We start from the raw sequence: 144,179 nt of genomic DNA on the forward strand, positions 1-144,179 counted from the left end.
GTGTGCACAAACCAAGATCACTAGAAAACCTTTTTGTTTGGTTTCTAGGAATACACAACTTCTTGAGTTAATACATTCTGACCTCTATGAGTTTAAAATTTTCACTACTAAGAGTACACAACTTCTTGATAATGGTATAACTTGCTAAAACTTATAATATACCTTTAGATACATCGATTATATTTGACAGATGTGAAGTGTGTGCACAAACTAAGATCACTAGAAAACCTTTTTCGTTTGGTTTCTAGGAGTACACAACTTCTTGAGTTAATACATTCTGACCTCTATGACTTTAAGAGTTTCGACATGAAAGACCTGAGTGTTGTTAACACCATTCTTGGTATGAAAGTAAGTTTTGACAGGCAAGGATTTCCCTTAGCGAAGCCCATTATCTTGAAAAACTACTTTCTTTATAGGGATGCAGTGAATGCAAACCGATTGAGACACCATTTGATTATACCAAGAAGCTGATCTCTAATGAAGGAGACAGTGTGAATCAGTTAGCTTATTCCAAACTAATTGATAGTCTCATGTATGCTATGAGTTGCACTAGGCTAGACATAGCCTTTACAGTTGGTATGCTGAGTCGTTTCACTAGTAATCCTGGCCATGAGCACTGGGATGCCCTTATGAGGCTGATGAGATACCTTAAGGGTACTCATAATTATGCTCTTTGTTATGGTGGCCATCCTCATGTATTTCAAGGATATTCTGATGCATCATGGGGCTTAGAATTAAAAGATAGTAAGTCTACCAGTGGTTATGTGTTTACCCTGGGTGGAGCTGTTGTTGCATGGAAGTCGAAGAGACAGACTTACATTGCTCTGTCATCTATGGAATCAGAACTTTATGCTCTAGCTTCTGCAGGAGATGAAGCAGAGTGGATAAAGAATCTGATTATGGACATTCCACTAACTCGGTTAAGGATTAATTCCTTATGTGTATTCTGTGATAATCAAGCTACAATTACGATTGTGAAGAACTCACTCTTTAATGGTAAGAGGAGATATCTTAGGCTGAAACATGCCACGCTGAATTATCTTATAGAACAAGAAATTATCACTTTGGTTGATGTGCGATCGAAGGATAATATGGCCGATGCTCTCACAAAGGGACTAACCAAAGATCGAATATTCAAAACTGTGGGGGAGATGGGGTTAAAGTCTGTATAGACAGGACTTAACCTACATCCATGTTATTTTGAATCTTCGAATCTCTCTTTTGGCCAGGATAATCACTTGATATGTTTCAATGATGTTTACAGTTGTCTTTATGTCATTCCACATTTGATGACATGTCCTTCTTGGGAAAGGTTGTTTCATTCCAAACTTGATGATACAGCTTAACTCAATTTGAATATGATGCCTGTAACATTTCAAATGGAAACATGAAATGGTTCTTTGCAAAAGAAACTATTACGTTTTGTTCTTTATTGAAACTTGACAATGATGAATGATTCTTTGCAAAAGAAGCTGTTTAGGTCTTGTTCTTTATTGAAACATGACAATGATGCTTATGGTGAGAGTGATACTGATACTTTTTCAGCCATTTTGGAATTGTACTAAGTTCTTCAGGTAGAACTAAATACTTTCGTGAATTATGAAATTGTACTAAGTTCTTCTTCAGGTAGAACTAGATACTTTAGTGTTTTACACAAATGATTGGATTTATTTTCATGAAATCCATATTTGCTAATTCACAGGGATTGGCGAAAAAGAAGGAGCATGTCTTGATTTGGACTTTGATGAAGATGACTTACTTGATGAGTAAATCTTCTAAAGTCATAAAGACTATGCTTTCATTTCAGTATGCATAGAGTTCACTTTTTTGTGGAACTTTATTTTGGATCTCGATGAGAATCATAACCTATGAATGAATTCCTCTAAGATCAGTGGGGTTCACTTATATGTGAAACTATCTTTTGGTTGAGTTTAGATTATATCTAAAAGTCTTGGTTAATCATAAAAGTATTCGTGTTTTCAGCTGGATTACAGATCTTTTATGATATGGTGATGTAGATGATTCAATATTTTATTTGGACATCTGTAGACACCCCATTTTGCTCTGCTTTGATTAAAAAAGAAATTAGGGTTTCGCTATCAATTTTTCAATGTTTTCTATTCCGGTGTTCGTCCCTTACGCTTTCTCAAATCTTTCTGGTCATTTCTGCATTGTTCTGATTTTTTCCGCTAAAGTGCGGAGAAGGGTTATTCGTGAGAATCCGAGCAAGGGAGAATTTGTACCCGTTTGGTGGGCCCGCATTGAACATTTGTTTAAAATTGAATCAACCGGGGGCCCACAGTGTGGGGCCCGCGTTGTGGGGCCCGCGTTGTGGGGCCTCAATGGGGCCTCTTGTGAGGCCTCTTATGAAGAGCAATGATGGTAGCTCTCCACTAAGACAACATGATGGGCCCTCCACTAAGAACAATAATGATGGATTCTCCACTAAGAAACATGATGGGCCCTCCACTAAGAACAATAATGATGGATTCTCCACTAAGAAACATGATGGGCCCTCCACTAAGAACAATAATGATGGATTCTCCACTAAGAAACATGATGGGCCCTCCACTAAGAACAATAATGATGGATTCTCCACTAAGAGGGACAACATGATGAGCTCTCCACCAACATATCTCTCTCTCTCTCTTTCTCTCCCTATATATATCTTCCTTCCCATCCATAAAAGAAAAAAGAGAAATTTATCTTCCATGATCTCTTTCTCTTCCATTATCTCTTCTAATCACTCCCTCCAATCCCTTTCCTCAATATATTCTTCCATCCCTCTCCCTAATATTCTTCTTCCATTATCTCTTCACTCCCTCAATCACTCCCTCTAAACACTCCAGAGAAAGCGAAAGACGGCGGAGCGGATCGGCGGCGGCAGGATTTTTTATATTTTTTTGGATTGGGCGGAGATCTTCACCACAGGTAGGTGCATTGTTCTCAAAATATTTCTGTATTTTTCCGAATTTTTCTGATTTTTTCCGCAAATTGTGTTTTAAAAATGGAAAACTCTTCAAAAAACATCTTTTGACGAAGAAAAATTAAATTATATACCAAACAGATTCTAAAATTAATGAAATTTCGTGGGAAAATAATATGTTACTGATTCATTTTACCATGAATTTATAAAGATTTTTGGAGTTTATTTGGTATATTATTTAATATTTTCTTTGAAACTTATCAGATTTTAGGAGAATTTTTACTAACATCAGATCATCATTAAAATTCATAAACTTTTTACAGTAGTCTTATCTTCCATATTACTTGTTACTGTAAAATTTTCGTGTTATTTGGATCTGTTTTAATATGGGATGTAGTGTTAATTTATAATCTGGTCTGGAAATTGTAAAATCCGAAATTGGTAGTAAATAATTTCTACAATTCATGAAAATCTCACTGCATGCTATTTTGATTCATATAGTATTTCTGTAGAAATTTCATAGAATTTAGAGTTGTATTTCTACTAGTTTATGTGTTAATTGTGCAATCTGGACATTTAATGGATTAATCAAGATTAAATGTGAATTTAATGTAAAAATATGCAAAACTCATCCTGTAAGCTACATACATTTTCATCTTGCTGCTGTAGAAATTTCAAATCATTTCGAATTTATTTGCAACAATTTCACTTGTAAAACCGCTCATATGCTTAAAATTGATAAAATCCATGAAAAATTCGAAATTAATTGAAAATCATATAAAAATTCCTAAAGAACTTTAAAATTCTGTCACATGTTCACTCCTTAATCCATTAAAACAGAAATTTTAGGATCTTTAGATTTTCCTGGAAAAATGGCCAGTGCATCCATAATCGTATCCCAATTGCAACTTGATCTTTGACAATTTGAATATTTAAGTTATAGCATGTTGTTGGCTCCGAGGTTATTGTCCACGGAAATCCTGAGATTCTGCCAGGCAATAAGATGCTATAACCTAAGTATTAAATTGCACAAGGAAAGAGCGCACGATTCCCTCCTTTGGATGCCATTCAAGGCCGAAATTGGTGAACCCTAGAACCATTGGTAATCCTTAAATGTCTAGAAACTGAAAATCTTCGAAATCTGAAACTCATTAACCTCGAGAACTTAAATTGATTTATCTTGTGTCTTTCGGAACCATTGGATTATGGTTTCCAATCTAAGAACCATTAGAGCCCAATTTAGGAACACTGGTGTCGTGCCGTGTCCTAGGTTTTAGGGAGTCCTAGAGTTAGGAGTCCAGCCTCATCACGGACGCTTGCTATGAATAGCAACCGTACCATAGGTCTAGTTACACTAGTCACCCAATCTTTCCTTAAGACAAGCCTAGTAAACTAGGATGTAGGCAAACCTGCATTAGTCTAAGGAACAACTTGCATTTAGATAAGAATCATACAGTATCTTAGATGAAATCCTAAGATAATAAAATCCTCAACTTGAATTAAATAACTACTTTTAAAACTGTTGAAACAGTCAAATCCGTTTAAGTCGGTGTCCTAGTTGAGTTAGGCATAAGTAGCTTAGCTTAGGTGCACCGAACTACGTCGACTCTGATCCCAGTGAGGCTTGGGTACGTAGGCAGCTTGGATGTCAGATGGCATACCAACCGCGAGTCGGCACCACAACAAATTGTGGTGTTTTGTATTTTAATTTTATTGTAAATTCTTAATTAAATCACTTAGGATCTTCTATGAGATTAGAATCTTAGGAGAACTTGCACTTAGATTGAATCCAGACAAATCAAGAAATCAAAATACACATTTAGGATTCACATTGAAATTAAATCATAGGATGCATGTCCCGTAGATAACATATTAACATAGAGTTGAATGAGCCATTTAAAATAAATTTAAAAGAGTTAGCTTTTGGAATCGAAGACCGATTATCGGGCAGGAATGGTGCATGTGGTGGATAAATCCCCACACCTTCCATTCTTGTAACCAGGTAGCGAGTCTAGATTTCTGGTTAATTACGGGTCCTAGATCCCATATCTAGGTGGCGACTCTGTCAGTCTCTTTTATGTGGAATTCGGATTGCCTTAGTGATCCCAAGTTCATATAAAAGACGAATCTAAATCAACACTAAGAAGCACACGCCAATCGCGTGGGTATTAGAGACCAAGAGAGTGCATGGCGGCTCGCGCCCCACCCCTCTCGCGGGATCGTGTCCCACAGTCTGGCGACTCTGCTGGGGACCACCTAACTTCATTAAAATTTCAAAAGATAATTCATTTGAATTTAATTTAACTGGCTCATAAAAACTCTATACTTGTTAGATTAGTTTGTCTCGTTTTATTTTCTCATCATATTTTACTCGAACTTAATTTAACAAAACCTGAAGGCATCATAGATTGCGCGAACTTATTGCACACACTTACATCACTTGCATCTAAACCCTTGCATTTCACATGCACACACGTCCTATTTTAGGAACCCGGAGTGTTATCTAGCATGGTTGACTGGGATTTCATCACCTGGTGCCTCTGTGCTAGAGAAGCATTCCACCCTTAGCCTAGTACCTTTATGGTGCGTAAACGGATCTCTTGTTCACGTACTGATACGCCGGACACTGGTACAGTATATCGAACAGGGATTCGCGCTAAGGGAACTCTTGGCCTTACCCCTAGATTAACCCACACATGCATGTAGTATACGAACACATGTGCATCACGTGTGTGAGCCTAGTTTAGGATATCCTACCTATTTGTGTCTAGATTAGGCCGTAGACCATCTTCTAATGGCTACGATCGGTCCTAGGTACACAAACAAAGTCATGAGTCGAGATCCTCTCTCCACTCCGCTAGATTAGGATTAGGGTTGATGCCTTCAGGTAACACTGATAAAATGTGCAAAGATTAAAAAACTTTCCCTTTGGGGTTAGGATTTAAATCCCATTCATTTCCAAAGATCTCATAGGATTAGTCATTCATGATCCATCCGTTGAAAGCAATCTTATGCTATCTCATCTCATCTCGATCGTACGATTTTTAATCTTATATTATCTGATTCGATCGAGTATCCATACTTCCTTTATATTGGTAGGAACTCATCCTAATCTCATGTTCATGTAATCCTGATTATCCCTGTATCCTTTCTCCTGGCTTACAGACACCATGTCTACTCGTACAATTCTTGATTGGATCCGTGGTACATTAAGAGAATCCCATATCTATGCCATAAGTGAGCAAGAGAAAAATCTCTTCGGTTACGTGGCCACCATCAAGCTCGATTGGGGATTACTCTATGCTGCATCAGAGTGTTGGGATCCCGATCATCATGTCTTCCGTTTTGGCAACCAAGAAATGTGTCCCACCTTTGAAGAATGGTGTGCCTTATTGGAATATCCTGTAGATGGCCCTCTGGTGAAGCCATCTTACGTGTCGGATTATCGTCCTTTGTTCCTTCGCTTGATGAATAATCCAGATGAATCCATGAACTCTTTCATCAAAGACCAGGAAGTGTCCATGCAACAACTGATTGACATTTACCCTCCTGTTGGGCATATTGGTGCTGTTGATATTCAAAAAGCCCGAGGTCGCGCTCTGAGATTCTGCTCCTTTGCTAGGTTCCTCACTGTCCAGCCTTCTCGCTGTGCGTCAGCTGTTCTCTTGGACCTCGTTGATCAGATGGATCGTGGCGCCAATCCAATTCCTACTATGCTTGCAGAAACCTTCAATGGATTGGATGAGATGGCTCGTCTTCGTGCCAGCTCAGGTCCAGGCTCTTATGTTCGATCTTTTGTTGGGTCCTTCTCAGGATGTCCTGCATTACTTCACGTGTGGTTATGCCACAAGCTAAAAATTGCAGCTCCTGTGCATTTTGATCATACGTTATACACCTTCAGTGAATGGCGTCATGATGTTTCTTTCAATCATAAAGGCGATTGGGCTGAGTGGTTGAGTTCTCGCCATGAAGATCAGATTTATTGGCAAATCCCTGGAATCCAAGAAGCTGTCTTCAATACTGGAGAAGCTAACTACGTTCGCCTTCTTGGCCTCAAAAAGACTTCCTTTTATATTCCTGCCAGGATTCAGCGTCAGTATGGAAGGGAGCAATCCATTGTGCCTCCCCTTCGTCATTTCTATCCGCCTGAGGATCTCAAGCCCAAGATTGTCAAAGCCGTTTCATCTGCTTGGGATGTTCGAGTCATCAAATCTTTCAAGGAGTCAGTTGAGGAAGATAGTCGTCCAAAGAAGAAGTCTAGAAAGAGTGCTTAATGTCATGTTTTCTCTTATCAGTCTATCTTTGAAAGATCGAACCATGTACTCAAGCTTTAATGATCTATCAATAAAAGTTCACCTTTTTCTTTCAGTATCTTCGTCTATGCATACATCAGTGTCTACTTCTTTCTGATTTTAAATATGTCTTTCAAATATTACAGGGCCGTAGACACCATAGCTAACCCTAATACTCCTTGGGTTCGGGTCTCTTCTCGATTACAGAGGAAATCTGTATCCCCGCCACCTTCTCTGAGAACCCCAGCATCTCATTCTTTCCCGTCCTCATCCTCACCAATGGCAGAAAACCAGGACAGTCCTCCACTCGCTGCTATCACCGATACTCTTACCTTGATTCTCCGGCAGCTTCAAGAACTCAAGGAAGAGAACCAAGTTATCAAGGCTCAACTTTCTGAGAAGTTCGGACAATCGTTGTCCAAGGATAAAGGGCCTGTGCACCAAGCAGCTACTTCAGCAGCACCTGTCCAGCCAGTGTTCATCAATATCCATGATAAAACCGAAGAAGATTTGGAAAAAGAGCAGTATAGCGAGAATCGCAGTAGACCTTCTCAGTCCATGGTTGATAAGTCTGTTATGGAGAAATTAGAGACTCTTACCAGAAAAGTTCAAGACATTCAGTTTCAAGACCAGGGTAGTTTCAATCCCAGTGATCTTACTCTATTTCCCGAAATCCGCCTTCCTGCTAATTTTCAAATGCCCGATTTCGACAAATATGATGGTGTGGGTTGTCCAATCACACATTTACAAATGTTCACCATCATGTGTCAGCCTCAAGGCTTATCTCCTGAGCAAATGGCTCAATTGTTCCCAGTTTCCCTAACCAAGGTTGCTAGGAGATGGTTCATGGTCTTGGACAAGACTCGTTACAGGACATGGAAGGATATCGGCGAGCAATTCATCAGGCAGTTCAAATATGATGATGGGACAGAAATCACCAGAAAGGATTTAGAGAGAACAAAACAAGACTCGAGAGAATCCTTTCTGATTTTTGTGAAAAGATGGAGGAGAATAGCAGCTCAGATGATGGAGCGCCCGTCTGAGGAGGAGCAAGTCCAGATAATCATGAAAAATATTTCCCCCCAGCTCCAGTATCACATGTCATTGCAATACTATCCAGACTTCAAACACTTCATTGTGGCTGGCACCCAGATAGAGGAGGCTATGGCTCAAGGTGTATTCAACCGTAGCAACCCAAACCCCAGAGATTTCAAAAAATCCCCACCAGCCCAAGTCAGTAGTATCTCCCATTCCAATGCTCAATCCTCTAAATCCCAGGAACCTCTAGTAATGGACTATGCTCAACCTGCGACCGCACCTCGGCAACAAGCCCGGGTAGAATTTACTCCTCTTCCCATTCCATCTTCGGAGGTGCTTAAGCAGTGTCTGGCTTCAGGTCGCATAACCCTACCTGCCACCCGGCCTCCCCCCAATCCTTTACCTGCCAATTGGCGAGCCGACCTACACTGTGAGTATCACAGGGGTCCTGGTCATCTTACAGACAATTGCATCGCCTTGAAATTCAGAATCCAGAAACTTATTGATGAGAAAGTCATTGCATTCCAACCAAGACCCAATGTTACCCAAAACCCGCTACCTGGTCATGCTAATCCTCCCGCTGCCGTTAATGCCATAACCATAGGAGATCCTGAGTTTGACCCTCTCACCCTCATATGTGCTTTAGAACCCATTTCTGAACCCGAAATCATCTTCTGTGATGAATCATACCTGAGGGAGTCTGTACCTCCCTTGGTAATCACCTATGAGCCACAAGTCCCTCAAATTATCACCTATGGTGAGCCAGAATTGGATGAAGTCAGACATGTGACAAGGGGTGGAAGAATTTTCAAACCTGCTGAATTAAGAGTCGAAAATCCAGGGGCATTGGCTCGAGGAGAGGAGCCGCAATACGTGAAGGACCCAGATGATGAAGTTGTTCAGCAGTTGAAGAAAACTCAGGCTGTCATATCTGTTTGGGGGTTGTTGATAGCATCGAAGAAACACAGAGAGGCTGTGTTGAAAGAACTGAATACCACACAGGTGTCCTCAGAAATATCTCCAGAGCAACTAGCTGAAGTTGTCGCTCTGACACACGCCACCAGGGCCATTAGTTTCTCAGACCAGGAGCTGCCTCCTCAAGGTCGGAATCATGCTAGAGCTCTTCATGTCACTGTTGTTTGCGAAGGCAAGAAAGTACCGTCTGTGCTGGTAGATAATGGATCCGCGTTGAATGTATGTCCATTAAGAACTGCCATTACCTTGGGTTTCGGTCCCACTGATTTTGCCGAATCAACCCTTGGTATCCTCGCATATGACAATACCCGCAGAAATGTGGTCGGAGTCCTTACCACCAGGATCGTTATAGGCGGTCAAGAATTTGAGGTGGAATTTCAAGTTATTGATATCAAGGCCTCGTTCAATATACTTCTGGGATGACCCTGGTTGCATAAGGAAGGTGTTGTTGCCTCAACCCTTCATCAAAAACTGAAGTTCATTAAAGAAGGAAAATTGATCACTGTCAGAGGCGACGAAGAGCCAGAAATAGGGCAGATAACAGGAGAAACTCGGATTCTTCCAGTTACAAAAGCAGATGATTACAACTTGAATGGTTTCGCATTCGATGTTACTGCTATTTCCTATGAAGATGCCTCTCGGGAGGAGTTGTATTTGCCTTTTGCCATCAGTCCTGTGGTTGCCAAGATGATGAGAAAAATGAACTACTTTCCGGGTATGAATTTAGGCCGTGATCCAAGCAAAGCGTCTCACTGGCGCCCAATCAAAGCAAACTCTGGAGCTTTCGGTCTTGGGTATATACCTACTGAGGAGGAGGAGGAATCCATGAAAGAATTGTTGAAATTGAAGGAAGAAATCCGCCGCACTGGAAGGATACTCCCGATGACTCCATATTCCTTATCAATGAATGGTCACTTTATCAAAGAAGGTGAGACTTCTCCATACTATGGGTTTTCTGAACCATGGTATGACTCAGTAACAGGGATCATGATACCAGGTTTTGAAATATTCAGTGGCCTTGCTCTCCCAGAAACAGAACCGCCGGTATATTGTGTTGAAAAAACTGTTGAGGATTGGATAGTCTGCCTTGAGCCAGATATGTTGGGGTCTTTGTTCGAAGAAGATGTGCCTGATGTTGTTTGTCAGGAGTTGCCCGTTTTAGATCATTCTAAAAAGCAAGAAGAGACTGACTGTGAAGATGTGCTGGTGGCAGTTATTCAGAGTAATGATACCTTTACTGAACCTCAGAGTCAGATTGCACCTGCAACAGAAAATCTTTCAAACTGGAGTTCTGATGTTTTTCCACCTTATTATATTGCTAAGTCAAGTCTAGTCAAGTCGAGTGAATCGGTGTCAGTGCCTAGTCCAGGCGAGTCATTTTCTGAGTTTATTTACTATGTGAATCCTGAGCCTGTTCAGGATGAGTCCAATGATAATGATGTAACTTCTTTCAATTCAATGAAATCTGATTCTCAGTATGTCTCTGTGTTTGCTTCTGACTTTAATAATAATGATAACACTCCCTCCTCAGACGAGGAAGAGGGGATCGACGAAACTCCCTTTGAATTACAGCATATGCTCAAACAAGAGGAGGAGCGCCGAGCCCAGCCTCTTAAAGATGAAATCGAAATTATAAACATCGGAACAGAAGATTTAATACAGGAAATACGAATTGGAAATACTCTATCATCTGAAGAGCGCGATGAATTAATAAACCTACTTAAGGAATATAAAGAAGTTTTTGCCTGGTCCTACAAAGATATGCCCGGGTTGAGCGAAGACATTGTTCAACACAAGCTACCTTTGTTGCCTGGGATTAAACCTAAAAAGCAGAAGCTAAGGAGAATGAAGCCTGAGTGGGTCCTGAAAGTAGAAGAAGAGGTTACTAAGCAGTTGAATGCTGGATTTCTGCAAGTGGTGGAATATCCAGAATGGCTCGCAAATATAGTACCTGTACCAAAGAAAGATGGAAAGGTGAGAATGTGTGTAGATTTTAGGGATTTGAACAAGGCAAGTCCAAAAGATGATTTCCCTCTACCACATATCGATATCTTGGTGGACAATACGGCCGGGCATGAATTACTATCTTTCATGGATGGTTTCTCGGGCTACAATCAAATTAAGATGGCACCCGAGGACATGGCTAAGACCTCGTTCATTACACAATGGGGGACATATTGCTATCGGGTAATGCCATTTGGTCTTAAGAATGCTGGTGCGACGTATCAAAGAGCAGCTACAGCCTTACTCCATGACATGATACATAGAGAAGTCGAAGTTTATGTCGATGATATGATTGTAAAAGCTAGGGAAAGGAGGGATCACATCCCGAACCTCAAGAAGTTCTTTGAAAGAATACTCAAATACCAGCTTCGCCTGAATCCTAGCAAGTGTGTATTCGGGGTTACCTCTGGTAAGTTGTTAGGATTCATGGTGAGTCAAAGGGGTATAGAGGTAGATCCTCAGAAGATTAAGGCTATCCAGGAGATGCCGCCGCCTAGAACCGAGAAGGAAATTCGGGGATTCCTAGGAAGGATACAGTTCCTAAGGCGATTCATCGCTCATCTGACATCAACTTGTGAACCTATCTTTAAGCTCTTAAAGAAGAACTCTTCCAAAGAATGGACAGAGGAATGTCAGCAGGCCTTTGAAAAGATAAAGCAAAGTTTGTCTGAACCACCGATAGTAGCACCAGTGATACCGGGACATCCATTGCTGCTTTATTTGTCAGTAACAGAAACCACAATGGGTTGTATGTTAGCGCAGCAAGATCCAGAAACCAAGCATGAAAAGGCTGTGTATTATCTTAGCAAGAAGATGTTGGAGTATGAACAGAAGTATACTGTCCTAGAAAAAACCTGCTTAGCCTTGGTTTGGGCTACTCAGCGACTCAGGCATTACATTTTATCACATAAGGTCTTGCTCCTGTCAAGGATGGATCCTCTGAAATATCTCTTTGAAAAACCAGCCTTGACAGGTAGGACTGCCAGATGGTTATTGTTGTTGTCTGAGTTTGACATCACCCATGTAACCCAAAAATCAGTAAAGGGCCGAGTCATTGCTGAACAATTGGCAGAAGCACCCCGAGAAGAAAATCAGCCTTTCAAGACGATGTTCCCAGATGAAGAGATCATGATGGTAGAAGATGAATATCCAGAAACTGGTTGGACCCTCTATTTTGATGGAGCAGCAAACCAAACAGGGCAAGGAGTAGGGGCATTGCTTGTGTCACCCCGAAATGAGCATGTTCCCCTTGCAGTTAAGTTACAATTCAATTGCACCAACAATATGGCAGAGTATGAAGCATGCATTGTTGGGCTTGAGGCAGCATTGGCCTTAGGCATAGAGAATCTTGACGTATATGGAGATTCAATGTTAATCATTTGCCAAACCCAAGGAGAATGGAGAACCAAAGAAGAAAAGTTGCTGCCATATCATGAATACTTGGATATTCTCGCTAAGCAATTCCAGCACATCACTTTCAGTTATTTGCCAAGGTTGAAGAATAGATTCGCCGATGCCTTAGCGACGTTAGCTTCTATGATTGACATACCTCACAATATGAAAATGAGGCCCATCACGGTTCAAGAGCAATGGGCTCCTGCATATGTTGATGCTATAGAGATAGCTGCAAGATGTCCCGATGGTAAACCATGGTATACGGACATAAAGAACTACATCTCGGGCCAGGGGCATCCCAATGAGGCGTCGAATAAGGAGATAAGGACTTTGCAGAGATTGGCGGCTAACTTTGTCATTTGTGGAGGAGAGCTGTATCGACGGTCCTTCGACGGAATTCAACTCTTATGTGTCACTGAAGATCAGGCAGAAGAAATTCTCACAGATGTTCATGAAGGGGTGTGTGGACCTCATATGAATGGGAAGATGTTGTCAAAGAAGATCCTACGTCTGGGGTACTATTGGCCAACATTGGAAGCAGATTGTCACACATTTGTGAAGAAATGCTATAAATGTCAGATACATGCGAATCTCATCCATGTACCACCTACCGAATTGCATTCTCTTACTTCTCCTTGGCCGTTTTCGGTTTGGGGAATTGACATTATTGGCAAAATTTCCCCTAAGTCATCTAGTGGTCACGAGTACATACTCGTTGCAATTGACTACTTCACTAAGTGGGTTGAGGCCGCTTCTTATGCAAAGCTTACATCCGCATCAGTTGCTAAATTCATACGAACCAACATCATATGCAGATATGGAATTCCCCATGAACTTATCTCAGATAACGGATCTCATTTCAAGAAAGAAGTTATCACTCTTTGCGAAGAGTTCAAGATTAAGCATCATAAATCTTCACCTTATCGGCCGCAGACAAATGGAGCGGTGGAAGCTGCAAACAAAAATGTCAAGACTATCATTAGCAAGATGTCAGAAACTTATAAGGATTGGTCGAATAAGTTGCCGTACGCATTGTGGGCTTACAGAACATCAATTAGAGCTTCAACTGGGGCAACCCCTTACTCTCTTGTTTATGGTATGGAAGCAGTGCTACCTGTGGAGATCCGTGTACCTTCGCTCCGAGTATTGACTGAAGTCAAGTTGCCAGAAAATGAATGGGCAGACGCCAGATATAAAGAGCTGAACATGCTAGATGAAAAGAGGTTAAAAGCACTTTACCATGTGCAGGGTTATCAGCGCAGAATAGCCCGGGCTTTTAATAAAAAGGTTAAAATCAGAGATCTCGAAGAAGGCAATCTTGTTCTAAAAGAAAATCGAGCACCAGTGCTTGACCCAAGAGGCAAATTCAAGCCTAATTGGTCAGGGCCATACATCGTGGACCAAATCTTACCCGGAAAAGCCGTCAAGCTCCGTAATTTAAATGGAGAAATATTGCCGGAACCAACAAATCTTGATCAACTCAAGAGGTTCTATGCTTGAACACCAGAAGGCCGTCTTTTGGCCGAATAAAACCCAAATTCATAACCCAAAATCAAAAAATATATAACCTTTTGCAAACCCTTTCGAGCCTACATAAAATTTTCCTTCAAAACCCAATGTACTAGGGGCATTCCCCTGAACTACGCATGACCTGATTCCTACACTGGGATACGTAGGCAACCTGTTCACAGGTTCGGTCGAAACTCTTGCAAAACCTTAAGCCATTCTTTGAAAAGCTCTACCTCACCTGTAAAGTCCTTTTGGTGTTCAAAAAAAAAAAAAAAAAAAAAAAAAAAAAAAAAATGGAGCTTGAAAATCCGCTAGATTGAAAACCTGAAAAGGCGATCTAGGCAAAATTCAGGATCATTCCTCTGCTAAGTTGAAAACCTGAAAAGGCAGCTTAGGCAAAAGTTAAGGGGGTAGCCTGCTGAGTTGAAAACCTAAAAGGCGATTCAGGCAAAAGTTAAGGTTGAACGGTCCGCCAAGTTGAAAATCTAAAAAGGAATACTTGGTCGTGGTAAGATGGGGTTCACGCCAGAAGAATTACATCGACCTCTGAACTCTCAGTAGGTCAGGCAAAAATAACAATGATTCCCGAAACTAAGGGCATTAATTTCAAAACAATCCGAAAGTTGATAGAAGGATATATGAAGTATCACTGTCTTAAAAAATAAGTGAAGATGTTTATCAGTGGAGAAACATTCTTTAAAAGAGGCTAACCTAACCCAAAAGAAAATACTGATAAGTCAGAAGCATCACGAGATCACTTGAGTAATCTTTCTTATTTTGTCTTTTTATTACCAATGTCTGTGGTTCTATTTTTAGAAAAATTTACAAATGCTATTTTAAAGAATTGTTGTAGGGTGCAATCACTCTGAAGGCAGGTTCATTAACGGATTCCGAGAAACTTGGAAAAGGTGCGACTGTCACGAATGGTGAAAAATCGTTGCAAGAATGATCTCTGGTCAATGAATAGAAGAAGGTTAGAAGGCCTTAAACTGGGGCAGGTTGCTAATAAAGTGGCATCTCATATTCAAGCTTTGAAAGACCTTTGCTGCATGGTGGTATTGAATCATTTGCTTCCAAAATTGTTAATTGGAGATTCCAGTTCCCCCTTTCCTGATAATCTCTGTTATCATATACTCTCTGAGTCCATTTGAAAGTGGTCTTCTTTCTTTGAACATCATACAAATATGATATCTCATTTCCTTGGAACTCCGTAAAAATACGGTATTCCATTTTCTTCTAAGTCCATTCAAAAATGTTCTCTTATTCTCTTTGAGCATCATACAAATATGATACCTCATTTCCTTGGAATTCCGTAATTCATCAAATCCAATTCTACGTTAAAATCAAATTCCCAAAATTCATCAAGTCCAATTCTACGTCAAAATTCAAAATCCCAAAATTCATCAACTCCAATCCTACGTCAAATTCAAATTCCCCAAATTCATCAAATCCAATTCTACGTCAAATTCAAATTCATAAAAAAACCTCCAAATTCATTAATCTCAACCGAAGATTGAAGCCGTAAAAATACGGTATTTCATTCTGAGTCCATTAAAAAATGTTCTCTTATTCCCTTTGAGCATCATACAAATATGATACCTCATTTCCTTGGAACTCCGTAAAAATACGGTATTCCATTCTCTTCTAAGTCCATTCAAAAATGTTCTCTTATTCTCTTTGAGCATCATACAAATATGATACCTCATTTCCTTGGAACTCCGTAAAAAATACGGTATTCCATTCTCTTCTGAGTCCATTCAAAAATGTTCTCTTATTCTCTTTGAGCATCATACAAATATGATACCTCATTTCCTTGGAACTCCGTAAAAAATACGGTATTCCATTCTCTTCTGAGTCCATTCAAAAATGTTCTCTTATTCTCTTTAAGCATCATACAAATATGATACCTCATTTCTTTGGAACTCCGTAAAAATACGGTATTCCATTCTCTTCTGAGTCCATTCAAAAATGTTCTCTTATTCTCTTTGAGCATCATACAAATATGATACCTCATTTCCTTGGAACTCCGTAAAAAATACGGTGTTCCATTCTCTTCAGGTCCATACAACTATGGTCTCTTACTCTCTTTGAGCATCATACAAATGTGATGTCTCATTTCCTTGGAAGCCGTAAAAATATGGTATTTCATTCTGAGTCCATTCAAAAATGGTCTTTTCTCTTTGAACATCATATAAATGTGATGTCGAGCGGCACCGCAGCGGGATTTTTTTACTACATTCCAATTCTAGGACTTCGTTTTGGGTTTTACATTAGGTAGTAAATGCTTGCGTCTAGGTTCCGTAAAGTCTTTTGTCGATTAAAGCTACGCAAAATGGTTCTGTCATTTTGACTTTGGTATTCGATGACTACGTCATCTCTACCAAAGAGGGGCATCTGTAGACACCCCATTTTGCTCTGCTTTGATTAAAAAAGAAATTAGGGTTTCGCTATCAATTTTTCAATGTTTTCTATTCCGGTGTTCGTCCCTTACGCTTTCTCAAATCTTTCTGGTCATTTCTGCATTGTTCTGATTTTTTCCGCTAAAGTGCGGAGAAGGGTTATTCGTGAGAATCCGAGCAAGGGAGAATTTGTACCCGTTTGGTGGGCCCGCATTGAACATTTGTTTAAAATTGAATCAACCGGGGGCCCACAGTGTGGGGCCCGCGTTGTGGGGCCCGCGTTGTGGGGCCTCAATGGGGCCTCTTGTGAGGCCTCTTATGAAGAGCAATGATGGTAGCTCTCCACTAAGACAACATGATGGGCCCTCCACTAAGAACAATAATGATGGATTCTCCACTAAGAAACATGATGGGCCCTCCACTAAGAACAATAATGATGGATTCTCCACTAAGAAACATGATGGGCCCTCCACTAAGAACAATAATGATGGATTCTCCACTAAGAAACATGATGGGCCCTCCACTAAGAACAATAATGATGGATTCTCCACTAAGAGGGACAACATGATGAGCTCTCCACCAACATATCTCTCTCTCTCTCTTTCTCTCCCTATATATATCTTCCTTCCCATCCATAAAAGAAAAAAGAGAAATTTATCTTCCATGATCTCTTTCTCTTCCATTATCTCTTCTAATCACTCCCTCCAATCCCTTTCCTCAATATATTCTTCCATCCCTCTCCCTAATATTCTTCTTCCATTATCTCTTCACTCCCTCAATCACTCCCTCTAAACACTCCAGAGAAAGCGAAAGACGGCGGAGCGGATCGGCGGCGGCAGGATTTTTTATATTTTTTTGGATTGGGCGGAGATCTTCACCACAGGTAGGTGCATTGTTCTCAAAATATTTCTGTATTTTTCCGAATTTTTCTGATTTTTTCCGCAAATTGTGTTTTAAAAATGGAAAACTCTTCAAAAAACATCTTTTGACGAAGAAAAATTAAATTATATACCAAACAGATTCTAAAATTAATGAAATTTCGTGGGAAAATAATATGTTACTGATTCATTTTACCATGAATTTATAAAGATTTTTGGAGTTTATTTGGTATATTATTTAATATTTTCTTTGAAACTTATCAGATTTTAGGAGAATTTTTACTAACATCAGATCATCATTAAAATTCATAAACTTTTTACAGTAGTCTTATCTTCCATATTACTTGTTACTGTAAAATTTTCGTGTTATTTGGATCTGTTTTAATATGGGATGTAGTGTTAATTTATAATCTGGTCTGGAAATTGTAAAATCCGAAATTGGTAGTAAATAATTTCTACAATTCATGAAAATCTCACTGCATGCTATTTTGATTCATATAGTATTTCTGTAGAAATTTCATAGAATTTAGAGTTGTATTTCTACTAGTTTATGTGTTAATTGTGCAATCTGGACATTTAATGGATTAATCAAGATTAAATGTGAATTTAATGTAAAAATATGCAAAACTCATCCTGTAAGCTACATACATTTTCATCTTGCTGCTGTAGAAATTTCAAATCATTTCGAATTTATTTGCAACAATTTCACTTGTAAAACCGCTCATATGCTTAAAATTGATAAAATCCATGAAAAATTCGAAATTAATTGAAAATCATATAAAAATTCCTAAAGAACTTTAAAATTCTGTCACATGTTCACTCCTTAATCCATTAAAACAGAAATTTTAGGATCTTTAGATTTTCCTGGAAAAATGGCCAGTGCATCCATAATCGTATCCCAATTGCAACTTGATCTTTGACAATTTGAATATTTAAGTTATAGCATGTTGTTGGCTCCGAGGTTATTGTCCACGGAAATCCTGAGATTCTGCCAGGCAATAAGATGCTATAACCTAAGTATTAAATTGCACAAGGAAAGAGCGCACGATTCCCTCCTTTGGATGCCATTCAAGGCCGAAATTGGTGAACCCTAGAACCATTGGTAATCCTTAAATGTCTAGAAACTGAAAATCTTCGAAATCTGAAACTCATTAACCTCGAGAACTTAAATTGATTTATCTTGTGTCTTTCGGAACCATTGGATTATGGTTTCCAATCTAAGAACCATTAGAGCCCAATTTAGGAACACTGGTGTCGTGCCGTGTCCTAGGTTTTAGGGAGTCCTAGAGTTAGGAGTCCAGCCTCATCACGGACGCTTGCTATGAATAGCAACCGTACCATAGGTCTAGTTACACTAGTCACCCAATCTTTCCTTAAGACAAGCCTAGTAAACTAGGATGTAGGCAAACCTGCATTAGTCTAAGGAACAACTTGCATTTAGATAAGAATCATACAGTATCTTAGATGAAATCCTAAGATAATAAAATCCTCAACTTGAATTAAATAACTACTTTTAAAACTGTTGAAACAGTCAAATCCGTTTAAGTCGGTGTCCTAGTTGAGTTAGGCATAAGTAGCTTAGCTTAGGTGCACCGAACTACGTCGACTCTGATCCCAGTGAGGCTTGGGTACGTAGGCAGCTTGGATGTCAGATGGCATACCAACCGCGAGTCGGCACCACAACAAATTGTGGTGTTTTGTATTTTAATTTTATTGTAAATTCTTAATTAAATCACTTAGGATCTTCTATGAGATTAGAATCTTAGGAGAACTTGCACTTAGATTGAATCCAGACAAATCAAGAAATCAAAATACACATTTAGGATTCACATTGAAATTAAATCATAGGATGCATGTCCCGTAGATAACATATTAACATAGAGTTGAATGAGCCATTTAAAATAAATTTAAAAGAGTTAGCTTTTGGAATCGAAGACCGATTATCGGGCAGGAATGGTGCATGTGGTGGATAAATCCCCACACCTTCCATTCTTGTAACCAGGTAGCGAGTCTAGATTTCTGGTTAATTACGGGTCCTAGATCCCATATCTAGGTGGCGACTCTGTCAGTCTCTTTTATGTGGAATTCGGATTGCCTTAGTGATCCCAAGTTCATATAAAAGACGAATCTAAATCAACACTAAGAAGCACACGCCAATCGCGTGGGTATTAGAGACCAAGAGAGTGCATGGCGGCTCGCGCCCCACCCCTCTCGCGGGATCGTGTCCCACAACATCACACTATCTATCTATTGGATTGTGCTATATGTAGAACATAGGAGGAGATTGTTGGGTATATGATATAACCCATGTATGCTCTAATATAAGACCAATAAGATAATGGGCCGGTGTAGTGGGCCTACATGGGCTAGAGTCCATTAACCAGTCATTAACCCTAATGTATCTCTATATATAAGGGCTGGAGGCAACAAACTTGGTATTCCAAATTAGATACCTTGGGTGTAATGCTTTAAGCACCCTCTTGCTTGACCTAATTCCTCTAACATTAGTTGTCTTTTAATTCTAGGTTTGAGGTTTGATTTCAAATTTGATTTTCCCGTTTTAATGTTGTTAGTCATTTTTTGAAGACCATTTTGGATAGGTACACGACCAAATTAGGAAATATCATAAACATAACAGTTGTAGATCTTTCAAAATCCTTCGAAATGAGTACTTAAGGGTTAAAATCCGAGTTTAGATGAGTGAGATATGACTGTTTTAGTAAACAGTATTTTTAATTCCAGATTCTAAAATTCAGATTTTAGTTTCTAATTTTCTAATTATAATAGTTTTAATTTGTTTGTTAATTAGAACTAATTTCTCTCATTAATTAGAACTGATTTTCCTTATTTAGTAGGTACTTAATAGAGTCATTAAATTTTTGGTTCACTTTGCCTAGATATAGGAAATAAAGTAATAATCAAATTAAAGTTAGTTTCGATCTTTGTTTTGTTTAAGGAGTAAATTTATAATAAGTTGTTGGATCCAAGTTAAATCCACAGAAATCCTGAGACGCATGCCAGGCAATAACTTATTATACTTTTATTTTCTAAATAATATAAAGATAGAAAGTTTACATCCTCTTCCCTGAGATCGACCCGTGACTGCATATGATCCGTGCACTTGCGGTTATTTAATATCACAATCACACCACATGCTTTACATTCATTTATTACTCTTGTGCATATAGTGAGGGGGAGCATTGCTCAATTGTTTATTATATTTAATGCTTATTCATCTATTTGTTTAATATCTCTTGCCTCCCTAATCAATTTGTTTGCCATCATAAAAAAGGGAGAGAATGTAAGCCCAAGGGTTCCCATGGGTTAATCATTCACCTTATATCTTTATTTTGATGCTAGCAAATCAAATTGATTAGCATTTATGGATTAATGTGTTGTGTTGTATTCAGGAATTTTACGTCACTATCGCCATTACACAACTCTTCACAATACATGGCTTGTGGATCAAGGAGCAAAGGAACTAAGAGCTTGCACCTACAGTGAAGACATCCTCATTTGAAGATGTTCAAATCAAGAAGCTCATCATGAAGATTCCACAAGTTCCCAACAAGTGTCAAGAATGAGCTTGGAGTTGAACTAGCCATTGGTGACACCTCATGTACCTCAACATGCATTAAAGATTGGAGGAGAAGTCACATGAGCCTAGGGGTGCAAGTTTGACCCTGTCAGCCCTGACCCGCCCTGAGCTCGAACAGGGTCAGGGCTGGATTTTCCAACCCTGAGGGCGGGTTAGGGTTCATTTTTTTAGACCCTGATTCAGGTCGGGTCGGGTTCTAGGTTAATGCCTCTGGTACCCTGACCCGGCCCGACCCTAAGTTTTCTATTATAGAATTGAACCATCTATGCATGTTTCTTTTGCTAATGTCTTCTATTATCTTGGATTGGTGTTTCTTTAGATTATTATTATTAATTGTCTCTGTTGCCCGTCATGTTATCTTATTTTGTTCCCTTTCTCTGTTTATTGATCATTTTGTTCTATACGATAAGTGGTTACTTTATTTTTGGCACTCTTAGGTATTTACACTAGGGTCGATTAGGGCTGGCCCGGCCCGGCCTTGCCCATTCAGGGCAGGCCAGGGCCAGCACTGAGCCTTGAAGGGCGGGCCAGGGCCAGCACTAAGTCTTGAAGGGTGGGCCATGGGGTGAGCTTTTTTGGCCCTGACTCAGGGTCAGGGCGAGTCAGGGCCGAGATAATGGGATCTAGGGTTGGGCTAGGGTTTTGAAAAACCTGACCCAACCCGACCCTGTTGCAGCCCTACATGAGCCATATCAAGTTGAAGATGTTCACTCAAGTTGAAGAACTCCTAGAAAGTGCAAAGGAGCCGACACATTCCAAGAAGACTCATGGTATTTATTTTTAGAATGTATTTGGAGTCCTCCTTAGTTTATATTTAAATGCACTTTCAAAAGGTTTTCAAATGGTTTTCATACTTAACTTTTTACATCTTTGAAAACCATACACACACCCAAAAATGTGTTCGAAAACCTAGGACTTAATCCCAAGACTATGACCCAAAAGCGCCTGGTTTTTAAAGTTAAAAATGGAAATTCACATAGGGCCGGTCGACCAGGCTTTGCCGGGCGACCGCGAGATGGAACCTGGAAGTCCAGGACATCTCAAAATTCATCGGGCTGGTCGACTGGGCCAATCCGGTCGGCCACGGATTGATTTTCTGGAAATCTAGAAAATATCGAGGTTGGGCTTGGCGGACGACCGCAATGGGTCGGTCGACCGCGGATAGGTTTTTTAGCCGAATTTTTGAGCTAACATGTTAGCCTCGCCGGACAACCGCCATGGAGCCGGTCGACAGCGACGGTAAGAAATTTGAAAATATAAAGGGGCGCCCGATAGGGGCGGGCGACCGTAGTGGTTCGGTCGACTGCGACGGTCGGGCAAACTAGCCATTGGGGCATTTTTGCTTGACATTTTCAAGCCAGTTATTTATAGTTTTACTCCAAACGGTCATATTTTCAAATACACTATATATACATCATTAAAACCTATCTTTACAAGCCTTTGAACATTTGAGAAAGATCAAATCCCATTTCTCTTTGAGCTTCAACATTTTATTTCAAAAGCAAAAACCTCTTTGATCTTCCATTTCTACATCTTATCAAGAGGCACTCCATAGGGCTTTACATTTGTATTTTCTTGGAGCGATTGTGAGCTTTCAAAGTTGTAATCCGCCTATCAAGAGGCATAGAAGTTTTTATTTTTATTTGTTCTTCATTGAGGGTCTTCTCTTCGGCCCGGTAAGAATTGTGAAGAAGAGGGTCTTCTCTTCGGCCCATTAAGAAAGGTGAAGACGAGGGTCTCTTCTTCGGCCCTTTAAGAAAGGTGAAGACATGTAAGAGGGATTGCCCCTCGTAAGGCTTCGTGCAGATGGGCTTCGCTTTGGCCCTTGAAAATGGAAAAGCTTGGTCATGTAATGGCTCATTGATCCAGCCTTGAAGGAGGATCGAGATAGAGGAACTCACTTGTGGACGTGAAGAGTGGAGTAGGTCTTGTGATAGATCGAACCACTATAAATCTTGTGTTCATTGTCTCTCTCTCTTCCTTTCCTTCTCTTGCACGTGTGGTGATTGGCAATCTCTAACCCTAACTTGTTTATTACTTTAATGGATTTATGACTAGTTTCCTTTATGCAATTACTTTAGCCTTTTTAGTTATGTATTAGTTAAGACTTGGAGTTATCATAAGTTTGTATTTCCAATAAGATGTTGAGACATCAATTACATTATTTCATGGTTGAATATGCTTAAATGTTGAGTTTATTTCTGCATAATTGTTATAGGGAGCTGATATTTACGCCCCTTTTCATTCTACGGACACCCGCGTTTCCCACCTTATGACCGGTTAAAAGTGATTCTAAGTTACAACAAAAGACAAGTGTTGAAACGATGAAAATGCCCTTGTATTAAAATCCCTATTCCACCTCTCTCACCTGCCTGTGACCCTCGTTTCCTCTCTCTCGCCGACCCTCTCTCTCTCCACAAAGAAACAAAATTTTAGAATCTCTCTCTTGAAATCCATCAAACCATAAACATGTAAACATATGATATTTATACAAAGTTCAGAGCAATTGAACAAGGCAAACTCGTCCATTAACACCTTTTCTCGTATGGGTTACCATACCAAAATCCTTTATAATCAACTATCGCAAGAACATGTACGAAGTTTGGTCTGATAGAGGAAGGACACCAGCTATTTGTTAAAATGTCTGAACGTAAGGTTGTTTATCGGACTACAGTGATTTCAGCGTATACTAATTAATTTTAATTGTTGATCGCTTGGAGACTTTTTTTCCTAATGCATAGAGAAGAGGTGAGTCCTAAATTCCTAATATGTTCACTTTTTTGTCTAATTCTACGAGCCTGTGATGAATTGAGGACCCTTCAATAGATCCCTTGTAGTATAATTGAGAGGGGTTTAGAGTCTGGCATCTTTGTTCGGAGTTCTCTCGTCGGTATTTATGCGAAATGGGGTGATCTGGAAAACGGGTTTCGTGTTTTCAGTGACATGGTCACTGGAGATTTAACGTTTGGAATTTGATCATTCAAGCATTTACTTAGAACGGTAATGGTAAAGGAGCTCAAAGTTTGCAGGAACTTCTATTGAATGGTGTTGATGTTTGTCTTTTGCATTAAAGTTTGCTGTTGAATTGTAGTTATTGTGATCTGTAAGGGAATGTAAGGGACTGGGCTCAATCACAGGGTGGATGCTAACTGACACAGGAGCCCAATTAGTTCAAAATTCTTCAATTAGCGGCTCATCTTGTCACCTCTTGGTCAAAACAACTATTGGCTTAACTTGCATCCTTACTTCTTTTAACAGCCTAATCACCATTGACAGATGCTTGTCTTGATCTGAGAGAGGAGAGGACTTGCATTTATCATGCATACTCTTCACTGATTCAAGGCTTTTGCCAAGATCCTTCTTTGTCTTCTTCATAGCGCAAATCAAAATCACTCATGGCGCTACATACAACCAATCTAAGTGACCCATCCAAGACCTCCTCTGCACATTTCTCTTGTTGATGATGGGCAAGTGCTAGTTGCGTGAGCAGCATTTAAAGAAGATCCTCAACACAGTCATACAGATCCTTGATTGCCTTCACATCCTAATTCCTGCAGCCCAAACAAGCTGATTTCACCTATGCAAACGGCAACTCAAATGCCCTTGTACAAAACAAGTTGTGCGCAGTCCTCCGTCAGCAAGAGTGCCTCTAGCCACTCTTATCTTAGGCGTAAAGCTCCATTCAAATTTCAGAAAATTCTGAATTCTTAGCAGCCCAACAATCGCCACTAAAATCTTGATTTCAGCAATCATTTTGCTTACTTTGGACTTGTTAACACATGATTTATTTGCAGCACGTCCTGCCCTTCTCAAGTGTTAGAGAGGGCTCAAGAAAGACAGCAACTGCCACTCCTATTCAAGCCAAATTACAGGTGAGTTTGTTGCTCTGAATAGTGAAAAATTCTGCACTTCTTTCACATTGCTATCAACCTCTCAAGTATACCATCCATCTTCATTTGTACCAGCCCGCCTTCTTACCGTCCCTTAGCCCACTTTCCTTTCCTTCCTTGAAAACTAAGCCTTTTTTTTCATTCACCTAAGGCCTCTAAACTTCACCCCAAACCTCTTGGCCGACTCTCATCACCCAGTGTAAAAACTTATGTCATCCGTCAAAGCACACAAGACAACCAAACCTCTTGGCATGAACTTATTCTTTTTAGGGGTAGGAGCAGATTAATCCAGAAGATGTAGAGAGAGAGAGAGAGAGGACGAGGGTTACACGTTCTATGGTGTGCACAGGAGATCAGAGATGGTGAGAATGCGGGTGTCCGTAGAATTAGAAGGGGCGTAAATACCAGCTCCCTTGTTATATGTCAATAAACGGGCTGAGCTTCAGGCTTTTGAAACCTGGATCATTACAGTTCTCAGAAATCTTTTTAAGCCCTTTAAGTACTACACGACAAGATGCTTCATGCATCTTTATCAAAACATTGGAGCGCGGAAATCATTTCCCGATATAGGGAAAACGGTAAATGAGGGACAACTCATTTATGCTAAATGAGGTAAAGTCCCACAAAAACATGGGTCCCACATTTTTTTGAAATGCAACTGTGACAATCCAAGACGGGGGTGAATTGGTTAATTAAAAATTTTAGGCTTAATTGGTGGATTATTAAAGTTAATTTACTAATTAAGCACTAATTAATCCAACCCTTGTTCAAAAGATTAATATAATGAAATCTAGGATTTAGATGATACTTTAAGCCTATTTGCCCTAACCCTTATTCAACAAAACATAAATATAAGAAAAGGTTAGAGTTTACCAATCACCATAATGTGCAAAGGAAAGGAGGAGAGAAAGCATCCACGAGGCACAAGATTTATAGTGGTTTGGTCTATCACAAGACCTACTCCACTCTTCCAAGTTTATCTCCTTGGGTGTTCCACTAAAACAATGAGATTCTTTAATAGGGCGAATCTCCAAGTCGTACACCCAACTCCTCCACCTCCAAAGGGAACAAACCCTTTCTACACGAAGCCTTGGCGAGGGGACACTCCCTCTAACAACGTCTTCTCTTTTCTTAACGGGCCGAAGAGCAGACCCTCACAATGTCTTCACCTTTGTTAACGGGCGGAAGTGAAGACCCTCAATGAAGAAAAAAAAAAGAACTCGCTTGTGTGGGACCCGATCCCGCGAGAGGGGGTGGGGCGCGTGCCGCCACGCTCTCTCTTAATCTCTCGTACCCACGCGATTGGCGTGTGCATTTTTATTATTGATTTTAATTCATCTTTTATGTGAACTTGGGATCACTAAGGCAATCTGAATTCCACACAAAAGAGACTGACAGAGTCGCCACCTAGATGTGGGATCTAGGACCCATGATTAACCAGAAATCTAGACTCGCTACCTGGTTACAAGAATGGAAGGTATGGGAATTTATCCACCATATGCACCATTCCTGCCCGATAATCGGTCTTCGATTCCAAAAGCTAACTCTTTTAAATTTATTTTAAATGGCTCATTCAACTCTCTATTAATGTGCTAACTATGGGACATGCATCCTAAAATCTAATTTCAATGTGAATCCTAAATGTGTATCTTGATTACTTTATTTGTCTGGATTCAATCTAAGTGACAGTTCTCCTAAAATTCTAATTTCATGGAAAATCCTAAGTGATTTGATTAAGCATTTACAAGAAAATTAATATACAGAACACCACAATTTGTTGTAGTGCTGACTCGCGGTTGGTATGCCATCAGACATCCAAGCTGCCTAAGGACCCAAGCCTCACTGGGATCAGAGTCGACGTAGTTCGGTGCACCTAAGCTAAGCTACTTATGCCTAACTCAACTAAGACACCGACCTAGACGGGATTGACTGTTTCAACAGTTTTAGGAGAAGTTATTTAATTCAGGTTGAGGATTTTATTATTATCCTAGGATTTCATCTAAGATGTTATATGATTCTTATCTAAATGCAAGTTATTCCTTAGACTAATGCAGGTTAGCCTACATCCTAGTTTACTAGGCTTGTCCTAGGGAAAGATTGGGCGACTAGTGTAACTAGACCTATGGTACGGTTGCTATCCATAGCAAGCGTCCGTGATGAGGCTGGACTCCTAACTCTAGGACTCCCTAAAACCTAAGACACGACCTGACACCAGTGTTCCTAAATTGGGCTCTAATGGTTCCCATGACAGAAACCGTAATCCAACGGTTCCGACCGACACGAGATGAATCGATTTCAGTTCTTGAAGTTAGTTAATTTCAGATTTCAAGGATTTTCAGTTTTTGGACATTTAAGGATTACCAATGGCTCTAGGGTTCACCAATTTCGGCCCAAAATAGCATCCAAGGAAGGGAATCGTGCGCTCTTTTCTTGCGCAATTTAATACTTAGGTTATAGCATCTTATTGCCTGGCATATCTCAGGATTTCCGTGGACAGTAACCTCGGAGCCAACAACATGCTATAGCTTAAGTATTCAAATTGTCAAAGATCGAGTGCAATAGGGATACGATTATGGATGCACTGGCCATTTTTCCAGGAATATCTAAAGATCCTAAAATTTCTGTTTCAATGGATTAAGGAGTTAATATGTGACAGATATTTAAGGTTCTTTAGAAACTTTAAGATGATTTTCAATTAATTTCAATATTTCAATGAATTTTATCAATTTTAAACCATATGAGTGATTTTACAAGTGAAACTGTTGCCAACGAATTCGAAATGAGTTGAAACTTCTACAGCAGCAAGATATGATGAAATGTAGCTTACTGGAAGATTTTTTACAGATTTTTACATTAAGCTCATATTTAATTTTGATTTAACAATTAATTGATCAGATTGCAAAAATAACACAGAAACTACTAGAAATAGGAATCTAAATTCAATAAAATTTCTACAGTAACAAGATATAAGTCAAAATAGCATGCTGTGAGAGGTTCATGAATTTTAGAAACCATTTACTATCAGTTTTGGATTTTTTAATTTTCAGACAAGATTATGAATTAACAATACATCCCATATGAAACAAGATCTAAATCACTTGAAAATTTTACAGCAACAAGAAATATGGAATATAAGATTACTGTAAAAATTTTGCGAATTTTATCTCTGATCTGATGTCTGTAAAAATCCACCCAAAATTTGATAATTTTCAAAGAAAGCATAAAATAATATACCAAACCAAATCCAAAAATTCTCAAAAATTCATGGTAGAATATAAAGGCATCATATTATTTTCTGACGAAATTTCATCTATTTTGAAAACCGTTTAGTATATAATTTATTTTTCTTCGTCAAAAAGATATTTTTGAAGAGTTTTCTATTTTTAAAACACGACTCCGGAAAACATCCTCCAACCTTGTTCTGATGTGATGAACACAATAAAAATTCAAAATTCCAAAAAATAGATCGTCCTGAGGTGGCTATTTTTTCGAATTTCGTAATTTCTAAGCCATTATTTTAAATAAAATTCCACTCTTCACTCAAATTCTAAAAATCCTTTGATCCAATGTCCGATCCGATCCGATAGTTATTTTGCTCTATTTAGATAGATCCTTGTATTAAATTTTGAGACGAAACGGAATTGAAACACTCATGCAGATCATGATTTTAAGCACACACATTTAATATTGAATTAAAATAATTTAAATGCTTAAAAATCATGCAAAAATCTAAAAAAATACCAAATAATTTCGGAAAAATTCGAGAACAGTGTACCTACCTATGATGGAGATCCCCGCAGAATCCGAGAGCCGAAAAAATCCGAAAATTCCAGCCGCCGCTCGATCCGCTCCGCTTCCTTCTTTTTTTTTTTTTTTTCTTTTCTTTTTTACTGTGGATGGGAGAGGGAGGTAACTGAGAGAGAGATAGATGGGAGATTGGCAAGGAGGGTTCGAGGGAGTGATAGAAAGAGTGGGACAGAGAGGTAGGGAGATGAGGGGAGTGGTTGAGAGAGAGGTAGAGAATGGGACAGAGAGAAACTGAGAGAGAAGAGAATTCAAGAGATATATATATATATATATATATATATATATATAGAGAGAGAGAGAGAGAGAGAGAGAGATACGATCGAAATCAAAAAACAAAAAAAAAACAGAGTGTAGGGAAAAAACGTGAAAAATGATGCTCTGTTTTTGCTTTTTATTTTCTTTTTTCTTTTATATGGGCTGATGTTGAGGGGAAGTTGGAGGTGGGAATATGAGAAGATTGAGGGGTGAACAGATGGTGAATGCCGAGAGATATAGAGTTTAGAGAGAGAAAAAAAAATAATAACAGAGATATAGAGAAAGGTGAGAGGTGAGATTGAAAGACAGAGATCCTCTGTTGTTTCTCCTTCGTTCTTCTCTGCTATTGAGGAAGATGGTTAGAGAGGGTGATGGGGGAGATCAGAGGGATGGGTACTGAGAGATGAGAGAAGAGAGAGTACGAGAGGGAGAGAGAAAACAGATGCCGTGAGAGGTTGAGGATGGGGTAGAGAAGGTGGAGAAGGATCTGAGAGAATGATGGAGAGGGCTGGCTGTGGAAAAAACCAGAGGGTGAGTGAGGAGAGTGATGGAGGACTGTAGAGAGGGATGGAGATGAGTCAGGAGAGTGATGAGCGAGAAAACAGAGAGGGAGAGGGAGGCTCTGTGCGGATCTGGAAAAACAGAGGGAGAGAGTAGGGGAGTCGAATCCAACCGAGGGAGAGAGTAGGGGAGCCGAATCCAACCGAGGGAGAGAGTAGGGGAGCCTCTAAAACCACCCGTCCTCTCTTGCTTTTTCCCTTCTTTTTCTTTCTTTTTTTAACATATCTCTCGTGGGAAAGTTGCCGAGTTTTTCCTTCATCCTCACAAGAAAATATCGCTCCTTTCCTTAACCACAGAACTTGTCAAATTTAGTCCGAGAATAAGACTGCCGAGATCTTCTTTGAACTGTTGCCAATCGGCCATAGCATTCCCTTACTAAAAATCCAAATTGCCCCAAAATAGCGATCCCTTAGATGATCCAAACCGTACATCTTAGTGGGTTTTCGGGTAAATAGGTTATGCTCCTCAAATTATTCCACAACTGATCCAAGCCATCCAATCGATTAGATTGCATTATAAATAGGTTGTGCTCTTTAAATTATATTCTTAAGGCAATCTAAACCAACCGATTGGTGGGACACTATAATGTAGATGGATATGCCTGCATACTACTCTATAAGATGATCCAGACAGTCAATTAGACCGACTGTAATGCAAATTGGTGGTGATAACGCCCTAGCTGGCCCCTCCTCACAAGATGATTAAACTGTTCACTTTATGGGCCACATCATAAATAGATTGCGACACCTAAATCACTTTAGTGGATGACCGCAAAGCGCTCCCTTGATTGGCCGTCATCTCAAGCTTGAATTACGACAATAATGGGCCCATGCCGGATTGGCCGAAATATACGACGGCGACCAGATAAATTCAAAACCTCATATTTTCGTGAAAAATAATGCAGGGCACACCTGCTTGATCCAAATCTAATCGAAATATTCAATGCGGCTCACCAAATGGGTCCAAATTCTCTCTTGCTTCGATTTTTGTGAATGACCCTTCTCAACACCTGGCGGAAGAATGCAAAACACGGCAGAAATGATCGAAAAGATCGAGAAAACCTAAGATGAGGAAACGGGAATGGAAAACACCGAAGAACCGATAGGAAAACACTGACTTCTTTGTTGGTTAAAGCGGAGCAAAATGGGGGTGTCTACAGCTTGCCTCTTGATAGGCGGATTACAAACTTTAATAGCTCACAAACACTCCAAGGAAGAATAAAAAGTAAAGCCTATGGAGTTCCTCTTGATAGAATGTGCAAATGCAAGTTCAAAGAGGTTTAACTTTTGATAAGAAGGTTTTGGCTCAAAGAAATGGGATTTGATCTTTCTTAAATGTTCAAAATCTTGTTTACATACGTTTTAATGATGTATATATAGCTAATTTGAAAATATGACCGTTTGGGGGTAAAACTGTAATAAACTGGGTTGAAAAAGTCAACCTGCAAAGGCCCCAACGGCTCTTTTGCCAGACTGGCGCGGTCGACCGGGCCACAGCGGTTGCCCGCCCCTATCGGGTGTCCTTTTTTTATTTTTAAATTTCTTACCGTCACGGTCAACCGGCCCCATGGTGGTCTCCCCGGCGAGGGCTACCTGTCCGCTCAAAATTTAAACTCAAAAACCTATCTCGGTCGACCGACCCACTGCGGTCGCCCACCCAAACCCAAGATGGAAGGGTTCTGATTCCACAGAACCATTTCTGCGGTAGCCCGGATTCCCCCGGTCGACTGGCCCGCTAAATTTATACAAGTGCTGGATTTCCAACTACCTTGTCACGGTCGCCCGGTATACCCCGGTCGACCGGCCCTATGTAAAATTCCATTTTAATTTTAAAGATCAGGGGATTTTGGGCCATTGTCCTTGGGCTTAAGTCCTAGGTTTTCAAACACACTTTTGGGTGTGTTGATGATTTCCGAAGATGTAAAACTTTAAGTATGAAAATCATTTGAAAACCTATTGAAAGTGCAATTTTACGTAAAATCAAGAGGACTCTAAATACAATCTAAAAGGGCAGACCACGAGTCTTCTTGGATTGTCTTTTCTCCTTTGCACTTCCTTGGACTTCTTTGGCTTGAGTTAACATCTTCAACTTGATATGGCTCATGTGACTTCTCCTCCAATCGTCAATGCATGTTGAATACATGAGGTGTCACCATGGCATGTTCAACTCCAAGCTCCTTCTTGACACTTGCTAGGAACTTGTGGAATCTTCATCTTCGTGCTTCTTAACTTGAACACCTTCAAATGATGATGTCTCCAATGTAGGTGCAAGCTCTTGGTTCTTTTGATCCTTGATCCACAAGCCATGTGTTGAGAAGAGTTGTGTAATGGCGATTATGACATGAAATTCCTGTATATAACACAACACCTCAAAGCAACACATCAGTCCATAAATGCTAATTAGTTTAGTTTGCTAGCATCAAAATAATAAGGTAAGGGAATGATTAACCCATGTGAAATACAAGGTAACAATCCAAGAGGGGGGGTGAATTGGCTAATTAAAAATTTGGGGCATAATTAAGTGGATTATTAAAATTAATTTACCCATTAAGCCTTAACAAGTCTAACCCTTTATCAATCAATTAATTTAATGTAGGATAGGGATTAAATATGACTTTATGCTTATATACTCTAACCCTTTTTCAATGAAACATAAACACAAGTAAAGGATAGAGATTACTAATCACCAAAGTGCAAAGAGAAGAAGATAAGAAAGCATCCACAAGGCACAAGTTTTATAGTGGTTCGGTCACAACTTGACCTACTCCACTCTTCCTAGTTTTCCTCCTTGGGATCTCCACTAAGCCAATAAGTTTCTTCAACGGGCAATTCTCAAAGCCGTACACCAACTTTTCCTTCAAAGGGATCACACCCATTTCACTCAAAGCCTTGCGAGTGCACCTCCCTCTTATAATGATTCACCTTTCTTAACGGGCCGAATTGGAGATCCTCACAAACTAATGAAGAAATAAAAATAAGAACTCTCTTTGCCTCTTAGATAGGCTGATTACAACTTTGAAAGCTCACAAACACTCCAAGTAAGATAAAATGTAAAGCCTATGGAGTACCTCTTGATAGAATGTACAGATACAAGTTCAAAAAGGGTTTAACCTTTCATATAAAAGTTTAGGTTCAAGAATATAGGATTTAATCTTGCCAAAAGGTTGTTTAGAAATGTTTGGATAGTGTATATATAGCCCACAAGAAAATATGACCGTTTGGGGGTAAAAATGTAAAATACAGGGTTGAAATAGTCAACCTGTGCAAGCCCCAACGGATCTATTTCCATGTCGCGGTGGTCGACCGAGGCACAGCTGTCTCCTGCCCTTATCGGGCTCTCAGTTTGAATTTCAAATTTCATACCGGCGCGGTCGACCGGCCCTAGGGCGGTCGCCCGGCGAGGGCTACCTTTTGAAATAAATTTTCGGCTCAAAAACACTGTCGCGGTCGACCGGACCTATGGCGGTCGACCTCCAAGTCCAATCTGGATATTTTCTGAATTTCGAGAAAACATATTCGCGGTCGCCCGGATTACCCCTGTCAACCGGCCTGATAATTTTTGAGATGTCCTGGAGTTCCATGTAGCATCCCGCGGTCGCCCGGCATAGCCCGGTCGACCGGCTGTGAGTAAAATTCTATTTTTAACTTTTAAAATTCAGGGCCTTTGAGCTTTGGTCTTGGGCTAAAGTCCTAGGTTTTCAAACACATTTTTGGGTGTGTGTATGGTTTCCAAAGATGTAAAAAGTTAAGTGTGAAAACCATTTGAAACCTTTTTTGATAGTGCATTTAAACATAAAATCATGAGGACTCCAAATACATTCTAAAAGTAAGAACCTTAAGTCTTCTTGGAATGTCTTTGCTCTTTGCACTTCCTTGGACTTTTACATCTTGAACTTTGTCTTGGCTCTTGTGACTTGTCCTCCAATCTTCAATGCATGTCGAGGTACATGAGGTGTCACCATGGCATGTTCAACTCCAAACTCCTTCTTGACACTTGTTGAGGAACTTGTGGGATCTTCATGTTGAGCTTCTTGACTTGATCATCTCCAAATGGTGATGACTCCAATGTAGGTGCAAACTCTTTGCTCCTTGCTTTCTTAACCCACAAGCTATGTGTTGAGTTAAGTTGTGTAATGACAATTATGATATGAAATTTCTGTATATGACACAACACCTCAAGGCAACACATTAGTCCATAAAAGCTAATTAATTTAGTTTGCTAGCATCAAAACAAGAATGTAAGATGAATGATTAACCCTTGGGAATCCTTGGGCTTACATTCTCCCCCTTTTTTATGATGGCAAACAAATTGATTAGGGAGGCAAGAGATGTTAACCAAATAGATGAGTATGCATGATATGATATACACAATAAAGCATAGCTCCCCCTTACTATATGCACAAACATAATTAATGACTACAAAGCATATGGTGCATATACAGATGGACTACCTAATCAATTCCCAAAATTCTCCCCCTTTTGGCAACAACAAAAAGGTAAGTATCAACAAGTAAAAGTGCAGGTGGGGTGTGAAGATGAATAATAGCTTGTCTAAGCTATGTGCCTTGTATATGATATACCATTCAAGCTTTAGGAATGCTTATCAAAGAGAAAATAAAAGTGAAATGAATGATAAGCCTTTTTTTTATCAAATGATTCGCAAGTTAAGCATAAGAATAGGGGCAATAGACCTTGTGAGCACATCACAATGATCTATAGAAGCATGGAGATATAACCATTTGGCTCTCCCCCTATGAATTTGTCATTGGCCCTGGGTGAAACCTATGCTGTAGGGCATGACATGGCAGAATGATTTGAATACTTGGGCTTCATTTGTGACTTTTTGAAGCAGATAAGTATCTACCTGAGCAAGGCTATGCTCAGATCTATAACTTAACCTTTCAAGTTCACAAGTTGCATTATGTAGGAGTTTTCTTGTCATAGGGCAAACAAGTCTCTTCCTGAGCATGAACATGCTTAGAATTATAAAATAACTTTTGAGTTTAAGTTGTTTGGCCCTAGATAGCTATATATTTGTATGCTTAGAACTATAACATGCTTAGATAGCCTTTTCTTCCGGTTCCATTCTTGCTCGCTTCCCTTTTTGAGCTAAGGTTTTCCTCAACATTTTAGTTTCTAGGATTTTGAGGAAAAGTGAAGAATCAAAGTGAGAATCAGGAGGGTTTTGAGAAGGATGATGAGAATGGATAAAATGATGAGAATAAGTAGAAAATGAACGATTTGTGGGAGAAAATGGCGAGAGAAAAAGAGAAGAGATGGAACCGAAAGATTATATGGATGAAAACAAGGAAGAAGATGAGAAAATGAGAAATAGAGGAGGAATGATGGATCAAAACTCACTTGAATGCCTTAATCTTGATTATCTTCCACCGAAAATGGCTTGGGAGCAAGGAGGGAAGGAAAACCTAGGAAAAGAAATGAGCGGCGGAAGTTAGAAATGACTCGCGGCCGCCCTTAAAATACAGTTTCGACCGTCGCGGTCGACCGGGCTATCGCGGTCGCCCGCTGCGACCAGCCTAACTCTTTTTATTTTTCCCATTTCGACCATCCGCGGTCGACCGAGTTCACGCGGTAGTCTGCCGTGTTTAACCTGTTTCGATTTTACTTTTGTCCAGGTTGCCTTCTGCGGTCGTCCTCCAAGGTCCGGTCGACCGCCACACCCCTGTTTCTGATTTTTCAATACTTTTTAAGGGATTTTGTGATCTAACCCATTTTATTCTATTTTTCTTGCATCTATGGGATTCTAATGAACATGTAAACTTGATCCCGAGGCTATGTGAGGACAACTAAAAATTCATTTCTATTTTTCTAACATTTAAGCTCACGAGAATGAATAGACATATGTTTTCAATGAAGTTCTTTATGGATGTGTTTTTTATGAATTTTGTTAGATACAAAATGTGACACTTGTTAGATCTATGTCTAGAAATATTTGACATGTTAGCTCATCTAATTGTGGATGCTAAGTGCATATGTGTGTGTTTTTGCACTTAGATGGATTTTACTAAAAGATTTTCAACAAAGCACAACATATAGTCTAAAGAGATAATTCTTGTTTTCTTTATAGACTATAAATGATATATGATGTGATCATGAAGCTCAATAACTAAAGATACATTCTATTAAAAACATGACTAATGATATGTATCTATGCTTAATTATAAAATAATATATCATTAAAGCACATGTGATCTAGATACATTGAATGCAATATTGAAATAGTATCTAGAGAGAAAATTCATATAATATATCAATTAAAGCACAACCCATTCAACCTAAGTGTTCAATAAAGAGTTTGAATGAGTGATTTTGGAACCCAAATTACTTTGGTTCCAACCAAGTTTGTGTGTGGAAGTGTATATTTTCTTATCCACATAAACTTGTTTGATTTCACAAATATAAGCTTGCACCTAGATTTGTGATGCCTTAATCTACTACAATATATACATGAATAATCAAGGGTAGATGAAGAGCAACTAGAACCACAAGAATACATATGTGAATATATATGTTTATCTTTATCCTCTTGTAATCTTTGGTTCTTTAATGAGAGTTCTTTTTGTACTGATTTTACCTCATTCAATTGACTTTCAAAATAATTTGTTTGTTGAGATAAATTAGCTTTTAATTTTTCTTCATTTTCATAAACAAGTATGTATTTTTTATTTAAATTCTTGTTTGTGGTTTCAAGGCTTTCATTTTCTTTTCCAATGATAGTGCACTTTTTAATTAAGTTGTCATTCTTATTTATCAAGATTTTTCTCAAATGACTTAATTTTTCATTTCTTTCCAAGCATTCATTAATTTTCGATTTCAAATTTTCAATTTGGTTTTCCAAATCGGAAATTGAATGTTTGAAAGAATTTTCCTTTGCAAAATATTTTTATAGAGTCTCTTTTTGTTTAAAAATAATATTTTTATCATTTGAAGAGAGACTATCACTTTTCTCATAAGAATTTTCAAGTTTAGTCCAAATATCTTTGGCATTTGTACACGATGATATTTTCTCAAAAGCATTAGGACATAGTCCACAACATATTACACTAATAGTTTTTGAGTTTAATGAAAATAATTTTGCATCATTTTTAGTGCATTTCCTTGGAATAGAAAATTCCCTTTCAATGACATCTAAGATGTCAATGTCTATGGATTTGAGATAGGCAAGCATCTTTACATTCCAAGCTCTATAATTTGATCCATAAAAAAATGGAGGAATTATAGCCGATTGTCCTAACTCAAAATCCATTTGGATTGTCACAGATCTTTATCTCTTGTAGATTTTGAATTTAAAAATCTCTTTAAGAGCCTACGCTCTGATACCAAATGAAATACAAGGTGACAATCCAAGAGGGGGTGAATTGGCTAATTAAATTTTTGAGGCTTAATTATGTGGATTATTAAAATCAATTTACCCATTAAGCCTTAACAAGTTTAACCATTTATCAATCAATAAATATAATATAGGATAGGAATTAGATTTGACTTTATGCTTATATACTCTAACCCTTGTTCAATGAAACATAAACACAAGTAAAGGGTAGAGATTACCAATCACCAAAGTGCAAAGAGAATGAGATACGAAAGCATCCATAAGGCACAAGTTTTATAGTGGTTAGGTCACAACTTGACCTACTCCAGTCTTCTAAGTTTTTCTCCTTGGGATCTCCACTAAACCAATAAGATTCTTCAACAGGCGAATCTCAAAGCCGTACACCAACTTCTCCTTCAAAGGGATCACACCATTTTCACACAAAGCCGTGCGAGGGCACCTCCCTCTTACAATAATTCACCTTTCTTAACGGGCCGAATCGGAGACCCTCACAAACAAATGAAGAAATAAAAATAAGAACTATCTTTGCCTCTTAGATAGGCTGATTACAACTTTGAATGCTCACAAACACTCCAAGGAAGATAAAATGTGAAGTCTAAGGAGTACCTCTTGATAAAATGTACAAATACAAGTTCAAAGAGGTTTTAACCTTTCATATAAAAGTTTAGGTTCAAGAATATAGGATTTAATCTTGCCAAAAGGTTGTTTAGAAACGTTTGGATAGTGTATAAATGGCCCACAAGGAAATATGACCGTTTGGGGGTAAAAATGAAAAATACAGGGTTGAAAAAGTCAACCTGCGCAAGCCCCAAAGGATCTATTTTCATATCGCGGCGGTCGACCGAGGCACAGTGCCTCGGTCGACCGCCCTTATCGGGCTCTGAGTTTGAATTTTAAATTTCATAGCGGCGTGGTCAACCGACCCTAGGGCGGTCACCCGGCGAGGGCTACCTATTTGAAATAAATTTTCGGCTAAAAAATACTATCGCGGTCGACCGGACCTATGGCGGTCGACCTCCCAACCTAGATGTTTTCCGAATTTCGAGAAAACATATCCGTGGTCGCCCGGATTACCCCGGTCAACCGACCCGATAATTTTCGAGATGCCCTGGAGTTTCAGGTAGCATCCTGCGGTCGCCCGGCATAGCCCGGTCGACTGGCCCTGAGTTAAATTCCATTTTTAACTTTAAAAATCCAGGGGCTTTAGGCTTTAGTCTTGGGCTAAAGTCCTAGGTTTTCAAACACATTTTTTGGTGTGTATGTTTTCCAAAGATGTAAAACGTTAAGTGTGAAAACCATTTGAAAACCTTTTTGAAAGTGCATTTAAACATAGAATCATGAGGACTCCAAATACATTCTAAAAGTCAGAACCTTGAGTCTTCTTGGAATGTCTTTGCTCTTTGCACTTCCTTGGACTTTTTCATCTTGAATGAACATCTTGAACTTTATCTTGGCTCTTGTGATTTGTCCTCCAATCTTTAATGCATGTCAAGGTACATGAGGTGTCACCATGGCATGTTCAACTCCAAGCTCCTTCTTGATACTTGTTGGGGAACTTGTGGGATCTTCATGTTGAGCTTCTTGACTTGATCATCTCCAAATGGTGTTGTCTCCAATGTAGGTGCAAGCTCTTTGCTCCTTTCTTTCTTGATCCAGAAGCTATGTGTTGAACTGAGTTGTGTAATGACGATTATGATATGAAATTTCTGTATATGACACAACACCTCAAGGCAACACATTAGTCCATAATAGCTAATTAATTTAGTTTGCTAGCATCAAAACAAGAAGGTAGGATGAATGATTAACCCGTGGGAGTCCTTGAGCTTACACCATGGGAACCCTTGGGCTTACATTCTCCCCCTTTTTAATGATGGCAAATAAATTGATTAGGGAGGTAGGAGATATCAGACAAATAGATGAATTAGCATGATATGATATAAATAATAGAGCAATGCTCCCCCTCACTATATGCACGTGTGTAAAATGATAATGTAAAGCATATGGTGCATATACAATTGGATTACCTAATCAATTCCCAAAACTTTCCCCCTTTTGGCAGCAGCAAAAAGGTGGGGATATGCAAGTGAAAGTGCAAGTGGGGTGTCAAGATGAATGATAGCTTATATAAGCTATATATATGGTATATGATATGACATTCAAGCTCATATGATGCTTACCAAAATAGTAAACAAAGTAAAATGCATGATAAGCAAATTTTTTTGTTCTAAAGGTTTGCAAGTTAAGCACAACTATGGGGGGTAATAGACCTTGTGAGCACATCACAATGATCCATATAAACATGTATATATAACCATTTGGCTCTCCCCTATGAATTTGTTAGAGGCCCTAGGTGAAACCTATGTGATTGGTCATGACAGGCCACTATGATGGCAAAGGTGAATGATTTGAACACTTGGGATCCATTAGCAACTTTTTGAGCATGTAAGTATCTACCTAAGTAAGGATATGCCCAGATTTATGACACAACCATTTAGGTTCACAAGTTGCTTCATGAGGGGATCTCTGGACAGTAAACAGACAAGTCTCTTCTACAGCATGGATATGCTCTGAAGTATAATATAACTTTTAGAGATCTTAAGTTGCTTACTCTTAGAGATTTACACATATGAAAATGTAAGCTCCCCCTAACTATGTGCATCGAGTCTAAATGTGAGTTCCAAGCACATAGGCCCTTGATTTGAAATCACCTTAACCATTCAAAATCTTTGCTCCGTTCACATAAGAATTACAATTTGAATAAGAATGGATGATTGTTAGACTTAAGATATGACAATGAAGAGAGAATAGTCTAATAAGCACATAGACACAAGAATCAAACTAATGAGGTACATATCCATGGAAACCAAGAAACATGTATATATAGATAAGAACCATAAAGCTCCATATACATGAACAAAAGATGGAAGATTGATACCACATTTCAATTAATATCTCTTCAAATGATAAAAATGGTATTTGGAAGTCTCTCGAAAGAAGTAAAATTGAATTTCGCATTCTTCTATCCGGAACTCTTCTATTGATGAATGTCTAGAAGAGCTTAGATCAATGCTTAACCCTTTCTTCCATGTAAGGGAGCATCTTTAATAAATATTCCCGGATTGAGAGTTGGGCACTTGTTTTAAATCTTTCTTCTTCATCAAAAGGTCATCCTTGAGAGGAATTAGGAAATACACATGCCAGCCTATAGTCATGCACTATCAATTTCCTTGGTCTCCGTTCATCCTTCACTATGGAAAGAATGTCGAGTTGGACAGAAAAAATTGTGTACTTCAACTATTTTATTATATCTGGCATGATGGAAGGAGACAAGTACCTTAGACAAGCTCTGAAAGACCAATTATCTGAATTGGTCTTTTCTTCTACAAACAAGCCTGTTGATGAGCAAATCAATCTACTGAAGTTCTTCAGGCCATCAGCTCTCCCCCTAAGTATTTGTTATAGCCTTTGGTAAAGCCTATAATGTAAGGCATGATAATACAAAGTGGCTATAGATATGATTGTGAATGTATAGCCGATCTTATCATGATGAAGGATATCTTTATCTTCAAAACCACATGATAAGAGACAACTTCAGAGGCAATGATATGACCAATTTAAGCCTATGTTATGAAGGAGAGTTCTAGAGAGTTTTCAAACTCTAGAACAAGATACTAATCATTGGAAATAATAAAATCACATGAGTTCATCCAAGATAAGTATAAGGTCTATACGGATATGACACTAAGGCTCAGGCTAAGGGAACTTCTCATAAATGAGAAGCTATCTCAAAGTGAAAATACAAGACAAGCCCTAACTGCACTACAAATGAAGCAATGAGGCTCCAAACGGGTGCACTTATCATAGGTGATGTTGTATACACATCAAACAACATATGATAAGATAGATGGACAGATATTTACATGTAAAACTCCCTCTTTTGTTAAGGACTCATATATAGTATAAATCCAAAGCGCTGTCCAACACAAGTACCAAGGGATTTAGAGGTGAATGATTTATAATCAGCCCTTGGGCTACAAATGCATGATTGTTAGGAGTAATCAAGTAATACCAAAAGAAATGACAGCCTAGCAGACCATGCTCCCCCTAATTATGTGCACACACGCACGCACACACACACACACACACACACATATATATATATATAAGCAACACTTCAATGCACATATGGCTTTATCATGGTGAAGATGTTGGCTAGAAGCCAAAGGAATTAGATGTTTTAATTAAAGAGATGAGTGTATACTCTCCAACTTACAAGGTAAGATGACTAAGAGTACCAATTGAGTGATTTTTAACTTTAGGTTTACCATCTTTACCATGCAGCCAATACCATACAAGGGGATAAAACTATAGATTATATAGATTATCAATTAAGCTCAAATCTGTAGAACTCGGACAAGAGAAAATTAGACTATGAAGGACTATGTCTGAGAGAGACATCCATGGCTCATGCAAGTGAGAGCATACCACTATGGGTAATCATGAGCAAGATATGACATTTTAAAGCATTCATGGATAGTCTACCATGTTTGGACACAAGGAACATGACACATAAGGTTCATGGTCCAAATATCTATATTTTACATCTACATACCACCTCTCTAAAAATAAGGCACTAAGTACAAAGTCCATAGGCCCATAGAAAACCAAAATGTGAGGGAGATAAGTGTTCCCATCACAATATATTGCATGCCAACCACCATAAAGGGTAAATGCCCAAAAATGATACTAGATTCCTATGAGATTTTCAATTTTTCTCAGATGAGTATCATATATTGAATCTAGACTCATTTTCAACTTCCCTAAATAATATATTCTTATATGAACTTAGGGAATGATCCAAGGATTTTGAGAATAACAAGTGATAATCACCTTCGACACATGCATTCCTAAATGAACTACTAAGACTAGATAGTTTAATCTTAGTCATGAGAGGATATTCATTTTAGGCTTTTTGGAACACATCTACTTTAACCCATCAAAATTTCTTATGTATTTGATGATAATCAGTAAGCAAACAAGAATGGATTTGAAAGACAACTAGGTGCAACGTAATAGACATATTTATTCACCTAGGGCACAAGAGATGTCTAAGAAAGGATTTGAGTTGATTTTCTTAGACATGACTTTTAACTTCTTAATTTTGCTAAAGATGACATTTCAAACAAGTTGAATGTTCTAAGATCTAGCAAATGCAAAATTTGTTCTAGATAGAGTTCAAATATGAAGGAAATGGACTTGATAGATCAAGTTGAACTCATGGGCGATGGAGTGGTTGATTTTCATGAAAGCACACATATGGTTTTCACAATGAATTTTCTATTGTGAATTTTTCTTTGTGGATGAAAACTAAGTGCAAGAAGATATGAGACAAAGTGTGTGCACGTAGATAACATATTCTAGAATGATATTCATTAGAGCACAAAGATATAATCTATAGAGATGTATTCTAGTTTTCTTCATAGACTAAGAATGAGTATGATGTGATCATGAAAGCACAATGGGCAAAGATACATTATACGAACTCATGTATAAAGATATGTATCTAAGCACAAAAATAAAAAAATATATCGTTTAAACACATGTGATCTAGATACAATAAATGCAACATTGAAATAGTATCTAAAGAGAATTCAAATGATATATCAATTAAAGCATAACCCATTACATTAACATATTCAATGAATAGTTTTAATGAAAAATTTTGGAATCCAAATTACTTCGGTTCCTACCAAGTTTGTTTGCTGGAGTGTATCTTTTCTTACAAAGACAAACTTGTTTGACTTCACAAATCTAAGCTTACACATAGATTTGTGATGTCCCAATCTACAATAATAATTACAACAATAATGATAGGTAGATGAGGAGCAATTAGAACCACAAAAATACACATGTGAACATGCATGTTTGTCTTTATCTTCTTGTAATCTTTAGTTCTTTATAGAGAGTTCTTTATTAATTAGTTTTATCTCATTTAATTGGTTTTCAAGAAAATCTATTTTATGAGATGAACTAGTTTTTTATTGTTCTTCATTTTCACAAACAAGTTTATATTTTTCATTTAAATCCTTGTTTGTATTTTCAAGGCTTTCTTTTTCTTTTCCAAGGACATTATATCTTTTAATTAAGTCATCATTTTTATTTATTAAAACTTTGCTTAGTTGACTTAATTTTTCATTTCTTTTTAAGCTTTCATTAATTTTTTATTTTCAATTTTCAATTTGCCTTTTCAAATCGAAAATTGAATGTTTGAAAGAATTTTCTTTTGCAAAAGAGTTTTCTAGAGTCTCTTTTTGTTCAAGAATAATAGTTTTGTCATTTGAAGAGAGACTATCATTTTTCTCATAGAAATTTTTAAGGTTAGTCCAAATATCTTTGCATTTGTACATGATGATATTTTCTCAAAAGCATTGGAACATAGTCCACAACATATTATAATAATAACTTTTGAATTTAATGAGAATAATTTTGCATCATTTTTAGTACATTTTCTTGTAATAGGTCAAAATCTATGGATTTGAGATAGGCAAGCATTTTTACCTTCCAAGCTCTATAATTCGTTCCATTAAAGAGTGGAGAAATTAGAGCGGATTGGCCTAACTCGAAATCCATTTGGATTGTCACGGATCTCACTTGTAGATTTAAAATTTAAAAATCTCTTTAAGAGCCTTAGCTCTGATACCAAATGAAATACAAGTGTGACAATCCAAGAGGGGGGTGAATTGGTTAATTAAAATTTTTAGGCTTACTTGGTGGATTATTAAAGTTAATTTACTAATTAAGCACTAATTAATCCAACCCTTGTTCAAAAGATCAATATAATGAAAGCTAGGATTTAGATGATACTTTAAGCCTATTTTCCCTAACCCTTGTTCAACAAAACATAAATATAAGAAAAGGTTAGAATTTACCAATCACTACAATGTGCAAAGGAAAGGAGGAGAGAAAGCATCCACAAGGCATAAGATTTATAGTGGTTCGGTCTATCACAAGACCTACTCCACTCTTCCAAGTTTATTTCGTTGGGTGCTCCACTAAAACAATGAGATTCTTCAATAGGACGAATCTCCAAGCCGTACACCCAACTCCTCCAATTCTAAAGGGAACAAACCTTTTCTACACGACGCCTTGGCGAGAGTACACTCCCTCTTACAACGTCTTCTCCTTTCTTAACGGACCGAAGAGTAGAACCTCATAATGTCTTCACCTTTTGTTAATGGGCCGAAGAGAAGACACTCAATGAAGAAAATAAAAAATAAAAGAACTCGCTTGCCTATTGATAGGCGGATTACAAACTTTTATAGCTCACAAACACTCCAAGGAAGAATAAAAAGTAAAGCCTATGGAGTTCCTCTTGATAGAATGTGTAAATGCATGTTCAAAGAGGTTTAGCTTTTGATAAGAAGGTTTTGGCCCAAAGAAATGAATTTGATCTTTTAAAAATATTCAAAAGCTTGTTTAGATAGGTTTTAATGATGTATATATAGCTAATTTGAAAATATGACCGTTTGGGGGTAAAACTTAATAAATTGGGTTGAAAAAGTCAACCTACAAAAGCCCCACCGGCTCTTTTACCAAACCGGCGCGGTCGACCAGGCCACAATGGTCGCCCACCCCTATTGGGCGCCCTTTTTTATTTTCAAATTTTTTACTGTCGCTGTCAACCGGCCCCATGGCAGTCGCCCCAGCGAGGGCTACCTGTCCGCTCAAAATTTAAACTCAAAAACCTATCTCGGTCGACCAACCCACTGCGGTCGCTCGCCCAAACCCATGACAGAATGGTTCTGATTCCACAGAACCATTTCTGCGGTCGCCAGGATTCCCCCGGTCGACCAGCCCGCTAAATTTATGCAAGTGCTGGATTTTCAGCAACCTTGTCGCGGTCGCCCGGTATACCCCGGTCGACCAGCCCTGTGTAAAATTCCATTTTAATTTTAAAGATCATGGGCTTTTGGGCCATGGTCTTTGGGCTTAAGTCCTAGGTTTTCAAACACATTTTTGGGTGTGTTAATGATTTCAAAAGATGTAAAAATTTAGGTATGAAAATCATTTAAAAACCTATTGAAAGTGCAATTTTACATAAAATCAAGAGGATTCTAAATACAATCTAAAAGTGTATACCATGAGTCTTCTTGGATTGTCTTTGCCCCTTTGCACTTCCTTGGACTTCTTTGGCTTGAGTGAATATCTTCAACTTGATATGGCTCATGTGACTTCTCCTCCAATCTTCAATGCATGTCAATACATGAGGTGTCACCATGGCATGTTCAACTCCAAGCTCCTTCTTAACACTTGCTAGGAACTTGTGGAATCTTCATCTTCGAGCTTCTTAACTTGAACATCTTCAAATGATGATGTCTCCAATGTAGGTGCAAGCTCTTGGTTCTTTTGATCCTTGATCCACAAGCCATGTGTTGAGAAAAGTTATATAATGGCGATTTTGATATGAAATTCTTGTATATAACACAATACCACAAAGCAACACATCAGTCCATAAATGCTAATCAATTTAGTTTGCTAGCATCAAAATAATAAGGTAAGGTGAATGATTAACCCATAGGAACCCATGGGCTTACATTTTTTGAGGTGATCCAAAGCATTCATTTAGAAGGACTATACATAGATAGGGTGTGTACCAAATATCAGGTCCATAGGATAATCCTAACCCATCCAAAAATGGAGGGGAAAATGGACAGACACTATAGGGGACAAATGTGCCCATTTTTGCCCTCCACTTTTGGAGGGGTTAGGATGATCCAATGGACCTGATTTTTGGTACACACCCTATCTATGATTTGGCCTTGCAAATGAATGGTTTATATCACCACAAAAAATGTGGGACGCATGTGTTTTGCACTCTACCTCATTTAGCGTAAATGAGCTCTACCTATATGAGAAAAAGGTTCCTGAGGTTAACCTCATGTAGCTTATATGAGGTGGCGCTGACAAAACGTAAGGGGCCCACATTGTTTGGATGATCTGAACCATTCATTTGAAAGGCCCCATCATAGATAGGGTGTGTACAAAAAAATCAGCTCCATTGGATCATCCTAACCCATCCAAAAGTGGAGGGCAAAATGGATAGACACTTTCTGCCTCCAAATCTGCCCATTTTTTCCTCCACTTTTGGAGGGGTTAAGATGATCCAATGGAGCTGATTTTTGGTGCACACCCTATCTATGATGGGGCCTTGCAAATAAATAGTTTGGATCATCCAAACAAAGTGGGTACCTTATGTTTTGTGAGCGCCACCTCATATAAGCATATGAGGTTAACCTCAGGAACTCTATTCTCTCTCTCTCTCTCTCTCTCTCTCTCTCTATATATATATATATATATATATATATATATATATACTATATATATATAGTATTCCGGCCCCATGCAATGCATGGGGTTAAAATTGCGGGCCTACCCCATCAGAACATAAGTTGCAAAATGGTGGGATCAACCCAAGAACGGACCAAGCTCATATGATCAATGGTCCCAATCATTGCCATGCATGGCTAATACATTGGTTCACCCATAGCTATCAAAATCTTTTCTACCTGGACCATCGATTCACCTGTTGACCAAGATTGAGATCATCCAATAGGACCTGTTGTGGCCCACTAGAGCAAGGACTCCAATCACCGATGGGTCTATAATGGTGGGCCAACCCCATCAAAACATAAGTTGCAAAATAGTGGGACTCACCCAAGAAACTAAATATGTAACCTGCTTATTCTACCCTGTAGGTTATAAATGTGTAAACAAAATCCAACAAACATGTTCAAACAGAGACTTCCAAGCAGCACTCAAAACCCAACAAAATTCGTCTGATGCCATTTACATATTTTCAAAATGCAGATAAAAAGGGAAAGAAAGGGCCAAAAACATAAATGTAAAAAAGATGAAAAAGAGAGAGAGAGAGATTATACAACCTCAACTTCTTCTTTTGGCACTTTTTGATGCAGCTACTTTTCTCGGTGGGGCGTTAGATATGCAACCGTAAGAGAGAGGCAGCTGTGAGAGAGCGGAAACTCAAAAGTTTCTCATTTCATGAGGGTGTTAGGCCAAAATGTCACTTTAGAAACGCATGGTATAAACAGAAAGATAGAGATGAGAGCGATTGAGATTTTTGGGAGAGAGGGCAAGATTTTAGGGATAGAATGGAAAGAGAGTTGTATTTTTCCATTTGAGTTTACAATGGAAACGGAAATGTACGTGTAGAGAGAAGTGGGAGAGATTTTCGGGAGGTGGGAGAGATTTTCGGGATAAAATGGAAAGTGAATGGTAAAGTTGAATGTTACGAATACATTTCTCTCTCATTTATTACCATCAATTACAGAAACTAAAATCAAATATTAGGAAAGCTCTCTTTCATTATAAAAAAACACAAACCGATAAAAGTGAGATAAATAGAAAAACCAAATTTTAAGGAGGAAAATCGAATTAGTAGGATATCTTGGTTAATCTCAAACCGATTTAGCATAAATCCAAAATTATTTCAAATGCAAAACCGTATTGAGAGCATGAAATTCAATTTTGGGGGACATGGGCAACGAAATTAATTGCTGAAAATTTAGTTTTGTACAAGTGGCAAACCAAAATTAGTCGTGGCAAACGATTTTGAAGGAGAAAAACTTTTTCCAGAAAAACTTATCTTGGAAAAAAGATGAATGACAACGGAAAGTTAGCTGCTTAGTATATATTATAGATATACATAATCATCCCAATCTTGTCCCATTGAGGCAGTTAGCCCGGAGGAAGGCACGATAACAAGAAGAAAACAACAGATTTTCAAGAACATTGCAATAAATAATTTTTAGGGAAAATGACAAAAAAAAAGCTCTTTTTTCGACTATTATTCAAAAAGCAGTGGAGAGTTGAAAACGACCAAAATGAAGTGCTTTTCACTGTTCATATTTTTTTGAGGACTGAATTACCCCTCCTACCCATTCCCTCGTATATAACATGTTTCCCAACTTTTTACCTCTCTCTCCCAACAGCAACCGTTGGTGGGCCCATCATTTGTACCCTACCAATACTTTTTAAAGTGAACACAACACCATAGGATGATCCAAACCGTCTGTTTGATAGGCCCCAAAGGTTGCATCCCAAAATATTATTTCCATAGGCAGATCCCAGCCCTTCAATCTAAAAAGAAACTACATATTATGCAACCTCTATAGAATGGAGGGTTGCGACGGGTTGCACCCCAAAATATCATTTCCACTAGTGGGGCCTACAATTGGGCCTTAATGTTACTGTACGACCCTCACCATAGGATAATCCAAACCATCCATTTGATGGACCACAATGTAAATAGGTTACACCCTAAAATATCATTTCCATAGGATGATCATAACCCTCCAATCTATAGAGGTTGGATCATCCTATGGTGTGGACTGTACACTTTATTTTGAAAAATATGGGTGGGGCCTACGATTGGGCCATAATGTTACTGTACGACCAACTCCATAGGATGATCCAAACCATCCATTTGATGGGCCGCAATTTAAATAGGTTGTGCGCCAAAAATCATTTTCATAAGATGATCGCATCCCTCAAATCTATAGAGGTTGCATAATATGTAGTTTCTATTTAGATCGAAGGGCTAGGATCAGCCTATGGAAATTATATCTTGGGACGCAACCTATTTACGATGTAGCCCATCAAATGTACGGTTTTTATCATCCTATGGTGTGGTGTTCATTTTGAAAAGTATGAGTATGGTTCAAATGATAGGCCCACCAACTGTTCCTGGTGGGGGGAGAGAGAGAGAGAGGTAAAAGGGTTGGGAAATGTGCCAAATACGTTAAGTATAACGTTTAGCCGTCAGGGGGGATTATCCTCCAAGGGGGGATATCAGCGCCCGTTTTTTATCCCTTTTGCCTTCTTCCCAAGTCATTTTCACCTAACAAAAAGCTATCATCTTCAACCGCTACTCTTTGTTTAGAAGCGTTTGTTATTTTATTATGGATTTAGACTTTTGGACCTATATATGTATTTCGTTTGAGCTTTAATTGAGACTAAAATTTCCGCTTTTATTAGTCGCTCTAAATATTGAGAATAGTTGGTTGTGAAGAAGCCTTGCATGCTTGTGGGGGCGACCCTACCAGTGTGCGGCGGCTGTCACGTGCGCCGGACCCCGGATTTTGGGTTCGGGGCGTGACATTATTATCCTTGACGGAAATGATATTTCCAGTCTCTTTCTCAACATTCCCAATTTTCCACCACTCCTTGTTTGCCTTTTTTGAAAAAATAAAGAAAAAAAATAAACAAATGGGAGTACAAATGCCATATTAATTAAAAAAATATCTTATTTAATATCTTAATTTTCTTCCAACTTTCAAGGTTAGAAGTTAAGGATTCGCCATATGATCATCACTAAGCGCACGGTTGGCCACAATGAAACTTTTTTCATGTTAAATCAGTGTCTCCAAGTTGAGACCAGGGTGAAGTGGCTAAGGTCATGTTCGTTTGAGATAGTGACAACCGATTGTTAGCCCAAAACCAATTATCAGACTCAAATTTAAATGTAATTTCGAGTTCAATAATAGGTTTGGGGCTCACCATTGGTTGTTACAATCTGAAACGAATAGGCCCTAAAAATCAAGAAACAAGAAACTAGTCTCCAAGCGATGAGAGGTAGCTAAAAATCAGGAAACAAAAAAAATCCACTCAATATTGAATGAGTTTTTCTTTATTTTTAGCCACTTCTCAGCCCTATCTCATTCATGCCCCCTCAAATCTCTCCCCTTCTCCCACCACCGCACCCCTTTCTCACCAAATGGAGAAATCGATTTATCGTAAAAAAAATGAATTGGAATCAACCCGAACCCAGCCCGATTTTGTAGTAAAAACTCAACCAGAGTTGTGCCCGTAGTAAGTGTTGAATATTAACTCAGCACACACACATCTATATACATCATTTGCATATGTTTCCATAAATTCACAGGATATCTACTGAAATTTTCATCCGAAACAAATATGTTTCTATTTCCATCACACCCAAAACACATTCCGAAACCTTAACTTCTGCTTTTGTTTTCAGTGGTTCTTCATTATTATACTAATTTTGTTGCTGCTTATTGTTTTTGCATTTCTGTTTTTCCTTCTTCAAACCTACATTACACTCTCTTTTTTTCACTTATGGAATTGTTGTGCTAGTTATGCGTGTTCTTATATCGCAATCTGTGAATCAAACAATTTCTCATTTCTCACATTCTGTTTCCATTATTTTGTTTTGAAAGATTCAATATTAGAACCAGTGGAATGTCCTCTCTTGTGCAGGGAGCTACCGTCATATCTGCCGCAGCAAACTGGAAATTTGCTGGAATAAAAAAGCATCGGTTGGCGTTGGACTGGAGTTGTTTGGCTCTTTAATATTGTAACTTACATGTTTCTTGATCCTCTCAAATTCTGTGTTCAATATGCACTCAGTGTAAAAGCCTGGAGTCTGGTTCTGGATCAGAGGGTCAGTAAATTCAAATTTTACCATTCAAATACTTTTATATCTGTTATCCCATATTTTTTTAATGGCTCTTCTTCTATTTCTTTATGGTCGGCCTTATGTTTGAGCAGACGACATTTACAAACCAGAAAGACTTTGGTAGGGAAGTTCGAGAGGCGGCATGGGCACGTGAGCGGCATACACTGCATGGACTTCAGTCGATAGAGACAAAGATGTTTGCCGATCGGACCACTTTCAGAGATATTAATATGATGGCTGAAGAAGCTAAAAGGCGTGCAGAGATTGCAAGGTTAGTAACAGAATCCTTGAAATTATTTTGGATTGTGACCCAGACGTAGATACAAAATCCAACGGAGCATTTTAGAATTTAGATCTGAATGGAGGGCACCAATGTATGACAATACTCTTCAAGAAGGGTATTTTCATAACATTTAAAACCCGTACAACTAACAACATTTTATTTTCCCTCTTCTGTTTCCATGGCAATTCTCTTTATCTAGTTTGTTTCCCACTTCCCTCCCATAAACCTAATCCCTAACTGTGTGCACTGTCTAATTTGTTACCATCTTTCTTATTATTGCATTTACAGGTTGAGGGAGCTCCACACTCTGAAAAAAAGGGTGGAATCGTTTGCCAAACTAAAGGGCTTAGACATTGATGCTATCAACCAACACTACACACTGTAGATGTGTTTCTTGAGGGCTCCCTACCTTTCCCAAATTTCTTCATAATCATATTACCCATTTTCCGGTACTGTGCTCCATTTTCCGCTACTGCTATTCCTGGATCTTTATTTATCATTATAAATGAATAAAATCTATTATTTATTTGCAAGTTTCATGGCCAATATGAAAGAGAAGGATTTGTAAATTTCAAAGCAATTATGGAGTTCATTTTGAGCTGGCAAGCATCATCACCATCACCATCAACAGTCTGTGATGCTTAATTGGAGCCTGGTCATTTGAGAGATAAAAAGAGGGGAAAGATCTCTAATAAGATCCTAAGCGTCTCTCAATGTCAGTATCCAAAGGCCTGTGGGCTCCACATGTTTAGATGATCTAAAGCGTTCATTTACTGGGCCTTTCCTTGTATACGTTTTGGGAAGTGATATATCCGCCCCTTTTGATTACTTGGGACACCCAGCAGCAGTGTGCATGGCAATCAGGCCCATTGAATGCTTCTGATGTGAAGTACATCAGCCCCTCTGCAGTCAGCTGCTGGGTGTCCCAAGTAATCAAAAGGGGCGGATTTATCACTTCCCTATGTTTTGCCCTAAAAATCTCCTCTACGTGATGATCGAAGCCCTCCGATTTGTGGATCGGACCTTAAGTGGATTCCACACTGACCCCAGTAGGGGTGCAACTTTGTTGGTTGGATTGGGTATATGCCAGCTCTAGCCCAACCAGAGATAGCATTCCCTCAACCCTAACCCGAGCCTCTGGTTGGGTGAGGATGGTCAACTCTAACCCAACCTGCCTCTAAATCTCTCAACCTTAACCTAATCCATCTAACCTGAAATCGGATCGGATTGAATCGGGTCGGTTAGAAAAATACAAGAAAAAAACATAACCCCAATAAAATCATGGTAAAATTAGAGGGCGGAGGTCAGGTCGGGTAGCCAAGGCGTAAACTCCAACCCAATCCGACGAAATGCCAACCCAACTCGAGCCAAAATCAAGTTGAATCTGTTGGGTTTGGGTTGAGTCCGAACCAAGTTGCACCCCAAATAGTAGGGCTGTGGACTTTCATGCAACAAAAAGCGTAGCGAGAGAGAGAGAGAGAGAGAGAGAGAGAGAGAGAGAGAGAGAGAGAGAGAGAGCTGTCCATGGCAATGGCAATGGTGGCAACAACAACCGTAGCAGCATCAGCATCAGCTTCTTCTTCAAAACCAACCTTCCTCTCTTCTAAAAAACACCCCACCCCATCCCCCCATTTCTTCCCACCAACCTCTCCCCAATCTCTAATTCCCTAAAAGTCCCTCAAACCCCATCTCCCCTCCAAACCCCCCTCAAGCACTCTCCATCCCTCCTCTAATCCCCCTAGCCGCCCCCACCTCTCCTCCCCCTTCCCCCACCTTCCATGGCCAATGCTTCGTCCTCCCAGACAACATAGACACAGATCAAAATAATCCCAGCCGAACACCTAACCCTAGTCCCTCCAAACCCTAACGAATACCAAAAACTCGGAGCCCTAGCCCTAATCGGCCTCCCTTCCTCTTACCCAATCCGATTCAAAGAACCAAGCCAAACCCAAACCCAATTCTCAATCATAATCGCCGTCGCCAATTTCAGATGTGGATCCTCCCGTGAGCACGCTCCGGTGGAGCTCGGCACAGCCGGAGTTAGGGCGGTCCTTGCCGAGTCTTATGCTCGGATTTTCTTCAGGAATTTCGTCTCCACCTGGGAAATCTACCCGTTGGAATCTGAGGGAAAGTTATGTGAGTCTACTGGGGATTTTGTGACTATTGAGCTTGCAGAGTGTAGGTTGATTAATCATACTACTGGGAAGGATATGGGTTGAACTCAATTGGGGATGATGGGCCTGTTATTGAAGCAGGTGGGATTTTCGCTTATGCGAGGAAGACCGGCATGATCGCGACTCGGTCGGGTTCGGATTAGTAGCCGGCATGATCACGACTCAGTCAGGTTCGGATTAGAAGGATATGGGCCTGGTAAGGGAGATTGAATCTTATTTTTTTGTGGGTTTTTGGTTTAATTTAGAATTGGGTCTTCTTCTACTTCATTGGGTTGGTTTTAGTTTGTATTAGACTGTTAGTTTTTGTGGGTTGTTGTTCTAATTTAGAATTGGGTCTTCTTCTTCATTGGGTTGTTTTTACATAGTATTAGACTGTTGCTGTTTTCCTGTTTTGACTGATAGGCATGTGGAGTTTGTTGTTTTTCTATAGCTTTTATGGGCTTTGGATGGGTATAAATTAAGGTGTTTTGGTTTTGGTTATTTTTGTAAACTGTAGAATGTAGTAGTTTTTTGTTTAGTGGAAATCTATTGTATTGTGTGACCAAATCTGAATTGTTGTTTTCTGATTGATTTGCCTTTTGGGGTATCATTTATATTCGTTTTAGGAGTAGACGAGCATCATAGTCTTGAAATATCAAATTTTAACTTTGACAAATGTAGAGTAATTGAGTCATCTAAGCAAAAAACAATCTAAGTTGTGGGCTTGTTCATCCTAGACTGCAATGTGGTCGTCGTAAGATGGGGCTCCAACGCTCGCCCCACATACTAATTTTTGTGGGCTTGTGTTTCCTTTTCGGTCTGTATTTGTTGAAGTTGGAGCAAAAACACTCGAACCTCTCAAAACTTAACTAGATTCGTAACCTAGGAAGGCCTATGACCTGTAGTTCACTCTACAATCACTCGTCTGCATTTCTAAGGCCATGTTCGTTTGGGATTGGGGCAGCCAATTGGGATTATTGAACTCAAAATTAATAATCACAATTGGCCACCACAATCGAATGCCACAATCTCAAACGAACCGTGCTTAAGTGGGTTTGTAACCAGCTTACGGAACCATAAGGTGTTAGGCACCAATTCTGGCTGATTCCAACAAGAGGGTCTCTATTAGAATACGTGGGGTCACCATATTGGTTTAAGTCATTGATTATTTAGTCAAGATGATAGATTTGGATTGTACACTATAGGCTAAAATCAGTTGCGTTGCTCGGTTCGGAAAACCCAAGGAAATGATGTGGAGAGAAGAAAAGAAAAGGAAATAGAAAATTGAGAGAGAGAAAGATTCCACTCATTTCCACTATTGGAAGACGGAAAAGGGCTGGAATCTGTGTTGGTTTTTTTAGAAACATGAAAGAAAAGCTGGGGAGGACACACTGGTGTTGGGGCGGCAACCAAACACGATGTCAATGAAGTGTTGATGGATTTTAACCCATTTTTCCAACATTTTCTGCGGCAAGTCTCGTAACTGAGCAAGGCCTTAGTGACTGTAGATCCTATGCGATTGCAAATCCTTGGGAGTTTCATCATTGCAATGTCGCGTGCGATTGAAAGGCATCAAGGACTTGAGATCACTTCTAGCCAATCCTAGTTTTGCATGGACAAAATTGATTTCGGTGTAAAGGTTCCTCGAGCATACCCATTGGAGGTTGCCGGAGCCGTTGGATGAATTTAGGTAAACCCTAACATGAAAGAAAAATGACTAGCTATGAAATGATAAAAGAAACTAGCATTTATAGCATTTTAATGAACTTAAAAAACAAAAGGGGTCTTCATATTCAGGCTTCAGCTCCGTGAAAAACAATGGATCTTGATACAACATGCGTAGTTTTGAACATTACACTCTATTTAAAAGACTAGTTTTCTTATATTATGCAACTTTAAAGTAGTCTTACAATGAAAAATTGCAGAGTTTTTTCATTCATGATTAGTTGAAAGCAGTCCATCTCGGCCTCCTAAATTTGCTATATATAATTATTGTCGTTTCAAAAAAAAAGGAAGATGGGGTTGTTCCAAAAGTATTTAAAGAGGACAAATTAAAAAGATCATATACATCCCTGATTATACTTTTGTTAAAAAAAGTATTAAAAGAGGACATGATAAAAAAGATCAGATGCATCCCTGATTACACTTTTGTTAAACTCATAGTGCACAATGCTTTTTAAGATCAGTACCGCAAGGGGCGATGAACTTACAGTTACTGAGAGAAAGGAAACAAACAAAAAGGTTCATATATGGAGTGTATCCAGATGCAGTGACTAAACCCTAGTGGTACATCTGAGAGAGAGATCAGAATATCCAAAAAACAATGTATTGGTCATGTAATCTGGCTTTGTGTTTTTTCAACCATTCCCTTGCCTTCACCACGTCAAACCTTTCTCGGCTGCAAGATTGTCAAAACAAATGCTTAGATAATTTTTCTATTCAATTTACTTAATTATCATGATCGCTTTTTTTCTCATTGCAGTAAGTAAAATCATGCCACTACCTTTATCATATTTATCTTTTTGTTCCTTACTATCTCTACTTATTTTTGGCACATTCTTTCTTAAAATTTGAATGGAAATTCTAATGAAAACCCAAGATAAAATTTTGAAATATAGCATCGAACTAGCGTAATTGGGCACACCAAAATCTGATACCTCTGATTTTCTAGTCACGTCAGGGAAGGACCTGATCGTTAATGAGACGCCCGGTTGATCTTCTTCCACCCATTCAATCTCTTGATCATAAAAGTATCTCTTGGGGCTCGATGTGGAAGCTCCGTCCGAGGATGCATGATGTATTTTTTATCATGCTCAAATGGTTATGACTCAAAGACTGCTGAATGTCGTCCGAGGAGCAGTGATGGCTCGAATCCGGGTTCTGTACAGATGAGCCCGAGGATACCACAGTGCTCTCCTCAGTAGTGCTCTCCTCAGCAGTATTATATGGGCTCTAGGAAAGGAAAAAAAATAGTGAATATTTTTCTTATGCTTCAAAGTAACTAGTAAAGTTAGATGTGTTAATCTGTTAAAACTAGGAAAGCCATAAGTGGAAACGTCATTTCTATAAAGAAATGGAGGTATGAAGTTCAGAGTTCATAGGCACTCTAATTATTCAATAAAAAGAAAATCTAGTATGACATTACTGGTAAAAGAAGAGAAATAAAATTACCATTAAATAAATGAAAAGCATTTGAATAGATGAAAACATCTAAGATGGAGAAGTAGGAATTACAGTATTAATTGCAGTTTGCTGAAATACCAAGATTAAACATTTAAGAAAAAAGTAGGACTAACCTCTTCTGGTGGATTGGATACTGGGACACTCTGTAGTGTCCAAATATGCAATCCATCAGAGCTCTGCAGTTCTTGTGGTGGAGTGCATGTTTGGACACTGTAGAGCTCCTTGACTTTCTCATAGTTGTCTCTCCACCATGCTCGAGCATCCTCCACATCAAACATATCCTCAGTGAATCCAGACAATTAAGATCCAATATTTTAAAAAGCTCAACAATCTCAACAACAAATAAGTACTGAAACAAAAACAGTGTAATTAAATATTCGATTGGTCGCACAGTGTTAAACCAAAAAAAGAAGAAAAAAAAATTCTTCATTTGAAAGGTCTACTACCAAAAGTTCCACTTTTACTTGATGGATTGTCTAAATTAAGGGTCTCATAATCCACTTGTATTGTGCACATCATTCACACCATTTTTCTAATGGCAAAGAATTATATTAATAGAGAAAGGAACAGGTGAACCCATAGCATCCTCCATGGATCATCTTTCCAGTAAAAATGCAAAAACTACCGTTTACAAAGCTGTTTTGAATAAACAATCCTAGCCTTCAATTTTGGGCCTTCATGTAGGACAGGTTTTCTTGTTTTCCTTTTGATTTTTTTCCTTTTTCTTTTTGGTTTCTTAGTCCTACTCTAATTAGAAGTCAGAATTATAGTTATGGGTCATAGTCGAGTTTGAATATTATAAGATGATTTTTTGTAGAATAGGGAGAATAAGGTTTGAAAGTCTATAAATATGAGACATCTGTGTATGTAGAGATCTTTCATTGAATAACAAAACAGTTTCAGTTTTTTTCCTTTATCTTCCTTGCGGATTCAAGGTTTTTTCTCTACAGGTTGAAGCGGAACATATCTGAAGTATACTTTCTTTATAGAGTTGCCTATAAAGATGGGCTCAGAAATGAAAACTATATGTACTCCAGTCTCAACCTCGGCCGTCCATTCTACTGGCTCTTCTTCGTGCCCCACAACATCTCCATCACTTGCACTGCTTGTTGTCGTTGTAGTTGTTGTGACCATCTCCATTTGTACATTTGGGATGGAACGCGGCTTCATGTGACGATAAGTTCGGAAAACTTTGACCACCTTGTCTTTGATCTGTGCTAAATGAATCCCATGTTTTGTAATAATGGAAAAAGAACAAAAATATATATAAAAAATGGATTTTTGCCAATAAATATTTAGTTTTTCCATGGAATATTAGCTTACGCAGTGGTAAGGAAGGGTGGTAGAGGGAGAGACATGAGTGAATGAGTAAGGAGAGGGCAAGAAAAGGATGAAGAAAGGAAAAAGAAAACTCCACTCAAAATACGATTTTTTTTTTCGTTGTCTAGCCACTTCTCACCCTTCCCACTCATGCTCTCTCAAGTCTCTCCTCCCCATTTTTCTCTCACAACTTGATTAAACTAATATACCAAGAAAAAATTTCATGGATGTCAAACACAGCCTTAAGATATGATATTTTCCCAAAAAATTCTTGTTTTTAAGAAACAACTTAATTTTCTAATATGAAAAACATCAAGAATAAATATCTTAGGGAAAAATGATTTTAGAGTTGATTGAATGCATGTTGGACATCAAAACTTTAGTATAGACCTTTTGAAAATATTTTAAAAAGTTAGCCATTTCATAACTTTTAATGACTAATATCGAAAAATTCTTTGCAAAGTAGGAAATTGTAGGGGAAAATCCCCACCCACCCAAAAAAGAGAGAAAAAAAGAGAGGGAAGAAAACGATAAACATCCGCCGCCTTTAAATGACTAACATCTGCCGCCTTTTAAAAATAATAATAATAAGAATGAGAAAAATGTGATCATACCTGAGTGAGAAGTCTTTTGGCTCTTCTACTGGTTTTGTTGTTGATGGCTTCTCTAGTGCCGGTGCTAGGACAGTATATGCATGTAAACATCTTATCTCCTCTTTGTTTCTCTCACTCTATCACCCTCTTCAAGCTTCATACACACAAAAATCCATGACGAAAAAGGAAATTATTTATATTGCAAGGAGGGCGTAGTAAAAGTGAAAATTGAAGGAAATTCAATGAGTTTCTTAAAATGGGTTTTTTTTTTTTTTTTTTTTAAGTTGATTTGAGACATTTAGCCTTGAATTATGGAAAGAAACAAGAAACGGAAGTATGGAAAAAATAAATAAAAAAATGTTCTCGGCTGATTTGATATGAGGGTGTTGAATGGTTAGAAGAGACAAAAAGGGGTGTGGGTTTTACTTGAAACAAATGGGTTAGTAAGATAACAGCAAGATGGTGGCTATAGGCTGAGAAAGAAACTCTTTCTCAGGCCTTGTTTGGGGCTGAGATAATCAAGCGTAGGCATAGTGGATCGATGGGTGCAATTTGAAGCAGGAACGGCTGCATCAATGGGGATGGAAACTTGCATAAAAACAAGTTTAAAACCTGCATAAAACAGATTAGATAGATAAAAGACAAATTAAAGTTTTCATGAAGAAAACTTACAACTTCTCTTCCGAACAAAAGAGATAAAAGAGTAAACTTTCTCCACCTAGAAGAAAACGTTTTACAATGCCATATTTATAGGCTTTAGTTTGGACGTTTCCTACCTCTACAAAAACTAGGAAAGATAAACTAAAAGATCCTAAATTTTCTCAAATTCCTAAACTCTCTCTACCTTTCCTCAAATTTCTACAACTCCTAAATTACCTCTACTTGGACGCCCAAAAATCACCACAAATCCGTCCAAAAATATTCTACTAACAATATAATTCTAATCAAACTAAAACTCTTTTTATTCCATGGATCAACGTGAACCGTTGATCTCAATGATCTGATAATGCACCTGCATCAGAAAGGCAAGTTCGATGCATGGATAGGGCTGCAGGTAAGGATATTTTTGGGAAAAAGGTGTACTACGGCATGCAAATTTGCAATATTTGTAGCACAAAAAAGAGGAATGCTGTCGTGCCACTCCTCTCTTTACTAACACTTATGTAATTATCTATTAGGATTTATTTTTTTCTTTCAAGCATAGGTAAGCTAGGATTTAACCTCTAACCTCCAGGTTGAAGAACATAGCCTTGACCATTGAGTTAGATGTCCAATCACTATTAGGAGATTTTTATATGGGCGCTGTGTGGGCGTTAAGTCCTCCGATCTTAGTATAAAATCTCATTATTTGCATCAGTAACTTCTACTTTGAATTTTGAAAAGGAAAATGATTTCATCGCTCCAATGTTTTGATAAACATGCGCTCCACATGTTTGTCGTGTAGCATTTAAAGGCTTTAAGAGCTTTTTGGCAACCACTGACAGCCCTTTAAATACTACATGACAAAAATTGGAGCGCATGTTTATCAAAACATTGGAGCGCAGAAATCATTTCCCTTTTAAAAAACAGGTGCAAAACGACGGGGCCCAAAACATTATAGAATACATATTAGGCTTAGGATTATCCTGTATATTGAGATGATTTATGAGGCACAACCTATTTACGTTGTGGCCCAACAAATGCGGAGTTTGGATCATCATATGGAGTGGGATCACTGTACTTTTTGGGAAATATTGGAATTCATGCGCACTCAATGTATAAAATCTCAGAGAAGTGATATATTCACCCCCTTTTCCTTTTCGTACCTGGGACTACTCTTTTACACTAGAGGTGGCTGTCCCAAGCAATAAAAGGGGCGAATATATCATTTCCCCAACTCTCATCTATAGAAGGTTGCTGTTGTTTCATCATCGTCGTGACTCAGGCGTGTTACCTAGAAATCAGCCTTTCACATTTTTGTGAAGGGCTGAGATACAATCTCACTCGAACACCATGCTTTTAATCTCAGCCCTTTACATTTTCTTAAAAAATAAAAAACTCAGCCCCTTACAAAATGCGAAAGGATGTTTTCTAGGTGACTGATGCAGGGTATTGGTACTGTAAATGTGCTTGCTAAGGGGATGCTCTGCATTAGTGTCCCTTTCCAAGAATCTTGCTTGGGAGCCTATTAATCAAATAACATAAAGTGAGAATGGCTTCGGACCAAAAACTTTTGGGAACATTCTTCTCAAACATAATTGATCGAGCAACCTCTAACAGGTGTCTGTTTTTACTTTCAGACACACCATTTTGTTGAGGTGTGGAGATGCATGAGGTTTGATGAAGAATACCTTGATCTAAGAGATATTTTGAAGTGAAACTATCACTATAAGCTTCATAATTCGTTTTCTTTTAAAAAAAAAAAAAACTATGTACTGTCAATCATGGACTGCGGATTTCATTCCCCCAAAAACTATAAACAAGTTAATTTTAGCTTCTTAATTACTTCATAGATTATTATCCTTGACGGAAATGATATTTCCGGTCTCTTTCTCAACATTACCAATTTTCCACCACTCCTTGTTTGCCATTTTTGAAAAAATAAAGAAAAAAAATAAACAAATGGGAATACAAATGACTTATTAAATAAAAAAATATCTTATTTAATATCTTAATTTTCTTCCAACTTTCAAGGTTAGAAGTTAAGGATTCGCCATATGATCATCACTAAGCGCACGGTTGGCCACAATGAAACTTTTTTCATGTTAAATCAGTGTCTCCAAGTTGAGACCAGGGTGAAGTGGCTAAGGTCATGTTCGTTTGAGAGAGTGACAACCGATTGTTAGCCCAAAACCAATTATCATACTCAAATTTAAATGTAATTTCGAGTCCAATAATAGGTTTGGGGCTCACCATTGGTTGTTACAATCTGAAACGAATAGGCCCTAAAAATCAAGAAACAAGAAACTAGTCTCCAAGCGATGAGAGGTAGCTAAAAATCAGGAAACAAAAAAATCCACTCAATATTGGATGAGTTTTTCTTGATTTTTAGCCACTTCTCAGCCCTATCTCATTCGCGCCCTCTCAAATCTCTCCCCTTCTCCCACCAACGCACCCCTTTCTCACAAATTGGAGAAATCGATTTATCGTAAAAAAAATGAATTGCAATCACCCCGAACCCAGCCCAATTTTGTAGTAAAAACTCAACCAGAGTTGTGCCCGTAGTAAGTGTTGAATATTAACTCAGCACACACACATCTATATCCATCATTTGCATATGTTTCCATAAATTCACAGGATATCTACCCAAATTTTCATCCGAAACAAATATGTTTCTATTTCCATCACACCCAACACACATTCCAAAACCTTAACTTCTGCTTTTGTTTTCAGTGGTTCTTCATTATTATACTAATTTTGTTGCTGCTTATTGTTTTTGCATTTTTGTTTTTCCTTCTTCAAACCTACATTACACTCTCTTTTTTTCACTTCTGGAATTGTTGTGCTAGTTATGCGTGTTCTTATATCGCAATCTGTGAATCAAACAATTTATCATTTCTCACATTCTGTTTCCATTATTTTGTTTTGAAAGATTCAATATTAGAACCAGTGGAATGTCCTCTCTTGTGCAGGTAGCTACCGTCATATCTGCCGAAGCAAACTGGAAATTTACTGGAATAAAAAGCATCGGTTGGCGTTGGACTGGAGTTGTTTGGCTCTTTAATATTGTAACTTACATGTTTCTTGAGCCTCTCAAATTCTGTGTTCAATATGCACTCAGTGGAAAAGCCTGGGGGTCTGGTTCTGGATCAGAGGGTCAGTAAATTTAAATTTTACCATTCAAATACTTTTATATCTGTTATCCCAAATTTTTATAATGGCTCTTCATCTATTTCTTTACGGTCGGCCTTATGTTTGACTAGACGGCATTTACAAACCAGACTTTGGTAGGGAAGTTCGAGAGGCGGCATGGGCACGTGAGCGGCGTACACTGCATGCACTTCAGTCGATAGAGACAAAGATGTTTGCCGATCGGACCACTTTCAGAGACATTAATATGATGGTTGAAGAAGCTAAAAGGTGTGCAGAGATTGCAAGGTTAGTAACAAAATCCTTGAAATTATTTTGGATTGTGACCCAGACGTAGATACAAAATCCAACGGAGCATTTTAGAATTTAGATCTGAATGGAGGGCACCAATGTACGAAAATACTCTTCAAGAGGGGTATTTTCATAACATTTAAAACCCCTACAACTAACAACATTTTATTTTCCCTCTTCTGTTTCCACGTCAATTCTCTTTATCTAGTTTTTTTCCCACTTCCCTCCCATAAACCTAATCCCTAACGGTGTACACTGTCTAATTTGTTACCATCTTTCTTATTATTGCATTTACAGGTTGAGGGAGCACCACACTCTGAAAGGAAGGGTGGAATCGTTTGCCAAACTAAAGGGCTTAGACATTGATGCTATCAACCAACACTACACACTGTAGATGTGTTTCTTGAGGGTTCCCTACCTTTCCCAAATTTCTTCATAATCATGTTACCCATTTTCCGGTACTGTGCTCCATTTTAAAGGATATGATTATCAGTTAAGCAAGATTACTTTGTAGGTTAGTAGTAAGTCCCTATATATATAGGAAGATAGCTATTCCTAGATCTTTATTTATCATTATAAAGGAATAAAATCTATTATTTATTTGCAAGTTTCATGGCCAATATGTAAGAGAAGGATTTGTAAATTTCCAAGCAATTATGGAGTTCATTTTGAGCTGGCAAGCATCATCACCATCACCATCAACAGTCTGTGATGCTTAATTGGAGCCTGGTCATTTGAGAGATGAAAAGAGGGGAAAGATCTCTAATAAGATCCTAAGCATCTCTCAATGTCAGTATCCAAAGCCTGTGGGCTCCACATGTTTAGATGATCTAAAGCATTCATTTACTGGGCCTTTCCTTGTAATAGTTTTGGGAAGTGATATATCCGCCCCTTTTGATTACTTGGGACACCCAGCAGCTGACTGCAGAGGGGCTGATGTACTTCACATTAGAAGCATTCAATGGGCCTGATTGCCATGTACACTGCTGCTGGGTGTCCCAAGTAATCAAAAGGGGCGGATTTATCACTAACCTATGTTTTGCCCTAAAAATCACCTCTACGTGATGATCCAAGCCCTCTGATTTGTGGATCGGAGCTTAAGTGGATTCCACACTGACCCCAGTAGGGGTGCAACTTTGTCTGTTGGTTTGGGTTGATGCCAGCCCTAGCCCAACCAGAGATAGCATTCCCTCAACCCTAACCCGAGCCTCTGGTTGGCTGAGGATGGTCAACTCTAACCCAACCTGCCTCTAAATCTCTCAACCTTAACCTAATCCGTCTAACCTGAAATCGGATCGGATTGAATCGGGTCGGTCAGAAAATACAAGAAAAAAACATAACCCCAATAAAATCATGATAAAATTAGAGGACGGAGGTCAGGTAGGGTTGCCAAGGCGTAAACTCCAACCCAATCCGACGAAATGCCAACCCAACTCGAGCCAAAATCAGGTTGAATCTGTTGGGTTTGGGTTGAGTCCAAACCAAGTTGCACCCCAAATAGTAGCATAGAGAGAGAGAGAGAGAGAGAGAGAGAGAGAGCTGTCCATGGCAATGGCAATGGTGGCAGCAACTACAGCATCAGCATCAGCTTTTTCTTCAAAACCAACCTTCCTCTCTTCCAAAAAACACGCCACCCCATCCCCCCATTTCTTCCCACCCCACCCCTCCCCGATCCCTAATTCCCTAAAAGTCCCTCAAACCCCATCTCCCCTCCAAACCCCCCTCAAACACTCTCCATTCCCCCTCTAATCCCCCTAGCCGCCCCCACCTCTCCTCCCCCTTCCCCCACCTTCCATGGCCAATGCTTCGTCCTCCAAGACAACATAGACACAGATCAAATAATCTCAGCCGAACACCTAACCCTAGTCCCTTCAAACCCTAACGAATATCAAAAACTCGGTGCCAATGCTTCGTCCTCAAACACTCTCCATCCCCCCTCTAATCCCCCTAGCCGCCCCAACCTCTCCTCCCCCTTCCCCCACCTTCCATGGCCAATGCTTCGTCCTCTCAGACAACATATACACAGATCAAATAATCCCAGCCGAACACCTAACCCTAGTCCCTTCAAACCCTAACGAATACCAAAAACTCGGAGCCCTTGCCCTAATCGGCCTCCATTCCTCTTACCCAATCCAATTCATAGAACCAGGCCAAACCCACACCCAATTCTCAATCATAATCGCAGGCGCCAATTTCGGATGTGGGTCCTCCCGTGAGCACGCTCCGGTGGCCCTCGGCGCAGCCGGAGTTAGGGCGGTCCTTGCCGAGTCTTATGCTCGGATTTTCTTCAGGAATTCCGTCGCCACCGGGGAAATCTACCCGTTGGAATCCGAGGGAAAGTTATGTGAGTCTACTGGGGATTTTGTGACTATTGAGCTTGCAGAGTGTAGGTTGATTAATCATACTGCTGGGAAGGACTATGGATTGAAGCCAATTGGGGATGCTGGGCCTGTTATTGAAGCTGGTGGGATTTTCGCTTATGCGAGGAAGACCGGCATGATCGCGACTCGGTCGGGTTCGGATTAGTAGGATATGGGCCTGGTAAGGGAGATTGAATCTTAGATTGTCGTGTAGCATTTAAAGGCTTTAAGAGCTTTTTGAGAACCATAATATTCCTCTGACAGCCCTTTAAATACTACATGACAAAAATTGGAGCGCATAAATCATTTCCCTTTTAAAAAACGGTTGCAAAACGAAGGGGCCCACAACATTATAGAATACATATTAGGCTTAGGATTATCCTGTATATTGAGATGATTTATGAGGCACAACCTATTTACGTTGTAGCCCAACAAATGCAGAATTTGGATCATCATATGGAGTGGGACCACTGTACTTTTTGGAAAATATTGGACTTCATGCGCACTCAACGTATAAAATCTCAGAGAAGTGATATATTCACCCCCTTTTCCTTTTCGTACCTGGGACTACTCTTTTACACTAGAGGTCGCTGTCCCAAGCAATAAAAGGGGCGAATATATCATTTCCCAAACTCTCATCTATAGAAGGTTGCTGTTGTTTCATCTTCGTTCGTCGTGACTCGGGCGTGTTACCTAGAAATCAGCCTTTCACATTTTTGTGAAGGGCTGAGATAGAAGCTCACTCGAACACCATGCTTTTAATCTCAGCCCTTTACATTTTCTTAAAAAAAAAAAAACTCAGCCCCTTACAAAATGTGAAAGGATGTTTTCTAGGTGACTGATGCAGGGTATTGGTACTGTAAATGTGCTTGCTAAGCGGATGCTCTGCATTAGTGACCCTTTCCAAGAATCTTGCTTGGGGGCCTATTAATCAAATAACATGAAGTGAGAATGGCTTCGGACCAAAAACTTTTGGGAACATTCTTCTCAAACATAATTGATCGAGCAACCTCTAATAGGTCTCTGTTTTTCCTTTCAGACACACAATTTTGTTGAGGTGTGGAGATGCATGAGGTTTGATGAAGAATACCTTGATCTAAGAGATATTTTGAAGTGAAACTATCACTATAAGCTTCATAATTCGTTTTCTTTTAAAAAAAAAAAAAAACTATGGACTGTCAATCAAGGACTGCGGATTTCATTCCTCCAAAAACTATAAACAAGTTAATTTTAGCTTCTTAATTACTTCATACATTATTATCCTTGACGGAAATGATATTTCCGGTCTCTTTCTCAACATTCCCAATTTTCCACCCCTCCTTGTTTGCCTTTTTTTGAAAAAATAAAGAAAAAAATAAACAAATGGGAGTACAAATGCCTTATTAATTAATAAAATATCTTATTTAAGATTGTTGATATCTTAATTTTCTTCCAACTTTCAAGGTTAGAAGTTAAGGATTTGCCATTTGATCATCACTAAGGGCACGGTTGGCCACAATGAAACTTTTTTCATGTTAAATCAGTGTCACCAAGTTGAGACCAGGGTGAAGTGGCTAAGGTCATGTTCGTTTGTAGAGGTGTAAACGGATCAAATTCGGAGCGGATATGGCTATATCCGAATTCGATTACAATATACACTAGCCGAATTCGGATTCGACGGATATTTAATATTTATTACCGAATTCGTATCCGCCGGATATTGTTCGAATTCGGATATTATCCGTATCCGTTTATCTGGTAAATTCGAACATTTTATTGCAGCACTTTATATTTTTTCTCCTTCTTACTCGAATGAATTTTCCAAACCCTAAAACTAGACCTCTACATTCTCTTCACAAAATTAACTCTCAAACCCTAAAATATATGAGATCATCTTCTTCCTTTTAAAACAAAGGCAGAGAGAGAGAGGGAGGCGGTGGGGATGGATGATAGTGTTGGTAGTGGTCTTTGGGTTTTTTCTTTTTTTTTGTATATGATGAAATGGGTTTGGGCTATTTTTGTTTTTTTTTCCTAAAAAGAAAATTCACTTTTCTTTTAGAAACAAAAGATAGTTTGTCATTACTAAAAATAAATATTAATGATATTATTAATAATAAATAAAAAGGATTTACTTCTCGGATTCGGATGTTAAACGGATCGAATATACCATTTACCAGATTCGCATCCGCTAAGAGCCGGATATCTCATAAACGGATTCGGATAACATCCGCTTGAAACGGAGTCGGATTATATTCACTTTAAACGGATTCGGATGCGGACGGTAATCGAATTTCCGAATATCCATTTACACCCCTATTCGTTTGAGATAGTGACAACCGATTGTTAGCCCAAAACCTATTATCAGACTCAAATTTAAATATAATTTCGAGTCCAATAATAGGTTTGGGGCTCACCATCGGTTGTCACAATCTGAAACGAATAGGCCCTAAAAATCAAGAAACAAGAAACTAGTCTCCAGGCGATGAGAAGTAGCTAGAAATCAGAAAACAAAAAAATCCACTCAATATTGGATGGGTTTTTCTTGATTTTTAGCCACTTCTCAGCCCTATCTCATTCGTGCCCTCTCAAATCTCTACCCTTCTCCCACCTGCTTACCCCTTTCTCACCAACCCCTTTCTCACCAATTGGAGAAATTGATTTATCGTTAAATAAAATAAATAAAAATTCCTTACTGCCAGACACGGCCTAAATTGCTTCATTTACCTTTATTTTTCTTAGGGAAGTGATATATTCGCTCCCTTTCTCCCCAGGGCTACCCCCTCTAGTGTATTTATGAATTATGACATCTCTTATTACACTACAAGGGGTGGCCCGGGAAGAAATGAGGAAGAATAAATCATTTCCAATAAGAAATAATTTTGGATCCTATGATAGGATTCGAAATGTGTCTATGGTCCTACTAACGTGTCTAGATCATAATCTAGTCAAGTCTCAAGTGAAGCACTACAGCATAGGGATAATTCCGTAATATTTAGGTAATTCATGGTTACTTTCCCACACTGCGATCTCCGAGAGTCCATACCGTGCAAGAAAAACATCCAACTGTTATAATTGTTGCAATTGGGCAGATACCAGCTCCTGGTTACTGATAAATTCGCACCCCCTGTAGGATAATTCGCACCTTTTAACGTGAACAGGGGCAGCTGTCAACGCTTTTTGAAGTCAAATCAAGTTACACGGCGTGTGAATTATCCTACAGGGGGAGCGAATTTATCATCTCCCCTCTTTTATCATAACCAACAAAAAGCGATCAAACCCACCCCATATGTCCTTTGCCCGCACGAAAAGAAAATCCCGGGATTTATGAAAACCTTCCCAAAAGTTCCTGGAATTGAAAATAAAAAAGAAGAAACCCTAGATTCCTGCAAATCGATAATCCAAGCGTAGAAACAGCCTTGATTCCTGCAAATTCAATGGCTGCTCTACTGCTATAAATCTATCTCCTTTTCCCTAATTTTCTATCTAATTCATGCCCTATCTCAAAGCTTTTTCATTTTGTTTGATTATAAGTCTCGTTTTTCTATTTCGAATGGCTGTATATAATCGATTATACAAAAGAAGAATCCTTTGATTGATGTTTTACATAAAATAGTGGAAATTCAGTTGCTAATTTCTATTTGAACTGTTATCTAATCATGTTTTTAAAGTTTCTAATGTATAATAATTTGTGACAGGCATTGGAGACCAATGCTGTAATCGAGGAATTGCACAGTTCACTAATAATTTAAGCAACTGGCCCAACTCTGAAGGACAGTGCATGTATGTACTGTTTCTTTTGTTTTATTTCGTGCGACATGGTGATTTTCTTTGTCCTATCTTATAAGATGACATGTCCAAACATGAACTCATGAATTGAGAATTATCTTGTTTGTTTTGCATATAATGCTAATACTCTTGCCTACACGCTGGAATTGTTCTTTTTTCACTGGCAATCTGTTATGAACTTATGACAGGGGTACTAACAGTAAATTCGTTGGTGATATGTCTATGCTGGTTCAAATCCAGCTCTGCCCAATAATTTCCCGGTCCGTGAGGATCATATAACCAATTTGTCCTCCAAAATTTCTGATATAGAGGAATAAATAGTCAATTTTTTCTGCTATATCTTTATATATTTTGTTGTTCCCACATGTTCTGATCTTTCAAACGATCTATATTAATATACTGTAAGTATAAGGAAAGGAAAAAACAAGTCCTTTTTTTCATTGGAAGATTGATTATTAATCGATTGGAAATAACCACAGGATTAGTACTTAGTAGTAATATGTGTAATTCTCAATATTATCTATTTTTTATTTCTATATCAGTATATAAAGTTCTCAATCAATGTTTAGTGACTATAGCTAGTGTTAATCAATGATCATTACCATTTATCTTTTTTTTTTTTATTGCTACATCTAAATTTGGGAAAATAGCCATTTAGACATTTTGTGAACATGCTATGGCAACCTTATTTGTGGAATTCAGCTTAATTTTTTGCCCATGGGAAGACAAGTTTTCTGGAATTGGGCAGTCTTCTGGTCCATAACCTTTGAAATAAAGTCACACCCAGGACTCCATAAAATGGTCTACGGATTAGCTTGAGACGGTGATTCTGAATGTAGCCATATGGTAAGTTGATTGACAGGTCCCTTTAGAGCTTGTGGCGTACTTGGCTAGGCAGGTCCTCGCCACCAATATTCTCCCATTGATTTTGTAGTTTTTCTTAGGATCCATTTTACCACTTGGAATTGCAGGAAGCTGCCTAACATTTCCAAGTCTAGTGGGAAGCTAAACTGTCATGAGACTTGTGGATGGCAGTGTTGTAATATTGTGTTGTTCTCATTCTTCTATCTGATTTTAAAGCTCCATCTTCTTGTATTTTATCTGAAGTGAAACATGCAAGAAGCTCACAATTAGAGTCGGGACTTCCTAATGAATGTGTGGCTGTCAATTTTGGAAATAAACTGGGTATGTAGATTATGGAAGCCCGTGATGATAAAAAGATGTCAGAACCAACTCAGACTACAAGTGAACATAAAAATGATTAAAAAAATCAGCATCGATCGTGAATATGTAGCAGATTCTGTGGAGTATCACTCCCACAACATAAAAAGTTTGTGGGTCATTCTATAACTTGTCAATAAAAAGTTCCACTAGAAGAGTGCATGTGGAGATGAGTATGAATCCAACACCATAACAGGTTTCTTAGTTACATTCTGGAACATGTAAATGGAAGTTATATTGTTTTTAGAGTATCTGCTTTTTTAATGGTAAAATATCTGGTTACGTATCTGCAAGTTCACTTTCCGAAAACTTAATTCATGAAACTTCCAAACACTTAGGGGCCGTTTGGATATGCGGATTTTAGAATCCAGGTTTTTAGTTTGAAAACAAGGTAAAAAAGGGTTCATGATCAAGCTGTTGTATGCTGTCTTGACAGCGTTTCTTGGATTTTGAGTGAGAAATTCAGCTTTTAAAAATCTCTCCCTCATCCTGTGATTTCTAAAACCTGGAAATGTGGGAGAATCTGTTACTCTCTGGCTAACGGAAAGAAGGCCGAGAAGTCAAAAACAAGTCAAAAACAAGTCAAAAACGACGACTGGTCCTCTTCTTCTCTTGTTTCTTAGCTACAATTTTGAAGAAATCCCGGATTCTAAAATCCGTGTATCCAAACAGCCCCTTACTCTCCAGTCAGTCTAAATTAAGGTTCAATTGTGAGCATTTACATTGGAATTTAAGAATTGGCTGAAAATCATATTTTTGGTATGTTTCTCTTGGTGGAACTTTGTTAAACTGAATTTTATCGGTCCTCAATGCTCCTAGTGGGCCTCTTTGTGTAGATTTCTTAATAAATTCAAGCGAATACATGAATCCAGTGGTTGGGCCGCATTAACAACTAAAATTTATTGTTGCATTTATCAAGAAAATCCTTGTTTTCAAGTTTGAATGGTTTCCTTTTAAATATTTTTTTGAACCGGTGCTCAATGCTACTGTTGTTAAATACACTTCACTAAGCTGTTCGCTCATGGAAAATTTTACAGGGGATCAATTGGCAATTGCCAAGGAAACTGGGCCTACGCTGGGAATGGGTACAAACATGTACCCATCTTCATCTTTGTTGGGGGAAAGCAAGGATGAGGCAGCTTCATCCCTTCCAATTGATGAACTTATAGAGAAAGCCGATGGTTTTGCTGGAGTCTTTCCTGGTAATTGTCCTGTTTATATTCCATGAGTTTTATGAATTTATCTTATTTTTGTCTCTGATTTCTCTGAGTTTGTCCACAGAACATAAATATGAGATTGTGAAGAAATTGCAAGCTAGAAAGCACATCTGTGGAATGACCGGAGATGGAGTTAATGATGCACCTGCTCTAAAGAAGGCTGACATAGGAATTGCAGTGGCAGATGCCACAGATGCCGCTCGAAGCGCTTCTGACATAGTTCTAACAGAGCCTTGGCTGAGTGTAATCATTAGTGCTGTTTTAACACAGTAGTGCTCCATCCATTTTCATCTTTGAAAATCTATATTGTGGGTCACTTACACAAGTACCTTAATCATTTCATTTGGTATATTACACTTGTTCCTGAAAATAAGAGGCTATGCTTTTCTGCAGAAAAAGGGAAAAACATGGTGTATCATTTTCTAATGCTCATCGAGACAATTTATTTATAGTTTAATGGAGGGAAATATATTTGTCCTAAACAGATTTTTATGACTGTAGATGCTGACAGTTTCACTCATGTTTCTTTCTCGTGCAGATATATGCTGTGTCTATCACTATTCGTATTGTGGTAAGCTGTCAATTTTCCTCCCCCCCCCCCCCCCCCCCCCTCTCTCTCTCTCTCGTTGTTCAAAATAAGTCTTTGGGTAGGTTTACCTTTCATGGATGTTGATATATGGATCTGCTAAGATATTATCTGAAGTAAATGTTTAAAATGCAATAACTTTTCCTCCAGCATGAAGCCATGGCTTCTCTTTACATTCTGGGTTTCTGTGGAAACAGCTAGGATTTATGCTGCTGACGCTGTTCTGGAGATTCGACTTTCCTCCATTCATGGTTCTTGTCATTGCCATTCTTAATGATGGTTAGCAGTAAACTCTTAGCTTGAATTGCCTGTTTGGTTGTGGAATTTTTTTTCATCCGTCATTTTGATACGCATTGCATAATGCTGAATTTTTTGTTTGTTTTTGGTCTTTCTTATAATGTTTGCTAATTTATGAGCCCATTTCCAGGTACTATCATGACTATCTCCACGGACAGAGTCAAGCCTTCTCCACTTCCTGACAGTTGGAAGCTCACTGAAATATTTACAACTGGAGTTGTCATCGGCACTTATCTTGTGCTCATGACCGTTATATTCTTCTGGGTAGCTCATGAAACTAATTTTTTCGCAGTACGTATGCCTCTTGGTTCTTCATTGTTGTAACAAAGACTTCACATTTCCGTATCTTTACCAATTTTTTCCTCACAACAATAACACTCTTTTGTGGAATGAGAAAAACTACCTACTGTAAATGGACAAAATCCATTTAAGGCACTCCCCAAAAATCCTGGTATCTGTGGGAAATGGTTTTTTTTTTCCATTTAGTTGGGTACTTGCCACCTGGAATTTCATGGCTGACATTATTTTTTCAAAAAAATAAAAAAGATGCCTGGGTCCTGGGAATTAATAAGCACGTGTTTCCTTCATCTTGTATATGTTTAGCTTTGCTTTGTGTTCTTTAGCTCGGCTGGTAATTTTCGTGCCTTTCAACTTGTGGTTTTGGTTTGTGTTCTTTAGTTCTGCTCGTAATTTTCATTCCTTGCAAATTGTTGCCACAGTTCTCACTGTTCTCACTACTTGTATCTGGTTTTCTATACCCATGCTTGGTGATTAACTATTATCAGTACATTTTTCTTTAATGACCCATTACCTCCTTTTATGGGCCGTCTACAATATTAAGTGTCTCATATTCACATTTGTCACATAGAGATAAAATACACATTTTCACATGTGCTGGCACAAAGTCTTAATTCTCACTTATTTTATTTTTCAGAAAAAATTCCAGGTCAACACCCTCAATAAACACGAGATAAAAAATAACGATACAGATGCTATAGACGCAAACCAAAAGATGCTGGCATCTGCAGTATATCTTCAAGTGAGTACCATTAGCCAGGCCTTAATATTTGTGACGCGCTCAAGGGGCTGGTCTTTCCTGGAACGCCCAGGTCTTCTGCTTGTTGCTGCTTTCATCATCGCACAAATGGTATTGCCTTTGAGACTTCAGTAGTTCTACTTCATTTTGATTGCTCAAGTTAGAAGCTATGTCACAAATATATCCGATATTTTCAAAATTTAGCGTTTTTATCGCAATATTTTGATAAAACGACAAAATCCCATTATAATACTCAGAATTTTAAAAATATAGCGATAATATCACAATATTTTTACAATATTTTAATTTTTTTTTTAATTTATATATTTTATATAATTATAAATAATTTTATTGTATCGTTTTTTTCCCGATATAAACAAAAAAATATAAAAAAATTAATATATCCCGAGATTTTCCCTTGCCGAGAAATTCCAGAGAACGATATTTGTGACATAGGTTAGAAGAAACCTTAGCAACCGGTATGCCTCTGGGATGGATTGATGATTCTTAAGTAAATTAACAGCCATCAATTCGCAGTTGGTTATTAAGTAACAACATGACATCAGCTAGCCCAACTTTTACTTGGGAAATTGGGCCTTGGATTGATTTTATTGTCCTAATTTTGTCTACATAATCTACATACCCAAATACATGTGGATGTACACATATCTAGATGCGCATGTGTTCATATAGGTAGATTGCCCTTGTCCCTTGCTTCCAATTTCTCTTCGTCTCACCCACATACCACTGTTTTTGCACTATGATAAACGATATTTTTCCACTAGAAATTGACACTTATCAGGGTATAAGTAGTTTAACAAGTTTTTCAAATAATTGGTGTCGGGGGTACAATTTGGGCCTGGTTGGGTTGAGCTTCTGCTGAAAATGAATTGGAATCAATCCGAACCTAGCCCGATTTTGTAGTAAAAACTCAACCAGAGCTGTGCCCGTAGTAAGTGTTGCATATTAACTCATCACACACACATCTATATCCATCATTTGCATATGTTTCCATAAATTTACAGGATATCTACCAAGATTTTCATCCGAAACAAATATGTTTCTATTTCCATCACACCCAAAACACATTCCGAAACCTTAACTTCTGCTTTTATTTTCAGTGGTTCTTTATTATTATACTAATTTTGTTGCTGCTTATTGTTTTCGCATTTCTGTTTTTCCTTCTTCAAACCTACATTACACTCTCTTTTTTTCACTTCTGGAATTGTTGTGCTAGTTATGCGTGTTCTTATATCGAAATCCGTGAATCAAACAATTTATCATTTCTCACATTCTGTTTCCATTATTTTGTTTTGAAAGATTCGATATTAGAACCAGTGCAATGTCCTCTCTTGTGCAGGTTGCTACTGTCATATCTGCCGAAGCAAACTGGAAATTTGCTGGAATAAAAAGCATCGGTTGGTGTTGGACTGGAGTTGTTTGGCTCTTTAGTATTGTAACTTACATGTTTCTTGATCCTCTCAAATTCTGTCTTCAATATGCACTCAGTGGAAAAGCCTGGGGTCTGGTTCTGGATCAGAGGGTCAGTAAATTTAAATTTTACCATTCAAATACTTTTATATCTGTTATCCCATATTTTTTTAATGGCTCTTCTTCTATTTCTTTACGGTCGGCCTTATGTTTGAGCAGACGGCATTTACAAACTAGAAAGACTTTGGTAGGGAAGTTCGAAGGCGGCATGGGCACGTGAGCGGCGTACACTGCATGGACTTCAGTCGATAGAGACAAAGATGTTTGCCGATCGGACCACTTTCAGAGACATTAATATGATGGCTGAAGAAGCTGAAAGGCGTGCAGAGATTAAAAGGTTAGTAACAGAATCTTTGAAATTATTTTGGATTGTGACCCAGACGTAGATACAAAATCCAACGGAGCATTTTAGAATTTAGATCTGAATAGAGGGCACCAATGTATGAAAATACTCTTCAAGAAGGGTATTTTCATAACATTTAAAACCCCTACAACTAACAACATTTTATTTTCCCTCTTCTCTTTCCATGGCAATTCTCTTTATCTAGTTTGTTTCCCACTTCCCTCCCATAAATCTAATCCCTAACTGTGTACACTGTCTAATTTGTTACCATCTTTCTTATTATTGCATTTACAGGTTGAGGGAGCTCCACACTCTGAAAGGAAGGGTGGAATCGTTTGCCAAACTAAAGGGCTTAGACATTGATGCTATCAACTAACACTACACACTGTAGATGTGTTTCTTGAGGGCTCCCTACCTTTCCCAAATTTCTTCATAATCATATTACCCATTTTCTGGTACTGCTATTCCTGGATCTTTATTTATCATTATAAATGAATAAAATCTATTATTTATTTGCAAGTTTCATGGCCAATATGTAAGAGAAGGATTTGTAAATTTCGAAGCAATTATGGAGTTCATTTTGAGCTGGCAAGCATCATCACCATCACCATCAACAGTCTGTGATGCTTAATTGGAGGCTGGTCATTTGAGAGATAAAAAGAGGGGAAAGATCTCTAATAAGATCCTAAGCGTCTCTCAATGTCAGTATCCAAAGGCCTGTGGGCTCCACATGTTTAGATGATCTAAAGCGTTCATTTATTGGGCCTTTCCTTGTATATGTTCTGGGAAGTGATATATCCGCCCCTTTTGATTACTTGGGACACCCAGCAGCAGTGTACAAGTGTAGACACCCCATTTTGACCTGACCCAATTTTCGAAATCGAATAAATTCCCGAAAGCTGAGTACATAAATTTTTTGAAGAATCGAGCCCTGAATGCGAAGAAACCCCAAAATTTTATTGACCCACGGTGTTCACTAATTGATGCAAATTTTCCCAGGATGGTCAACCTCTCCGAGAGCGTCCCTACAAATTTCAGAAGAATTGGACGAGCAATGGGCATAGGCCATAGGATCAAAAGGAGAATGGATGGCTGAGATTAGGAGGAGGGTTTTAACCCTGGCTATAAAATTAAAAAAAAATCTCGTGGATACAGGGAGGGTGATTTTTTTGGGAAAAAGGGGAAGGGCAGCAAAAAGAAAAGATCCAGAGAGAAGGAGTCGAGGCACCACCACCCTTCACCACCATCTACCCCCTCTCTTCACCTCCACCAACAGCAGCCACCAAGGGAGAGACCGCCATCTCCATTGATTCCGGCAAGCTTGCCGGAATCCGGCCTCGAACCCGAAACCCAAAACCCATCTCCATCTTGCCACCACCACCACCGGCCTCCCTCAAAACCCCCTTTCGATCAAAAGGGATAAAAATACATAAAAATCAAATAACAAAAATCCAAAAAAAACATCAAAAACACTCAAAGGCGTATTTCGAAAAGCAATTCGAACTACGTTGGCTTGATCCCTTTTCACAGGGTACGTAGGCAGCTTGGGATTTTCGTCCCAAGTTCAGTCAAACTTTTCAATAAAATCATTTAAACCCTTCAAAAACAAAAATCATTTCAGCATCCAAAAATGTCTTTCAAGCTTTTCTCAAAAATGCAAAAATCAAAATGGGCAAGGATGGTGATTGCCAGGTCACTCGGAGCCTTCTTTTCATTTCATTTCCGATTTTGATCATGGTTTGCCGGTTTTATCGGTTTTTCGACGTTTTATCGGGTTTTGGGACGGGCGACAACGTAGCGTGGCCCCTTCACAGGGATTGTCCTCGCTGAGCCCAACGATAGGCTATGACGATCGTGAGACTTATCCGATCTTCAGCGGATCAGGATCGCTGAGCTTGATTCATTAGAATCGCTCCCTGAGCCTATCATATGTTCCCTTTTCTTTTCCCTGGTATTCTTGGTCCTCATGTACCGTTGATTTTCTGATTCATTTCTTTCCCTGTATCTTTTAGCTCATTGTGTGTTTATCTTTGACTTCTTATGTGCTACTGTTAGCTTGCTTACTTTCCTAGCATGAGATTGATTATTATTTTCTTAGCATTATCTCTTACATAGGTTCGCATGCTAGTGTGTTTATTCTATTGCTTTGGTAGTTTATTACTGTGCTTATCTGTCCTCTCACCTGCTTAGTTGTAGCATTTATTCATCTTATCTCCTATTACTTGCTTAGATGTAGCTGTGCATGCGGATGTTATTGCTTTCCTAGATGTGATGGGTTAGGAGTAGATGCGGCGAGTTAGGATTTGGATGTTATTTTCTTTTGCCCATCCCCGGGTCATGCATGCTTAGATAGACGTTTCCTCGGGGATACTCATTCCCATTTCACATGATTTTAGCCCAAAACTCTTCAAAATTATTTTAAAATAGCATAAGAGACCATGTGCTTGCACTTGGGCGAATTGGGGGCGCTTAACACCTTCCCCATTCGTCATCAGGCACGGACTTTTGTATCTCTGGTTATCCGTTGCAACAGAGTATTTCATGGGATCCAGGGCCTACTTCCCTGGATGGCGACTCTTCTTTGTTATAGGTACATCTTGGTTCCGGGCCAGTCCTTGAATCGAGAGGTATCTCATTTGTATCGCCACCCATGCTGTGAGTGGCATCATTTCGAGAGTTCCTTGGTAGAGCTCTCCTTCACATTGTGGAGATCTTGGAGGATCGGCGCGGGATCTCGTGTCCCTCGCAAACCGTCCTCGGGATCGGGGTCCACAACATGGCAATCAGGCCCATTGAATGCTTCTGATGTGAAGTACATCAACCCCTCTGCAGTCAGTTGCTGGGTGTCCCAAGTAATCAAAAGGGGCGGATTTATCACTTCCCTATGTTTTGCCCTAATACGTGATGATCCAAGTCCTCCAATTTGTGGATCGGACCTTAAGTGGATTCCACACTGACTCCAGTAGGGGTGCAACTTTGTTGGTTGGATTGGGTTGATGCCAGCCCTAGCCCAATCAGAGATAGCATTCCCTCAACCCTAACCCGAGCCTCTGGTTGGTTGAGGATGGTCAACTCTAACCCAACCTGCCTCTAAATCTCTCAACCTTAACCTAATCCATCTAACCTGAAATCGGATCGGATTGAATCGGGTCGGTCAGAAAAATACAAGAAAAAAACATAACCCCAATAAAATCATGATAAAATTAGAGGACGGAGGTCAGGTCGGGTTGCCAACCCGTAAACTCCAACCCAATCCGAGGAAATGCCAACCCAACTCGAGCCAAAATCAGGTTGAATCTGTTGAGTTTGGGTTGAGTCCGAACCAAGTTGCACCCCAAATAGTAGGGCTGTGGACTTACACGCAACAAAAAGCGTAGAGAGAGAGAGAGAGAGAGAGAGAGAGAGAGCTGTCCATGGCAATGGCAAAGGTGGCAGCAACAACAGTAGCAGCATCAGCATCAGCTTCTTCTTCAAAACCAACCTTCCTCTCTTCTAAAAAAACACCCCACGCCATCTCCCCTCCAAACCCCCCTCAAACACTCTCCATCCCCCCTCTAATCCCCCTAGCCGCCCCCACCTCTCCTCCCCCTTCCCCCACATTTCATGGCCAATGCTTCGTTCTCCCAGACAACATAGACACAGATCAAAAAAATCCTAGCCGAACACCTAACCCTAGTCCCTTCAAACCCTAACGAATGCCAAAAACTCGGAGCCCTAGCCCTAATCGGCCTCCCTTCCTCTTACCCAATCCGATTCATAGAACCAGGCCAAACCCAAACCCAAACCCAATTCTCAATCATAATCGCCGGCGCAAATTTCGGATGTGGGTCCTCCCGTGAGCACGTTCCAGTGGCCCTCGGCACCGCCGGAGTTAGGGCGGTCCTTGCCGAGTCTTATGCTCTGATTTTCTTCAGGAATTCCGTCTCCACCTGGGAAATCTACCCGTTGGAATCCGAGGGAAAGTTATGTGAGGAGTGTTCTACTGGGGATTTTGTGACTATTGAGCTTGCAGAGTGTAGGTTGATTAATCATACTACTGGGAAGGAGTATGGGTGGACGCCAATTGGGGATGATGGGCCTATTATTGAAGCGGGTGGGATTTTCGCTGATGCGAGGAAGACCGGCATGATCGCGACTCACTCGGGTTCGGATTAGAAGCCGGCAATGTCACGACTCAGTCGGGTTCGGATTAGTAGGATATGGGCCTGGTAAGGGAGATTGAATCTTAGTTTTTTGTGTTTTGTTTTAATTTAGAATTGGGTCTTCTTCTACTTCATTGGGTTGGTTTTAGTTTGTATTAGATTGTTAGTTTTTGTGGGTTGTTGTTCTAATTTAGAATTGGGTCTTCTTCTTCATTGGGTTGTTTTTACATAGTATTAGACTGTTGTTGTTTTCCTGTTTTGATTGATAGGCATGTGGAGTTTGTTGTTTTTCTATAGCTTTTATGGGCTTTGGATGGGTATAAATTAAGGTGTTTTGGTTTTGGTTATTTTTGTAAACTTTAGAATGTAGTAGTTTTTTGTTTAGTGGAAATCTATTGTGTTGTGTGACCAGATCTGAATTGTTGTTTTCTGATTGATTTGCCTTTTGGGGTATCATTTATATTCGTTTTAGGAGTAGACGAGTAGTGATGCTACTGCATCATAGTCTTGAAATATCAAATTTTAACTTTGAGTTTTATCAATTTCTTTTCTCATGTCAATGGGGTATATGTGGAATGTGAAGGATCACAAAATGTAGAGTAATTGAGTCGTCTAAGCAAAAAACCATCTAAGTTGTGGGCTTGTTCATCCTAGACTGCAATGTGGTCGTCGTAAGATGCGGCTCCAACGCTCGCCCCACATACTAATTTTTGTGGGCTTGTGTTTCCTTTTCGGTCTGTATTTGTTGAAGTTCGAGCGAAAACACTCGAACCTCTCAGAATTTAACTAGATTTGTAACCTAGGAAGGGCCTATGACCTGTAGTTCACTCTACAATCACTCGTCCGCATTTCTAAGGCCATGTTCGTTTGGGATTGGGGCAGCCAATTGTGATTATTGGACTCAAAATTAATAATCACAATTGGCCACCACAATCGAATGCCACAATCTCAAACGAACCGTGCTTAAGTGGGTTTGTAACCAGGTTACGGAACCATAAGGTGTTAGGCACCAATTCTGGCTGATTCCAACAAGAGGGTCTCTATTAGAATACGTGGGGTCACCATATTGGTTTAAGTCATTGATTATTTAGTCAAGATGATAGATTTGGATTGTACACTATAGGCTAAAATCAGTTGTGTTGCTCGGTTCGGAAAACCCAAGGAAATGATGTGGAGAGAAGAAAAGAAAAGGAAATAGAAAATTGAGAGAGAGAATGATTCCACTCATTTTCCACTATTGGAAGACGGAAAAGGGCTGGAATCTGTGTTGGGTTTTTTAGAAACATGAAAGAAAAGCTGGGGAGGAGACACTGGTGCTGGGACGGCAACCAAACACGATGTCAACGAAGTGTTGAAGGTTTTTAACCCATTTTTCCAACATTTTCTGCGGCAAGTCTCGTAACTGAGCAAGGCCTTAGTGACTGCAGATCCGATGCGATTGCAAATCCTTGGGAGTTTCATCATTGCAATGTCGTGTGCGATTGAAAGGCATCAAGGACTTGCGGTCACATGCCACTTCTAGCCAATCCTAGTTTTGCATGGACAAATGAAAAAATGACTAGCTATGAAATGATAAAAGAAACTAGCATTTATAGCATTTTAATGAACTTGAAAAACAAAAGGGGTCTTCATATTCAGGCTTGAGCTCCGTGAAAAACAATGGATCTTGATACAACATGCGTAGTTTTGAACATTACACTCTATGTAAAAGACTAGTTTTCTTTTATTATGCAACTTTAAAGTAGTTTTACAATGAAAAATTGCAGAGTTTTTTCATTCATGATTAGTTGAAAGTAGTCCATCTCGGCCTCCTAATTTTGCTATATATAATTATTGCCATTTCAAAAAAAAAGGAAGATGGGGTTGTTCCAAAAGTATTTAAAGAGGACAGATCAAAAAGGTCATATACATCCCTGATTATACTTTTGTTAAAAAAAGTATTAAAAGAGGACATGATAAAAAAGATCAGATGCATCCCTGATTATACTTTTGTTAAACTCATAGTGCACAATGCTTTTTAAGATCAGTACCGCAAGGGGCGATGAACTTACAGTTACTGAGAGAAAGGAAACAAAGAAAAAGGTTCATATATGGAGTGTATCCAGATGGAGTGACTAAACCCTAGTGGTACATCTGAGAGAGAGATTAGAATATCCAAAAAACATGTAATCTGGCTTTGTGTTTTTTCAACCATTCCCTTGCCTTCACCACGTCAAACCTTTCTCGGCTACAAGATTGTCAAAACAAATGCTTAGATAATTTTTCTATTCAATTTACTTAATTATCATGATCGCTTTTTTTCTCATTGCAGTAAGTAAAATCATGCCACTATCTTTATCATATTTATCTTTTTGTTCATTACTATCTCTACTTATTTTTGGCACATTCTTTCTTAAAATTTGAATGGAAATTCTAATGAAACCCAAGATAAAATTTTGAAATATAGCATCAAACTAGCGTAATTGGGCTCACCAAAATCTGATACGTCTGATTTTCCTAGTCCCGTCAGGGAAGGACCTGATCGTTAATGAGACGCCCGGTTGATCTTCTTCCACCCATTCAATCTCTTGATCATAAAAGTATCTCTTGGGGCTCGATGTGGAAGCTCCGTCCGAGGATGATGCATTTTTTATCATGCTCAAATGGTTATGACTCAAAGACTGTTGAATGTCGTCCGAGGAGCAGTGATCGCTCGAATCCGGGTTCTGTACAGATGAGCCTGAGGATACCACAGTGCTCTCCTCAGCAGTGCTCTCCTCAGCAGTATTATATGGGCTCTAGGAAAGGAAAAAAAATAGTGAATATTTTTCTTATGCTTCAAAGTAACTAGTAAAGTTAGATGTGTTAATCTGTTAAAACTAGGAAAGCCAGAAGTGGAAACGTCATTTCTATAAAGAAATGGAGGTATGAAGTTCAGAGTTCATAGGCACTCTAATTATTCAATAAAAAGAAAATCTAGTATGACATTACTGGTAAAAGAAGAGAAATAAAATTACCATTAAATAAATGAAAAGCATTTGAATAGATGAAAACATCTAAGATGGAGAAGTAGGAATTACAGTATTAATTGCAGTTTGCTGAAATACCAAGATTAAACATTTAAGAAAAAAGTAGGACTAACCTCTTCTGGTGGATTGGATACTGGGACACTCTGTAGTGTCCAAATATGCAATCCATCAGAGCTCTGTAGTTCTTGTGGTGGAGTGCATGTTTGGACACTGTAGAGCTCCTTGACTTTCTCATAGTTGTCTCTCCAGAATCCAGACAATTAAGATCCAATATTTTAAAAAGCTCAACAATCTCAACAACAAATAAGTACTGAAACAAAAACAGTGTAATTAAATATTCGATTGGTCGCACAGTGTTAAACCAAAAAAAGAAGAAAAAAAATTCTTCATTTGAAAGGTCTACTACCAAAAGTTCCACTTTTACTTGATGGATTGTCTAAATTAAGGGTCTCATAATCCACTTGTATTGTGCACATCATTCACACCATTTTTCTAATGGCAAAGAATTATATTAATAGAGAAAGGAACAGGTGAACCCATAGCATCCTCCATGGATCATCTTTCCAGTAAAAATGCAAAAACTACCGTTTACAAAGCTGTTTTGAATAAACAATCCTAGCCTTCAATTTTGGGCCTTCATGTAGGACAATTCATGTAGGACAGGTTTTCTTGTTTTCCTTTTGATTTTTTTCCTTTTTCTTTTTGGTTTCTTAGTCCTACTCTAATTAGAAGTCAGAATTATAGTTAAGGGTCATAGTCGAGTTTGAATATTATAAGATGATTTTTGTAGAATAGGGAGAATAAGGTTTGAAAGTCTATAAATATGAGACATCTGTGTATGTAGAGATCTTTCATTGAATAACAAAACAGTTTCAGTTTTTTTCCTTTATCTTCCTTTCGGATTCAAGGTTTTATCTCTACAGGTTGAAGCGGAACATACCTGAAGTATACTTTCTTTATAGAGTTGCCTATAAAGTTGGGCTCAGAAATGAAAACTATATGTACTCCAGTCTCAACCTCGGCCGTCCATTCTACTGGCTCTTCTTCATGCCCCACAACATCTCCATCACTTGCACTGCTTGTTGTCGTTGTAGTTGTTGTGACCATCTCCATTTGTACATTTGGGATGGAACGCGGCTTCATGTGACGATAAGTTCGGAAAACTTTGACCACCTTGTCTTTGATCTGTGCTAAATGAATCCCATGTTTTGTAATAATGGAAAAAGAACCAAAAAAAATATAAAAAATGGATTTTTGCCAATAAATACTTAGTTTTTCCATGGAATATTAGCTTACACAGTGGTAAGGAAGGGTGGTAGAGGGAGAGATCTGAGTGAATGAGTGAGGAGAGGGCAAGAAAAGGATGAAGAAAGGAAAAAGAAAACTCCACTCAAAATACGATTTTTTTTTTCGTTGTCTAGCCACTTCTCACCCTTCCCACTCATGCTCTCTCAAGTCTCTCCTCCTCATTTTTCTCTCACAACTTGATTAAACTAATATACGAAGAAAAAATTTCATGGATGTCAAACACAGCCTTAAGATATGATATTTTCCCAAAAAATTCTTGTTTTTAAGAAACAACTTAATTTTCTAATATGAAAAACATCAAGAATAAATATCTTAGGGAAAAATGATTTTAGAGTTGATTGAATGCATGTTGGACATCAAAACTTTAGTATAGACCTTTTGAAAATATTTTAAAAAGTTAGCCATTTCATAACTTTTAATGACTAATATCGAAAAATTCTTTGCAAAGTAGGAAATTGTAGGGGAAAATCCCCACCCACCCAAAAAAGATAGAAAAAAAGAGAGGGAAGAAAACGATAAACATCCGCCGCCTTTAAATGACTAACATCCGCCGCCTTTTAATAATAATAATAATAATAATAATGAGAAAAATGTGATCATACCTGAGTGAGAAGTCCTTTGGCTCTTCTACTGGTTTTGTTGTTGATGGCTTCTCTAGTGCCAGTGCTAGGACAATATATGCATGTAAACATCTTATCTCCTCTTTGTTTCACTCTATCACCCTCTTCAAGCTTCATACACACACAAAAAAGGAAATTATTTATATTGCAAGGAGGGCGTAGTAAAAGTGAAAATTGAAGGAAATTCAATGAGTTTCTTAAAATGGGTTTTTTTTTTTTTTTTTTTTTTAAAGTTGATTTGAGACATTTAGCCTTGAATTACGAAACGGTTACGAAACTACCAAACACAGAGCTAAGAGAGGAAGGATTGAAACATGTCTTGCTAATGGCTTTTGAATTTCAAACCCATCAAATTGGACAAAAACATTTTGCAAACGTGTCTTTCGTTCGTTTTACTTTTTTAACGTTAAAATGGAGATAATATTAGCTTCTTTCTAAACTTCTTATCAGTTTTGCGTTAATTACGTTGGTTGGATAGTGGAAAGGCACGTAAACTAATAGAAATCCCTCTTGGAAATTCTTTAAAGTCTAAGGGTATAATGGTTCTTAGGCTGTAGGAGTTCAAAGAAGAAATTGATTTTGGGAAAGAAACAAGAAACGGAAGTATGGAAAAAAAAAATGTTCTCGGCTGATTTGATATGAGGGTGTTGAATATATGGTTAGAAGAGACAAAAAAGGGGTGTGGGTTTTACTTAAAACAAATGGGTTAATAAGATAACAGCAAGATGGTGGCTATAGGCTGAGATAATTAAGCGTAGGGATAGTGGATCGATGGGTGCAATTTGAAGCAGGAACGGCTGCATCAATGGGGATGGAAACTTGCATAAAAACAAGTTTAAAACCTGCATAAAACAGATTAGATAGATAAAAGACAAATTGAAGTTTTTGTGAAGAAAACTTACAACTTCTCTTCCGAACAAAAGAGATAAAAGAGTAAACTTTCTCCACCTAAAAGAAAACGTTTCCTACCTCTACAGAAACTAGGAAAGATAAACTAAAAGATCCTAAATTTTCTCAAATTCCTAAACTCTCTCTACCTTTCCTCAAATTTCTACAACTCCTAAATTACCTCTACTTGGACATCCAAATCACCACAAATCATTCCAAAAATATTCTACTAACAATATAATTCTAATCAAACTAAAACTCTTTCTATTCCACGGATCAACGTGAACCGTTGATCTCAATGATCTGATAATGCACCTGCATCAGAAAGGCAAGTTCGATGCATGGAAAGGGCTGCAGGTAAGGATATTTTTGGGAAAAAAGGTGTACTACGGCATGCAAATTTGCAATATTTGTAGCACAAAAAAGAGGAACGCTGTAGTGCCACTCCTCTCTTTACTAACACTTATCTAATTATCTATTAGGATTTTTTTTTCAAGCATAGGTAAGCTAGGATTTAACCTCTAACTTCCAGGTTGTAGAACATAGCCTTGACCATTGAGTTAGATGTCCAATCACTATTAGGAGATTTTTATATGCGCGCTGTGGGCGTTAAGTCCTCCGATCTTAGTATAAAATCTCATTATTTGCATCAGTAACTTCTACTTTGAATTTTGAAAAGGAAAATGATTTCATCGCTCCAATGTTTTGATAAACATGCGCTCCACATGTTTGTCGTGTAGCATTTAAAGGCTTTAAGAGCTTTTTGGCAACCACTGACTGCCCTTTAAATACTACACGACAAAAATTGGAGCGCATGTTTATCAAAACATTGGAGCGCAGAAATCATTTCCCTTTTAAAAAACAGGTGCAAAACGAAGGGGCCCACAACATTATAGAATACATATTAGGCTTAGGATTATCCTGTATATTGAGATGATTTATGAGGCACAACCTATTTACGTTGTGGCCCAACAAATGCGGAGTTTGGATCATCATATGGAGTGGGACCACTGTACTTTTTGGAAAATATTGGACTCCATGCGCACTCAATGGACTTCAGAGAAGTGATATATTCACCCCCTTTTCCTTTTCGTACCTGGGACTACTCTTTTACACTAGAGGTGGCTGTCCCAAGCAATAGAAGGGGCGAATATATCATTTCCCCAACTCTCATCTATAGAAGGTTGCTGTTGTTTCATCATCGTCGTGACTCAGGCGTGTTACCTAGAAATCAGCCTTTCACATTTTTGTGAAGGGCTGAGATACAAGCTCACTCGAACACCATGCTTTTAATCTCAGCCCTTTACATTTTCTAAAAAAAAAAAAAAAACTCAGCCCCTTACAAAATGTGAAAGGATGTTTTCTAGGTGACTAATGCAGGGTATTGGTACTGTAAATGTGCTTGCTAAGGGGATGCTCTGCATTGGTGTCCCTTTCCAAGAATCTTGCTTGGGAGCCTATTAATCAAATAACATAAAGTGAGAATGGCTTCGGACCAAAAACTTTTGGGAACATTCTTCTCAAACATAATTGATCTAGCAACCTCTAACAGGTGTCTGTTTTTCTTTTCAGACACACCATCACTACAAGAAAATGGGTTATTACCGGCGTTCCTTTACCAACATTTCCCAAAAACGTCCCTAATAGTCTATATGCACCGACATTGATAAATTAAACGACGGTGAAGGGCCACTAACTTCTCCCGCCGTGGAAAAAATCCGTAGTTATGTACCTACGTTTTGTGAACGTCACTAAAATATCTATTTACCGACGTTTATTATTTAAAACGTCATATAAATGTCGCTAATATTAATAGAAGCGACATTTATAATACGTACGACGTTGTATACTTGTTGAGTTATACGTCAAAAATAGAGAAAACCCTCCATGCCAAACCCTGATTTTTCTCCTTCCCACTCGCGCCTCTCATTTCTCTCCTTCTCGCCTCTGGTTTCCCCTCTCACTTTCTGGTAATCTCGCCCGCATGAGGTTCCGCCGGACATCTCTCCTCTGCAACACATCTTCCCCTCTTATTTCTGGCCGGAGAAGGAGTGTTTTCAAACTAGGGTTTGAAGGAGGAAAGAAAGAAAGGTTTTTTAAGGGGTTCTCAGATTCGAAGGGGGTTCCATAGCCGAATTGAAGGGGTTCTTTGATTCAAAGTTTTTTTAGAAATCAATCATTCGAAGGGGGTTCTCTGACTCGAAGGTTTCCCATAGTTTTTTTCCCCAGCCCCATCCATCCCAGATTAGAAGAGATTCCTCTATTAGGGTTGGGAAAATCTGATTTCTGTAATTTTTTCGCCCAAACCCTAACCATTTGAAGGATTCGATTAAGGTATTTTTCTTTTCCAGTTATTCTTTCTTTAATTTTTCTTCTCAAATGCGATATCGATTAGGGTTTCAAATTTAGGATTTTTTCCCACTTCCGTTCATTTTTAGGACTGTTACTCAGATCTCTGTTTTTTTCCTGCTTATTCGTGTTCTTGTAGGCTTTAGGAAGCCCTACCATTCGTTTTTATGTCTCTTTAAACTGTTAGTATTTGAAATGTTGACATTTACACTGGTTTTCTACTGTGAGCAATCTCTTTTCCCCTCTCATGGTAATTTATTAAAAAAAGCACTGTTCCAATTCCACCTTCTACATTGAAATTGGATTTTATGATTATGATGTAAACGCGTTTAGTATGCTTTCTTGTTGTTCTGCTTGGGAGTGCACACAATTGGATGGATGCTTGTAGTTCTTTAATTGGCTTTGGATCTGATTGTGCCATGGTTAATGGTAATTTCTTTTGGGTTCTTAGAATGATTTATGGGTATTGCACTGTTAGAAACAGCAACCATGTGGTTGCCAATATCAATTTGGAGTTAACAAGGTCAATAGTTTCTTTTAAATTTGAGTCAATTCATCATTTTATAGCTCCATCGCATTAGAATTGCCGACAGATATACACACACACACACACATGCTTCTTATAAATCAGTCTGTTTAAGACTTATGTACTTCATTTTCTGTCTCTGTTTTGTTTCATCTTTTATGGTAGACAGCACAATGTCTTCATCAAATAATTTTCTGTTTGGGCTATGTACTAAGAGACTTTTGAACTCTACTTAATAATGTTAGTTGGGAGGCAAAAATAAAATCACCACCATCCTCTATATGGGATTACATTCACTTTATTCAGATCTCTTTGGTTTGTTTTCGGAATCTTTCGGCTATATTGATGAAAATTAGAACTTGGGTTTCTCCATTTCATCAGTTTCCATGACGGTGAAAGGTTTGTTTACCATATAAGAGGTTAAATGAGACAATGATTCCTTGGGGCCCCCACTTTTAAAAAATATTTGAGTCAGAGAGTGGACCTGTTATTGGAGGAGGGAAAGTGATATGGGTCTTTTTTTCATTTTCCATTTCCTTCGTTTACGGGAATCAAATGTTTACGTACTATAAATTTTTTAATTATGCCCTATTCTACACGATATTTAAAGGCTATTGATATTCGCACTACCATGTTTTGCTACATGCACTGACTCACCTTGTCTTTTATTACTTAAACAGTTGTGAAAGGTTATTACAACTCCCAAAAAGAACACAGAAGTCAATTTAGAAAAGTCAAAGGTGAGTTACTGCAATTATCAAAACATAGTAGTGCCAATATAAGTAGCCTATTTAAATATTTTGTTGGAAAATTAGGAATTGTGATCACCCCTAATAGTCTTGAATAATTATAAAACTTGTAATATTGGTAAACTGAAAATGAATGGGCCTTTTCCCATCTTTTCAATTCACTTGGCAGTGACAACACACTGTGTTGATTACCATTTAAGTGTTGGATGTGACTATGATGCCTATGAACCCATTTTTTAAAGATCCTTTTTAGGGTGGGTAGTTCATTTGGAATGCATCAACTGTATGTATTTTGAACTTATCTGCAAAGATCTTTGAGTTTTTTTTCTTCTAGTAAATTCTTATAGGCGTTATTAAACAGTGTTTTTTTATGTACTTGAAATAGAAAAAAACTCTTACTCCAATTGGCACTGAGAGAGACAAGAAAACATTCCTCTAATCTCAGCCAGGTTTTGGAGTTCTAATGACTTAAATAGTTATTTATTTAGGAAAAGATAAATGAATTCAGAGCAAAGACAGAGAAATAATGCCCAGGGTAGTAGTCTTCACAGTTGATGTTTTGGGAATGAAGTCACAATGAAGAATGTGATTGCTTTGTGAAGTATTAGGAAATTATTCCAGCAAAAAGAATAAAATTAGTAGGGCATGGTTATTTAGAAGGCTTTTCTCGTTAAAAGTTACTCCATGATTTTCTCTCTTGGAGTTAAGGTTGATTCCCTAAAAAAATATAATAATACATGTGCATATGAGACTGGATGATAAGTTTTGATAAGAGTAAAAAATGCTTATTTTTTTAACCAAAAAATGTGTTGATTTGTGTTCTGTTTATCCTTTTTGGGGCATATGATTGACAAAAAAATATTCTTGTTTAGGTATAATGATTATATTCATTCATTTGGTGTTTTTACTAAAGTCGTGCTTATATTAGTATTTTATATTATATATAGTTCATGTCAATACATATTAGATTAACTGCTTTCCAGATTGTTTTTTTTTTTTTTGTAAAACTTCATGGATGTTTAGCTAGTTTCGATAGTTATGCAGTGAACACAATTTTTATTTAATCAGATGTTTTGGGACATTGGTGTTGTTATATTCCTGTACCAATATTAACCCCTATTGCTTCATGTCACCTTGGATGTAACAGAAATAGATTATAGAAGTGGTTATCTGTGTACAATAGGTTACTCAAAATATAAAAAAATTTGGATAAAAATGTAGTTGATTTATGAAGAGAGGATCTGGACATTTTTGTTTTGTAAAGGAAAATTTTTTAGTTGAGCAATCATTTAAATTATCTTCAACCATAACTGAGGTGTTGTTATAACGTAATTCAGCTCTTGTTGTTCTTTTTCTTTTTTTGAAATAGTTGTTGTTCTTATTCTTGTGTGGTGGTTTTTCTTCTTCTAGGCTAGTCATGTCTATATCTTATGGACAAGATAGAATGTGGTGTTACACTAGTATCTTATACTACATGTAGTTCATTTCCAATGTGTTGAACTGAAAACTAGTGTAGATTGTTTCTATTTTGCTGAATTTAAAGCTAGAGTAGTTCATTCCCATGGTGTTAAACTTAGAGCTCATTTAGCTTATCCATATTGAGCAGAATTGAAAGATCTTGTAGTTCGTTATCCTTATGTTGATTAAAAGGTTTTGCACTTTATTTTGTCAATCTGAAAGACATCATAGTTATGATGAAAAGCCTACTTTGTTGGTAGTGTTTGGGTTGTACGATATGCTTTGATGACCAAATGTTCTTTTTAGCATAATTCTGTTTGCGATGAAACCTGATATGTCATGTAGAAGCAAAGGAGTTTAGGTGTTTTTATTTTACATTGTTTGGGAAATAATACAATGATTATATGAATCTAGCATTTTTATTTTGTGCAACAGTACCTATAGTTGGATTATTTTTGCATCATGTGATTTTATTAACTAGGATCTTCTAAATCTCTTTCATACTTCCATTAAGATTCTATGATTGATATTGTGGCATTTGTATAGTGTACACTCACATATTTCTTTGTGGTATTCTAGAGTTTTCAGATTTTTGAAAATACACTTATTCAGCTTTGGTTAGTTTCACAAACAAGGTCATTCTTTCAAATGGGATTAGACTATGAGCAAGTACGTTTATCTGTTTGACTATGATTTGGCCGACACTTTGAATTTCTTGTTGACACACGTGTCGTGTCGTATCCGACACGACACCTGTGTCCACACGTGTCGACACTCCTTTAGACACTTTTAAATGTACTGCTTAGGTTTTAGTAACTTTATATGTATGCACGTGTATGAGTATGCCACTATTTCTAGATTTTTAGGGTTTCCATGTTAGATACCTCATATCCGTGCCAAAACTCGGCATACAAATCCGTATCCACAAATCATGATTCTATGTACTTTCTGTTTTAGTCATGTCCCCGTTTCTAAATTTTGGAAGTTTGCCTTGTCCGACACTCCGTGTCCGTGTCAACACGCGACACTCGTGTCCGTGTCCACAAATCATAGCTGTTTGAATTATACTCTTTTGGTGTTGCTTTTGGCATAAAAGTTTAGTTTTTTTTTTTTAAATTCAGCTCTATCCCTCTGTTTGTGTTTATTGGTTATTTTGTAAATTAGAATATGTACAGGGGTTGTGGGGAGCTGTTCTAATATAGCTCATGTTCTGCTTTTTTTTTAGTTCCCTTTAACTGTGGATCTTTGAAGTGTGCAATTGGGTTGTACAATGAAACAGTTCACTCTGTCAATCTGTTATTCACAGTTCACTCTGTCAATCTGTTATTCACATTGTATCTAGTTGGAGTCATAGGTGTTGTAAAATTGAACCCAATTGTTTCAGTATAACCCCCCATAATCTCTTGTTGATTCTCAAGGTGTAAGTCCAAAAGATAATGAATATGGATTGCTTTGCAATCTGGTATCCCTGAGAAGTTATGTATTTCATGTTCGATTGTAATGCTTTACCAGGATTGCAGATTTTAAAGTTTCGGAAATGTCCCTGATTTAGTGGTTGTAAGATTCGTGTCCCTTAGAAGCTGACTAATGAGCTTTTAGATGATTGCCAATATTGTCATTAAGGTTGTTGTGTTGCAAATGTGTTCGGGTTATATTGTTTTTTCTTTTTCTTTGGGTCAGTTGTTGAGCTTCTTTTCATTTGATCTCAAGAGTCAAAATGAAGCTGTCATTAGTAAAATAGAATAGTGGCCATACTTTGTTTTTCATACTCTTGTCATAGAAACCATCCTATTTCTATTATTTCTTCTCATGGTTTCATTTTCTTTGAGTTGGGCCAAAAGTAAATTAAAAGGAATTCAGTTACCTCGAGGTAACTGAATTCAAGAGCTCTTGAATGGCTTCACCTTGAAATCTTACTGAACCAGATCTGTAATCCAAAGTCCTTATATTGAATAAGAAATATACAGAGACTAAGGCTGGGTTGGAGCATTTCTCATTACAGTGGATGTTATTTTAAAAAAAAAAAATTGTATTTGAACAGCGGTTTGTGAGTGCATTGGAGGTTTGTTCTATTGGAGTTTTGTGGTGTTTTTCTCATAGTGATGGTCTGAATGATTTTGTTTCCAACTCCTAATTATCTTTCTTGTTTTGATTTGGACCATGGGCTACATTGTTTTAATTGGAGCAGATGAGTAGAATTAATTGGAGCAGATGAGTAGATTTTCTTGCAAGATTTTTGTTTTTTTTCACAAGCTTGGCATTTCTACATATCTGTTGGTGGTTTTCTTGTGGAATTAATCAATTGTCTCCATCCTTTAATTAGAAAATGATGCATGAATGTCCAGTAGCACCCCAAATGACATCTGTTCAATACACGATGATTGTCAAATGAAATGGATTCTATGTTCTTTAGCTACGGGGGTGCATTGGCATATCTTGTTTAAATAATCATTGCTAGAATCATTGTGTAATATAGTTCTTTGGAATGATTAGGTTCTGTAAAAGTCATCAAATGATTAAAAAATGCATGCAGGAGTATCTGAGTTTCACTACACTATAACCATGATTAAAGTTTCGTGAAATTCATATGTTGTGCATCAGTTTTGATTAATCAAATGCAATTAAAGCAAAGATATAAAACTGGTAGCTAGGTTAACTGTTGATGGGTTGGCATCGCTCAGGGTATAATATATGCTGGTTCTATTGTTACTCACATCACATAATGTTGTGTCGTATGTAAAGTCTGTGCATGAGGTTTCTATTCCAAGCAATACTGCTGGGTTTTGACGAAAGACATTAATTCATTTTGTCTTGTTACTACCCATATAGTATGATCTTGACGGGCATGCAATGTTCCCCATGTTGGTTAACATAACAAGGATTGAATAAAAGTAGCAATTCCTTTTATCCTCTGTTGATCAACATTATTTGGTTTTATTGCTTTACTTGCTTCATGGTTGTCCTAGCTTTCATTGTCCATATCAGATTCTGATAAAAGCATTAAACTTGTGTGTTCTAAGGATGATCAATGCCATGTAACGCAGAGTGTATCTTTAAGATTTGTATTTTATGTTTGTATAATAAGATCCCTATATACATATTACAGGTTGTATCCCCATATGCTGGACTAATTCAGAATAAAGGGATTTTTTTTTTCAAATATATCTATATTTACCGACGGTCCTGACCGTCGGTGATTCTAACAATCAAAGTACACCCAAACATTTTAAGCGACGTTTTACGAGCGTCGGTGTTTATACAGACGCTCACAAAACGTTGCTGAATGAGCTATTCATCAATGGTCCGTAACCGTCACTGTATTCACCTACGTTCGCAAAATGTCGTTGTATGAGGTATTCACCGATGGTCCTTAGTGTCGCTGTATTTACCGATGGTCACAAAACGTCAGTAAATATACGTATCCAAAAGGCCCATGTGGATTTTAGTGATGGTCATGAACGTCGGTAAATATATATACACCAACGTCGGTAAATATATATAAATGTAAACACTGACGGTTTGCAAGAAACGTCGGTAAATACTTTTAGGCACGGTAGCATCAGTAATGATCACTAAAAGCGTCGGTATAAGATACACCGATGTTCATTGGTATATTCACTGACGGTCATGACCGTTGGTGAATGTCACTTTTCTTGTAGTGCATTTTGTTGAGGTGTGGAGATGCATGAGGTTTGATGAAGAATACCTTGATCTAAGAGATATTTTGAAGTGAAACTATCACTATAAGCTTCATAATTCGTTTTCTTTAAAAAAAAAAAAAAAAACTATCTACTGTCAATCATGGACTGCAGATTTCATTCCCCCAAAAACTATAAACAAGTTAATTTTAGCTTCTTAATTACTTCATACATTATAATCCTTGACGGAAATGATATTTCCGGTCTCTTTCTCAACATTCCCAATTTTCCACCACTCCTTGTTTGCCTTTTTTGAAAAAATAAAGAAAAAAATAAACAAATGGGAGTACAAATGCCTTATTAATTAAAAAAATATCTTATTTAATATCTTAATTTTCTTCCAACTTTCAAGGTTAGAAGTTGAGGATTCCCCATATGATCATCACTAAGAGCACGGTTGGCCACAATGAAACTTTTTTCATGTTAAATCAGTGTCTCCAAGTTGAGACCAGGGTGAAGTGGCTAAGGTCATATTCGTCTGAGATAGTGACAACCGATTGTTAGCCCAAAACCAATTATCAGACTCAAATTTAAACGTAATTTCGAGTCCAATAATAGGTTTGGGGCTCACCATCGGTTGTTACAATCTGAAATGAATAGGCCCTAAAAATCAAGAAACAAGAAACTAGTTTCCAAGCGATGAGAAGTAGCTAAAAATCAGGAAACAAAAAAATCCACTCAATATTGGATGAGTTTTTCTTGATTTTTAGCCACTTCTCAGCCCTATCTCATTCGTGCCCCCTCAAATCTCTCCTCTTCTCCCACCACCGCACCCCTTTCTCACCAATTGGAGAAATCGATTTATCGTAAAAAAAAATGAATTGGAATCAACCCGAACTCAGCCCGATTTGGTAGTAAAAACTCAACCAGAGTTGTGCCCGTAGTAAGTGTTGAATATTAACTCAGCACACACACATCTATATCCATCATTTGCATATGTTTCCATAAATTCACAGGATATCTACCGAAATTTTCATCCGAAACAAATATGTTTCTATTTCCATCACACCCAAAACACATTCCGAAACCTTAACTTCTGCTTTTGTTTTCGGTGGTTCTTCATTATTATACTAATTTTGTTGCTGCTTATTGTTTTCGTATTTCTGTTTTTCCTTCTTCAAACCTACATTACACTCCCTTTTTTTCACTTCTGGAATTGTTGTGCTAGTTATTCGTGTTCTTATATCGCAATCTGTGAATCAAACAATTTATCATTTCTCACATTCTGTTTCCATTATTTTGTTTTGAAAGATTCAATATTAGAACCAGTGGAATGTCCTCTCTTGTGCAGGTAGCTACCGTCATATCTGCCGAAGCAAACTGGAAATTTGCTGGAATAAAAAGAATTGGTTGGCGTTGGACTGGAGTTGTTTGGCTCTTTAATATTGTAACTTACATGTTTCTTGATCCTCTCAAATTCTGTGTTCAATATGCACTCAGTGGAAAAGCCTGGGGTCTGGTTCTGGATCAGAGGGTCAGTAAATTCAAATTTTACCATTCAAATACTTTTATATCTGTTATCCCATATTTTTTTAATGGCTCTTCTTCTATTTCTTTACGGTCGGCCTTATGTTTGAGCAGACGGCATTTACAAACTAGAAAGACTTTGGTAGGGAAGTTTGAGAGGCGGCATGGGCACGTGAGCGGCGTACACTGCATGGACTTAAGTCAATAGAGACAAAGATGTTTGCCAATCGGACCACTTTCAGAGACATTAATATGATGGCTGAAGAAGCTAAAAGGCGTGCAGAGATTGCAAGGTTAGTAACAGAATTTTTGAAATTATTTTGGATTGTGACCCAGACGTAGATACAAAATCCAACGGAGCATTTTAGAATTTAGATCTGAATGGAGGGCACCAATGTATGAAAATACTCTTCAAGAAAGGTATTTTCATAACATTTAAAACCCCTACAACTAACAACATTTTATTTTCCCTCTTCTCTTTCCATGGCAATTCTCTTTATCTAGTTTGTTTCCCACTTCCATAAACCTAATCCCTAACTGTGTACACTGTCTAATTTGTTACCATCTTTCTTATTATTGCATTTACAGGTTGAGGGAGCTCCACACTCTGAAAGGAAGGGTGGAATTGTTTGCCAAACTAAAGGGCTTAGACATTGATGCTATCAACCAACACTACACACTGTAGATGTGTTTCTTGAGGGCTCCCTACCTTTCCCAAATTTCTTCATAATCATATTACCCATTTTCCGGTACTGTGCTCCGTTTCCGGTACTGCTATTCCTGGATCTTTATTTATCATTATAAATGAATAAAATCTATTATTTATTTGCAAGTTTCATGGCCAATATGTAAGAGAAGGATTTGTAAATTTCCAAGCAATTATGGAGTTCATTTTGAGCTGGCAAGCATCATCACCATCACCATCAACAGTCTATGATGCTTAATTGGAGCCTGGTCATTTGAGAGATAAAAAGAGGGGAAAGATCTCTAATAAGATCCTAAGCGTCTCTCAATGTCAGTATCCAAAGGCCTATGGGCTCCACATGTTTAGATGAACTAAAGCGTTCATTTACTGGGCCTTTCCTTGTATATGTTTTGGGAAGTGATATATCCGCCCCTTTTGATTACTTGGGACACCCAGCAGCAGTGCGCATGGCGATCAGGCCCATTGAATGCTTCTGATGTGAAGTACATCAGCCCCTCTGCAGTCAGCTGCTGGGTGTCCCAAGTAATCAAAAGGGGCGGATTTATCACTTCCCTATCTTTTGCCCTAAAAATCTCCTCTACGTGATGATCCAAGCCCTTCAATTTGTGGATCGGACCTTAAGTGGATTCCACACTGACCCCAGTAGGGGTGCAACTTTGTTGGTTGGATTGGGTTGATGCCAGCCCTAGCCCAACCATAGATAGCATTACCTCAACCCTAACCCGAGCCATACAAATAAAAGGGACTATGCTAGTCATTGGGGGGGCCATGGCCCCCCTCATGCTATATCTGCCTCCGCCCCTGTTGGTACTGTAAATGTGCTTGCTAAGGGGATGCTCTGCATTAGTGACCCTTTATTTTTCTTAGGGAAGTGATATATCCGCTCCCTTTCTTCCCAGGGCCACCCCCTCTAGTGTATTTATGCATTATGACATCTCTTAGTACACTACCAGGGGTGGCCCGGGGAAGAAATGAGGAAGAATAAATCATTTCCAATCATAAATAATTTTGGATCCTATGATAGGATTCGAAATGTGTCTGTGGGTCCTACTAAAGTGTCTAGATCATAATCTGGTCAAGTCTCAAGTGAAGCAAAATTTCAGCTATGTCTGAAACCGAAACCAAAATTTAAATCCTTGCTCGAATCAGTCCATGTATCAGCTGCCAGGCTTCCTCTGAGTATGTTTATAATAGTTTTGATTTTTTTTAAGAGAGTTTAACTGGGGGAAATTTCTTTGCAAGAACCAGTAGTTACATCATGTTTCTCCTATTCTTGCCCTTATACTAATTGGTTGATTGTTCAACATGATAAATAATGGTGCAGTTGTACTTAAATCCAAAGTGTCACGCACAGGGGCGATGCCAGAAATTTTGAACAAGGGGGGCAAAAATTATAGTAATTTTTTTTCTCCAAACCAATGAAAGTAATATTATAGTTTCCAAAAAAAAACCCTCTATATATTCCATCACCAGCGGCGTAAACATCACTTCGGCTAAAATGCCCTTGGCTATATATTTCAATCTTGTTCCGGAGAACAAAACATATTCAAGTGAGGAATGATATAATGAAGTGCGGCATACAAAAACCAGCTACAAGGGCGCCTCCATTGGTCCAATCTTAAGAAAGTGAGAAACGGGATCACTTTCTTAAGATTGGACCAATGGGGGCGCCCTTGGAGCTGGTTTTTGCAAGGGCGCCCTTCAGTCTATCATTCGTCAAAAAGTGGAATGTTAAATTCTCTTGCAAACCCCACTGGTGGAACGGGACCAATGTGCATTTATAACTTGTATAAGTCAAAGAACAATAAATGGATTCAGTGACAATCACCAATGGGTGCCCTTTCATCTGTTTTCTGCATTCGGTGACATTCACCAATAAAGGTATATTTGTTTTTTCCCGAAAAATTAAGGGGGGCAATTGCCCCCCTTCCCTTACAAGTGCCGTCACCCCTGATGACTCAGTCGGGTTCGGATTAGTAGGATATGGGCCTGGTAAGGGAGATTGAATCTTAGTTTTTTGTGGGTTTTTGTTTTAATTAAGAATTGGGTCTTCTTCTACTTCATTGGGTTGGTTTTAGTTTGTATTAGACTATTAGTTTTTGTGGGTTGTTGTTCTAATTTAGAATTGGGTCTTCTTCTTCATTGGGTTGTTTTTACATAGTATTAGACTGTTGCTATTTTCCTAATTTGATTGATAGGCATGTGGAGTTTGTTGTTTTTCTATAGCTTTTATGGGCTTTGGATGGGTATAAATTAAGGTGTATTGGTTTTGGTTATTTTTGTAAACTGTAGAATGTAGTAGTTTTTTGTTTAGTGGAAATCTATTGTATTGTGTGACCAGATCTGAATTGTTGTTCTCTGATTGATTTGCCTTTTGGGGTATCATTTATATCCGTTTTAGGAGTAGACGAGTAGTGATGCTACTGCATCACAGTCTTGAAATATCAAATTTTAACTTTGAGTTTTATCAATTTCTTTTCTCATGTCAATGGGTTATATGTGGAATGTGAAGGATCACAAAATGTAGAGTAATTGAGTCGTCTAAGCAAAAAACCATCTAAGTTGTGGGCTTGTTCATCCTAGACTGCAATGTGGTTGTCGTAAGATGCGGCTCCAACGCTCGCCCCACATACTAATTTTTGTGGGCTTGTGTTTCCTTTTCGGTCTGTATTTGTTGAAGTTGGAGCGAAAACACTCGAACCTCTCATAACTTCACTAGATTCGTAACCTAGGAAGGGCCTATAACCTGTAGTTCACTCTACAATCACTCGTCTGCATTTCTAAGGCCATGTTCGTTTGGGATTGGGGCAGCCAATTGTGATTATTGGACTCAAAATTAATAATCACAATTGGCCACCACAATCGAATGCCACAATCTCAAACGAACCGTGCTTAAGTGGGTTTGTAACCAGGTTACAGAACCATAAGGTGTTAGGCACCAATTCTGGATGATTCCAACAAGAGGGTCTCTATTAGAATACGTGGGGTCACCATATTGGTTTAAGTCATTGATTATTTAGTCAAGATGATAGATTTGGATTGTACACTATAGGCTAAAATCAGTTGCGTTGCTCGGTTCGGAAAACCCAAGGAAATGATGTGGAGAGAAGAAAAGAAAAGGAAATAGAAAATTGAGAGAGAGAAAGATTCCACTCATTTTCCACTATTGGAAGACGGAAAAGGGCTGGAATCTGTGTTGGGTTTTTTAGAAACATGAAAGAAAAGCTGGGGAGGACCCACTGGTGCTGGGACGGCAACCAAACACGATGTCAACGAAGTGTTGATGGATTTTAACCCATTTTTCCAACATTTTCTGCGGCAAGTCTCGTAACTGAGCAAGGCCTTAGTGACTGCGGATCCTATGCGATTGCAAATCCTTGGGAGTTTCATCATTGCAATGTCGTGTGCGATTGAAAGGCATCAAGGACTTGCGATCACAGACCACTTCTAGCCAATCCTAGTTTTGCATGGACAAAATTGATTTCAGTGTAAAGGTTCCTCGAGCATAGCCATTGGAGGTTGCCGGAGCCGTTGGATGAATTTAGGTAAACCCTAATATGAAAGAAAAACGACTAGCTATGAAATGATAAAAGAAACTAGCATTTATAGCATTTTAATGAACTTGAAAAACAAAAGGGGTCTTCATATTCAGGCTTCAGCTCCGTGAAAAACAATGGATCTTGATACAACATGCGTAGTTTTGAACATTACACTCTATTTAAAATACTAGTTTTCTTATATTATGCAACTTTAAAGTAGTCTTACAATGAAAAATTGCAGAGTTTTTTCATTCATGATTAGTTGAAAGTAGTCCATCTCGGCCTCCTAATTTTGCTATATATAATTATTGCCATTTCAAAAAAAAAGGAAGATGGGGTTGTTCCAAAAGTATTTAAAGAGAACAGATCAAAAAGATCATATACATCCTTGATTATACTTTTGTTAAAAAAGGTATTAAAAGAGGACATGATAAAAAAGATCAGATGCATCCCTGATTATACTTTTGTTAAACTCATAGTGCACAGTGCTTTTTAAGATCAGTACCGCAAGGGGCGATGAACTTACAGTTACTGAGAGAAAGGAAACAAACAAAAAGGTTCATATATGGAGTGTATCCAGATGGAGTGACTAAACCCTAGTGGTACATCTGAGAGAGAGATCAGAATATTCCAAAAACAATGTATTAGTCATGTAATCTGGCTTTGTGTTTTTTCAACCATTCCCTTGCCTTCACCACGTCAAACTTTCTCGGCTGCAAGATTGTCAAAACAAAAGCTTAGATAATTTTTCTATTCAATTTACTTAATTATCATGATCGCTTTTTTTCTCATTGCAGTAAGTAAAATCATGCCACTATCTTTATCATATTTATCTTTTTGTTCCTTACTATCTCTACTTATTTTTGGCGCATTCTTTCTTAAAATTTGAATGGAAATTCTAATGAAAACCCAAGATAAAATTTTGAAATATAGCATCAAACTAGCGAATTGGGCTCACCAAAATCTGATACGTCTGATCTCCCTAGTCCCATCAGGGAAGGACCTGGCTGTCCATTTTCACCCCCACAAATGGACACCCTATGATGATCCAAAGAAGCTGATTTTTGGTACATACCCCATCCATGATGGGGGCCTTTCAAATGAATGCTTAGGATCACCCCAACAATGTGGCCCCACCGTTGTTTCCTTCACTCAAGCGCAGATAAGCTATCTGCGCTCGAGTGCAGGAACCCTTCTCTCTCTCTCTCTCTATATATATATATATATGTGTGTGTGTGTGTGTGTGTGTGTGTGACGAAAGTGATTGTGCGCTCAAGTGCCCAAACACATGGGTCCCACAATTTTTGTGGCTATCCAAACCATTCATTTACAAGGCCCAATCATAGATAGGGTGTGTACAAAAAATCAGGTCTATTGGATCATCCTAACCCCTCCAAAAGTAGAGGACAAAAAATGGGCAGATTTGTGGACAATCAGTGTCTGTTCATTTGGCCCTCCACTTTTGGATGGGTTAGGATGGTCCAATGGACCTAATTTTTGGCACACACACTATCTATGACGGGGCCTTGCAAATGAATGCATTGGACCACCTTCCAAATGTGGGACCCATGCGTATTGGGCACTCGAGCGCATATAAGGTATATGCGCTCAAGTGCACAATCACTTTCCTCATATCTATATACTATATAGCAGAAGAGAAAAGGAAACATTTATTTGAATTTCTTCCAGAATTCTAATAAAATTACACATCACTTTTTTTTGCTTTTGTTAACAAAGGCCCCCATTAAAGCCCCATATTTTCAATCCGACCCCCTTCACAATACCTATTTTACCCTTCTTTATGAATTTTTTACTATACATTTTGTTGACAAAGTCAACATGGTGGCTTTTTTTCTTTGCAAAATTACGGATTTGGTGCATATGTTACACAATACTACAGATTTTTGTAAACGTATTACATAATACTACGGATTCAGGACACCTTTCAAAATATTGACGAACCCGATTATTTTTTAACATAAAACGCGTGCGTATGGTACATAATACTACGGATTTTGGCCACCTTTCAAAATATTCCAGGTCCCACTCGAATGCATGGGTTTGGCTATAGATGGTGCATGAAACCCACCTGTCAAAGCATGAGTGTGAAATACTCCACTGCATCAAATGGGAAAGTGATTAACCATTTATATTTTTCTCGCCACGTGCATCACACGGGTGTTTTTACTAGTGTGTGTGTGTGTGTGTGTGTGTGTGTGTGTGTGTGTGTGTGTGTGTGTATATATATATATATATATACCGAGCAGATACCTCAATAAAGGACAAGTAGTGTGAGATGGTGTGCCATCTTAAAGAGAATACATCGGAGAAAAGAGAAAATCTTTGTCTAATATTAAATTCTCATAATCAGCTAAGAATCTCCCTATAGGTGTTACATTATAGAAGTGGATTTGTTTCACCTGTAAAAGACATTCCTTCTTGAACACAAACATCCTAGACCTTTTCTAAACACTTTCTATCTTTAATACACTTCTAAAACAGCCTTAAAAATCTAGAATTCGTCAATAAAAATTATAAAACTGTCCTAATAAAACAATGCCAAATCTCCTCTAAACATATTACTTTCTATCCTAAATTGCTTTCGATTTTTAACAATTCCTAGTTCAACCTTCTAGCTTTAACTTAGGATAAAATTCATAATTTTTTGATACTCAACAAAATGGCATCCATTGGTGTGGCCCCAACCAATCCTTGTTGCAGGAGTTGAATCTTGAGCATAGCTCGATCAAGTTCTACCTTCAAAGAATCTACATGGATTGTTAGGGCTCAAGGCATTAACAGTTTCAAAACACTGATTGATATCGCTCGAGCATTCACCAAAGTTTCGCTGACCATGATTTTTTGTGTCCATGTTACTAAATAATAGTCCTAAGATCAAACTTAATTTGATACTAAATATAGTGCAGCTGAAATAAAATTGTAATTACTTTTTTTCGAATTAAATCCAAACACAAAACAAATCAAGCGCAGAGCTCAATAAAAGACACGGATAGTCAGATAAGGTGTTGTATCACAGAGAAAACAACCCATTAGCGGAATGACATACATGCTGGAAGTGAAAACCAAAAAAGAAGACTCAAGGAGTCAGAAACTCAAAAGGCTCCAAATCTTCCTTCTCCACCCCTTTCCTAGCAAGCCTGGTTGCCACCCCATTAGCGGAATGCAACACATGTTGGAAGACAATGGAAGAGGACCCCAGCCAATCTTGAATCTCATCAAATAATCTAGCAAATCTCCAAGGATGGGGGAAAAGGCCTTTGACCCAGTGAATTACATTCATGGAATCCCCTTCGGCCACCACCTTATCAAGATGAGAATAAGACAATTTAGCTCTCCCCCTAAGTATTTGTCATTGGCCTTAGATGAAACGTATAAGGCAAGGCATGACAATTCAAAATGGCTAAAGATATGACAATGAGGACATAGCTAAGGAAACTTATCATGAAGATTGGGTACAAATGACTTATAATGCACATGATAAGTAAGTATTCATAGGAAACAAGATGATCAATTTGAGCACAATCCTATGAAGAAGAGTTCTAGAAAGTTTTCAAACTCTAGAACAAGGTACTTATCATTGGAAGTGATGATACCATATGAGTTCATCCAAGATAAGTCTAAAGCCTAAAAGGATATGACACTGACGCTTAGGCTAAGGTTCTTGTCATAACTGAAAGATGATCTCAGAATGAAAATATAAGACAAGACCCAACTACACCACAAATGGAGCAATGAGGCTCCAAATGAGTGCTCTTATCATATGGAATGTAATAACCATATCAACTCACATATGATAAGATGAAAGAATGACATATATGACATGTAAAGCTCCCATTTTGTTAAAGACTTATATAGTGTATGAATCTAAAGGGCTGTCCAAACTGAGTCACCAAGGGATTTGGAAGTGAATGATTGAAAACAACCCTTGGGTACTAATGCATGCTTGCTAGGGGTAATCAAGTGATACCAAATGAGATGACAACCTAGCAGACCATGCTCCCCTAACTATGTGCATATATATATATATATATATATATATATATATATATATATATATATATATATATATATATATACACAAATAACACATCAAAGCACATATAGCTAATCATGGTTAAGAAGTTGGCTGGAAGCCAAAAAGATTAGGTGTTTTAATTAAAAAGTGAGGGTACACTCTCCAACTTACTAAGTAAGAGGACTAAGAGTACCAATTGAGTAGCTTTTAACTTTAGGGTTAACATCTTACCATGTAGCTAATACCACACAAGGAGATATATATATATATATATAGTGCTATAAATAAACCAATATAAGCATACCAGGGATAGCAAATGATGACAAGTGATTAAAAATCTATTCTAGGATAAGCAACTCTATTCTATTATGAAAGAAACTAGGTCTTTGGGATTTCCTATAAAGGCAAACTAGTTTTCAACTATTTAGCGAATGTACATTTTCATTTTTATTTTCATGTTCCCTATTAGCTTATAAGATGTGTTTTGATGGATTAAATTTAAGTAAATAATTAAGTGATTATCAAAACACATTTCGTTTTAATTTTTCCTTTCAAAGTCAATTATGTACATAATTCAATTTTAAGCATACTTTTGGCTTTTTAGGGAATCTCATGATTTTATGATTTTCACAATTTGAAATGAACTCATGAGATATAAATTTGAGTGACTTACGATTTCTCATATTAATGAATCACTCAAACTTTATAATGATCTATCTCAAGAATACTCAAGTGTTGATATCCATAGATCACATATAATAGGCAAAATATTTATCAATTCTAATCATATACCTTTCATTGAGTGGATTTTAATGATCAAAATATTTTAATGACTCCACTTTAGTTTTGAAGTTTACATAACTAGAATGTTTCAAGTTTAGTCACTTTTGTGAACTTACCAAAGTCATGTGGATAAAATAGATGATCAAACATCAAATACACTCCATAATGATAATGTGTTCTAATGTGCACACTTATGGGATTTTAACTAGATTTTTATTTTTCTAGTGCACATAGGTTTGATGTGAAGGGTTTAAGATAATCAAAATTTCTTAAAACTTCCTTCAATCAAATTTCACTTGTTTGTTTGTGTGGGGTTCAACTTAGAGTTCATTTCAACAAGTGATTTTCTCATATGGATTTTGCATGTCAAAGATAAATGACAAGTCAAGGTTATGGACATGCTACATATGACTTAGTTCAATTAGGATGAATTATGATTCCTTCATTGAACTAAGTTGCACTTGCAACTTCTCTTATCAAGAATGAGACATGTTCTTAACGGCCAAGGATTTTCATGAATAATCATTGAAGAGAGATACCTTGGGCAAATTCAATCCCTTTCACTTATGAACTCCTTAAGATTTTAACAAAATGTATGGAGATTCATTAAGTTTTATGTTTAGACCCATTTTGTTCATTTCACCATACATTTTACCTAAGTTTTAATTATATCTAAATTTAGAGATTTTTCTTAAATCACCTAGGCTAATCCTATGGGCCACTTAAGGTACTAAGTGCATGAAAGAGTTTCAATTGAGGTACCAAAGAACACTTAGACCAAACTATATGATCATACCAAAACAAGAGTGTGTAATCAATTGTGCATAATAACATGAGCTTTTGTATATCAAGATAATATATCATGTTATCAACGGTATGAACGCACAATTATAGATACTTATAGATAAAGCAAGACAAGTACATATGTATCTGTAATTCACTTTCAATATGATGTGATCTTTAAGCACCACTAACTAGATACAAAATTTTATATCAAAATAGAGAACAAGGTATCTAGAGATCAAATTTTTGAAATGATCTACACATTGAAGCACAAATATAAACTAGATGCCAACATAGGACATCTAGGAAACCTTTTTCAATAGATATAACAATTGAGACACAAACAACTAGATGCAAAGAGAATCAATCTAACTTAGGAATATAGCATCTAGCATGCTCACACAAGATAAAACTTTTAAGCACAATATGGATACAAGAGAATAATCAAGAATGTGCATATGTATCTCATATCTTAGTATTCAAATGATTTTACAATTTAAGCACATACCCCTAAATCTACTAAGCATATAGAATGCCTCAAGTAGGGAGTTTTGGAATCCAAACCATCTTGGGCTCAACCAAGTTTGTGTGATGTAATAAATTTTTTCTAACCCACACAAACTTAGAGTTCTTTACAAATCTAAACTTACATCTAGATTTGTAATGTCCATTTCCACCACAATAATCACAAGATACAAATGAATAGGTAGATGAACATGATGAACCACAAGAGTGCTCACATGAATATTTACCTTTTTCTTCTTGTAGCTTGTGGTTATTTTGGGAGAGTGTGGACCCGATCCGGGAGAAAGGTGGGGGACGAGCCTGATTACGAATGGAAAAGGTCCGAAAAGCACCCCCAATTCGCCCGAGTGCGAACACTTGGTCTCTTATGCCATTTTCATTAACTCCAAAGAAGTTTGGTAAAAATCATGTGAAATGGGAACAAATATCCCCGAGTGAACGTCTACCTAATCATGCATGACTCGGGGATGAAATAATAAGCACACATAAAGTAAGATACAAGATGTGTCGCCTAATAACAACTAGATTATGAGTGACATGCCTAACTGATGTCTAAGTTCTGGTGGACATACACATGCAAGCTACAGCTAAAGGTATAGGATCAGTACAAGAAAGTAAGAAAACACATCAAAACATACAATAACAACACAACAAATCCTAAGACTCTAAACGATTTGACCCAAGTCTTCTGATGGTCTGATGTTCATCCAAAGAAGCCTACGTATCCCCGCCTCCACAAGAATCAGAGTCACGTAGTTCTTCTCGCCTATTCTAAACTATGATGCCTAAGACGCCTAGACCTCTATCCTAGACTCGACCTAAAAGACCGAGCTAGTTATTAAAGCTTCTTGTGCGATTATTTATATTCCAGTGGATTGTGGATTTTAGGACGCCCTATATGCCCTAACTAAATGCAGGTTAGCCTTAAGCTAATGCAGTTGGTTCCTACAACCTATGTGTAACTAGGCTGTGTGTCATAAGGAAAATAATGGGATCACTAACGTATCCAAGACCTAGTCATCAATCGGCGATGTGTATCGCCAACTGATCGGACGGAGGGATTCCTATAACTCTTGGACAAACTCCTAACTCTAAAGCAAACACATAACCACCAAAACACTCTACCTAGGATATACTCCTAACTCTAGAGGAAGAGCCTTTTGGAAAATGAATTTTTTAAAAGATTTACAAAGTTTGGCTGGACTTGGGATAAAAATCCCAAGCTGCACCACGTACCTCGTGGGAGAGGATCAAGCCAACGTAGTTTGGAACATATTTTTCTAATACGCTCTAAAAGTATTAAAAAAAATCTTTCAGATATTTCAAATGGTTTTGATATTTTCTGGTTTTCAAATGTTTTTGGATTTCAAATTTCTAATGTTTTGGATTTTAAAAAAGATACACCCTTTTAGCTAAAGGAAACAAATAAGAAAACACACTCTGCAATCCAAATCGCAGAAGAGTGTAAACATCATAAGGTAAAAACTCCCGGGGCCAAAAGGGAAAAACCTAAAAAGGTAAACTAGTGTCCCAAAAATAGTAAGGGCACGCAAACAAGTAAACTAATGCGATAAGGTAAATGAATAAAATCCCAAAAAGGTACAACTCTAACAAGACGAAAAGACGAAAAGGCAATCAAGCTAGGCGAGAGAATCTTATGCTAAAAGGTTCTACAAAGGAATGAGACAAGGCGAGTCTCCTAAAAGGATAAAACAAGTAAAGCAAATAAGACAAAGCCTGTCTCCGATAAGAAGAGGGTACCTAAGATAAATGAGATGAAGTCTGTCTCCAAAAAAGAAAAGGGGAAATAAGAATGCTAAATGAGATTGAGCAAGTCTCCTAAAGGAATATATCTACTACTAATGAAATAGTGTATGTCTCCTATGGAGGGCTCCAAGTATCCTTATCATTGCCCATGCAATGAAAGGAACTAATGTTGAGATTACATGTCTAAAAAGCTTCTAAAAAGACTGGGCCAATCTTAAAACTAAAGAGGGAATGCTACTAGGACTTGGCAAGTCCCTAAATGGGCTTGGGCTAACACCTTCATCGCCCTGCTCTAAGATAAAGGAATAAGCTCTCTAGAAAGGTCAAACCAACCTCTAATTAGAAGGAAACATATAAGGATATATTCCAATGAGATTAAATAAACCAACCTAAAAAACTAAAGAAATATCTTAAGAGAATAAACTCTATACATCCCTAAAACACTACTATGAGGTAAAAATTTTTACCATGCCTTTATATAATCTAATAACCTCAATTCTTTTTACAGAAACATAGACTCAAATGGTATAAAAGATACAGTAGACTCAAACAAGTTAAATATACACAGTCCACTTAGACAATGTAAACTAACACAAACAATGTGAACTCATATAGAAAACTTAAACACTACAAACTGTAAGCCCAAGGGTTCCCCATGGGTACATTCAATCATCTTGTTTTGATGATTAACAAACGCAAATTGATTAGTTGTTTATGGACTGATCATTTGCCTTGAGTGTTGTGCTTTAGACAGGTTCTACACAAGTCAAATCGTACTAGCACGCACCTTGTTGGCCTATGCTTGAAGATGAACCAAACACAATGGCAAATGAGCTTGGAACATACTTGGACCAATCACACCTTGGAAGTACCAAGGAGAAGCTCATCATCAACCATCTCAAAGCATTGAACAAACAAAGGAAGTTCATGAAGGCCAAAGGTGGAGGATCAAGAACCTAATGCAAAGGACCAAGGAGCTTGTACCACAACTTGAAGATGTCAAGCATGGAAGCTCAACCATAGAAGATCCCAGCTCAAAAGAAGAGTTCAAGAGAGTGATAGAAAGGGTAGAATGTATTCCTATCTCTCTTGCATATTCTCTTGTCAAGGCACATTGTTTAAACCCCTAAAAATATGTTTTTCAAAGAGACTAACACACCCTTTAAGGACTTAAATGGATAAGTGAATGGCCATGGTGGTGTATCAACATGTTGGGACCCATATGGCATTCAACACAAGAATGAACAAAACAGAGTTCCGAAGCAACAACTTGGACCAGCAACTAAATCCTATCAAAAATTATTTAAAACATTTTCAAATATTTTTGAAAATATTTTTAACAGATAGCTCTCATTTTTCTCATATCCGTAGAGTATAGGAACGTCAAAATCCGAAGAGAAATGAGGGAGATATGAATTTTACAAGTTCGACACTGTTTGCTGGAAACCAGTCTCGGAACTCCGAGAAATGCACCAGGTTCCAAAATTAAAAGCTCTGTTTGAATTCTCGGAACTCCGAGAATTCTGCTCGGAACTCCGAGAATTCTGCTCGGAACTCCGAGAAATTTCTCGGAACTCCGAGAAATGTTTTTCTTCAAAAAAAAATATAGCCGTTGGGGTGCAACGGCTAGTTGATTTTTTGACCCAGTTTTGACTGTTTTACCCCTCAAACGGTCACATGGAGTTGGGACTTTATATATACCCATTCAAGGGTCCAAAACACTAGAGGAACATTGTCCAACTTCAAGAAACCCCTATAAAATCATTTGTGAACTATTTTTGGGTAATTTCTCTCACCAACCTCTTGTGCCTTGATTTGAGAAAATCTTTTGAGATTGGTTTAGGCTTAAACTTGTTTATTCTTGAGAGCATCCTTGGAGCTTCAACTTGCATTGTAGCCTACATAGAGGCAAAGCTTTTATCTTCTTCTTTATTCGATCGGTGGCAAGGGCATCCGTTGTTTTTAATTCCCTTGGGTGAACCGCTTAGAACTCGGCGGAGAAGGAGAGTCATTGTAAAGGTGGAAGGGCATCCTTATTTAATTCCCTTGGAGTGTAAAAGCCTTGGAGCCGGGCGTCGTGGAGGTCTCAATAGTGGAAATCCTCAAGTGCGACCTTGAGAAGAGTGGAGTAGGCCGTTTGCCGAACCACTATAAATCTTTGTGTCACTTGTGTGATTGGTATTTCTCTCACTCCCTCTCACTCTCTTATTTGATTATTTGTGCTTAGAATTGAGTGAGTAGTTAGCATTGATAATCAACCTAAATATCTTAACCTTGCTATCTAGGCTATTAAAATTACCTAATTAAGTTTGCTAATCAACAAGGGTTTTGAACTTATATTAATTTGTAATATTGTTTAAGTTCAACTATTTCAAACTTAATTAAACAAGGGATAAGTCTTGGGTGAAATCTTAGGAAAAGTTTTTAAAAGGTAAAGATTTTATAAACATCCTATTCACCCCCCCTCTAGGTTGCCAAACCAAGTCACTACTTGGATTTCAATTGGTATCAAAGCTTGGGCTCTTAATTAAGACCCTAACCGGTTAAGAGTTAAAAGATCAAACTTTTTGGCAACTTAAAAGATGGGATCTAGACTACCTATTTTGGATGGTTCGGATTATGGATCATGGTTGATCCATATGAAGACATACTTAAAAAGTCTAGATAAAGATATGATAAAGATAATTGAAAATGGATTTATGTTAAATGCTAGATCTAAAGGATTAAATGAATATAATAAAAAATTATCTTTACTAAATACAAAAGCCCTAATTGCAACATGTTGTGCATTACCACCACACATTTATGAGAAAGTATCCTCTTGTAAAAATGCTAAAAATGTTTTTGACTCTATTGAAAATCTTCAAAATCAAAACATGTGCTTAATGGGATTATCTAATGAAAACCCCTTGGATAATGCCGAATTCACACTTGAAGAACTTGTTGAAAATGTCCAAGAATTACATAAGAAACTTGAGGATCAACTAGCTAAGAATTCAAACTTGAAAAACAATTTAGCTAGTATTCACACGGAGTTTAGGTCACTAGAAATAGATCATGCACATCTTAGTGAAGAAAATAAAATTTTTAAAAAAGATTTTATTGAACTAAGTAATACCATTGCTTCACTAAGAGAGGAAAATCAACTCCTTAAAGAAGAAGAAGAGAAAATCAAAATGCTTTCATCTCTTGAATTAATAAATTTTAAAACGGAAATCAATGACTTAAACATCAAGAATGAAACATTAAGGTTGGAAAATCATAAGTTACAAGAGAATGTAAAATTCAATTACCATCATGATCACTCTTGTAATTCATCATGTTCATCCCGTCCATCTACCTACTCTTATCCATCTTGTGACTATTGTGGTAGATTTGGACATTACAAGTTTAAATGTACTTTTAAACTTGTAAAAAGTAGTAAGTTTGTTTGAGTTAAAAGGGACTTATCACCTAGGACAAACTTGCTTAGAACCAAGATGGTTTGGGTTCCAAAACCCCTAACATGATCTATATTGTGTTTATTTTAGATTAGGGGATGTGCTTTAATTGAATATCATTTGAAAATATGTTTGTTGATACAATGTGCTTGTTCTTGTTTAATTTTTTTGTATCAATACATGTTGTGCCTAACATATATCTATATATATCACCTTAAAATTCAAAGTCTATATGCTTAAATGTAATTAATTTAAGACTTTGATATGATGAGCCTAATTGAATATCATTTTGAGTTTTCTAGTTTAAGTGCCCACATATACTCAAAAATCATCATGCACTTAAAATATGTCATTCATCCACATGACAACCACAATAGAGCATTCAATGTGAAAACCATAGATTGATCCTTATGGAATATACAACAACATCTCTTGCCCATGTGTTCAAATTAAAAGCTTCAAGTACATCTTTAAAATTTGAACCCGTTTTGGTAGTTGCTAGGAGTTAGGCTAATTGATCACATCATTCTAGAAAAACCAAAAGAAAAGAAACGCATAGGTTTTAAGGCTTGAACTTAAATGAAATTATTTTTGGCAATCAAATAGTATTTGAGCAAAAATTGAGAAAATGCCAAAGTACTATTATTTGAACTTTATTTTGGACAAACATGACACTTGCTAGACAATTGAGTATTTAATTGTTTTAATATATCATTTCTAGCAAAACTAAGGTATTAGATGCTATGTCTAAGAATTTACTTCAAATCCCTTCTTAGACAACTTTTTGTGCCCTAGGTGAACGAACATGCACCTAGTTGTCCTATCAAAACCCATTCTATTACATGCTTAATGATTTTCATCAAATCTAATAAGAATCATAGATGGGTTAAAAATTAGTGTATTTCCAAAGAGCTTTAATTGGATAATCTCATGACTAAGATGAACCTTAATATGTATAGATATGTTATATGTATTTTGTTCAAGTAGTCATGAAAGTTCATAAATGGAATACATGTGTCCAAAGTAGTTTGCATCATTTGATACATATATATTATAAAATCCTTGGATCTTTCCCTAAGTTCATAAAAGGATATATATTATATAGGAAAGTTAAATCATGAATCTAGATTCAATGTATGACTTCAAATGAAAATATCATAGAAATCTAGAATCATATTTGGGCATTTACTCACTTGAGTAAAATTAAAATTCACTAAGGTGGTTGTATACATTAGATTGTGATGGGAACATGTGCCTCCCACACATTTTTTGTTTTCAATGGGCTTATGCACTTTTGTGCCTAATGCCTTGTCATTTTACATGTGGTTGTGGATGTAGATGTAATGTTTGGACCTTGTACTTCATTTGTCATGTTCACTTTGTCCAAACATAGTAGACTATCCATGAAGGCCTTGATATGGATCATATCCTTCTTGTAAGGTATACTCTCACCTTCATGATTCATGGATGTCTCTCTAAGACATGGTACTTTATTGACCATTCTCATTATGTCTTAGTCCTATAGAATTGAACTCAAATTGGTTTATATATATTCTATAGGTATCACCCCTTGTTTGATAATATCTACACGTATGAGATGTTAAACTTTAATCTTAAAAGTCACTCAATTGGTGCCCTTAGCCTTCTTAGATTCTAAGAGGGAGATGGTACATTCACATTAATTAAAATATCTAACAAATTGGCCTTGTGCCAACATCTCAAACATGAATAGGTATACATATATATGTGATCTCCCTAGCTAGTTATGTATGTTACATACTTAAGGAAGTAAAACATGAATTTGAAAATATGATATCACATTTAGGGGGAGCATGAGCCAAAGATTGAAAATCTTTTGTGCTATTCTTGTTTATCATGATGAGCTAAACTATGGCTATCATTTTATCATGATAAACCGACACTTGGAGAGTAAGTGTCATTGTAGCCCAAGGGTTGAGTCTAACATGTCATCTTTTGGAAAATATATCCAAAAACCTTTGGAGTCTATGCAAGGACATCCCTTTGAATTCATGCATTGCATGATTCATTTTCAAAGGGGGAGCTTAAAGGTAAATTTATCCTTAGTTACTTACAATATGATTTCTAATGTGGTTATCACCTCACATATGATAAGTTCACTCATTTGGAGCATGATTGCTCCATATGGGGTGTTCGGGCTTGTCTTGTGCTTTTATTTGTGTTTTAGAATTTAAGACAAGAAGCCCATAGCCTAGGTCTTAGTGACATATTCTTCTAGGCTTTTTGACTTATCTTGGATGGTCTAATATGATATCATCTATTCCAAGAATAAGTTTTGGTAGCCAAGTATTCCATTGTCATATCTTTGGCCTATTAGGTCATGTCTTAAATCTTAGGTTTATCTAAGGCCAATGACAAATACTAAGGGGGGGAGCTAATTATTGCTATCTTTATGTTTATATGGATCATTGTAAGATGCTTACACTATCCATTGAAGCATTTTCCCACTAATTATGCTAAAAATTGCATATCATTAAATTTAAAAAAAGAAAAGAAAAGGGGGCTTATCATGCTAAACTTTAAACTTGCTTGTTTTCTTTCATGATAAGTAAAATATAAGCTTTAACTTGCTAATCTATTATTATATTACGGGTCATAGGGTAGAATTATATTGGATATATATATATACTAAGATACACCCTAAAAATTTGTGCTAAAATTGAAATGTCTCTTTGTTTTGCCAACATAGGCTTGATTTGTTTTGTGATTATTCATTTCCTATGTTGATTGTCTCTTATCATGCCATATATACTTTGGATTATACTTTGATTTTAATTGCTAACTCATGATAAGAAGTTAGGGGGAGCATCATATTTTTATTGAATATCTTTGATGCTTTATATAATTGTGCTTAAATGCTTAATCCTTCCTTTTTGCTAATGCCAAAAGGGGGAGAATTTGTATAATTGATTAGATCCATTACCATATGCATTCTTGAATTATAACTTGTTAAATATAACCCATGCATATGTTGAGGGGGAGTAGTAATGATTAATTTGTCTATCTTATCCTCATAAGAGGTTCCTCCCACCTATCTAATCAATTTGGTTTGTCATCATCAAAAAGGGGGAGATTGTAATCCTAAGGGTTCCCCATGGGTACATTCAATCATCTTGTTTTGATGATTAACAAACGCAAATTGATTAGTTGTTTATGGACTGAACATATGCCTTGAGTGTTGTGCTTTAGACAGGTCCTGCACAAGTCAAATCGTACTAGCACGCACCTTGTTGGCCTATGCTTGAAGATGAACCAAACACAATGGCAAATGAGCTTGGAACATACTTGGACCAATCACACCTTGGAAGTACCAAGGAGAAGCTCATCATCAACCATCTCAAAGCATTGAACAAACAAAGGAAGTTCATGAAGGCCAAAGGTGGAGGATCAAGAACCTAATGCAAAGGAACAAGGAGCTTGTACCACAACTTGAAGATGTCAAGCATGGAAGCTCAACCATAGAAGATCCCAGCTCAAAAGAAGAGTTCAAGAGAGTGATAGAAAGGGTAGAATGTATTCCTATCTCTCTTGCATATTCTCTTGTCAAGGCACATTGTTTAAACCCCTAAAAATATGTTTTTCAAATAGACTAACACACCCTTTAAGGACTTAAATGGATAAGTGAATGGCCATGGTGGTGTACCAACATGTTGGGACCCATATGGCATTCAACACAAGAATGAACAAAACAGAGTTCTGAAGCAACAACTTGGACCAGCAACTAAATCCTATCAAAACTTATTTAAAACATTTTCAAATATTTTTGAAAATATTTTTAACAGATAGCTCTCATTTTTCTCATATCCGTAGAGTATAGGAACGTCAAAATCCGAAGAGAAATGAGGGAGATATGAATTTTACAAGTTCGACACTGTTTGCTGGAAACCAGTCTCGGAACTCCGAGAATTATTCTCGAAGCTCCGAGCTCGGAACTCCGAGAACATTCTCGGAGCTCCGAGAAATGCACCAGGTTCCAAAATTAAAAGCTCTGTTTGAATTCTCGGAACTCCAAGAATTCTGCTCGGAACTCCGAGAAATGTTTTTCTTCAAAAAAAAATTTAGCCGTTGGGGTGCAACGGCTAGTTGATTTTTTGACCCAGTTTTGACTGTTTTACCCCTCAAACGGTCACATGGAGTTGGGACTTTATATATACCCATTCAAGGGTCCAAAACACTAGAGGAACATTGTCCAACTTCAAGAAACCCCTATAAAATCATTTGTGAACTATTTTTGGGTAATTTCTCTCACCAACCTCTTGTGCCTTGATTTGAGAAAATCTTTTGAGATTGGTTTAGGCTTAAACTTGTTTATTCTTGAGAGCATCCTTGGAGCTTCAACTTGCATTGTAGCCTACATAGAGGCAAAGCTTTTATCTTCTTCTTTATTCGATCGGTGGCAAGGGCATCCGTTGTTTTTAATTCTCTTGGGTGAACCGCTTAGAACTCGGCGGAGAAGGAGAGTCATTGTAAAGGTGGAAGGGCATCCTTATTTAATTCCCTTGGAGTGTAAAAGCCTTGGAGCCGGACGTCGTGGAGGTCTCAATAGTGGAAATCCTCAAGTGCGACCTTGAGAAGAGTGGAGTAGGCCGTTTGCCGAACCACTATAAATCTTTGTGTCACTTGTGTGATTGGTATTTCTCTCACTCCCTCTCACTCTCTTATTTGATTATTTGTGCTTAGAATTGAGTGAGTAGTTAGCATTGATAATCAACCTAAATATCTTAACCTTGCTATCTAGGCTATTAAAATTACCTAATTAAGTTTGTTAATCAACAAGGGTTTTGAACTTATATTAATTTGTAATATTGTTTAAGTTCAACTATTTCAAACTTAATTAAACAAGGGATAAGTCTTGGGTGAAATCTTAGGAAAAGTTTTTAAAAGGTAAAGATTTTATAAACATCCTATTCACCCCCCCTCTAGGTTGCCAAACCAAGTCACTACTTGGATTTCACAAACATATATAGTATCCATAAAATTCCTATTGTCATTTATACACCATATAATAAATCAGCAAGTGAACAAATATTATACGAAAATTAACTTACTACTTGGTTTCATACAGGGTTCTCATAGATTCTAAGTATAACATACTCTGACCAAATAAGCCCAAACATATTGACAACAACAAAAATGAGATTGGATTATGCATAGCAAAGATCAAAACCATAGTCTACTTGTCAATGAACCTGAGCCATATGAAAAGAAACCCTTCATGAAATTTGTACTCATATTCAATAGTATCCCTACTTGACACTATTAACTATAAGACTTGAGGTCACATAATTGCTCGACCAAAGTAAATGCAAATGAAAGTCTTACATCAGGGCTAAGATATAACCAAGAGGGAGAATTACAAAGCCTTAAAATAATGCAAATAGTAAGACCAAACATCATGTATTACTACCGGAAGGATTGACAAGTTGGCAACATATCTTCCATCTTGAATATTTATATACACCAGGAATCATTACCCCAACACCATTTCATACAGATAAAATCAGGTCATGAATATAAAAAATCAAAACTGAAATCATACATGTATAGCTCAGACCCTAAACATCTTTTCCTTTGAACTTGAAACCCAAGTCTACCAATTGGGGTCAGGTTGGAGTTTCATTCAAGACTCAGGTCAAATCTAGATTGACCCCAATTCATATTTGGGCAAGAGTTTAACTTGACCCAAGAACAATTTTTTTTACTACTACATTTATAACAACCCTTCGCTCAAAATCATCATGATAACTGACACAAATTATCATTTAATCCCAAGCATGACAAGCCAGACAAAAGTGCCATAGAAGCAATGAATTAGAGGGAAGGAAGAGAATTTTATGATACCTAAAACAGAGGCATTAATATGGGGACTACCCTGTTTTGTTAACTACAAAACCTTCTTGCCTTTTATGAAGAGGTTTCCTTTTAAAGGCTATCAAAGTTCCCCGAAAGGAGCCTAAAACAATTCAAGCGAAGGAGGCAAGCTGATCTTGTGCAACTATTAAAACTTGGTAAAGCCAATATTAATAACCTGCAACTAATATCCCTACTACATATCTTAATAATGGAACATCTTGTCTGATTACTCCCTCTCCCAAAATAATCACCAAGAGGATAATCAAAATGGGAAATGAAAAAATTATGCCATTATCAACACATGATAGTATAAATATTAGTTCCCTAAGGTTACCTGTAGGGGAATGATGTCATCACAATAGCATGCTCCTAATTACTCTGGCCAGCTTTGTGTTCAATTATTTAAAGAGTAACCAAATGTTCTTGCAACTCACCAACAACTTCCATAGGCTAATCAATTAATAAAAACTGAATTTAGTTGCTTAGCTTTGGGATAAGCTATGTGACTAAGAAAATGGGTTGTGTAATTATCAAGGTGATGCCATTATCATAATAGTGTGAGTTGCAAATACCAAATTGATAGAAAGGGCTGCCATTATCAAAATGAAGATGTGGCTGCCAAAGACAATAATGATAAAAGGCTGCCATTATCAAAATGAAGATGTGACTACCAAAAACAATAATGATAGAAGGGCTGCCATTATCAAAATGAAGATGTGGCTGCCAAAGATAACAATAAAAGAAGGGTTATCATTATCAAGGTGAGTGGGCTTTTTTTATCAAAAGTGTGTGGCTCTTACTCTACTGATGTAGCAAATGACCATGTTTTATAAACTTTTGCTAAAAAGAAACGACTAAAGCTTCTTCTTTTTTTCTTTTCTTTTTTTGAAATCTGAAATGCATGTAAATCTAAGGCACCAAATCACATTTAATTCACCCATTATCTAAGACAAGAATTTCTTTCTCTTTTTAGGATTATCCAACAACTAGAACGCATATAATTCCTCCAAAAACTACTGTAAGACAAATCTTTTTGCACCAAATATTCCTCTTTTATCGGATCAACACCATAAATCATTAGCACCCCCGGATAAGAAATATCACAACTTGGTGTCCAAAACTCCAAGCCCATGCCAATATTCGAACTTCCATTCTCAAATTCAAAGGCTTACTAAGAAGTAACATAACCTGTTAACTACTCTCCTCAAAAATACCTGAACATCTTATGATTCCTTTCTAATTTACCTCCTACAAAGTAGTTAATGTAGTAAGCCTTGTTCTGATGAGGTTTTCTACAAATGCCCTCCATTTTACTTTATATTTCTTGGTTTAACTTTTCAGCTTAAGGTTAGAAAAATGAAGAAAAAAAATGATATATAAAAAATAAAAAAAACAAACAGATTCCTGAGGGATTCCACTTGCTCAGAAATTCATTTCGTAGCGATGAGGCACGGCATTCAACAATTTTCAGGCAAACCATCACAAATACTAAGAAAACATGCATCTAGTAATCAAATGAAGAATAAAAAGAGAGTCTCACCTGTTATTTCTGTAAATGTTCTCCCTTCGGCAAAAAAAATCAAAATTCCGAAATGACATTTACCGGTGATGACAAATGATGGAGAGAATTGAGGCAATCAACACCGCAAGATAGCCGCAGGAAATTGGATCCGGATCCCCTTGTCCCCTCTCTTCCTCTTTCTACTCTCTGATTTTAATCCTAACTTTATAACTTTTCTCACTCCCAATCACTCTAAAACTAGCAATAAAAGAACAAAACAAGTAATCTAAAAAAATCGAGGAGTTAGATCGGCGACTCAAAGATTGAAATCACTGAAATATAAAGTGATCTTAGGTTTTTTTAGGTTGCATAAACAAAGCTCCTAGCTTGAATTAGGGTTAAAATAACAGATTTAAGCTACAAGATGTAAATCCTAAGAATTCTGAAGAAAGTGAGAAACAGTTCCAAAGCTTTTGATGAAAAATTTGAGATAATCGAACTATTTCTAAGAAGTTAGGGTTTTTAGGAAACAAAACAAAGTTCTAGCAAGTAAAAAGGGGAAACTATAGCACTAACAATTGTTAAGAAGAGGAAGAGCGAGGCTTGGCCGGAAGCTCACCGGAGCTAGCCGGAGAAGATGATCAGAAAAAATGGAAGAAAATGATTGGGGTTTGGGTTTTTCTCGTTCTCTCCCTCTCTCAAACAAAAATCGGATCAAAAAATGAGAGCCCTAAACACCTATTTATAGATTTCTTTCATAATTTTTGTGCCCTTCTAATTGCTAGGACAACCCTCTTTTAATACATGTTCACTTTATCTCGGATGAGCAAGAGTGGTCCGCAAGAAAAGTTTCAGTAAAAAATAAATAAATTCATGCCCCTTTAAGTTACACAGGGACACCTTTCTACAGTAAGATATACTAATCTGGCCTACCCCTAAACCGGATAAAATACCCCCCTTCTGCTACACTATTTTACACTGTCTCACGAACCACGCTCATCTCACTAGGTAAACGTCGACGGGTTTCAACGAAATTTTAGAGGGACCTACTTGGGTCTCTAACCTACCCTAGGGACGAATTTGGGTCACTAGATCATAGATTTACTTGGGTTTTAATCAAATCAAGTGCAAAAGGGGTTCGGTCAAAATGGGGTGTCTACAGAGAGTTCTTCATTTTTAATTTTCATCTCATTAATTTCTTCTCGTATAACATTTAGCTCATGAGATGAGTTTAGTTTTAGTTCTTCTTCTTTTAATTTCAATTCCTCTATTTTCTTCTCCAATTTCTTATTATTTTCAATTAATTCTTTTTTTTCATCTAATAAATCTTGATAATCTTTTTCCGATTCTAAGAATTCATTGGAGATAGAGGCAAGGGAGTGTTTGAGTTTTTCATTTTTAGAAACTTCAAGATTAAGATTATTTTTCAATTTTTCACATAATTCTAGAAGTTCATTAATATTTTGAGATTCAAACACATTTTTATCATTATCTTCAAAAGCCATAAGACATGTAGTTTTAAAATTATTTTCAAGTAAGTTTCAAATTTCTTTTGCATTCTTACAAGATGAGATTTTATCAAATAAATTGGAAGGTAAAGCACAACATAATGGATTCATGGCTTTAGAGTTTAGAACAAAACATTTTTTGTCATATTCATTAATTCTTTTAGATTTGCATAAGGTGAATCCATTTTCAATAAGGTTTATCAAATCATTATCTAGACCCTTTAGATAAGACCTCATTTGGATCGATCAAGATCCAAAGTTGGTTCCATTAAAGCTAGGGAGTCTATATGTCAATAGGTTGCCAAAATAGATCTTTTCTCTTGTAGATTTTAAATTAAAACCATTTTAAGAGCCTAAGCTTTGATACCAAATGAAATCTCAAAGGGCAACAACTAAGAGGAGGGTGAATTGGTATTTTTAAATTTTTCTATTTGAAAAGCTAGAGCAAGTGAGATTAGCCTAATTAGTTCTAACTCCTGTTCAAGTTATATTCAAAATAAAAGGGAAATAGATTACCAACACCACAAGAGAGAGGAGAAAGAGTAAGGAGACCACACAATGATTTATAGTGGTTCGGTCACAACTTGACCTACTCCACTACCCAAGTACTTGGCATTTCCATGGAATTTTCTCTACTAATGTTGAAAGCTTTACACACGCCTTCTCCACCTCCGAGGGGACAAACCCTCTTGCTCCGGATTCACCTTTCTTAATGGGCCGAATCGAAGATCCTCTTACAATCAAGCTTCTCCTTAAGGCCAAAGCGGAAACCCCTCTCACAACTCCTAGATTCACCTTTCTTATCGGGCCGAATCGGAGACCATCAATACAAAGAAGAACAAATAAAGAAAAACTCTCTTTAGCCTCTTCATAGGCTTGATACAAAGATAATAGCTCACAAAACTCTCCAAAAGATTAAGCAAATAAAAGCCCTATGGGGATCTTCTTCAAGTATGGAAAATGCAAGTTCAAAGCCCTTGAAGAAAACTAATGGATTTGAAGGTTTAATCTCAAATGAGGTTTTCAATAAGTCCAAAAGTCTCTTAATCCATGATAGAACAACATATTTATAGCCCACAATGATTCATGACCGTTTAGGGGTAGTTTGGGCAAGAAAAGACCAAAAAACGGGTCACAAAACCAACTAGCCGTTATGCCCCAACGGCTAGTTTCTCGCGCCGTAGCTATCGACCGGGTAGGGCGGTCGACCTCGGGATAGCTGCTGGAATTTTTAGTGTCCCAGTCGACCGGGCTTCCACGGTTGACCGCAGCTGCAAAAAATAGTTTTTTGCCGCGATCTTGTAAAATTCATATCTTACTCGTTTCTCTTCGGATTTTAAAGTTCTTATACTCTACGGATATGAGAAAAATGAGAACTATCCATTAAAAATATTTTTAAAAATATTTGAAAATGTTTTGGACCTACTAACTAAGGTTTAAGTTGCTATTTTCATAATTGAAGTGCTAATGCCATTTTCTTTTCATTTGTAAACTTTGGTTAGCACTTGGGCTTTCGTTCTTGGGCTATGGACTTTTATTTTAATAACATTTAGGACCTTTGAAAATAATTTTACATGAAATACAAATAGGTTTTAAGGTTAGTTTTGAAAGAGGATTGAAAAACACTTTGAAATGCAAAACCACTTGAAAAAGATCTCCAATACAATCTATAAAGTTAAACTACTTAGCACCTTAATCGTATTGGCTTCAAAGGTCTTCATTGGGATTTTAGCTTGTAAGTGAACACTTAAATATGCTTTGGTGATTGTGACTTCTCTTCTTGAATGAATCTTCACTTTTGAGGCATGAGAAGGTCACCAACACTTTGTTCAACTTCAAGCTCCTATTGGCATATGCTAGGCATGCTTGTAGTATCCTCAACTTGAGTTCTATGCTTGTACATCTTCCAAAGATGATCTCTTCCATGTGTGTACAAGCTCTTTGGTCCATTGTGCATGTTGATTCGCAAGCCATGTGTTGTGTTGAGTTGTGTAATGGGGATATGACATGTCAAGTTCCTGTCTAAGGCACAACACTCAAAGACAACATATTAGTCCATAAAGACTAATCAATTTGGGTTTGCTAGCATCAAAACAAGAAGGAAAAGGTGAATGATTAAACCCATGGGAACCATTGGGCTTACACACATTTTTGGGTGTGTTGATGGTTTTCAAAGATGTAAAATGTTAAGTATGAAAACCATTTGAAAACCTTTTGAAAGTGCATTTAAACATAAAATCAAGAGGACTCCAAGTACATTCTAAACATAAGAATCTTGAGTCTTCTTGGAATGTCTTGGCTCCTTTGCACTTTCTTGGACTTCTTCGGCTTGAGAGTGAACTACTTGACCTTGTTTGGCTCTTGTGACTAGTCCTCCAATCTTTAATGCATGTTGAGGTACATGAGGTGTCACCATGGCATGTTCAACTCCAAGCTCCTTCTTGACACTTGCTTAGAAACTTGTGGGATCTTCATGTTGAGCTTCTTGACTTGAGCATCTTCAACTGAGGATGTCTTCAATGTAGGTACAAGCTCTTGGTTCCTTTGCTCTTTGATCCACAAGCCATATGTTGTAAAGAGTTGTGTAATAGCGATTATGACATGAAATTCCTGTATACAACACAACACCTCAAAGCAACACATCAGTCAATAAATGCTAATCAATTTGGTTTGCTAGCATCAAAACAAGAAGGTAAGGTGAATGATTAACCCATGGGAACCCTTGGGCTTACAATGGTTTATGTGAAATTTTAGGTTGTGGTGATTTATTTATTTATTTTGCTTCACTTGATCTCAATCATAGATCATCACTTGTTTTATTATTCGATCGCATGGGTGCTAGAGTGTTTTGATGAACAAGTGAGTTTTATTAGCTCTTCTGGAATATATGGAGCAAAGTTTGGGTACGTAGTGGCTGTGAAATATTTTCTAATTGGATTATACGGTATCAATAACTCTTATTCTTGGGTGGTAACCTCACAAGAACCAAGAGAAGTTTGTAGAAGCATATGTTCTCAAGTTTACTATATTCTTTTGGACCAAAACTAAATGTTATTAGCACGAACTAAAAGGAAATACATTTCCATGATCCTCCATTTTTGTCATTTTTCTTTGACATATCCCAAATTATGTTCTGTTAAAATAATTCATATAAAAGTGACACAATAAAGGGTTGACGAAAAGACATTAGTCGTGCTCCGTATATTTCCTTCTCTTGTTAGTGTATCCTGAACCTCAAAGTAGGAAATCATTTATGAATGTTCAATTCTGAGATTCGGTCCATTTCCCGGGATGCTTTGGTCTTTGTTTCAGTCCGCGGCTTGAATCATTTATGGATTCACAATCTCCCAATCACATGCTTATGTATAGGTTATGTCATGTTAGGCTCTGTTTGGTCGCCACATGCCTGGCATCCTCAAGGATTACCCAAGCAAAAAAAACACTTTTCTTCAACTTTATTGTGTTTGGTTTCCAATTTAGCATTGAAATCCTTGAAGACTACGAGACAAGTTTCATAGGTAATAATTGCACGTCTGCTGACGTGGCATCAATGTCCACTCTCAAAAAAGGAGGAATTTGGCCTGGAGAATTTTGCTCTCTCTCTCTCTCTCTCTCTCTCTCTCTCTCTCTCTCTCTCTCTCTCTTCCTTTTCTATATTGGTAGAGACACCCTCTCCCACTGCTCTACGAGGTTGGCAACCAAACACTACTTATCTCTATTCTACAAGGTAAATTCTAGGTAAATCAAATCTTGCCTCCTCCTTATTGACTACTTATACCACTGATCTACGAGGTAACTACGTATATCCAAATAGATCCTTAGTTTTCATTGCGTTTAGAGAAGATAAACAATTTTCTCACAAGATACTGACACTTAAAAACCAAATCTTCATGTGGCAACATTCATTTGGATATATATATATATATATATATATATATATATATATATATGAGGAAAAGGATTGATATATATATATATATATATATATATATATATATGAGGAAAAGGATTGCACGCTCAAGCGTATGGAAGTTAGGTGCGGAAGAGTTTTTAATTTGGCTTGCAATTGGTTGATATTTGGGCCCCACTCAACATACGTGCTTTTGGAGAAAAAAAAAGAAAAACCCAAAAGGCTTCCTCGACAGAAGCTTCTCTCTGAGAGGAGAAAAAACCCAAAAGCCTTCGTCGACGAAGCTCTCTCTCCCTCTCTCTGACTGAACCGTCTCTCCGGCGGGCTCTCTCCCTCTCTCCGACGATCGCCAAAGCTCTCTCTCCCACAGGTATGTGTTTCATTTTTATTTTTTTTTGGGTTTAGTTCTATTCTAGGGTTTTTTTTTTCTAGGGTTTTTTTTTCTGTTTCTTTCTGGATGTAGCTCTGTAATTTTTTTAGGGTATTGAAAACCTGTTTCATTTGTTTCTTTTGTGATCTAAGGTTTCGTTTTTGTGTTTTTATTAGGTTTCTTTTGCGAAGCTCACGCCTTCTACTCGTGGTCTTCTCCACACAGGTACGTTTGTTCTTCTTCTTAGTCATTTTCTTTCTCTTTTGATTCAATTAGTTCTTCTTAATAATTTCTTATCGAATGAAGAAAAAAAAAACCCCTAAAACAGTAACAAGATGGGTTTCTTTTTATGTGCTTCTTTGTCATTTTCTTTGTCTTTTCCTTCATTAATGGGTTATTGTTACTGATTTGCTGTGGAATGAAGAAAAAAAATCCTAAATAGTAACAAAAGGGTTTTCTTTGTGTGGATTGAATACATGGATTTAGGGTTTTCTTTGTATGAAAAAAAAAACCCTCAAAGACTTTGAAAGGGGTTTTTTTCTGATTTCTGTTGTGCATGCTTGAAAGGAAAATATCTCCTTTAATCTGATTTTTCGTTAACCCTCAAAGACTTTGAAAGGGGTTTTTTTTTCTGATTTCTGTTGTGCATGCTTGAAAGGAAAATGTCTCATTTAATCTGATTTTTTATTTTTTCTTCTTCTTACTAATTTCCTTCACTAATTTCTTTACACAAGAGACCCTAAAAATCTAACTTTTCTTACTCTTTTTGTTCAGTGATTTAGGCTTGTTGGTACTGATTTTGCGTGGATTAAAGACTTGGATTTAGGATTTTTCTTTTCACAAGAGACCATCAAAATCAAGGTTTTACTCCTTTTTTTGTTCACTGATTTAGGATTTTCTGCTACTGATTTTGTGTGGGTTTATTACCTAAACCTGCTGTTAGGTTTTATATTGCTTATGAATGCATTGCGTGTTTTTTTCTTTTGCGGCTCAGAGAAACTAAGTAATGGCTTCCTCAAATAACTCACCTGGTAGCGTTGGATCAAACTTCCATAACTGTTCCTGTCAGGTGCCCGCAATTTATAAAATTACCCAAACTAACAAAACCGGTAACCAAGGACGCCCTTACTACACTTGTGCAGGACTGAAAGTGAGTAAACAATAAATAATTGTTGTGTACTCTTATTCTTTATAAGTTGTCTAATTTCTAACATTTTAAATAAAATGCAGGGAGACAAGTGCGGGTATTTCCTTTGGGGTGATTTAGACAGGACCATACTGGGGAGGGAGGAGAATATGATGTTTGTAGACCGCATCATAGCGTTGGAGAAGGATAATAGGATGTTTCAAGACCGCATCATAGCATTGGAGAAGGAGAATATGATGTTTGAAGTCCGCATGAGGGATTTGGAGAAGGATAATAGGATGTTTCAAGATCGTATCATAGCATTGAAGAAGGAAAACACCATGCTAAAGAATGAGATTAGCATTCTTAAAGTTTTAGGAGTCATAGGTGTTTTGTTCTTAGTTTTCTTCTTGAGTAAGTGATGTGGTTGTTGGAAATTAAAGAAATTTGAAGAGACTTGTATATTGTGAGTATTGTAGACATATTGAACCCTATTATGTAGATGGTTTTATAAGAGGTTTTATAAGATGGTTTTATAAGGTCTTTTTTATCATATGACCATGTTCTCATATCCTAACTAGTGCATTTGCAATGATTATTGAAGCAGCATCCCAGTTTTTGGTTTACTATAATTGGTTTGGTTAGTTGAATTTTCCAATTGAAAACAACTTTAACATATTTGCATTCTAACAAGTTCGGGTGTTTTGGACCGCAAATTCATAAATCTAACATGTGGGACATTGTGAGGGAAAAATGATGTAAATAGGGTAAGTTTTTTTCTCTTTAACAGGTGACATTTTGGGAATAAATGAGAGAAGATGTAAATAGGGTAGGTTTTTTTCTTCTCTTTAACAGGTGACATTTTTCCTCTTCCTCTAGCATGGGGATGTTTTGGAACAAATAAGATAGCAAACTTGCAATATAAATATAAAAGGTTAAAAATGAGAGAAGATGTTTAATTTTGTAACTTGATCCAATTTGGTTATAGAATTGACCATTTCGACTCTTTCTATGACTTTCAGTATGCCACAAACAAACCTAATTTGGGAGATACTAGGAAAGTCAAAGTACACAATTTGTTGGGATTAACTTGCTGCAATAGTTGGGATTAAGGTACCATTTCGATTTAGAAGAAGAAACTCATCATCTTTTCCAGACATTTATCTCCAATCATTTCTAAAATCGGAGGAATGGTCCTCTGTATACACTGTGATCTTCTATAAACTAAACCAATCAAAGGATTAGAAAGGAACATGCTCACTACACCCATTGCATGAGTGATATCAGGACATGTGCAAACCATCGCTTGCACAAGACTCCCTACAGGAGAGGAGTAAGGAATCTTTTCATTCTCTTCATTTCCTTCCTTAATAATAGGACGTGAGTTTTTACTCAACTTGAAATGGCTGGCAAGAGGTGTAGTAACTGGTTTAGCATCCTTCATGTTGAACCTTTCAAGCACCTGTTTAAATGCAGACGAGTTTGCACATGCTTGTTCATGTTCATAAGATCATGTTAAAAATGATGAATTTTCATATGAGAATCACAGACAAGAATTTAACAGAACCCTCCATTTAACAGAACTGAAAACAAACATTCATTTAACAGGGGGTATTCTCAGACAGAACCTGCTTCTTCAAGAATATAAACTTCTGAACTCCAAAACACAATGGACTATAACATGAACTATAGAACTTATACAAAACACAATACCAATTTCGTTTGCATTCTCAAACAGTTACAATCCTGGGGATCTAAATCCCCAGATAAACATAATTACACTGAAGGAGTGGATGAAATAAACATAATTAAACAAAGAAGAATGGAGCAAGCTTCTTTCTGAACTTCATCATGTATTTCTTGTTCAGATTCTTCATGTACCTCTTTGTTAAGTAATTCAGGTACCTGGTGCATAAAAAAAATTTTATAAGAAGTCTTTCAAATTTCATCCGTTGTTAGCAAAATGATATATTGCATTACACTGAAGGAATATACCTATTGGTTCAATCTTATAGCTCAGTTTGCCAAAAAGTGATCCTGTAAAAAACGGTTGATCCTGTAAAAAATTGACAAAAATAATGTGAGGGAAAAAAAACACATAAGAACTCGAAATAAAAGAAACACATACTAACCTACTCGGTGTCTACTCCACCCCCTCTTCCTCCTCTTCCTCTTCCTCCTTCTCTCCCTCTTCTTTCCCTGACCGCTTTCTTTTGTGTTTCTATTACCAAACACGAGAACAAATTATTATTAAGGACTAGTTCAAGAAACTTATAACTTAAAAAAGCACCATGTACAAACCTTGAAGTTCTTTGTACAAGTCAACGCATAATGTCCTTGTTCCCCACAAGATTTGCACGTCCTCTTCTTTGGTTGGGTTATAGAGGTCTCTATATTAGATTTCAAACGTGTAGCATTCTTCGGTCGGCCCTTCATCTTTGCAACTGGGGGATCTCGAATAGTAATTTTAGGTATTTGACTGACACAAATGTTAGACTGGACTTGGCTACCAATGACTGGTAACTCACTTTCCACCAACTCATCTTTCTTCCTTACTTCTTCTTCAGCCCAAAGTGCACTGTAAAAATCTTCCATCCTTTTCATTACATCCTCCCTCTTACCTGGTCCATCTAGAAGTCGTTGCCATGTTGAGATTTGGCATCACCTCTTAAAGGGATTCATGCCATTACTCTCTTGTGTGCTTGTAGGTAATACACCCCCCTCTCGATATCTAGCCTCAATAGACCACCTCCTTAACATGTAACGCTCAGGGACCATTCTCAATTGCTTAAGGTCAAAAATACGAAGGATATGTTGACATAATATCCCTTCCATCTCAAACATAGCACACTCACATCTCGCGGTCACTCCATCAGAATCGTCATATTGTACCCTGCACCATTTACTCTTCTGATCACTTCTAAGACCTACAGAATACTCTTCCACTGTACCTTCACTGCTCAACTGATCATACCAACAGTTGTTACTACCCTTCAACTCATCCTGAAATTTGTTAAAGATAATACTCGTATAGAATTTACCGGCCTCTTCTTCCAATGGGCTATTCGTTTGCATCTTATGAATCAAATATTTTGACTTGAAGTCTTCTTCGGCTTCGGTTTTACGGCGTTGAACAAGTGCCCTTTCATAAGCATTCAAGAACTCATGTAACCCGGTGTTGTTGTTCACATATCCGTCGAAGAAGGAATTCATGCTTTCACTGCGCTGACTTGATTTCATACCTGCAGTGAAAGTGGTTCTCCAATATGCCTGCATCCAATGCTCTCGTTGCTCCCACATCCTAGACAACCATTCATTCCCACAAATTTCATATTTGACCACCAAATCTTGCCATTTGTCCTCACACTCCTCTATTTTTTTCGAATGAAAACACCGATTATAATCACAGTAAAAATCACTATCGGTATCCCGCATTTCTACAACTTTCTCAACTAGATGCTTCCATATGTGCCACTCGCAAAACCTATGGCGTGTATCTGGAAAAACTCTTTTAATTGTATTTTTCATAGCCAAGTCCATATCAGTAATTATTACACCCGGAGCTCTACTTTTTTTCTTCACAATTTCAGCAATTTGGTACTCCCTCTTGGAAATTTTGAGCAACTTTTGTTGACTTTTCTTCCTCCTCTTACGTAAGAATGAGTTTTGGCAACTTCCTTTCTTCCTTTGTGGGTCCCACACAATTTCATGTATTTGCCATACACTCAAATAGAAATTACTATTTTCCAATAAAAAACGTGGAATGGCTGATGTGTTTGGAACATGCATATATTGCCAAAAAGAAATTCCAAGTTAGCAAGTGGGTCCCACATGTATTTCTATGAAATTCAAGCTTCTATTTAGAGTTGTGCATGGCTACTGACTGTCCAAAAGATCTTTCTAATTAAAATACACAAGCCTCTTGTATTTTTAGACTTGTGTTTTATTGCCAATAATTTTATGCACACATGCCCACTGTACGTGAATAGGAAGATACTAAAATTTCTTGTGTCACCTTGCAGCCTTCTAAAACAAAAACGCTGGAAGTTGCCAACCCATGGCATATAAATCAGTAGACCCCGCTTTCCTTTTTTTACCAAAAAAATGATGCACGCCTATTGTAGTTAGATGATCACCACCGTTCATTTAATTAACCACGCTCCCTCCTTTAAATTGCTTCCATAGATCAATCCGAGCCATCCACTTAATTGGATCATAACATCAAATAAATTGTGTCCTCTAAATCATTTTCATGGCTGATCCTAACCGTTGAATTGTTGAATTCACAGAAGCTGTATCAAAATATTATTTCTATTGGTGGGTCCCACAAGTCAGCAATTTCCAGCCATAATTCCCATTCCAGCAACATGGAATTCCATTCCGATTCAGCAACTTTAATTCCAGCAGCATGGAATTTCAGTGTGGTGTAATCCGAACCATTCATTTTAATACTAAAATACGAATCAATTGTTTTTCCAATTTGCCTTCCCAAATTTGTAACCGGCAGTGAGAAGGTAGAGATCCAAATCACACAAACTTCATCTTTGCAAACCATATAGATCCTTGAATTTTCTTTGCAAATCCATCTCTTAGCTCTATTTTTCGTGAAAATCCGAAAGTATTCCTAAAACACCAAAAACAAATAAAATACCTTAGTAGCACCGCTTTAAACATGAAATATGCATGCTACCTACCACTACCATTCACACATAAATGTGTTCATCAAATTCCCCCATACTTAAGCTTTGCTTGTCCTCAAGCAAACAAAAAGAAAAACTAAAACAAACACAAAAACTAAATAAAAATAAAATCCTAACTCACTTTCGTAGGAATCACGATTGCACTTAGCGCGTGCAACAAGCCTTTAAACCCCTAGGTTACCCTAGTGGACGAGTTGTGTCGCGTGAGTGTTTGCAGTGAATAAACACACAAAATTCTAAAAATAAACTTTTCTTTCAAATCCCACTATAGAGTAAAGCCAAAAAATTTTCAATCCATTTTCTTTGATAAATTGCTCAAAATAGAAGAACAAGAATACCCCCATACTTAAACTTTGCATCCTATCCCAAGTTGGAAAAATTAGAAAAATATTTTAATCAAGGAATCCTCTTTTGAATTTGTCATACTTTGCTCCCTTAAACTTGCCTCTAATGTAATCGTACCATAAAAGAAATTTGATTCGGAAACATCGTAGAAAACTTACAAATTTATATGGTCCACCATTCTTTCAATTTTTCCCATAGTTTCTAAGAATAGAACTCTTTTTTTTTTTGTAATCCTCTACTGCTTTTGGCGTGAATGACATGCAGGGCATGCACCAGACACCCAGGCTACTAAGCAGTGTCCGACTAATCTTTGATTTGCATATGTCATAGACATTGATGCATATGAGTTCAAACTTTACCTTTGATTACGTGCAATGCTTTGATTTATTAAGCTTTCTAATTGACCCATGTATGGAGTTTTCAGTCAGTTGCTCTCAAGCCAGTTGGCTTTAAGGAACTAGGCATAAAAACCCTTCAGACTTAATAGCTCAAGTCAAAAAGGCTACAAATCAAAACTATAATCAATAAGCAAACTTTCTAAAAATCATTCATTCTTTCTTTTGTTTCAACCTTTCTTTCCTTTTTATCCATACCATATAAAAAGCAAGTTTCTATTTCTATTTCTTATTCAAATCCTTTTAAAAGAAAGATTCCAAAAGCAAACAAAACTAAGAAAGGAAAGTATTCTTTCTAATTTTTCAAATTCCAAAATTAAAATATCCACTAACTTTATTTCTTAAAATAAGAGAACAACTTTCTTTCTAAGAATACCAAGTTCTTTCTAATTTGCGAAAAATTACCAAAAATAAAAAGAAGAAAATTTTCTAACTTTAACTATAGAAAAGATTAGAAAAGAAAGTTTCTAAAAGCTACATGGGGGGCATTTCGAGAAATATTAAATAACTTGTTTGAAATATTAAATAACCGCAAGTGCACGGATCGTGTAAATACGGGTCGAACTCAAGGAAGAGAAATCTAGTTGTCAATCCTATTCTTTTACCGATTAGAATACTAGCTATGATATAATGTTGCCTGGAATAGACTCAGGATTTCCGTGGACTTAGACCTCGGAGCCAACACTATATATAAGCGTGCATTCTATTCAATCTAAGAATCAAATTCAACTACGATCTTGATTTGGAAATCTTAATTTAGGCAAAGTGTACCAAATTTTAATGATCTCTATTAACTACTTATCTAATCTAATTAGAAAACTAAAATTCTAAAAGGCCTAAGTTAATTGAAAAATTGCGAAAGTAATTTGGAATAGTGTAAAAACCTTAATTCAATATAAAAGATTACTTAGGGTTAGAATCCACCATGGGTTTGGATTAAATTGATTAATTAAAACAACTCTTGAATTGGGTTGAAAATTCGATTAACTAGTCAATAAGGAATAAGATCAAAGGGATGTCATTCCTTATAAGTAATTAATCAAATCCACTCTCCAATTTACATTGATTATATAGAACTTTATATTTGTTAATCAACAATCATTCATACGAAAGGGGAAAGCCAATGGCATGAATGATTGGGATTTTCCAAACACAAACTCCTACACAATTTTTTCAATTGAGTAGATTGATTTAATTGTAAATATTTCTCCTTCCCCATGGTTTCAACTAAACCCTAAGTAAATAGGATTTAGTTACTCATGAAGAAGGGAAGAAAAACAAAAATAAACGAGATAGATGGGAGAAGAATTGCCATATAGAACTTGAAAGAAAATTAAACAAAAACTAATTACTTCTTCACTAACTTGAATTGAAACAAAATTACATGAAATTGAACTTAAAATAAATAACAAAAATTAAATAGAACTTAGTCTTTTTCTCCTCCAACTTTGGTTGCATCTTCCTCCTTCAAGCTTTAATGTCACCTTGAGTTTGAATGGTGGATGATGATGCCTTGGATTGAGAGTTGAAAAGAAAAAGAAAAAGAAAGAACAAGAAAACCTAAGGGAGAGAGCTTGAGAGTAGTGGAGAGAAAAAGAGAAAATAGAGTAAAAAGAATGTCTTCTTTTTTCCCCATATGTAGCTTTCTTCCCCTTCTATTTTTATCCCCAAGAAAAGACACAATCTTGGCATCTTTTTCTATTTTTTGGAAATCACCACCTGTAGTTGGCAATTTTGTAACTCTGAGTATTTGTTGATAATAAAAAAAAAACTTCCTCCTTTTTTTTCTTCACAATTTCAGCAATTTGGTACTCCCTCTTGGAAATTTTGAGCAACTTTTGTTGACTTTTCTTCCTCCTCTTACGTAAGAATGAGTTTTGGCAACTTCCTTTCTTCCTTTGTGGGTCCCACACAATTTCATGTATTTGCCATACACTCAAATAGAAATTACTATTTTCCAATAAAAAACGTGGAATGGCTGATGTGTTTGGAACATGCATATATTGCCAAAAAGAAATTCCAAGTTAGCAAGTGGGTCCCACATGTATTTCTATGAAATTCAAGCTTCTATTTAGAGTTGTGCATGGCTACTGACTGTCCAAAAGATCTTTCTAATTAAAATACACAAGCCTCTTGTATTTTTAGACTTGTGTTTTATTGCCAATAATTTTATGCACACATGCCCACTGTACGTGAATAGGAAGATACTAAAATTTCTTGTGTCACCTTGCAGCCTTCTAAAACAAAAACGCTGGAAGTTGCCAACCCATGGCATATAAATCAGTAGACCCCGCTTTCCTTTTTTTACCAAAAAAATGATGCACGCCTATTGTAGTTAGATGATCACCACCGTTCATTTAATTAACCACGCTCCCTCCTTTAAATTGCTTCCATAGATCAATCCGAGCCATCCACTTAATTGGATCATAACATCAAATAAATTGTGTCCTCTAAATCATTTTCATGGCTGATCCTAACCGTTGAATTGTTGAATTCACAGAAGCTGTATCAAAATATTATTTCTATTGGTGGGTCCCACAAGTCAGCAATTTCCAGCCATAATTCCCATTCCAGCAACATGGAATTCCATTCCGATTCAGCAACTTTAATTCCAGCAGCATGGAATTTCAGTGTGGTGTAATCCGAACCATTCATTTTAATACTAAAATACGAATCAATTGTTTTTCCAATTTGCCTTCCCAAATTTGTAACCGGCAGTGAGAAGGTAGAGATCCAAATCACACAAACTTCATCTTTGCAAACCATATAGATCCTTGAATTTTCTTTGCAAATCCATCTCTTAGCTCTATTTTTCGTGAAAATCCGAAAGTATTCCTAAAACACCAAAAACAAATAAAATACCTTAGTAGCACCGCTTTAAACATGAAATATGCATGCTACCTACCACTACCATTCACACATAAATGTGTTCATCAAATTCCCCCATACTTAAGCTTTGCTTGTCCTCAAGCAAACAAAAAGAAAAACTAAAACAAACACAAAAACTAAATAAAAATAAAATCCTAACTCACTTTCGTAGGAATCACGATTGCACTTAGCGCGTGCAACAAGCCTTTAAACCCCTAGGTTACCCTAGTGGACGAGTTGTGTCGCGTGAGTGTTTGCAGTGAATAAACACACAAAATTCTAAAAATAAACTTTTCTTTCAAATCCCACTATAGAGTAAAGCCAAAAAATTTTCAATCCATTTTCTTTGATAAATTGCTCAAAATAGAAGAACAAGAATACCCCCATACTTAAACTTTGCATCCTATCCCAAGTTGGAAAAATTAGAAAAATATTTTAATCAAGGAATCCTCTTTTGAATTTGTCATACTTTGCTCCCTTAAACTTGCCTCTAATGTAATCGTACCATAAAAGAAATTTGATTCGGAAACATCGTAGAAAACTTACAAATTTATATGGTCCACCATTCTTTCAATTTTTCCCATAGTTTCTAAGAATAGAACTCTTTTTTTTTTTGTAATCCTCTACTGCTTTTGGCGTGAATGACATGCAGGGCATGCACCAGACACCCAGGCTACTAAGCAGTGTCCGACTAATCTTTGATTTGCATATGTCATAGACATTGATGCATATGAGTTCAAACTTTACCTTTGATTACGTGCAATGCTTTGATTTATTAAGCTTTCTAATTGACCCATGTATGGAGTTTTCAGTCAGTTGCTCTCAAGCCAGTTGGCTTTAAGGAACTAGGCATAAAAACCCTTCAGACTTAATAGCTCAAGTCAAAAAGGCTACAAATCAAAACTATAATCAATAAGCAAACTTTCTAAAAATCATTCATTCTTTCTTTTGTTTCAACCTTTCTTTCCTTTTTATCCATACCATATAAAAAGCAAGTTTCTATTTCTATTTCTTATTCAAATCCTTTTAAAAGAAAGATTCCAAAAGCAAACAAAACTAAGAAAGGAAAGTATTCTTTCTAATTTTTCAAATTCCAAAATTAAAATATCCACTAACTTTATTTCTTAAAATAAGAGAACAACTTTCTTTCTAAGAATACCAAGTTCTTTCTAATTTGCGAAAAATTACCAAAAATAAAAAGAAGAAAATTTTCTAACTTTAACTATAGAAAAGATTAGAAAAGAAAGTTTCTAAAAGCTACCCCCCATACTTGAATCATGCAGTGTCCTCAATGCATGCAAAAATAGAAACAAGGACAATAAAGAGAAGAGAGGGGCGTACCTTTTTCTTTTAAGAGTGATTAGAATAAAGAGGCTCACGAAGATCCATGACCTCTTCTAAATTAGATCTTGGTAACTCAACAAAGGACTTCAATCTGAGTAAATGAAACTTGTCCTTCCAAGTAGAGTCATTATTTTCTTTTAAAAAATTAATTAACTCTTCTTCTTGGGTCGAGTTTAAGTCCATTTTGATTGTCACAGGAGATGTGCAAGTCTTACCCAAATATGCTTTTCTTAAATTTGAATGCAAAGGCGGCAAATTTAACTGTGGGGCCTTTTTGGGTGGAGGCTTGGGAAGGGGCGGAGATAGGGATGCTCCAAATTCTATTTGTTGGATGCTAAGGTCATCAGAAAAGGAGTCCCCTATATCTCTTGCATTCTCCAAGCCTTCTTCATCTAGAGCTTCTTCAAGTCCTGCATTCAAAATATTTTCACAATTAGTCTCAGGAGAGGAGTGCAACATATTAATTTCTTCTTGTAAATTAGGTTGCTTACCTAATCTAAAAACATTAAAGTCCATGGAAGCATTCCCAAAAGTTAATTTCATTAAACCATTTCTACAATCAATTAAGGCGTTGCTAGTAGCAAGGAAAGGCCTACCCAGAATTATAGGAATTTGATCCTTGATATTAGCAACGGGCTCAGTTTCTAGCACAATGAAATCTACAGGAAATAAGAACTCTCCTACTTTAACTAGGACATCCTCAACCATCCTTTTCGGTTTCTTCATTGATCTATCCGCCAACTGAAGAGTGACGGTGGTGGGTTTGAGTTCTCCTAATCCTAATTGTTTAAAAACAGAAAGAGGTAATAAATTCACACTGGCCCCTAAATCTAAAAGAGCATGATTAATATGAGTATTTCCAATAGTGCATGCAATGGTAGGACATCCCGGGTCCTTGTACTTAGCCACCATCTGTTGAGACAAGATGGAACTAATGTTTGCAGCCAAGAATGCCTTCTTGGGTACATTAGACTTGCGCTTTTGTGTGCACAAGTCTTTTAAAACTTTGGCATAAGTCGGGACTTCGGAAATCGCATCTAACAATGGAATATTAATTTGCACTTGTTTAAACATATTTAAAATTTTCTCCTTAGCAGCCACATTTTTATTATTAGCAAGTCTCCTTGGAAAAGGAGCTTTAGGCACATACTCTTTTTCAGGTGGAGAAACTGCCTGCTCTGTACTTACCTGTTCGGGCTCTTCTTCTGAACCAATGGAGGATGACTCTTTACTTACCTTAATTGGAGATTCTTGAGCATCTTTAGAAGGTTCGGATCTGCCCTCCTCCCTTTGATATTCTCTGCCACTCCTTAAAGCAAATACAGCGTTACAGTGATCGGAGGGCTCCTGCTGCGGCAAGTTTGGTTGCATGGCATTCAACTGATTTACCTGTGGTTGTTGATTCCCATTTATGGCCACATTCCTTGGATTAGGAACTGGTTGACTTGGCATCTTCCCCTTTTCCCTTTCATGCAAGGCCATGGCAAGTTGGGAGATTTGTTTCTCCATATTGTGTTGGCTTGTCATGAAAGTGCTAGTGAGAAGTTCTATGCTCTTTTCTAAGGAAGTTATGCGTGCCGACTCCCCTTGTTTTGGAAAACCCGGTGGTCGCTGATTTGAAACATTATTTAAAATTGGGTTTTGAAAAGGTGGAGGTGTGGTTAGGGGTGGTCGAACATTCATAGAAGGGAAGGTGGGCCTAGGTTGGCCAAATTGGCCTTGACCTTGGAAATTTGATGGCCCTCCTTGATAATTCCCTTGATTCCAAGAAAAGTTGGGATGATTCCTCCATCCCGGATTATATGTGCTACTATATGGATTATTTAAAAACATGGCACTTGCATTTTCATTAGAATTACCAAATTTAGCAAGAGTTGGGCACTCTTCCATGACATGGTCCGTGGCTTGACACCAATTGCACATAGGAACACAACCAGCAATTTGATGGACCTGTGAAGGTCCTTTGACAACTATTGCTTCTAGCCTTTTGATTAGGCTATCAAGATGGGCCTCCTTAGCCACGGCACCCTCTATTAGAAATCCCTTACTTGTGTTGGCTCTCTCACCTTCTTGAGTGGATTCCCACTCTCTTGTTTTTTCCGCCAAATCAAGTAAGAAGTTCCATGCCGCGGCCTCATCTGTGAAAGATGTAAAACCGTTAGGACACATGGACTCAAGAAGTTGCTTTGTTTGGTAATCTATGCCCTCATAAATAATTTGGCATAAATGCCACACATCAATTCCATGGTGAGGACACTCTTGGAGTAGGTCCTTGAACCTCTCCATAAACTTAGAAAATGACTCTAATGGCTTTTGTTTGAATTGTAAAATATCATTCCTAAGCTTATTAGTTTTATGTAATGGAAAATTTTTTTTTAGGAAAGCGACGGCAAACTCCTCCCAACTGGTGATGGAGTTCGTTGGTAAGCCATAGAGCCACTTTTTAGCTCCCTCCTTGAGTGAAAACGTAATAAACCGCAACTTTACCGCATCATCGGTAAGTTGTTGCATCTTAATTAAAGCACATACATCTTCAAACTCACGCAAAAATAAATAAGCATCCTCCGAAGGGAGGCCATGAAAATGAGGAAGCAAAGAAATAAATTGCGATTTTAGCTCAAAATTATTGCCCTGCGCAACCGGCAATCTAATGCAAGAAGGTTGCGCGGTTCGGGCCGGATAGAAGCGATCGCGTAAACTCTTTGGCGGCTCTTGTTCTTCCGCCATGGCTACTTGATTTGGATTTGGTTCGATGTCTTCCTCCGTCTCTAACCGGTTTGCTCTTTCTAGTCGATTGGCCGAGTTCCGCACCCAACCTTCACTCATAAACACAGGAAAACCAAGTAAGAGAGATGGATAGTCAAGAAACCAAAAAAAATATAACTAAAATAAAAATAACTACTAATCTAACACTTCGAATAATTAAGATTCTAATGCAACTCTCTTCCCCGGCAGCGGCGCCAAAAACTTGTTTGAAATATTAAATAACCGCAAGTGCACGGATCGTGTAAATACGGGTCGAACTCAAGGAAGAGAAATCTAGTTGTCAATCCTATTCTTTTACCGATTAGAATACTAGCTATGATATAATGTTGCCTGGAATAGACTCAGGATTTCCGTGGACTTAGACCTCGGAGCCAACACTATATATAAGCGTGCATTCTATTCAATCTAAGAATCAAATTCAACTACGATCTTGATTTGGAAATCTTAATTTAGGCAAAGTGTACCAAATTTTAATGATCTCTATTAACTACTTATCTAATCTAATTAGAAAACTAAAATTCTAAAAGGCCTAAGTTAATTGAAAAATTGCGAAAGTAATTTGGAATAGTGTAAAAACCTTAATTCAATATAAAAGATTACTTAGGGTTAGAATCCACCATGGGTTTGGATTAAATTGATTAATTAAAACAACTCTTGAATTGGGTTGAAAATTCGATTAACTAGTCAATAAGGAATAAGATCAAAGGGATGTCATTCCTTATAAGTAATTAATCAAATCCACTCTCCAATTTACATTGATTATATAGAACTTTATATTTGTTAATCAACAATCATTCATACGAAAGGGGAAAGCCAATGGCATGAATGATTGGGATTTTCCAAACACAAACTCCTACACAATTTTTTCAATTGAGTAGATTGATTTAATTGTAAATATTTCTCCTTCCCCATGGTTTCAACTAAACCCTAAGTAAATAGGATTTAGTTACTCATGAAGAAGGGAAGAAAAACAAAAATAAACGAGATAGATGGGAGAAGAATTGCCATATAGAACTTGAAAGAAAATTAAACAAAAACTAATTACTTCTTCACTAACTTGAATTGAAACAAAATTACATGAAATTGAACTTAAAATAAATAACAAAAATTAAATAGAACTTAGTCTTTTTCTCCTCCAACTTTGGTTGCATCTTCCTCCTTCAAGCTTTAATGTCACCTTGAGTTTGAATGGTGGATGATGATGCCTTGGATTGAGAGTTGAAAAGAAAAAGAAAAAGAAAGAACAAGAAAACCTAAGGGAGAGAGCTTGAGAGTAGTGGAGAGAAAAAGAGAAAATAGAGTAAAAAGAATGTCTTCTTTTTTCCCCATATGTAGCTTTCTTCCCCTTCTATTTTTATCCCCAAGAAAAGACACAATCTTGGCATCTTTTTCTATTTTTTGGAAATCACCACCTGTAGTTGGCAATTTTGTAACTCTGAGTATTTGTTGATAATAAAAAAAAAACTTCCTCCTTTTTTTTCTTCACAATTTCAGCAATTTGGTACTCCCTCTTGGAAATTTTGAGCAACTTTTGTTGACTTTTCTTCCTCCTCTTACGTAAGAATGAGTTTTGGCAACTTCCTTTCTTCCTTTGTGGGTCCCACACAATTTCATGTATTTGCCATACACTCAAATAGAAATTACTATTTTCCAATAAAAAACGTGGAATGGCTGATGTGTTTGGAACATGCATATATTGCCAAAAAGAAATTCCAAGTTAGCAAGTGGGTCCCACATGTATTTCTATGAAATTCAAGCTTCTATTTAGAGTTGTGCATGGCTACTGACTGTCCAAAAGATCTTTCTAATTAAAATACACAAGCCTCTTGTATTTTTAGACTTGTGTTTTATTGCCAATAATTTTATGCACACATGCCCACTGTACGTGAATAGGAAGATACTAAAATTTCTTGTGTCACCTTGCAGCCTTCTAAAACAAAAACGCTGGAAGTTGCCAACCCATGGCATATAAATCAGTAGACCCCGCTTTCCTTTTTTTACCAAAAAAATGATGCACGCCTATTGTAGTTAGATGATCACCACCGTTCATTTAATTAACCACGCTCCCTCCTTTAAATTGCTTCCATAGATCAATCCGAGCCATCCACTTAATTGGATCATAACATCAAATAAATTGTGTCCTCTAAATCATTTTCATGGCTGATCCTAACCGTTGAATTGTTGAATTCACAGAAGCTGTATCAAAATATTATTTCTATTGGTGGGTCCCACAAGTCAGCAATTTCCAGCCATAATTCCCATTCCAGCAACATGGAATTCCATTCCGATTCAGCAACTTTAATTCCAGCAGCATGGAATTTCAGTGTGGTGTAATCCGAACCATTCATTTTAATACTAAAATACGAATCAATTGTTTTTCCAATTTGCCTTCCCAAATTTGTAACCGGCAGTGAGAAGGTAGAGATCCAAATCACACAAACTTCATCTTTGCAAACCATATAGATCCTTGAATTTTCTTTGCAAATCCATCTCTTAGCTCTATTTTTCGTGAAAATCCGAAAGTATTCCTAAAACACCAAAAACAAATAAAATACCTTAGTAGCACCGCTTTAAACATGAAATATGCATGCTACCTACCACTACCATTCACACATAAATGTGTTCATCATCTACCATGCATGCACGTCAACCACTGCTCAAATACCCAACAAAAAGTCTCATCTGTCTCGTCGGCTAGCAGTGCAGATCCGAAAAGGGTTGACTATTTGTGGTGGTTCAATCCTGTAAACGGTGCAAATGGCAGAGAGAGTCTATTTGTTTTATAGGTAAGATAAAAAACAATGACATCGTTGAATGTCATGTACGCATCCCTCGCCCTAGCGTCAGCCAAGAACATGGATCGGAAGGTCCCATCCGTGTCTAACTCCATCGAGAAAAAGAAGTTTGGGTCTTCCGATCGTTTCGTTTGCAGATGGTTGGCCACTAAGACTGCTTCTTGCCTCAAATTGTTCTTCCTTTTTACTCTCAAATGGGCAATAACTTGATTTGTCGAGAGCCCACCTGTTACTCCATCGTGGGTCGAATTAATGGCCATTGCGATCTTAGATTTAGGCATTTGTGTCTCATTGAGACAATCTATCAAAGCCTTAGTACCTTCACTCTTATGAAATCGGTTATGGGAACGAAGCATATTGGTTTTCAGTGGGGAGGTCAGCTCATGAGAATGGATGTCTTCAAAAGTTTTCACTATCCACTTCTCATCTCTATGTTTGATAATCATCCTAGCTTTACAATTTAGTCGCACAATGCGACGCTCCCTCATTTCCTTGCCATTATCTATCTTGCCCTTATCCCTTTCCCTTTTCAGCCCCTCTCTGTCACATACAAACACCCTCGATATGACCTCATTTGTCTTCATCGAAGAGGATGTACTGGACTTCCGTATCCCAAAGCCAGTGGCCAGTCCATAAGCATTGTAAAAATGATAGGCAGATTCCCATCTATCAAACGCCTGTCCCACAAAAGGCGTATTCACAACACCCTTCTCACCATCAACCTTTTTGGGTGTACTAAATGTACCACTGCCAACCTCATCTATGTCATTCACATCTGTCTCTGCCCATTCAAGATGATCTTCATCCAGATTTACACCATCATCAACCATAAGTAAACCATGTGCATCAACTTCTTCAATAACTAGGCCGCATGCTTGAGACAAAGCATCGTCAACCAAACCACAGGGTCTACCATCACCTCGCTCAATAGGTACCCCACTTGGTTGCGAAGAAGTTTGATACATTTTAGCTACGTAAAAATATGGAAATTTGATAAATATATCCGTCAAACAACATGAAAATTAATCAAAGATACATCAAAGAAAGCAACTTGAAACCTTAGATTTAAGAAACCCTCAATCCATGTCATGATTTAAGAAATCAGTTGGAAGAACCCTAAATCCATAAATCCATACAAGAATCTTTGAAAAACCATTGAAAAACTCAAAACAGTTTGAAAAATTGATAAATATGGTGTCATGAAAACCCTAAATCCAAGTCTTCAATCCACACAAAATCAATAGCAGAAAATCATAAATCAGTGAGGAAAAAGTGGAAGAAAACCAACATTTTTTATGGTCTCTTGTGAAAAGAGAAATCCTACATCCAAGACTTCAATCGACAGAAAATCAGTACCAACAACCCTAAATCAGTGAACAAAAAGAGTAAGAAAACCTAGATTTTGAGGGTCTCTTGTGTTAAAAAAATCCTAAATCCATGTAATCAATCCACGCAAAGAAAACCCATTAATGAGGGTCTCTTTTGTTACTATTTAGGATTTTTTTTTTCTTCATTCCACTTCAAATCAGTAACAATAACGCATTAATGAAGGAAAAGACAAAGAAAATGACAAAGAAGCACATCAAAAGAAACCCATCTTGTTACTGTTTTAGGGTTTTTTTTTCCTTCATTCGATAAAAAATTATTAAGAAGAACTAATTGAATGAAAGGAGAAAGAAAATGAGTAAGAAGAAGAACAAACGTACCTGTGTGGAGAAGACCACGAGTAGAAGGCGTGAGCTTCGCAAAAGAAACCTCAAAAAAACACAAAAATGAAACCTTAGCACAAAAGAAACAAATGAAACAGGTTTTCAATACCCTAAAAAAATTACAGAGCTACATCCAGAAAGAAACAGAAAAAAAAAAACCCTAGAAAAAAAAAAGAAACCCTAGAATAGAACTAAACCCAAAAAAATAAAAATGAAACACATACCTGTGGGAGAGAGAGCTTCGGCGATTGTCGGCGAGAGGGAGAGAGAGCTTCATCGACGAAGGCTTTTGGGTTTTTTCTCCTCTCAGAGAGAAGCTTCTGTCGAGGAAGCCTTTTGGGTTGTTCTTTTTTTTCTCCAAAAGCACGTATGTTGAGTGGGGCCCAAATATCAACCAATTGCAAGCCAAATTAAAAACTCTTCCGCACCTAACTTCCATAAGCTTGAGCATGCAATCCTTTTCCTTTATATATATATATATATATATATAGAGAGAGAGAGAGAGAGAGAGAGAGAATGGTTTGTGTGCAGATGCACAGATAGCTTATCTGTGCATGGCTGCACAAACCATAGTGAGGGTCACATTTTTTGGGGGATCCAAAGCATTCATTTGGAAGGCCCTTCCATGGATAGGGTGTGTACCAAAAATCAGCCATATAGGATCATCCTAACCCAATCAAAGTTGGAGGGGAAAATGGACAGACATTGTTTCTTCCCATTTTTTCCCTCCACAAATGGAAGGGTTAGCATGATCCTAAAGGGCTGATTTTTTGTACACACCCTATCCATGGAAGGACCTTCCAAATGAATGCTTTGGATCCCCCCAAAAATGTGCACCCCCCCCCCCCCCAATGGTTTGTGCAGCCATGCACAGATAAGCTATCTATGCAGCTGCACACAAACCATTTCCTCACATTATATATATATATATATATATATATATATATATATATATATATATATAGAGAGAGAGAGAGAGAGAGAGAGAGAGAGAAGGGTTCCTACTCTCGAGCACAGATAAGCTTATCTGCGCTCGAGCACAGAAACAGCGTGGGCCCACATTTTTGGTGGGATCCAAAGCATTCATTTGATGGGCCCTTTCATGGATAGGGTGCCCACCAAAAATCAGCTCCATTGGATCACCTTAGGGTGTCCATATGTGGGGCCAAAAAATGAGCAGATAGTGGACAAACAGTATATGTCCATTTTTGGCCCCACAAATGGACACCCTATGGTGATCCAATGGAGCTGATTTTTGGTAGACACCCCATCCATGATGGGGGCTTCCAAATGAATGCTTAGGATTCCTACCCCCCCCCCCCCCCCCCCCCCCAACCCCCCACGCCCCCAATGTGGCCCCACCCCAGTTTCTGTGCTCGAGCTCAGATAAGCTTATCTGCGCTCGAGCGCGGAAACCCTTTTCTCATATAGTAATTATTCAACTCGTTTTCCCATTCAACAAAGACATGTCTCTTTTTGAAAAAAATATGTAGGCTATCAGGAAGCAATCCTTAAGTTATCATATATAGATATTATTCAAAAGAGAGCAGATTTTTGCAACTGCATGGGGTGATATCTGGCAACCGTATTAGTACCTCACCCATTTAGACTCTACATCGACTCTTACAGCTCATTGGAATTACCACTCAATGAAAATTTTGAAATGGGTGTGGAAGATACCAAAAAGGGGGTAAATACCATTGATCTCTATCCAGAATCAGTTCCTTATCTAGAAACTTCTATATTGATTTAATGCATTTCCATTAATCTAGATCCATATTCTTATATCTTCTTTTCTGGAAAAGAAAAACTGTGTCATATGCTATTGTGGAAAAATATGGTAATATATCTTTCATTTGTTGTCATAAATACTACACGAATGTGTCAGCTTATCAGGATTTACACGGCTGCCATCTCTGGTACCTCATGTTCTCGTATTCCAGTCTTGGGCCACAATATTTGATGAAGCCGTCTTTTATTGTTATTGCTTAAAATTCTTCAACCTTGGTTTCGAGTATTCTTTATTTTATTTGTTATTTGTTCAGACAGTACCAAAGGCATTGCGTGTCAATTTTGAGAAATCAGCTTGGTTCTTGAAGACTGGTTAAAGAACCAGTTATAGGTTCAATGAGGTAATGCTTATTCTTGCATCTGTATTACTAGTCATTGCTTGACAAAAAGCCAAGTAACCTGGGGTTCAGGTCCTATAGGGCATGCTTCTATTTCTCTTCAGCTTTTGGTGTTGGCATGATCTCAAATTCTTCTCTTTCTTTTTTTTGTTTCTCAAACTTCATTACCCATTCAGCTTTTTTGTTTCTCCCGCACTTGTGAACCTGCACACTCTGCTTCTATTTTTGTTGTCCCGTGGAGGCTATGTCACCTCCTCATTTTGTCTCATGTATCATTTATTTTTGTTTATCTCTTTGTTATTTCTCAAAAAACATTAGCTAGCGGTGCTGATGGTTTATCTCATGTTTTAATGTTTGAGTGACCTTCATTTGCAGAGAGTTTGAAGAATTCTCCTCAAATCCAAAATATGCAGGAAACGAAAAATGCTCCAAGTCTGCCTACTGACCATCACAAGCTGAATAAAATGATGCGGATGCACCTTGGTCTAGGAAGCCATATGAACAATAACCACATAGGTACTTGAACCCTGAACAACACCGCACAGACCGGAGTATCATTGAGCAATTAATTTGGTGACACAGAATTCAAACCCGAATGTCCTGTCTTCCTTTAATGGCTCAAACCAGGACCAGCCACTTCATTTAAAGGCCCAAATTCTCCACTATTTCTCTTCAGCTTTTGGTGTTGGCATGCTTCTAGAAGGTTGTCCCCATCAGCAGCAGCATTTG

The 144,179-nt window shown here is 37.6% G+C and overlaps 3 protein-coding genes, 1 long non-coding RNA gene, 1 other non-coding gene and 3 pseudogenes across 6 annotated transcripts; 6 read left to right on the forward strand and 2 right to left on the reverse strand.

Moving 5' to 3' along the window:
* Positions 1-50,279: 50,279 nt before the first annotated feature.
* Positions 50,280-52,972, forward strand: LOC143855954 (3-isopropylmalate dehydratase small subunit 1-like; annotated as a pseudogene).
* An 8,422-nt stretch (positions 52,973-61,394) lies between these two features.
* On the forward strand, positions 61,395-62,378 carry LOC143855955 (plasma membrane ATPase 2-like). Its single transcript, XM_077365998.1, has 4 exons — positions 61,395-61,418; positions 61,516-61,699; positions 61,807-61,981; positions 62,282-62,378. Exons 1-4 carry the CDS (start codon positions 61,395-61,397, stop codon positions 62,376-62,378), a joined length of 480 nt encoding a protein of 159 aa, XP_077222113.1.
* A 1,151-nt stretch (positions 62,379-63,529) lies between these two features.
* On the forward strand, positions 63,530-64,510 carry LOC143856742 (3-isopropylmalate dehydratase small subunit 1 pseudogene; annotated as a pseudogene).
* Positions 64,511-67,589: 3,079 nt separating this feature from the next.
* Positions 67,590-74,285, forward strand: LOC143856239 (plasma membrane ATPase 2-like). Its single transcript, XM_077366397.1, has 9 exons — positions 67,590-68,103; positions 70,368-70,532; positions 70,612-70,790; positions 71,086-71,118; positions 71,331-71,412; positions 71,561-71,721; positions 72,365-72,577; positions 73,827-74,009; positions 74,117-74,285. The coding sequence occupies exons 2-9, from the start codon at positions 70,412-70,414 to the stop codon at positions 74,132-74,134; spliced, it is 990 nt and encodes a 329-aa protein (XP_077222512.1). The 5' UTR covers positions 67,590-68,103; positions 70,368-70,411; the 3' UTR covers positions 74,135-74,285.
* A 2,333-nt stretch (positions 74,286-76,618) lies between these two features.
* Positions 76,619-80,112, forward strand: LOC143856241 (3-isopropylmalate dehydratase small subunit 1 pseudogene; annotated as a pseudogene). Its single transcript, XR_013238137.1, has 2 exons — positions 76,619-78,537; positions 78,643-80,112. The product of XR_013238137.1 is annotated as a 3-isopropylmalate dehydratase small subunit 1 pseudogene (transcript).
* A 798-nt stretch (positions 80,113-80,910) lies between these two features.
* On the reverse strand, positions 80,911-94,544 carry LOC143855956 (protein Brevis radix-like 2). Its single transcript, XM_077365999.1, has 5 exons — positions 94,443-94,544; positions 83,361-83,489; positions 82,391-82,635; positions 81,564-81,693; positions 80,911-81,219 (listed from the first exon to the last, which is right to left on the reverse strand). Exons 1-5 carry the CDS (start codon positions 94,542-94,544, stop codon positions 80,911-80,913), a joined length of 915 nt encoding a protein of 304 aa, XP_077222114.1.
* A 31,469-nt stretch (positions 94,545-126,013) lies between these two features.
* On the reverse strand, positions 126,014-127,962 carry LOC143856735 (uncharacterized). The gene is made up of 4 exons (XR_013238330.1): positions 126,701-127,962; positions 126,532-126,620; positions 126,395-126,455; positions 126,014-126,304 (listed from the first exon to the last, which is right to left on the reverse strand). It is a non-coding gene; the product is annotated as an uncharacterized LOC143856735 (long non-coding RNA).
* An 8,328-nt stretch (positions 127,963-136,290) lies between these two features.
* LOC143856842 (small nucleolar RNA R71) lies at positions 136,291-136,397 on the forward strand. The gene has a single exon (XR_013238386.1). It is a non-coding gene; the product is annotated as a small nucleolar RNA R71 (small nucleolar RNA).
* The last annotated feature ends 7,782 nt before the right edge of the window (positions 136,398-144,179 follow it).

This window comes from Tasmannia lanceolata, unplaced genomic scaffold (genome assembly GCF_043159265.1).
Source record: "Tasmannia lanceolata isolate RefF3 unplaced genomic scaffold, GAP_Taslan_0.1 ptg000023l, whole genome shotgun sequence".
In the NCBI taxonomy this organism is placed as follows: domain Eukaryota; kingdom Viridiplantae; phylum Streptophyta; class Magnoliopsida; order Canellales; family Winteraceae; genus Tasmannia; species Tasmannia lanceolata.

Excerpts from the sequence above, each read along its gene's own strand:
- LOC143855955 (XM_077365998.1), top strand. The coding sequence starts at position 61,395 with ATGCGTGTTCTTATATCGCAATCT. Across the intron at positions 61,419-61,515 it reads GTGTTCTTATATCGCAATCT|GTAGCTACCGTCATATCTGC; the intron begins GTGAATCAAACA and ends TCTCTTGTGCAG. Across the intron at positions 61,982-62,281 it reads AGGTGTGCAGAGATTGCAAG|GTTGAGGGAGCACCACACTC; the intron begins GTTAGTAACAAA and ends TTGCATTTACAG.
- LOC143856239 (XM_077366397.1), top strand. The coding sequence starts at position 70,412 with ATGGGTACAAACATGTACCCATCTTCATCTTTGTTGGGGGAAAGCAAG. Across the intron at positions 70,791-71,085 it reads TAACAGAGCCTTGGCTGAGT|ATATATGCTGTGTCTATCAC; the intron begins GTAATCATTAGT and ends TTTCTCGTGCAG. Across the intron at positions 71,722-72,364 it reads ATGAAACTAATTTTTTCGCA|AAAAAATTCCAGGTCAACAC; the intron begins GTACGTATGCCT and ends TTTATTTTTCAG.
- LOC143855956 (XM_077365999.1), bottom strand. The coding sequence starts at position 94,544 with ATGGTAAAATTTGAATTTACTGACCCTCTGATCCAGAACCAGACCCCA. Across the intron at positions 83,490-94,442 it reads TTGAGAGGATCAAGAAACAT|CTTGAAGAGGGTGATAGAGT; the intron begins GTAAGTTACAAT and ends GTGTGTATGAAG. Across the intron at positions 81,694-82,390 it reads ATAAAGAAAGTATACTTCAG|AGACAACTATGAGAAAGTCA; the intron begins GTATGTTCCGCT and ends TGGATTCTGGAG.